Source organism: Pteropus medius, unplaced genomic scaffold (assembly GCF_902729225.1).
Source record: "Pteropus medius unplaced genomic scaffold, Ma_sr-lr_union100, whole genome shotgun sequence".
In the NCBI taxonomy this organism is placed as follows: Eukaryota; Metazoa; Chordata; class Mammalia; order Chiroptera; family Pteropodidae; genus Pteropus; species Pteropus medius.
In genome coordinates this window covers 4,167,355-4,311,533 of record NW_024349797.1, presented here as the reverse complement: position 1 = coordinate 4,311,533, position 144,179 = coordinate 4,167,355, and the positions used below count along the sequence as shown (strand labels likewise).

General features: G+C 47.7%; 1 protein-coding gene and 1 pseudogene across 1 annotated transcript; both read right to left on the bottom strand.

The window, feature by feature from the left end:
* Positions 1-16,128: 16,128 nt before the first annotated feature.
* Positions 16,129-16,250, bottom strand: LOC120619902 (uncharacterized; annotated as a pseudogene).
* A 24,319-nt stretch (positions 16,251-40,569) lies between these two features.
* Positions 40,570-142,470, bottom strand: ESRRB (estrogen related receptor beta). Its single transcript, XM_039883878.1, has 7 exons — positions 142,409-142,470; positions 92,887-93,296; positions 77,443-77,559; positions 56,662-56,772; positions 55,988-56,149; positions 47,559-47,828; positions 40,570-42,595 (listed from the first exon to the last, which is right to left on the bottom strand). Exons 1-7 carry the CDS (start codon positions 142,456-142,458, stop codon positions 42,351-42,353), a joined length of 1,365 nt encoding a protein of 454 aa, XP_039739812.1. The 5' UTR covers positions 142,459-142,470; the 3' UTR covers positions 40,570-42,350.
* Positions 142,471-144,179: the final 1,709 nt, after the last annotated feature.

The window sequence follows — 144,179 nt, the reverse complement described above, 5'->3', positions numbered from 1 at the left end:
ACAATAAGCTGGGCACATCTTTAACATTTTTGGCACGTTATTTCTTCTTCAACAACCCTGTGACATAGGTCCTATTGTTATCGTTCCTGTTTCATGGATGGAGAAACTGAGGCTTGCAGACATTACTCACACAGCTAATCTGTGGCAGAGCTGGAACTTGAATACAGGTCTGTGAGACTCTAAAATCCATGTTCTCCACCTCTGAGTTAATGCTGTTTCGTAGGTCATGAAGACCTTTTATTTCCACCTTGGTAGTTCTAGAGACCTGCAGATAGAGGCAGGCAGGCCTTGTAATATACTACCCAGGCACACAGCCCTGCTAAATATTTAACTATCATGGTTATCATTATTATCACAATTATGTAGTGAAAAATTTAAAAGAATGAAAAGATACCCTTGACCAATAGAGTCCTGGCTGAGGAGATGAAGGGATAACTGAATTTGTTCCTTATCAGGGCCTAGTTATGACATGAGTTTGTCACTGTTTTTCAGCGTTCAGCAGAGGTAATGCCCTCTGCTTTCTTCTCTCGTGAATGTCTTCTTGTAGAGGCATCATCTCTTTGTCCAGAATCCAGAGCTCTGGTAATTGAAAGTATTCCCCATTATCAACAAAGTACAAGGAGACATTGGCCGTGCTCATGGTAGCACTCCATCATCTCCTCAGGTGCATGACACCTGCTGTAGAGGCTAGACAGTAGGATGACTCTGCCTACCCAGGAGGCATCACTTAGAGGAGGTATGTCTCCTCGGGGAGTCTTACAGAGCAGCAAGGAGCGGGTAGGCTACAGCCACCAAATAGAATGAAAACATCCCTCAACTCCATTTCTTCAACTTTTACTTTCTCACTTTCCTCCTTCAAATACCACCTAACTTCTTCAAAGAGCAGCCTTCACCTGGTACCTTCATTTCCTCCCCCTACACCTGGCTTCCCCTTTCCTGCTCCATCAAACATTCTAAGGCATCAGTGAGAACACAGCCAGCACAGCCAAAAGCTGTTCCCAGTTTCTCAACAGCACTCACATCTGTTAGCCACCCCCGACACTTCTCCCCATGGGCCCCCACGATGTCACCCCTCCTGGCTCTCTTCCTCCTGCCCTAATCACTCACATCTCCCTCACTGCTCCTCTTCCTCCTCCTGCCCCTCAAATGCAGGTGCTTCCCAAAGTTCTTCCTTTGTTGTCTCCCGACTCTTTCTACCTCTTCCCCCTAACAGGTTGTCTCAGTCTGCTGAGGCTGTTATAACAAAACACCATAGGGTGGCTTGAACGACAAATATCTATTTCTCACAGTTCTGGAGGCTGAAAGTTCAAGATCAAGGCACCAGAAGATTCAGCATCTGGTGAGAGCCCTCTTCCTGGTTTGTAGATGACCACCTTGCTGTATCTTCACATGATGGAGAGAGAGCTCTGGTCTCTTCTTATTATAAGGGTACTAATCCCATCATGTGGGCTGCACCGTCCTGACCTTGTCTAAACCTAGTTACCTCCCACTTCTAAATACCATTGCACTAGAGATTAGAACTTCAACATATGAGTTTTGAGGGGACACAAACATTCAGTCACAGCACAAGTCCACTTGCTCCCACAGCCTCAAAAAGTTCCTATCTATGTCTATCTCTATCTATTTCCCTGGTTCTAGATTTACAAAAATGCATGTTGAACTATGAGTAAAATGATCCTTTCCTCCCATTCTACTCTTGGAAAAATCTCTCCAACTCTAGGTTCTGTTCCTTCTAATCTAACCTAAACACGCAGCCGGAGTCATCTTCCCAAAGTTCAGCCCTATGTCATTTTCCTGCTCAACAGCGCTCAGTGGCTTCCCTTTTCCTCTTGAACAAAATGAATGCTCCTTACTACGGCCTTTAAGCTCCCTTGCAATCTGACCATAACTAACTTTTCGGTCTTGTTTTTTCACTGTTGATCAGCTATAACTTTGAGACTTATTTTAAACCTCAAACCACTTGACTATTTCGCCTCTGTAATTTTGCTCATTTTTTTCTTTTGCCTGGAATATCTTCCTAAACTTTAAAAACATTAGTATTTTTTCTCATCATAAAATGTATAGAAATTATAATATGTGGACAACAAAATGCATGGGGTCTGTTAATCCAAGCACGATATTAGCTAGAAAATTCCCCCACATCCACAGATAACATTATTTTAGAACTGAACCTTATGAGGAGTTTGATTTTAAAGCCCAATTTTGTTTTATGAGTTATCTCTTCATATTATTAGAACCATTTTTTAATCCTACACATTTACTGTTTTTTTTCCTAAGAACAAAGACATTCTCTTACATAACCTTAGTATAATTATCAAAAGTATATAATATAATAATCAAATCATTTAACATTAGTATGAAACCATTTTTTAATTTACAGTTTATATTCAAATTTCATCAATGGTCCCTTTAGTATCCTTTATAGCTATGTTTTCCCTCTCAGTTCAGGACCCAACCAGGGTTATACAGTTCATTCAATTGTCATGTTTCTCCTCATCTCCTTTGATCTGGGACACCTCTGTGATTTTTTCCTTACATTGTTTGATCTTCACATTACTTTTTTAAGAGAGCAGGCCAGTTATTTTGCGGTACATCTATTAATTTGGGTTTGTCCAGTGTTTTTTCATGATTAGATTCAATTGATGCACTTGGACGGGTTTTCCACAGAAATGTTGTGTTCTTCTCGGTGCGTCATATCAGGAGGCACGTGATGTTGAGTCGCCCCAATATTAGTGACATTAACTTGAATCATTAGGTAAGGTGATATCTACTAGATTTCTCTGTTGTAAAGTTACTACGAGTCCCTCTATAATGAATAAGCCAATGTGTGGGAAGATACTTTGAGGCTATGAAAATATCCTGTTCCTTACCAAACTTTCACCCACTATTTTTAGCATCCATTGATGATTTTCTAACTCCATATCCCTTCTATATTTATTACTTGGCATTGTACTATACAGAAGAATTGTCCTTTCTCCGTCATTTACTTATTCATCTGTTTATTTAAATACGTATAGATTTGGGGATTCTTATTTTATCCATCGGGTTATAATTTCTTACTATTATTATTTATTTTGATGTTCAAGTTGTCCCAGATTTGGCAAGTTGGTTCCTATGTTTCCATAATTCTTTGAGCATAGCTCACTGTCTTGCACAACCAGATATTTGGGGTTCCTCTTGTGCTTTCCTTGTCCCAGACCTAGAATCAGCTTGTTCTATAAGGAGCCTTCCAGGTCCAATTTGACTTTCCTTATCTGGAGAGCAGTGGAGGGAGGGCCTCAAAAGGACAGCTGCCCTGTATTGTTATTGTCAGGATGGTCCAGTTGACATGTGTTTTATTAAGTTCTCTCAGTACTTGTGGTTTAATAATTAATGGTAATAATCACTTTATTTATTATTCACATTGTTTTTGTTTTCAACTTTTGTATTTACTTTTTTTTTCATTGAAGTTTCAACAACACACACACATGCACAGTTATATGAAATATAAAATACAGACCATCATAGTGGAAGAATAGACACTAAACTATTAACAAAGGCTTTTTTCAGAGAACCAGATGAAGAAGCGATCTAGACCAGGGGTCAGCAAACTACAGCCTTCCCCTGTTTTTGTAAATAAAGACTTATTGGAACACAGCCACACACATCAGTTTACCTATTATCTATGGCTGCTTTTACCCTGGTCCATAGAGTAAAGTAGTTGCGACAGAGACCACATGGCCTCAAAGCTTAAAATACTTACTATCTGGATTTTTATAGAAAAGTTTGCCAACCTTAATCTAGATGAAGTGGTGCTGAGAACCTAAACTAATAAAGGGAACTAAACATTACTGAAATAAATAAGAAACTCGATGCCTATTAATTTAGGCTTCCACAAGCAATTACTTCGAATGGCCTTGCATCTTCCATGGGAAGTCAACATGGAAAGCAAAAATCCCACGCAATCAAACTCATCCTGGAAAATCTCCTGAAAATTGCTGTATTAGAGACTGATATACTATTTCTCACTAAGTCCAGCACAGGCAGTTTTACCAGAATCTACAAATCCATGTTGGGCATTTTGTCAATGTATATATGCAATGTGCATGGAGCAGCATCACCAGCCCTGAGACCAGTGGGCTCAAATCTGCAGTGTAATCAAGTGCAATTCTGAAACCAGATCACATATGGGCTGGCAATGTTTACAGGGAATAAATGATTAAAAACCCTAAAATAGCATTCCCTAGAAGCTCTCTCATTTGGAAAATTGCAAAAGGAAATTGAAGAGAAGTGGAAAATGTACAGACATGAAAGCTAGAAAAAAGCCCGTTAAACATACGTCGAGACTTTATATTTTATTTCTATGTCCTCGTAAATTACTTCAAAGCAAAAACACTATCAAACTATGAGTGATTAAAAAACTGATTTGAAAGACCATTCCAGATATGTTTGAAATTCTATACTCTAATTAATATAGCAATGAGACACTATTTCATACCCACTGGACTGGCAAAATGTAAGTTAGATTACACCAAATGATGACCAGGAAATGGGGAGTGGAGAATGCGTAAACATTGCTGGTGAAAGTAAAATTAATAAACCCACTTTGAAGAGTGATGGGAGTGACTGACTAGTAAAGGTAAGATGGTAACCACCCAGCAGTTCAGCTTCTGGTTAGACACCCTACAGCAGCAGTTTTCTAAGTGTGCTCCCAGACCCCCGGGCTTCCTCAAGGTGTTTCCAGGGCACTTGCAAGGTCAAAACTATTTCCAGAATAATATTAAGATGTCATGTGCCTTTTCTGCTGTGCTGACATTTGCACTGATGGTGTAAAGCAACAGTGAATCAAACTGCTGGTACCTGAGCACTAATCAAGGTGGTGGCCCCAGACCGTACCAGTTGTCATTGTATTCTGCACTGCCATGTACTTTGGCGAGAGAAAAACAGTTTTACTGTTTTACTGAAGAACATTCTTGATAGAGCAGTACAATTTTTAATTTTTACAAATCTCGACCCCAGAGTCCCTCTCTTTGTAGGACCCTGGGTGATGAAATGGGAGTTGCACAGAAAGCCCTACTGTTGAATACGCAAGGACGGTTGTCTCCAGGGGAGGTGCACATGTGATGGTCGGAGTTGAAAGATGAGCTACCCGCTTTTCCATGAAACGCTGTTTTTCCTTGAAAGAACGACTACAAACTATGATTATTCAGGTTTGGATATATGGCAGATATTTTCCCCAAGAAAGAAGTGAGCCTGTCACATCAAAGAAAACCACTGATCATCTTTGTTGCCAATGGTAAAATTCGCACTTTCAAATTTTAGGAAACTTATATCTGCCACCGTGAATGTGACAGCTTCCCCAAACTGAAAGACTTTTCTCATAAGATCAGAAGTGACATTAAAAAAAATGCAGATTTTTATATTATATAGTGAAGTGTGCTAATATCTGGAAGACGACAGGACTTGGTGAACGAATATTTTCCAAATGAGCAGGTATGGTGCTACAAAAGTCACCAGTGGAAGATCCTCCTGTTCAAAGTACAAGATAAACCAATGCATTTTAGTATAGGAGTACAGAAAGTTCACCGACAGGGTTTCAGATTTCTCATTGTAACTGATCTTTGAGATACTACAACTCATCGGATTTTGGTGTATTATCAAAGAATATCTACAGTTATCTTAAAACTACTCCTCGCCTTCTAACTGTGTATCTATGTGAGGTAATTTTGTTCCCCAGGGGACATTTGGCAATGTCCAGAGATATTTTTGGATGTCACAGCTGGAGGAAGGAGAGGTTGCTGAGGCATCTATCTAGTGGATAGAGGTCAATAGTGATGAGGCTTGAGAAACCCGGGAATAGATTGATCCTTAACATCCCTTCCTGCCTTGAAAATTACTGGGGACTTCTGGAGGGAATCATTGTCCGGTCAGGGCTGGAAGGGAGGACCCCACCCCATGGTGGGTGCCCTGGAGGAGGAAGGGTGGGGCCACAGACTGTGTTTCTAAACTACTCTGACTCCTCCAGTCATTAGAGGCATTTGTTAAATGCTCAAATTCCTTTAGTTCAAGATGGGGCCCAGGAATCTGTGCCTGTGAGAAGTGCCTCAGGACAGTCTAATGAAAACCCAGGTTAGAGCAGTGGTTTCCACCTGCCTGACCATCAGAAGTCCCCGGAGGCTTTCTAAGCAAAGTTTGGGGTGGGGTCCGAGAATCTGTGTGGTTTTGTTTGTTTTAAGTTCCAAAAGTAATTCTGATGAAACCATCTTAAGAGTTTACATCAGCTTAGGGGGGTATCTATGGGAGTTACCTAGGTGCTCAGTCATTCATTCATTCATATTCAGAGTACTAGGATTAAAGAGATGCTTAGAAACATTTTCTGTCTTCCAGGACTCGAGATCTAGTAAGGAAGCTGGATCTATTAGCAATTCATTAACAATTCAACTGCCTGTGACAAAGGCAGAACAAAATTCTCTGAGAGAACAGTGGCGGGAGGGACCTCTGGTGCCTGAGGGCTTCTCAGAGGGAGCGGACTTTTGAAGTGGGTCTAAAACAAAGAGAATGAAACTATAGGGAGAAAACGGCATTCTTGAATGCAGAACCGGTAGAAGGGGCCCTTGGCAGAGAGGAGGCAGTAGGGCCAAAAAGAGAATGGGAGGGAACTCGGTCTCTCTTGACTCAATATTTGACACAGCTTCCTAGCGCAGTCTGTTTTCAAGCAAATCTGAAGCTGGGCAACACAAACAGTATGAATGAGGTCTTGCTCACCCAAGATTCAAAATTATGTAATGTAGATCCTACAGGAAAATTAGTGTTGAATTCTGTGGGTTTGAAATTAAGAGAGGTTTTCAGGAATACATCTCACATAAAAATTGGCTTGCCGAGAATTGAGCACCTACTGCATGCACTTACCTGTGCTCAGGGTTCCAGAGAGGCCTGAGGTCCAACCCCATCCTCACAGCCAGGTGCACATCCCCTGCCCCTCCCTCCCCACCCGTGACAACCTGTGATCTGCGGCAGGTCAGTAAAGGAGCAGGTAGAGAGGAAGGAGCAATGAGACTAGCAAAGAGAGCGGGCTGGGGCCAGGTCTGGAGAGCCGTGGATTGCCTGGGGATCTACTCTGGCCTTTTGAGGAGGCTTCCAAGGGCAGAGAATAGACAATGGCCAGAAGAATTGGAGTGGCCTGATGCTGGAGGCCACAATTGTTCCTTCCCTTCCCACTGCACAGTGACACCACTGCTCTGGTCCTCTGAGCATGGCCCTTGGTCCTTAATTCATCAGCAAATATTCACTGAGCACCTCCAATGTGTGCAGCACTATTCTCTGCACCGGGGCGGTAGCAGTGAACATACAGACCAAAATTCTCACCCTCGTGGAGCCAACATTCTCGAAGGAGGAGACAGGTCATAAGCTAAATAAACAGGCAGTTTACACACTGTAGCAGAAGGTGATTACTATGCCGCAGGAACATATAGCTTCGAAAGGGACAGCAAATGCGGGAGAATTTCGTGTAACTGTCTCAAGTCACATTTACATGTGTATATTTGCCTGAGCGAGTATTTTGCCAGCAAGATCATAATTCCTGTAGGGGCAGAAACTATCTTGCTTGTCTCAAATGTTGTTCATAGGGCCTAGCACAGAGTTGGGCCCCTTATGCATATTCAAAAATACTTTTTGGATAAATGAATGAAAAGGATATGAATAAATGAACAAAAATGGAATGAGTAAGTGAAAGAGTCTTGCCGCCCTGCCATTTTGAGTTTGGAGGGATAGTCCAGGTGTCACAGTACGTTTGCTGCCCTGGCGCTGCCAGCCAGAGACCCTCCCTCTTATGGCGGGAGGAAAAGGATGCGATTTGGAAAGGGAAAAGCCCAGGGTAGGGTGGGTAAGTGTTGTCTGAGCAAGGAGGGTGAGGCGGGATGGGATAGAGCGAGGTGTGGGGAGTGGAGAGGAGACTGAAGAGCAAGAACAACCCGAGAGGAGAAAACAAAAGACCAATAAGAACAGTCAGGAGGTGACAGCAGCCAGCCCGGGAGCGTGCCTCCCTTGATTAGAATTCATGAACCCCCCTCTTACATTAAGTCTTTATATGACACCTGGCCTTTAATGCAAAGCTGGCTGCGAACATTAAAAATTAAAAGCCGAAGGTAGGCTACATCCATCTCTGATAGCACAGCTCCCCTCCTATCTGAGGTCTGCACAAAGCTATTACACATTGATAAATTATTTTGGGTAATAGCCGAGATATTACATTGTTTCTGAGTGAAGGTAAAATCTCTCCCTGACACGGGCATTTATCAGGAGTGCCTTTCATCCTATTTATTATGGGCCAGGTGAGCACTGGGCTGCGGCTGCTGGGGTGTTGGGCTGGGCCTCCCTCCCCTCCCCCGCATCCCCTCCCTCTCTCCCTCTGTCACACCCTTGATGGGCTTTTGACAAGTTAATTATTAACTAAAGATATGCAATTCACCTTAAAAGGGGCAGGGGCTCCAGGGGAAGAGGGAAGTTTGATTATTGAACAATCACAGCCAGGGCTCCTGACCCCACCTTGGTCCCACCTGGTAAAGCTGAATCCAACTCTGCGCCCATCCTCATCTTGTTTTCCTCACCTGGGAGGAAATCCACATAGCTAGTGCCCCAGCTCCATCTTGCCACCCCCTGCTGCAAGCTGGCAGCCAATCAGAGTTGCTGAATGTTTATTTTGCAAAGGGATGAGGGCTTGGAGGTGTTTAACTTGCCACCCCTTCCCAAAAACCGCGCGCACACGCGCACACACACACACACACACACACACACAGTCACATTCCTCTCCCTCCTCCCTCCTCTCCCCTCCCTCCCTCACTCACTCACCCTGAGGTAGGTACGTAGGTTCTAGGCTAGAAGCCACTGCCTCCCGCTGCAGAGTTCCAAAACGGATAGTATCTATACCTCTTGCTGCCCGCCCTTCTCCCTTGCCAACCTCCACACCCTTCTCCAAATTTCTTGTTAGTGTTCCCTGTGCTGACAGTGCAGATACAGCCTTTGAAACCTGGGTTTAATTGTAGGCATTTAAATTTTCTAAGTCTCGATTTCCTCAACTGTAGTAGAAGCATAATAATAATAATGCCAGCCTCTTGGGGTCGCTGTAATAAAGAGTCACATCTGGACTGGCTGGGCATCTGTATAGAGCCTTGAAAGGTGGGTGTATGAGGGTGTGGACTGACATGTGTGGATGCAATGCCATGGTGTGCACAGGTGCTATGCCCTGAAGAGAAACAGCTACTGATAGGGGTTGTTTGATTTGGGGTACTCGGGGGTCATCTATGCACAACCCCTTTTGGAAGAAGCATTCCTTCCAGAAACGTTTCTTGAGTCACTTTTATTTTCCACGCACTGTGCTAAGTGCTGAGTAGACAATAATGAACAGGACAGACTCGGTTCTGCTCTCTAGCTGCTCATACCTAATGGAATTGGCTGACTGTCCCCAGAGGGGAGAAGCAAGTGTTCTGGATGATTTTTGTCCCCAAGGGTAGGTTAGCTCACTAGCCTTCCAATCCTGGATCTGAGTCAGCTCCAATTCCCATCAAGTGCTTGGCACAGCATCAGTGCTCAATAACTATACTTGGAAAGGATGAATGGATGAATGGATGGCTGCAGTGGCAAATGTTGAGTTGCAGGTAGACAGGCGTAAGCTCATTGAGTCTCACTGGGCCCCAGGTATAGTCAGTGCTGCTTTCTAGCAAACGGAAGTTTCCAGCTTACCTCAGGGGAACTGACCATCTCTGAGTAAAATGATCCCCCGCAAAAAGGAAAGTGCCCATTGTTGCTGGATATAAACTAGACACTGAAGTCCTTGCTGCTGCCAGAAGAGCCAGAGTGACTGTCCTCTTTCTAGAGTTTCTGCCTAATGACCAGACATCCATGAAACCCACCAACCAGCAGGAGGAGGCGGTAAAGGTCACCCCAGGGCACATACTCCCTCTGCGCCCAGCATGCAGGACAGGTAGGTGTTAGCGGAGGCCTGAGATGAAGTGTATCTCTGCAGTCAGGCTCTGCAAGCCAGCCTCTGCCTCTGTAGCCAGCCCTCATGGACTTTGGTGAGACCATCTTACTGCTTCTCGGTTTTGGCTTAAGCCCCGCCTGCTATTTTCCCAGTCTCCTGATTCTATTCTCACCAGCCGGGACCAGCCGCATCCCACCCCGCACCCAAATGTGCTTCCCAAAGCCCAGGAAGGATGCCTGGACCCTGATAAACGGTGAACTTGGGCATCTCCGAAAGGGCCAGCACCTGCGTGGCCACGTTGAGGAGTCAGTTGTGCGGCCGAACCAGCTCCTTCTTGACGGGTGTTTTCTCATGAGCGGAAGCACTAGTCAAAAATTTCAGCCACTATTTTGAGCTGTTTTCTTTTCCTCCCTATGCAATTCTGATATACCCTGCCGGCCGAACCTAGAGGCATCACCGTTGAATGTTGAGAGTGGGTCTTACTCAACGAGTGTGATGAGGCAAAATAAAAGCTGAGACTCTGCTCTAAAAAGGTGATCGTGTAAACCAAAATGTAAAGAAAAGCCTTCTGAGATTAGCTCAATGCTAGAGTGATAAATAATAATAATAATAATAATAACAATAATAATAATAATAAAAACATTAGCAGCGAACACGTACCGAGTGTCCACTACGTGCCAGGCACCGTGATAAGCCTTTTGTGTTTAGTGTCTCATTTAATCTTCATAAACCCCCAGGGAGTTGGTATTACAGAGGCTCAGAGAAATTGACAGTGAGGAGCAGAAATGGGGTTTGACCCTGAGTCTGACTCTAAACTACGAGCTCTTAACCATCACCCTGGAAAGGGTCTTCATCGCTTGCCACCCCATCTATTTCTACATGAGAAAACTAAGGCCCAGAGAGGGAAATCCATTGCCTAGAATCACTGGCGGAGCTGGAACTGGATTTTACGTGTCCTAAAACCAAGCCAAAGCTTCTCTTTACCGTGCCACACTGTTCACGAGGAACACAGCACTCGTGTCCTCTCCCCTGTCCCTCCAAGGCCGAGGGAGATTGTACAGGCAGAAAAAGAATCCAGAGCCAGGAGAGCTGAGGTCTGGATCTGAACAAAATGTTGTCAAACAAACCAACACGTATAGACTTGAGCCCGGGGGCTCCGGGAAGCTGTTTTTAAAGATGGAAGCTCAAGTCAGAAGCTGAAAGAGCATCAGAAAGTACAGAGTATGCAGCTACCTGAGGGCCCTGGTGAGTCAGGATTCAAGAGATCGGGGAAGACGGGGACCATGAGGCCCCAGTGCTGAGGACACTTTGATACAGGAGATGGCAGAATAAGGGGTCTGCTGAGATAGGAAAGGTCCCAGCAGGCCTGAGATAGAGCCACCGAAGGAAGGCAAGAAAGTGCCAGCAATAACAGGCAAAGGCAGAGAGGCCCAGTGGAGAAGAGAGTGAGTGTCCCAATTACTAACAGGAGAAAAAGGGGCAGCCAAGTTCAAGGGATGGGAGACAGTAACAAGAGGTGAAGAGTCAGGGCCACCGCACTGCACAACCTGCTTGGGTGGCGTATGCAGCAACCTGACCGAGAGCCACGTGACTGGGGCTTGGGGGCTGCTTGGTTTGGAGTTGATAATTGAGGAAGGAAAAAGATGCCAAGAGCATCTTAGAAGATTTTTCTGAGCATCAGATATTTTCCCTTTGTTATTTTCACAAGTAACTGCTATAAATACTTAACTTGTATTAAGCATTTTGGGGTAAGATTTTTTTTTTAATGGAAATTTATGTTGAGACTGGACCACATGGGAGCTTGAATTTTTGAGGGTTGTGTTTTTAATCAAGAAAACATTTTTTTTAAAAAATAATAAAAGGATATGATATTTGTACATCTACCTACACCCGTGCCTAGAACTGCTCCCTTTCTGCACAATATAAATTTAGAACTTAGTTTTTCAAGCATTGTTAAGGAGGGGTGCACAATATAGGACATCCTTTATCTTGAATTTACCTCTCATTAGAGCTTGCTGGAGTCCTCAAAGGCTTTTTCACTTCCAAAAAGAGTGCTACAGGCAGGTGGGAAGTGTGTTCTCTGCTTCATACCTTTAAGGATGCATAGACAGGCCTACAGAGAGACTTCCCACATCAGATCAGCAAAGGAGCTGCAATCATTCAGGATGTATAAGCAGGCCAGTTTTGCATCTAAAGGCAAAGCTAATTCTGCATATTCCTAATCTTTGCAATATTTCAAGGCGCTAGGTTTTAGACTTGGCTATGTAGAGTTAATGTCGCTGTGGGGGTGTGGGGGGAGGTAAGGGGGAGGGGTGATGAGTTTCTACAAACCCAGTGCCTGTGCACCCAGAACCTGGTAAGGGGGCAGTGGTCAGAGGGAAACAGAGAGAGAGAAAGATATCAAGTGTAGTAATCAGAATGAAAAATGGAGCTGCGGTTACTTTAAACAAGAGCTAATTCATCACAAGAACGAGTGGATAAGTAGCTGAGTTTCAGGCGTTCAGTAAGTTCCCCGTTCTGCTCCAAAAATTATTCCACCCCTGTCTGCATGTGCCCATAAATCATCCCTTCTTCACATCAGCTCCGATTGCCAATTACTCCTGCCTGTAACGCGCTTTCCCTGCCCAACACCATCTGATGGGGCCCTGCCTTTTAATTTTACAAATGCCTTTTTCCTCCACTTTTCTTTCCTCCTCTAGTCTCTCCCCCACTCCCACCCTTCGTTCTCTCGCTGTCTCCTCTTTCTCTCTCTCTGTGTCATCTCTTACTTGCACGAAGCCCCATCCCCTCCCCCAGGCCCCTGCCAACCAGGCCAGCTGTAGTGGTCCCTTGGGGAGGAGAGGGAAAAGCCACCTTGGGTAGTAGTAGAAGGCCTAAGGAAGATGTGAGACGGGTGCATGTCTCATCCCTCTTACACTTGCCCCCACAGACTTCCATCCCCAGCCTGCTTCTTGGTCTGCAAACCTGGACAGAGTTTGAGTCTAGGGTTCTGACGACCTGTTGGAAAGGGCTATCGATTGTCCCTAAGACGAGAGCTTTACACTCCCTGCGTCACCCAGCGTGATGACAGCGGTCATTGTTAATACAGTCGCGTGCCACATGACGACATTGGGTCAATGACATACCTCATACACTATGGTTTTATGCCATATAGCCCCGGTGTGGAGTCGGCTGTACCATCTAGGTCTGTGTACGTGCGCTCCGTGATGTTTGCGCAATGACGAATTGCCTAACGTCGCATGTCTCAGAACGTATCCCGTCATTAAGCTGCACGCGGCTGTAGTTATCATGATACGTATTGGCTGCTGACAGTGTTTGATGCACAGAGGTAGTGAGTCTCCGCAGGTTCTAACAATCCCTCTAGGAAGAAGCCCTGCGTTCCGGCCCAGCTTCTGCTCCTGACATAAACTCACCCAAAGCTGTGTGTCCCAAGCTTCCGTTATCATTGCATTGCTTTTACAGTGTTCACCGCATTTCAGTATTACATGTACCCTCTTTTTTTAAAATTGACTTTAAATTAACTTACCTTTCAAAACTTAACTTTGTCCTAAGCAAAAAGTTCATGAACACATGTCTTTGAAGTGATAGTTATATTTTCCTCAATACCTGCGAGAATAAATGCTTGGCTACTATACCAGTGAACCTAACTCTGTGCCAAGCAGCACCCGCTGCACGCACACCACACTTTGGTGAAAGCATCACTCCCTCTTGCACACTCAGAGATGTGGTGTAAGGCTGACACAGGACCAGGACACAGACGTCTGAGCATCTCACTGCCCATCACTGCCCATCCTAGCCCCACCTCTGGAGACCAATTCATGAAGTCTGGGGCATAGCCCAGGCCCAGAAATCTGGGGGCCTCTGACCCTGCTTTGAGAAAGACTGGTCCTAACCTATGCGTCAAACCTAATTGCTTTATGACCTTAGAAACATTACTTATTTCTCCATCTCTCAATTGCTTAAATTGGGAAAATCCTAACTGTCCTTGCTACCTCGTGGAGGTCAGAGGAGGCTGGAAATGGACAAGCTAAGTACAGGATGGATTCTGAAAGGTGCTCAGCTCTGTTCAGGTGGTTTGGGCGGTGCAGCTTGCTTCCTTCAGCATCTGTGCTTCTGCACGGGACAGGGGTCCAGTCCCGCCTGCCCACTGGCTTTTGCGGACTGGCCTTGCGTCACCACAGACCGTTTTTAATGGATTTGAAAACTACAGATTCCCGTAGGTTTGAGAACACCCAGAAGTGGATTTTAAGTAAGTTTCATAATGGTCACTTAAATACAATTGTGTACAAGGTTTGAAGATATAAAAAGCCATCCAGAAGCCCCTGGTAGAGACTGAAGTGCTTGCTGCAAGCTAAGTATCCCCTCCCTACCTGCCCACTTCATACCCACCCCTGGCACCATTTAAGGAGGCGCTTTCTCTCAGGCGCAGACCCTGCTGTTGCACAAGCTGAGAGTGAGGGTCTCCTTAAAAGCTGTCCTGCTTGCCTCACCTTAGGCCTGGCTCTGCAGAAGCTGCAGTGTTGCTGGATCTAAATCCTTTCAGGGCAAGGTGAAGTCAAGAGAAAGAACTGAGAGTTAAGTGAACACCCAAGGTAACAGGCACTATGCCAGGTGTGTCCGCACATGACATACCCTCTATCTCTCAGGAGACTACGGTGGAGACATCATTAATTTCATTTTATACCTGAGGATGTCCAGGCTTAGAAAGGTTAAGGAACCTGCCCAATAAAAAGAAAAGAAGGAACTCGTAGATCTGGAATCTGAACTCAGGACCACCTATGTCCTTTCATTTCAATACTGATATTTTCTTTCTCACCTCGTGTTAGTTAAAAAATAGGATTTCACCTCACAAATGAGGCCAATGAGACCCAGAATTCTCATGTTTTCTATGCATTTAAAAATCACTCATTGCCAAAGGGATTTTCCATCACTCACGTTCGTTCAGAGTCTCACATCCATCCACCCACCAAACATGGCTGGTAGGTCTCCAGTCTGACAGCAGAGAATTGCAAACCTTCTTCAGGTGAATCTTAGAAGCCTGAGGGGAGACGAAATTAGCTAGTGGTCATGAATGACACCGAAGTAAGTAAAGAAAAGAGTGTCATGTATAATCAAGGGAGAGAGACTTATACCAGAAACCGTAAGCTAAAGATGATTGTCAAAAATTCAGAGTTTAGCCCTGAGACGCCCTGATAAATACAGCAACTGCTATTAACCAATAAAATAATAAATAAATAAATAAATAAATAACCCCGCTAATCAGATCAAAGAGAAGCTTTCTCTACACGAAACTGTGAGCATAATTTGTTGCTGAGAATTTTTACCTGAGGGTCACTGACAGCAGCAGAGCCAAGAATGAGAACATAGTAGTAATAGTACAAATAATAGCTACCATTTATTGAGCAGGCACTTTCGAATGTTACTTAATCTAATCCTCGCAACTGTACCATGCAGCAAACATTATTGTAATCCTCCCTTTTTGGAGTGGGAAACTGAGACGTCAGGCAACTTGGTCACAGTCCCACCATCAGCGTCAGCTCTGATGGAGAGCAGGTTTTCCCTAAGTGGCCTATATCCCTCGGCTGCTCCACTTACGAGACCAACGCTGCCAGCCACAGGGTGAAAATCACCTCTCACAACCGAAGGGTTATATTAAATACGTGACAGCGACATTCAAGTTAATTTACTATCTTGCCCTGCTGCCCTTTCATTTCATGATCAACCCTGTTGATTTGAGGCCAAATTTCCTAATGTCTCCTGTTTTATTCAAGTTCTCTCTTCCTGCATGAGCAAGGGCGGGTGACACAGAGTATAAGTGCTAAGAAGCGTCTGCATGATAGATGAGGGTTATGTGCTGAGGTCAGACTGGGGGCTTATTCTCTAATGCTAATTACCTAATAATCATCTAATAATGTAATTCTCAGGCCCCATCCCAGACCTACTGAATTGGAAACCCAGGGTGGGCCCAGCAGTTTGAGATTTAACAAGCCCTCCAGGTGATTCTGACATACGCCAAGGCTTAGGGACCACCGGTTTATTTTTATTTATTATTTATTTATTTATTTATTTATTTATTTATTTTTATTTTTTAGGCTAGGCAACCCTTGGTTGACCTCACAGATTGCAAGGAACTTGCCAGCTTACAAATCTTTTATTTTTTATATTTTTTACGCCTACAGCACCTGGTCTTCCTAGGTGGTCTCCCATCCAAGTACTAACCAGGCCTGACCCTGCTTAGCTTCTGAGGTCAGACGGGATTAGGCTTGTTCAGGGTAGCATGGGGACCACTGATTTAATTTTGACTGTGGTCGCACATTGGTGTCACCTGGGAAGCTGTAAGAACTATGGATGCCTGGGTCCTATCCTAGAGATTCTGATTTAATGGATCAGGAGACTGAGCCCTTCATATGGGGCCACTTATACTGAGGAAGAGTCAGACCTTTAACATTTTTCAAGTGCTTAGAGGGAGGAGGGAAATATTAGGTGACACTTGTCGCACACTCTCTTGCCCCTTTCTTTTCATCCACTTTTTTTGATGCCCAAGTTTAGGCTCTCATCACAATGTAGGAAGGAGGCAAGAGAATTAAAAATGTTAATCAAGACACAATCGGAGACTGCAATGTGCTGATCAGCCCTGCAGCCAGGCCAGGAGGGCACCTGCAGCACAAAGGAAGATTTCCGCTGAGATTGCGAACAACCCATTCCCCACACGGGTGAAGGGGAAACAGGAACCAAGAGTCATTCCCTATTGGTAAAACCATGGGGACCTATGGATTAAAGGCTGGGAACCGCAGCGGGCCTTTGACTCTACGTATTCTTGCCTTTTCACACTGCTCTTCCCTTTCCTCACTGTATGTCCATATCAAGGGAAATGGGTTAACAAAGTCTTTTAAACAATAACTCACAGGAACTAAAGAGTGATATAAAAACTGAATTCCCTGAACACTCACCCTCCCACTACCCATTATCTTTCCCACCCTCTCTTGGTCCCTCTCACTCTCTGTCTCTGAGAGGAGACCATGCTGTCTGTGGAGTGTTCCCCCTTTTCTAATAATCTTTCCTTTTGGCTCTAACTTTGGAGTGTGTGTTGAATTCTTTTTTCACTCTCCACCAAAGGACCCTCTTCTCTCGGTACAGGGCTTGGTCTCCCTGTCACTTGGGGAAATTTGCCCTGTCCTTTCTTGAATGATCTGTTCAGTAACCTTCAGTCATTTCTTGAATGATCTGTTCAGTAACCTTCACAAGTAACATCTCCCTGTTATATACTTATGAATTCACTGCAATCCTGGTTCTGTTCTATTGCTTTTACATGTATTAACTCACTTAAGCCTTACAGTTCCCTTATGGGGTAAGTGCTGTTATTATATTCGTTTCATAGATGAGAAAATCAAGGCACAGAGAGATTAAGTAACTTGCCCAGAATTTCACAGCTGGGCAAAGCAGAGATTCAAATTCTTACTGTTTAGCTTTAGAGATTAATTTTTAACCACTCTACTAAACCTCTTTAACCAGCCTTTCCTTTCCACCAGAGGCACCTTTCTGCAGGGTACTTGGAATGGGGTATAGCAGATAACCAGTATTTGTCCACTTGGCATTGACTCTCCATTTCTTCTTGACAAATAGAACCCTGATTTTATTTAGGACTGCGACTTATTCATTAAAAATACACATTTCCCCGGACTCCTTTGCAGCTAGAATAATCATGTGACCTGGTTCTAAGTTGTGAGAAACAAGCTACAGTATAGGTCTCCAGGAAGACTATTTCTATCCAGAAAGACTTCCGGCAAGGGTAAGCTGGCACAAGGCTTTCGCCCTTGTTCTTCCCTCATTCTGTATGCCTGGAGCATGGTAGAGACATCTGGAAGTGCAGCAGTCATCTTATAACCATGAGGACAAAAGTCACATGCTAAGGGATTAGAAAGAGTCCGGATTTTGATGACTTCCTTGAGTAGTTTGTGCTGGTCATGGACAACCCTCCTCTGTACTTCTTGTTACAAGAGGAAAATAAAGCCCTAATTGGTTAAGCGACTGCATTTGGGCTTCTGTCATATGCAGACAAATGTCATAGCTAATAAATGAAGGGGATTATGCATCCTTAAAGACTTGCCTTAATGGCCAGTTGTAAAAGTTCGCCATTACCAACAGCAGTTTTCTCCAACTTGATTGCCCATCCCTAACTCATCCCTATCACTTCAAGGGCTTGTAAGACGTGGTTGTTGGGCCCCACCCTGAGCGTTTCTGATTCAGTAGGACTGGCACGGGGTTCGAAGATTTGTATTTGTATTTCCGACGAGCTCCCAGCTGATGCTGATACTGCAGGTGCAGGCGCCACACTTTGAGAACCACTTGAGCCCTGCAGAGTGGGGCTCAAACTACTACTTTCAGGCCCTTGACGGTCTAACCCCAACTGATCTTCCGGCCCTGTCCTTGGCTCCCCATCTCCTAGTTCCCCAACTGCCCTATTTTCCAGACATATGAAACTGGAAAATGCCCCAAATGCCCCACATGCTCGTGTCCCTCATCTTGTAAAGCTTCTTCTTTTTGTTCTTCTACAACCCAATTCCCATCTACCTTTTAAAGCTCAGCCTTCTTCTCCATCATCTGTTCTGCAACTCCTCCTGAGAGTGAAATATTCTTTCCACTGAGTCCCCGAGCACTTGGCTTTTATCCGTTCTAGCAGTTTTTCATTTTGCCTGGAATCAGAGGCAGTTGTTTGCATGCTTGTCTCTCACCAGGACAGAGTTTTATGGGGCGAGGACCACGTAATAGTATTTAGCTCTGTAACTGTCTCCCCTTCGAACTGGCTCAAAGCTATAAACATAGAATATTTGGATGAAGAAAAAGCTCTTCACAAAATCATAGTTAGTGTTTCCTAGCACTTTCTATGTGCCAGGAACTAGTCTGCTGGCGCTGTCTTGCTGAGTCCCATCGTGAGGTTTTAGGGTAGGTGCTATTATCTCCCTTCTATAGACAAGAAAACTAAGGCACAGGGAGTTGAAGTAACGTCACGCAACTAAGAAGTGGTGGAGGCAGAACTTGAACCAGGGCCCGTGCATTTCCCCAGGCATTTACCTGCCTCTCAAGTGCAATCTGCAGACCTGTTAGGTCAGGGACAAAGAAATATTATCAAGAAAGGTGATCCATTCCTGAATGACTAGGAGGTGAGTGAAATTAATCAGGGTCTTTAAGTGGCTGAGAAATGAACTACCTATTAAAACCTGTCTTTAATAAGAAAAATAAAGTTAGGAAATGGGTGCAATTAGTAAGTCATAATAAAAAACAGGTAAAGGGTCACTTAGAAAAATTAAATCCTATGGAAATACATAAATCAAGGGGTCCTATGGCATGCAAACTGAAGAGTCTGGCTGGAATTAGCTAATGAACTCTTAAGGAACTCTTGACATCTACTTTCAAAAAGTGAGGGTGAACCACGGGAGATGGCGTAGAGTAAAAAATGTGGGACCGGACTTGAAAAACAGGAAGAAACTGATTCCAGCAATTTTCCCTCAGGGAAGCCATACGTTCCATTTGTAAGCAAGCCATAGAACAAATTTTATGATTAAAAATTTATGATAAATTTTATGAGCAGAAAATCCAGTAAGCAGCTGGAGGGCAATGGAGGCCTGAGCCATAAACCGAACTGGCAGGTTTACGCAGAAGTCATGCTGGGAAACCATAACGCTTTTGTATTCTAATTTGTAATATTAGGGTGAAGAGGGTCCACTGAAGATTTAGTGCTTTTTGATTTTTAGAAAAGCCTTTGATTCAGTGTCTCATGAAATCTGACTGGTAGAATTAATTTAAATTGGCATGGACGGGGACGTCTCAGGGATGGGGCTCGGCTGAAAGGCTATAAACAAGGGTGTGATGAATGGGAATCACAAACCGGAGGGGCGAGGGGGCGGGCCCTGACGCTGCTCTCAGAGGTGAGTTGAGCAGAAGCAGGTACCTGATCACATTGACAGTCTCCAAGGTGAGGTTAATGACTGATCAATTAAATCTGCATGTGTAATGCAGCCAGACGGACACAAACAGGGGAGGGAAAATCTGAGAGAAATAAAAAGGACGGAGTTATTCCCAGGAAACAGTGTGTGCAGCAGGTCCCTGAGACCTGGGGACTGTGCTGAGTGCTCAGTCCTCCAATCCTCGTGGAGAGGAGGGTGAAGCCTAAGGAGAGCGGGTCAGTGAGATACACGCGGGTTAGCACCGAAAAGCCAGGCCCAGGGGCCTGGTCTGGAGCACCTCCGTGCCGCCTTCCTGGCCTGCAGAGATGGGTTGCCCTGAACTCCGGTAGCACGTTCTCTAAGCTGGTGACCAACTGGTGAGGAGCTGGGTCCAGGGGGGCAGCAAGCCCATGACCACAGGATCACAATCCAGGGAGGTCAGCCCTCTGTCCTGGTCGGAGCTGGAGTGCTCAGAGGTAACGATGAAGAGTGTGCTTCTCTCTCAAGGGGGCTGGTGAGCCTGTCATGGTTTTTGTGTACTAAGCCTTCTTGGAAGCGGCAGACCTGGTGAGATGGTACAAGAGGCTCCTGTGTGTCCTTCCAAGGACTTCCACTGGGATGGGATTATGTGATTCCGAGAGGCAAAACGTAAGCAAGCTAAAGGTGTTATTGGTCCATGTTATTGAATGGTACGGAGGTAGGTGTGGCTTCAGGCTGAGCTAGCATCTGGGTACTTTCGAGATGTCAGGGATCAATCCAGCCCTCCTACTCTCTCTGCCTTCTCGGGTTTGATCTCTCTCTACGTGGTGGTGGGCTGATCCTGGTAGCTCCTGGCCTTCATGGTCTTTGCAGGCAGTGATCCCAGTGAAAAAGACTTCTTTTTTTGCAGTGGTTTCAGCAAAAATCCCAGAGAGACCCTCAGTGGCACAGCTTGAGTCAGACGCCCACCTCAGGGCTGGAGGTGGGATCAGCTCCACCTAAATGTGTGAACTAAGAATGGTGAAAGGGTGGTATCTTGACTTGGTTCCCCCAAAGAGAGACCCTGAGACAAAGGTTTGAGTGCAAGTAGTGTTTTGGCAGGCAATCCCAGAAGTCATCATTAAGGACATAGGGAAGTGGGACAGGGAAGGGTGCATTAATGAGCAGGTTATATTATGGGCAACTGGGGCTCAACTCCACGCAGTATGTGTAGAAGTTGCTTTGGAGTTGGTCCGCCCGAGGCCGTGGAAGTGGGGCATTTATCCATCAATGCCCAACTGTCTTTGGTTGAGGCCTGCTCCTGGGGACATAACTCCCCAGTGCGTCTTACCTGCTCCACACCTGTGGGCCGAGCTTCTGTGACCAGCGTGTCTGGAAACTGTGAATGCTGAGGGAAAATGGGCAGGCCATTGACACTCTGCTACAGATGGTCCCTGAGGGAAAATAAGAGGCTGTTACCAAAAGCAGGGGCCAAGAATACAGGGCAGGCATAAATCACTGACTTCCACTGCAGCTGAGCTGACAGAGCCCTGGATGAGACAGGGAAGCTGATTTTTGACACTCTGCTCCCACCTCTGACAAATTTGTGCGTGTTTCTGGATAACACATATAGATTTTGTCACACTCTCAAACGAGGTCTGGTCTTAATTCCAGAAGTATTAAGAATCATTTATCTAAGGTATAACCTGATAAAACTGAGGATATCATTCCTCTCAAAGGATTCATACTAATAAAGGATAATGATAGACCCAAACAAGTACATCACTAATGATAGAGTTTCAGGCTTCCCAAGAGTTGTTCGCAGGGGAGAGATTCTTTGGAAAAGGGGCCTTCCCTAGCATTGATACCCCGTAGGGAGACCTCCTCTATGACTAATTAGATATGATGATAGGGATACAGCTAATAATTGTCATTACTAATATTGTTTGATCTTTTAATAATCCATGGGGCAGGAAGAGTAAGCATCATCCTGCATTAGATAAGACGAAACTGAGGCTCAAAGAGGTTACACAGCAGAACAAGACTACTTGACTTATCTAACCCTAGTCAGATTCCTGTTTCTATCCCACACGTGACAAAGGGCACTGTCAGGAAAGTTCTTGCTTCTGGAACTTTATCCCTCCAACTAGGAGCATATTCCTTGAAGACATCCCGCTGGTGCTAAGCCTTTCCCCCAATCCAGACCCTACATGGGAACTGCTGTCAGAACAGCAGGGCACAGAGCGAGAAGAAAGCATGGGGCCCTGGGAGCCAAGTGCAGAAGACTCAAAGAACACCATATGATAATCATGGCAACACAGTCACTAGGAAGACACGAGGCAAATGTCTCATGGAGTCTCTAAGAGCGTCCAGTTATTGATTTTGTAGTCTCTTAATTGAGCATCTCTGCCCTGTCTGTGCCCTCATAAATACACAAGGCAAAGTTCCCACATCTCACAAAACAGAACCTTTCTTGGTAACAGCTGCACCTCTGAGTACTCATGCCATCAAACTGTGCCCCACCCTAAACCATACCACCTAAATAGCTCAATCAATTCTCCAACACTGGTATTCAGAATATAGATGCACCTCAGAAAAAACAAAACCTACAAGGCATACACTTGTATACACCTGTAACGGTTTGCCGTCATTTTGTGTGCCTTTGTGTGTTGTAGCGGCGAGCTAGTAAACGTGGTTCTGAAGCCAGACTCTCTTGAGTATAAATCCTGACCCTGGTTCTTCCAAGTTTTATAATCTTGGGCAAGATTCTTAACTTTCTTCATCTGTAAAAAGCAAATAATAACAATACCTACCTCTTGAATTGTTTCAAGGATTAAATGAATGAATACATATAAAGTGTTTAAAACCGGTACATAGGAAATATTCAATAAATGTTAGCTATTTGGATTATTAATGAGTGAGTTGAGAAAGGTGCCCAGCTCTAGAAGAGAACCGCTGTTTGCAGGAAGGGTGTCCCATGAGGGTCCCTTAAGGCTTCTCGGTTGTTTTTACTCCTGCACCATTAACATGAGGAGCTGGCCGCAGAGAAACATCGTTTCATTGCCGTTTTCCTGCCTGGCTGTGGCTAAGAGACAGCTGTGGGATGAGTGTTATGTGTAGAGTGTTTTAGATTCGCTTAAATTTTACCCCTGAAAAGAGGAAGGATGGGCAGCCTCCTCTAGTTCAACTGGGGTCATTAGACAGAAGACAATGGCCAGCTGCTCCCCTGCCACCACAGATTTGTTAAGAGGAAACTACCCTGAGCTGAGCTCAGAACTTAGGTTAGCTATCAGATCAGGCATGTTTTGAGGTCTCCTTCCCTGAGAGTCTTGAAGATGAGCATGGAGGCCACCTGTCTGCATGGGGGAAAGCCAGTGACATTGCTGGGATCATCACCCTTCCTCATTCCACTCACCCTGAATCTGGCTCAGCTTATTTTCTTTTAGGGCAGAAGAAGAGCCTCACTATTTTATTTGATCTTCACACTAGCCCTCATGAGGTAGGTCCTAATTTTATTTCTTTTCTAGCATTAAAGAAATAGAAGCCCAGAGAAATTAAGTAACTTGCCCAAGGTCACACAGCTCTTAAGTAGAAAAGTCAAGCTGCCAAGCCAGGTCTGTGCATTCGATTCCAGAACCCCTGCTCTGAACTACTGCTAACCAGTAGCCACAGAGAAGAACATCTATAACTCCTCTGGTGGCCTTCAGGGACCTGCTCATCAGCAATTAGGACACAGGTGTCCTCATTTAGATCCCTAACTCTTGGCTGCTCTGATCCTGCCCTTGCGTGGATTGCTGCGCTGTACAACGCCCCAGGAGAGCGGGCGCTCCAAGGTTCCTGAGTTCTGTTAAAGAGAGAAGAGCTCAAAGAGGTTCCTAAAAGCATTCCCAGTTGGATGACCCAGAATGGCAGTGATGCCACAGAGGAGGGAATCAAATGCGGGGAGGCGAAGCCAAGGCAAGAAGAGCAAACTTCCCACAAATTCTCGGCCTGTCAAAGACTGGCTTTTCTGGGCTCCTTCCCTCCCAGGCCCTTCTCCTCAACCACCCCAGCCCCCAGCCCCTGATCAGGATGCAGCATCACGATGGGCTGTTTTTAATCCTTACTAGATCTCTTTTATTTATTTATTTAATTTTTTTTTTTTTTTTTTTGTCCCTTTGCTGGGTCTCCTGGGCTGTAATTTTTTCCTCTGTGTCATCCATCACAGACACAACATCGCTTGTGCAAATTAAAATGCACCTCAGAATAATAAAAAAGAGGCCTCGTTTCCCCCCTCCCTTCCTTCCCAGCAGCAACTCCTCAACACAAAACATTTGTCTCTGGGCAAGAGCAGCAGCATTAACCCCGCGTATGCTATCTCCAGGCCCATACAGTCCCTGCAGCCACATGCCGTCAGTGAGCAGGACTGAGGGCAGCTGGAGAACCGCAGGAAAATGAGCCTAGTTCTCTCAACTTCTCTGGGTGCTGGTTCTGTGCCGGACCCTGTTCATATCTGGTTTCCTCAGTCCTCTCTGTCCCCCGATGGGGCAGGAGCTATTATTGTCTTCACTTTACAAATGCAGAAGCCAAAGGCATAAAGTGACTTGCTCAGTTAGTTGGTGCCTGAGCTGGGATTCGAACACTGCGTAACTCCAAAGTCAGTACCCCTACCCTTGCTACTTAAAGTATGATCCATGGACCAGTAGCATCATGGGCATCACCTGAGAGCTTGTTGCAAATGCAGAATCTTGGGCTCTATCTCAGACCTACTGAATCAGAATCTGCATTTTAACAAGATCCCCAGGTGATTCATGTGCACATTACAGTTTAAGAATCACTGCTCTAAATCACCAGCTATAGCCATTCTCTTCTGTTCCCCACTCCCACCACCTTGATGTCCATACCCTGACCTGCCAAAATATGGTCTTTTATGGGGATGGCTTAGGAGCTCCCATGGACTCGGCTCAAGTATCTCCGTCTCCATGAACGATCTGAGCAGGCCTTTTTACCTGGGCCCCAGGACGACCTGAGCAGGCCTTTTTACCTGGGCCTGTTTTCGTCACAGCAAGGGAAACGGGTAAAATAAGTATAACCATACTTATTTACCTATGTGCCTGCTTCACCTCTCCATGGTGAGCTCCTTGAGGCTGGACTTGTGCCTTATTTTGTTCTGTCCCTGCAGTGCCAGTACAGTGCCTGGCACCTAACCAAAAGCTGTCAACGAACAGCAATGTGCCTGTATCTTAATGCTCCCAAACACACACATGCACATGCACACGCGCAAGCACACAACCATATACACTCACACTTTTTTTCTAATTATAAAAGTTATACAGTAGGACTTCCAGCTTCTGGGAAGATGGAATAGAAATACATTTTTCTATTACTTCCACTAATTATAACTAGAAACCCTGGACATTCTATAACACAAAAAAACTGAAAGGTGGATAGAAGAAGGCAGGTTAGGTAGGAATGTTGAGATTCAAAGCATGACATAGTGGTGAGTACGTTGTGTTTTCTTTTTGCCACATATCTATCCCCCAGACTTGAAGCTGAAGCAGCCAGCAACCTGGAAACACCAATAAGCACAGATTCTTAAAAGCCCAAACGTACACCTGAAATTTATATAATGTTATGAACAAATGTTACCCCAATAAATGTATTTAAAAAAATAAAAACTTGCTCTTTCCAGTCAAAGGATCAGGAAAGGGGAACCTAGCAAGACAGAAAGCTTTTAGACTATACTCTACTCCAGGCAAATACCACAGAAAAAACTGAGCCACACCCCAAACAGCAGAGACCCAGGAGGAGCCTATATTTCCATCCTTGCCAGGTTGTGATGAGGCACCCAAACCCCTCCATAGGGTGGTGTTGGAGAAGGCCATGTAGGGAGCTGGAGCTCTCATCTCCATTAGTCAGTAATGAGACCCTCTCACTCCGGAGTGTGGGTGGAGGACATGTGGAGAGCAGTAATGAGGCACTCCTACCAATGAGGTACCAGTTGAGGCATAATAGGATGCCACGCTTCCATTCCCAGTCAGAAGTAATGAGGAGCACTGTCTCTACCTGCACCTGGCAGTCTAAGGCAGCAGCATCCCCTCTTCCCCTGGTAGAGTGGTGTCAGGGAAAAAGTAGCTAAAAGAGAAGGTTGAATAAGATCTGGAATCTTATAATACCAACAAGGTCCAGGTTTCAATAAAAAATTATCATTCCAAGGTCCAGGAAGACCTCAAACTGACAAGAGAAAGACAAACAATATGTGCCAATGCCAAAATAACAGATGTTAAAATTAGATGACAAAGATTTTAAAGGAGCCATCATAAAAAAAATGCTTCAACAAGTGACAAACATACTTGGAACAAATGAAAAAGAAAGAGGGAGGAGAGAGAGGTGGAGATTGGGGGGTGGAAGGGAGAGAAAGAAAAGGAAAGTAAAGTAAAGTAAAGAAAGAAAGAAAGACAGAAAGAATGTCTAGTAGAAAAATAGGATTTCGACATGTGAATTTGGATGAGGGGTGGGGCACAAACATTCAGTCTATAACATCAACTATATGACATCTACAAGAAATTCACTTTATATACAACAGTATAGGTAGGCCGAAAGTAAAAGGATAGGAAAATATGCCTTGCAAATACTAATCTGGAGAAAACAGAAGTGTCTATATTAATATCAGATAAAGTATTTCAGAGCAAAGAAAATCACCAGACGCGGAGATACATTATATCACAATGAAAGGGTCAGTCCACCAGGAAGACATAGCAATCCTAAATGTGTATGCACTAAACAACAAAGCTGTAAATATATATAAACCAAAAGCTGATAAAACTAAAAGGAGAAATAGGGAAATCCATAATTATGGTTGAAGACTTCAATACACCTCTCTAAACAATTAATAGAATGTAACAGAAAACCAGCAAGGGTGTAGAACTCAACAACATCATAAACCAACAGAATCTAATCAACATTTATAGAACGCTTCACTCCACAAAGCAGAATACACATTCTTCTCAAGTGCCCATGGAACATATATCAAAATGAATCATATTCTAGGCCATAAAATAAATCTCAACAAATTAAAAAGAGCTGGAATCATTCAGAGTGTGTTATCCAACAAAAATAGGATCAAACTAGAAATCAATAACAGAAATATAACAGGAAAATCTCCAACTATTTGGAAACTAAACAATACATTTCTACATAATCCATGGGTCAAAGAAGAGAATCTCAAGGGAAACAAAAAAGAAATCAAACTGAATGAAAATGAAAGTACAAAATAATAAAATTTGTGGTTTTGTAGCTAAAGCCATGACGAGAGGGAAATTGGTAGCATTAAATGCTTGTATCAGGAAAGAGAAAAGGTTTTAAATCAATAATCTAAGTTCCTGCCTCAGGATTTTAGAAAAATAAGATCAGAATAAAGGCAAAGCAAGCAGTGGAAGGCAATAAATATAAAAACAAATCCGTAAAATTAAAAACAAAACAAAAAAAATCAACGGAGAAAAGCACTGGTTCTTTGAAAATATTGATAAAATAGACAAGCCTCTAGCAAGACAAAGTAAAAAAGAGAAGCTGCAAATTACCAATATCAGGAATGAAACAAGAGATATCACTATAGATGCTGCAAATATCAAAAGCATAATAAGAGAATACTACAAACAATTCTGCACATATAAAGTTGACAAGTTAGATGAAATGAACACATTACTCAAAAAACACCAACTATCACAACCTACCCAATAAAAAATGATAATTTGAATAGTCTTGTAACTTTTGAAGAAATTAAATTTGTGACTTAAAATCTCCCAAAATAGAAATCTTCAGGTCCAGATAGTTTTATTGAAGAATTCGACTAAATGTTTAAAGAAGAATTAACACCAGTTCTACAGTAATCAAAACTACGTGGAACTGGTAGGTGAATAGACACATAGATCAATAGAACAGAATTAAAAAACAAACAGAACAGAACTAGACTTCCCACAAACATACGCAGCCTTAATTCCCCATTGTTATGTAGCCTGACATGTTCCAGGCTCCAAGGATTAAGACATGAACTATTATTCTGCCTACTACAAATATCTAAATAAATAAAAGTTCTAAAGTAAGAGCAGGGAACACGAGTATAGAGAACAACTTTAAAAGATAGAAATAAAACAAATGGAACTTACAGAAATGAAAAACATAATAATTAAATGACCATCATGGTCATTATCCAACCAACATCCTCTCAGTTACCAGTAGAAGGAATAAAAAGAAAGAAGGCAAAAAAACATAAAGAAGCAAACATGTGGCTTTTCTGCAGGAGTAGAGAAAAAGGAGTTTGGGAGAGAGAGGGAAGAGAAATGGAAATCACCATTATTTTTAATCATTACATGGCACATTAGAATAATATGACTATTCAGTGGCATTTTAATTAGGCTTAATGAAGAGTAATGGGTGTAAGAAAAGGCCTGGATCATATACAGTTTTATATAGTATATGTGCCCCCATCCCTGGAAGCAGAGCACAGGACCCCACATCAGGACCCCAGGGCTTAGAGGCTAGAACAAGATGTAACCTGGGCTGGATGGTGTTCAACCATAACTCCCAACATGCGTGGCTGATAGGATTGGTATCTGGGGAACCAGATATCAATTGTTTATTCAGTGTGTTAAAGAACAGACAGTCCTCAGCAGGTAAGGGGTGAGGACTAGTAGAGGGACATTTTGTGAGCTATGAGTGGTATGGACTCTGTGGAAAGAAAGCTGGTAGGTGGCACAGGTGTGATATTATGTGAATTGTGAGTCCCTCCCACCATGGGGCATGTATACCTACCTATAAAGGGTAACTCAGGATACATATGAGTTAGGAATGAGACCAGGGTCAGATTTAGTGAGTAAATGCCTTGTGAGTTTTAAAGATCCCTCAAACAATTAGCTACATAGAAGACAGAAAAACTAGCTCTCCCTTCGCTGTTGAGGAAAGTCTTGTCTACTTTCATGGTGGTGAACTCACCATGGACTTCACAGTTCTTGAGACCATGTATCCCCAGTTACTGTTCAGCTGTATTCCTGGTTACTGGTATGATGGCCTTCCTTCCTTTTTTTCATCCTTCCTTCCTTCCTTCCTTCCTTCCTCCTTCATCCCTCCCCTCCTTCCTTCCTTCCTTCCTTCCTTCCTTCCTTCCTTCTTCCTTCTTCCTTCTTTCCTTCCCTTCCTTCCTTCTTCCTTTCTTCCTTCCTTCCTTCCTTCCTTCTTTCCTTCCTTCCTTCCCTTTCTCCTTCCTTCCTCCCTCCCTCCTTCCCACTTTCTTCTTTCTGAGCAAGAGTGGGGCTGATAAGACCAGGGTCAGCATGAGCAGTAAACAAGACCAGAATGAGAATAGGAAGATAGAATATAGTTTAAGTCCTTCTAGCCCTATGGGTTATGTGAGTGTATAAGCTGGAACAGTGTAGGATGTGTTGGTGAAAAAAAAAAAAAATCAGAAGCTTTCTATAACAAAGGTTTATTCTCATTTATCCTATATATTATTCACAGGTCAGCTGGGGGCTCTACTCAGTGTTGTCGTCACTCCAGAATCCTGATTGATGGAGAAGCTGCCATCTGGATTATTACAGGTTTTCAAAGCAGAGGGAAAGAGAGCTCTGGCAATTAAATGCTTCAGTTTAAATGTGGCACATGGTAATTCTATTCATAACTTATGGGCCAGAATGATCACATGGTCCCCACCTGACCACGAGGGAACCAGGGAGTACAATCCTACTGTGTGCCAAGCACGTAGGAAGTTAGAAATGCTTGGTGAACAGCACTAATGAATTTAAGAGTCTCCGATGTCTAATGCCCATTTGTCATAAACTTTTGCAGACCTGTGGCAATCAGCTACTCAATTGTCAAACATTTGCCGAGGGCCTATTCTCGGTTCATTACTAGGCTAGGTTCTGAGGATATAAAGGGAATAAGCCATGTCTCCTGCCTTCAGAGACCCTAAGCACTTATGTGGCAGGTAGACAAGTAAACAAACAACTGGGACTCATCATTGTAAGTACAATGATAAATACAGATGCCGTGGAAACGTTAGACCCAGACTGAGAAGTTTGGGCTGGCTTCTTGAAAGAGGTGATGCTTCAGTGGATCCTGAGACTTAAGGCATGAGGCAGAAGAACAAAGGGTTTTAAGGAGAAGAAATGGTATTTACAAAGGCCCAGAGTCAGGTACTTGCAGGGAAAAATAAAATGTGGTTGGCTTGTGTGGTATGGAATACACTGGTAAGAGGTAATATTGGGGAGGTAGGCAGAGGCCAGGTCACAAAGCCCTTGTCTGCCATTCTAAAGACTGTGGACTTTATCCTATGAGCACCAAGAGGTCATCAGGGCCTTGGGCTACATTTTGGGAACAACCCATTGGCTGTTGTGTGAAAAAATCACTTAGGGCAAGACTGAGACAGCAGTTAAGAGATGGTAGTAGACAGGATTTCAAGTGAGAGATATTGGTGGCTTGGCCCAGGTAATAGCAATGGGGCTGGATGACAGTAGACAGAAGTGGGTTGTTCTAAGCTACTTTTCAAGTGAACAGGAGTGGTTGACCAGTTGGACAGAGAATGAGCTATGTTTTGTTTCTGTGCATATCTGCTCTATGTTGTCTGCTTTAATTATTTTCTAGAACAAACTAGGCATAAAGCTATCATTCAATCTGTCAGTGCTTCCTATTTGCTGGCTATATACTAGATATAGAGAATTCAACATAAACAAAGCGCAGCCCATGCTTGTAGGAGCTCACAGTCTCAATATAGTTTATCCTGAGGAGGAACAACTATAAGCTGGCTGGAAGCAGGGGAGGTAGGCTCCAGACTTTTCTTAAGCAAATGCTTCCCAATATCATTTATTCCAGCTTCATCTTCATAAAATTTACCAAGTCCATATCCCACTTAAGTTGTTAAATACTTAATATCTTTATTTAAACCAACTCACTTTTTTAGTGTTATATACCTGCTCCATCCTTTTCCTATGCAAAATATCTGTAGACCATGTATTTGGATATGTTAGTAATATTTTCCCTAATACACATTAAAATAAAAGAAAGAAAAACAAAATTAAAAAAATAAAATGTAAAAAATGTCCAAGTGCCACCGGAAAACATCTTGCGATCACACTTAGAGAAATAATGTCATATAAGGAGGGGGACTGGGTAAGCTCAAAATTATGTTCCTTTCCAGGCCTGCTCCTTAGGTGGCCAGATGACCTGACTTCATAATTTTTATACTCACATCCTTTTAGCAAAGATGTAGCCCCTGACCTCTGCTTTTGCTCAAGTTCTTTTCTTTCCTAAGGTTTCAGACATTCAACAATAGACTTGTTAAGATTTCTTGGGGGCAAGGCTCATTTTATAAGTCCATGGAGGGCACCCATGGCTACTTCTTTGCTGATTTGTTAAATGCTGTTGGACAGTGTCAGGTCTTCAAGGGCTGAGACGATGTGAATTGCTAATTACCTGGCCCTACCTGCTTGGCTGGGAAGCATCATTCAGGTCACAGGTATACCCATGCCTGAGCATGGGATGGAGGAATTTACTTGGTGTGAAATGCTAAGAATCACTGACATATATGGCATGTTCTCAGGAGGCCTCGGAGTTCTCTTCGAATTCTCTAAGGGATCCCCAATTGCTGGACATGTGCTTTTTTCACTCAGGAAGTGAACAGCGAACTCAGCAAAGTCACTCCTTGTTTCCCTATTAAAAGTCTCCTTTGGCCAGGAGGCAGCTTCATGGACAAGTTGACCTGTGTCATCTACAGTCACTTTCTGATCCTAGATTCAAGATTCTAACAGGATATTAGCAAGGTCATTGATGGCAAGCACCAGACATTGACCTTAGAGAAAAAAGGATTTTATTAGAGCAACACCGGAGAGTTTGCAGAACTAGAGAGGAGATGGACAATCGACCCAGGAAGCTGGGCTGCTGGCTACCTGGGACCACAGCAGGTCTCTTAGAGAGCTGTCATCCTGTGATTCCGTCCTAGAGTCTGATTGGCCAAGCTTAGACCCTGGCCCCACCCCTTGTTGGGGTGGGCAGTATAGTTGAAGCCTCACCAGGGTCATGTGGAAAGAGAACAGAGAATAGAGTTGCTGTTCTCATAAAGAGAGAAAAGGATGGTAGGCTTGAGAAAACCAGATGTCCACTGTTGAGTTGCACAGGGAATAAGAGAACAAGAGGATTGGAAGATAACTTGGAGTTCATTTACTCAACCCAACAAGTTACGGATTAGGAAATCAACACCCAGAGAGTTTCATTAACTTGCTTTGGGTCCCCGGCTCTTCTGTGGCAAAGCTGGGCCGCCGATCCAGGCAGATTCCCAGACTCTCAGAGCAGGCCTTCTTCCACTTCACAAAGGGAGAAAATATGCAACCGCTAAGTCTGTGGGATCTTTTCGTCACTCCCAGGTGTGTTTCCGTCAGCTCGTTCTTAGCGCATCTTTCATATTTTATGAAGCAAGATGAAGTTCCTTAAAAGAGAGTGAGGCAAATGCCCCCCAACAGAAATGGAAGCAACGCTAACTGGCTGACCCCAGGCATGGAAAGGACTATAGGGTCACAGGGAGGGGACGATGAGAAGGACAGCTGGCTCAGGTTGACTGCCCTCCCTCTCACCAACCCCAGGATACCCATCTTCCTCCCCAGTGTCAGAAGACACCCCAAAAAATATGAATTGGGCTATTGATTCAGAGCAAAAGGGGACTGAGAACCTATGCCTCTTCTGGAAGCGAGGCACTGCCTGGTGCCCGCGTCTTGGAATGTGCTGGCTTCATTGGTCTGACAGCATGAAGGATGTTTGGTTTTGTTCTCAGCGCTGTTATCATTTATCATCCTCTTGTAGAAGCTGGCACCCTCCGCCTGTTCCCTCTTCCTTCTCGCTCTCTCCCAACCCCCACTTCCAATCTAACCTTTCCATTCTGTCTGTCCTCCCTGCCACTGAGGGGAGCCTTTTGTGTTTACCCCAGAGGAAACTCTCCCATATTGGTTCCTAGAAGTGCAAGAGGCACCCCAATAGAATTCAGCTCATAAACATTTGTTGAGCAAGTTCTCTGGGCAAAATAAGGTGCCTGGGGCTTTGGGTGGTAAATAAAAGTAAGACAAGTCCCTGACTTCAAGGACCTTGCCTTCAGCAAGGAAAGAACTATGAAGTCTCAGGCAGCAAAACACAGGCATGCTCAGAGGATGAGCTTTGGAAAGTCTGGGAAAGGCAGCACAGAGGGCCTTTGAAAAAGCAGAGGCAGTTGAGTGGTGGATGGCGAGAGACAGAAGGCATGGGTAAAGAGCGAATGGGGAGGGAGACGATGAGAACATCAAATATCTTCAGGAAAAAATGGCCGAGAATGCAAAGAGAGGAAGTCATAGCTGGAAGAGGAGCTACCGTTCTGAGCTTATTCGAAAGCGAAAGAGGAGGAGCCAGAGGGATGGGAAGGCTGAAGGTACAGAAGAGAGAAAGTAATTGCTGGGGCGAAGTCCCAGAAGGGGGAAGGGCTGGCTGTGGAAGCAAGTCAAAGCTCATCTCATATTAAGAACAAAGGAAAGGAGGAAATTGGCGTGTGCCCATGGGGGAAAACTTGGTGATAAAAGGAAGCTGTGTTGGCTCCATCTTCTTAGTGAATCAGGAGGTGAGGTCATCTGCTAAAGGACGGGTTTGGCTCTGGACCTTAAGAATACTAGAAGTTGGAATATCCACTGAGGATAAAATAAAGATATAAATTAGAATATAAGGCAAAAATTCTGAGGTATGACAAAGCTTTCTAACTCTAAGACCCCCGCTGAGATTCAGTCTCACCCCAGGGCCTTTGCACGTGCTGTTTCCTCTATTGAGAACATCCTGACACCTGATATTTGCTTGGTTTGCATTTCCTCATCTTTCAGATTTGGCTTAAATGTCATGTCTTCAGAGTGGCTCTCCCCAGCAATCCCATCTAAAGTAGATTTCCTCCCCATCCCATGATTCTTCATCTAATCCAACTAGGACATAAGCCCCAGGAGAACCAGGGACCACACCTGTCTCGTTTATGACTGTGTCCTGCGTCTAGCCATGTGTCAGACACATAGCAGGAACTCAACAAATACTTGTTAAGTACAGAAATGAATACTGGAAAATATGTGTTGATCATGGAGCTAACAGCCAGGGCTGAGCAATTTCCCCAGGCTTGAAGACCGCAGGCAGAGGCTAAGATGGAACTGGTGGTGGGAGGTAGCAGGTAACCTATGAAAGATAAAGGGAAGGAAGCAAAATTGTTGATTGTGGACCAGAAGGCAGAGCTAGGGTGGAGACGGGGTGAGTAGAACCGAAAGGAAGGCAGAGGAGGCTCAACCTACAACTTAGTGATTAGATATGCGCAAAAAATGGAATGAATTGTCCAGGGCATAGGGTTGCCAGATTTAGCAAATAGAAATACAGGACACCCACTTAAGTTTGACTTCCAGATACATATTCCTTATTTCTCTGAAAGTCAAATTTAACTGGGCATCTTGGGTTTTATCTGTAAATCCTACTAGGATTTACGGATAAAGTTTTGTCACTGAAGCCACGTCTGGAACACCATGTGGAGGGCTACGGTATGGTGATTGATTGAGATATCAGATGGTGGGCTTGAGTTTAAAAGCCTCACCCTAGCCTCAACTAGGCATTCAATTTCCCCGGTTTCTCTGGGGCAAAGTGTTCAGGCAAGGGGCATCCTGCCCACTCCCCAGAAAGTTTTAATTTACTGTCCATGAGCCTGACAGTGGCAGCTCCTTGTTTAGAGCTCTGTCCTTCAGTGGCCTGCAGCAGCAGCCCACACCCCGCAGCCCCCATCCAAGAGCAGCTAGGGGTAGGTGGTGCCAGTGGCTAAGCTCATCCCTACCGCTGGCACAGATGTGGACCCACCATCCCACCCCACCCCCAGGGCTGGCTCCCTCCCCCACCACCCTTTATCAAACCCCTCTCCCGGGTGGCAAGCTGTCACTACCCCTGCGCTTCTCCCTTGGCCTGCCATCACCACATACACTCGATTAGGGGAACCAAGTGACTTACAGGGACTGCTCTTCCCCAGGGTCGGCATTTGCATAGGGTGATGGATGCTGAGATGTCATCTAAACACATCTGCGCTTTGCATTTTAAACAAAGCAATTTCCAGAGGAAGCTGGGGGAGCTTTGTCTCCTTCCAGAAACATTTCTTTTGAGTCAAATTCTCTTTCCCTTTGGCCAGCTCTTTCCACCACATCGGTCCCAGGTCTCTGTCCTCTACCAGCCTCCTGCTCACTCCCAACCCCAACCCACCCCCATGGTAGTGACCCCAGGGTAGAGCAGGTTGTTGCATGATGAGAAAGGACATAGGTCTCTGGCCAAGGCCAGGCAGAGATCACCCAGCCCCCTTCTCTGTGCCCAACACTGATACGCCTCCCCATGCTCACCCTTTAGGAGACCTGTGACTAGAAGAGGACCAGCCACCTACGAGACATGGTTTGTGGGACATAAAATACCTGCTTCAGACATCCCTGTCCACCTCCTCCTCTCAAGACGCAGCCAAGGGTTGCCCCTAAGATCCTCTGTGTTTTGTCTAGGGACATAGAATTCCTTCTGAGCTCTGACCTTTAATATCATACAGCTGAGACTTTTCCTCTTAATGAGTCTAAGCCTTCTCCCAGGGACCTTTAGGAGGATGATAAGAATATCACCATAATATTGGCCCATAATGTTAGGTTGACTTTTTTTTTCTCCAAAGACAATTGGGAAGGAATAAGGTAGGAAGTCCCTGGAATTTTGTCCCCAATAATGTGATCTGAAGGCCAGCAGTAGCATCCCCGCTCAGTTACTTACAAGAGGCATGACTTGGAATAACGTCCCTTAACCACCAAGCTGGCATAGCCGTACCGCCCTCGGATACTGAACAGCAACTGCAGGGCACAACAAATGCTTGTTCGAGTTTTCTCCTTCTCTTCCTGCCCAGCTGAAAATATTAGTGAGTTTACCTGGATGGGCTGCAACCTGTCCCTGGCAGGGGTGGGAGCAGATATCTGTGGCTGGGAATGGCCCCTGTGAGACCATGTGGTTCTTTGCAGGGGAGGATGGTGAAGAAGGAACAGACACTTGTTGAGTACCTACTATGTGTTTAGCCCTTTAGATGGCTAGTTTGAAATACGGCATGGCAACTAAAAGGAGACTTTCATCGAACTTCTATAGATGTAGATTCAAATTTGTGACCTTAAGCAAGTTGACTAACATTTTTGAGCTTCATGAAGGCAGTAGCATTGACATCAAACATTCATGAGGAATGAATGGGATAATGTGTGTAAAGTGTCTGGGATGTAGCTAGCAGTCCACTGATGTAACCTGTTAGCATCTTTACAGGGTATGAGCAACATCGTGCAGTTGGGGAGGGAGGTGCCTGGCCCATGGCCCACTGCCAGCTAGGGCAGAGCAGGGCTTCTGAGTCTAGGCCATTCTGAATCCACAGGTCATGCCTCACCTCCATAGCTAGACCGTGGAGGACTGGTGGGAGAGACAGGTCTGACCATGTCCTTCTCCTGCTGAAAACTCTGCCAGGGTTTCCCACTTGTATCTGGGATAGACAGCAATGTCCTCCACAAGGCTGACTAAGCCCTGTGCCATCTGGCCCCTCTGATTTCAAGCCTCTTTTTCTCTTCCTTCCCTCTGCCACCAACCAATCAATCAGACGATCTTCCAGTTTTTTCAACAAGCCTGGAGCACATCAGCCTCTCTCCAACACCCCACACACACTGTTTTGAGAATCAAAGATGATCTTATAGTTTAGGCCCATTTCTCTCAACTCATAAACAGTGACATAAAAAGGTGATTGCTAAGCCCCTTCTCCTCCAGAAACATGTTTCTAAGTCTCCTCTCTTCTGCTCACGTTCTGCATCCAACCTATCAGCAAATCTTGGTGGCTTCAAAATAGATTCAGGACCCAAATGCTTCTTAACATCTGTTCTCTTCCGCCTCGGGTCCAAACCGGTCTCCTCACCAGTGGTCTTCTGGTTGGTTTTCCTGCTTCCACCCACGTCCTCCCACAGCCCATTATGAACAGGCTCCTGTTGAAGCGTGTGATCCTGCACTCCTTTATTCACAATCTTCCACTGAGAGTGGAAGCCACACCTACCCTGGCCTCGTGTCCCCTCCATAACTTGCTCCATGCCCTTTGCCTTATCCATTCCACTTCAGCCACACTCGTTTCCTTGTTCACAGAACACAGCAGGCACGCTCCTACCTACCTCAGGGCCTTTGCATGCACTGGTTCCCTCTGCTTGGAGTACTGTTCCTCCAGACATGACCCTCCCTATCTTCGACTTACTGTTCACTCTCATTGAGGCTGCTCTGACTATTCCTTTTAAAATTATATCCCACCTCTGCATTCCTGATCCCCCATACCCTGCTTTTCCCCTTCGTAGAACTTATCACACACAAAGCTTATCTAACAGACTATATAACCATGAGCTTATCGCCTCTCTCTCATCCACTGTGTGCTCCATGAAGAGATTGCACTTGTTCTCTTTACGGATATGGTCTCCATGCCCAAGACCGTGCCTGGCACAGGGCAGCCCCTCAGCAAATAGTTGTGGGATGAATGAATGACCCTTCGTTGTGTTTTTCTGTTTCACTTTTTTGGTAACAAAAAAGGGAGACTATTTGGAGAATGAATAAAGAGATAAAAGTATGGATGAAGTTTAAGTCTTTGAGAAAATAGTCTGATCACAATGATCTGTACAAGTAGAAGAAGTATAGAAAATTCTGAAGTATAGCTAGTACAATAAAATTTTGTTTTGATTGCATTATAGGATGTCATAGTTGACTCTCTTTCCTAATTATGTTTTCTTAAGGTAGCAGCATGAACACCAGCCATGTGTGTGCACATGTACCCACGTACCAGATGTAGTGAGAGCGAATTGGGAAATTACCTAAGACAATCGACAAGCTGAGTACGCTCATTCCCATAAGTACTTAATACGTTTCATGCACGAGACTTGCTAGGTATTGAGTTCAAAGACTGCCATGTGGACCGTAGCTTCTGAGAGCTTAACGAAACTCCAAACAGCTCACTGAAAGTTGATCAGACCTTGAGCTCTCCAGGTATGTGGGTTCTGTGGGCATTGTTGTTTTGGGTTGTCTCCTAGACTTCCAACCCAACTCTTTTTGTGTTAACAGCTATACTGTTGAATGGTACTGGTCCCACTCCGAAGCTGGTCACAGTGATCCATTAAGAGATAGGCACAAAATTATTGGAATTTAGAATGAAGCTCAGATATTTTCCATGATGGTAGGAAGAGATTTTCACTCTTTCCCCATGATGTGAAATAAAATGGTGGCAGCCTTCTTGCTACCATGGAAAAAAGTCTAGCATGAGGACCAAGCAGGCAGAAGAGGGCAGAACTGAGACTCAGAGTAGAGCCACATCCCATTTCCTTTGCGAACCTCTGGATCAAACCTGGACCGATGTCTGCACTTCTGGATTTTACCTATCTCCAAGGCAATAAAACCAGTAAGCCAGTGTAAGCTGAGGTGTCTTTTACTTGCAACAAAAGCCATCCTGATATAGTCCTCTTTGATTTCTTTCAGGCCCTGCCCTCTGCTTCTCACTGGTCTTGAGTGCCCTGGTACAGGAGGGCAACCTGTGCAGTCAGCAGTATGCGCATGCATACACAGATGTGTTTCAGAGTCCTATGGCAGAGAAGTATTTTTGGTTCACGTACATCTGATGTTCCATTTCTCTGACATTAATGAAAATGGTGCCTCGTCATTAATGTCAAAAGCATAAAAAGTGGTAGAGGCATTTCTCAGAACTGTATCATACTTCTCAAGTTGCATTTCTGAGTTTTGCTGCTGAACAACTTGAACGCCCAGAGGACTGAGATTGAGCTGGTTCTCCTGACGGCCTCTTTGACCATCAGCCTGAGACCTGAGGGCAGCGCTGTCCAGGGGACAGCCAACCCGTAAGATAATGTGTGAAGAAACTCTCCAATAGGCTGTTCCTTATTTATTAGATTCCAGATACATGGGACCAGGACGGGAGAATCCTAGGGTGTTTAATTTACATGGGTGGTCTTTGGGAGAACATATACAGAGGTGGAAATATGTACAGGTGGGTGATGCAATGAAGGGCTGCATTTTAAAAAATATATACATCTTAAGAAGCCATTCCAGCCACATTATCATTATTAGAAAATAAAATTATCTTTCCATAGTGCTTTTCTTTGGTGCTGTTCATGGGCACGGGCCCCTCTGTCTTCTTGTTACAAGTTCGTCACCACTTCCCCAGACACCTACCCCCGACACTTCCCATCTGCACAGGGGAGGGGCGAGTCTGGAGGGGAGGGTGGCCCCCAACACAGGGGTGCGTGCAGATTCTGGCTCCTCCAAGGCCTTGCCATGGCCCCCCTACCCATGCCCTACTCTGGTTTTGAGAGCTTTCTACTTGGTTCTTAAATTGTGCCCCGGGAAATAACCAAAGTTTCCTGTATATAAAAACCAGGGGCTGTTATCAAGATTTATGTGTGACAAAACCAGTCTGGAAGCTTTAGAAAGGATGGGTTGGGGACACAGGGACCAAACAAAACCCAGCCAATACCACCTTCTCCATGGTTGGATTTTTACATTTTATTTCTTGGTTCATTTCAATGACCTGTATCATGAGAATACAACTGAGAAGGGCTATTTCCTCTTTACAGATTTCCCGGGAACAGCAGATTTGGGGATAAACTTGGATTCTGTCCTGTTTGGGGGGCAGGGTGTCCTAAACGCTTCTCACTTCACCATGCCCCGCTAAGCCAGGGCCACCCTCTTTCCAGGTTGGTCTCAAAGCTGGCGAGACTTCCAACTAAGAAGCTGGCCCCTGAACCTGTTCTCTGAAGGTCAGTGGATCCATCAAGAGCCCACCAGGGCCTTTCCCACTGTTACCGACCTGTTTCCTGTACACTTAAAAATGTACAAGCAGCAGCAGTGTCCCCTATTGGCGCCAAGCCATCAGGACCACTGCCCTCTCTCTGCTGGAAAGGGGTGTTCATGCCAGGACATTGCAGAAGCACGAGGCCCAGCAAGGTAAAGCCGCCCTGTGTATTTAGTACACGCCCCCACTCCAAACCAGTTGTCGCTGTTAGGCAGACATGCTCTTCCGAGAAAAGGTGGACTGCAAATACCACTCGTGCAAAGCCCTGCCGTGCCTGAAGGCCTGGGTCCTCATGCTTGAAGTGACACTGCATAGACCAGGGTGCCCAGGTGATAAGATGCCACCCTCTGCTCCCTCAAGCACACAGCCCAGTGAGAGGTTAGGGGAGGCCCCCAGAGAGCAGACCTCAAGACAAGGCTCCTAACGGTTAACTTAGACTTGGGCTTTGGCCCTGGCATTTTGATGCTGAGGAGGTGCCTATGTGTCCCTCCAGACCAGGGACACCGGGGACCCACACGGAGCTAGGGACAGAGCATTCTGGATCACAGTTCCAATGCTAACTATCAAGTGACTGTGGCCTTGGATTCCCCACAGCCTAAGTAGGGGAGGGGGTCACATATCACTGGTCTGTGAGGTCACTCACCACCCTTGACATTTCCTATGCAAGGCCATCAACAGCCACTCCACAGCTGTGGGGTTTTAGGCAGCCCTCTTGCCTGGAAGTGTGCTGTCTGAGAGTGGAGATGGGGAGGCGGAACCAGCAACAGCTGCTTCCCTTAGAAAAACCATGAGGCTGTGGAAGAGGGCACCTGGCCCCCTGCTGTCCTAGTGACAGGTGGGGGTGGGGGATCTGCCTGCCTCTCCAGGTGATGGGAGGGTGGGTTAGAATGGGTGTGGATTCCCCAGGTGGGGCAGCTGTTTGGAAAGGCATCCTCTATCATGCTTTCCCTCCATACCCTGCCACCCTCTAAGCCAGCGGTCCCCAACCTTTTTGGCACCAGGGACCGGTGCTCTTATGAGAATCTAATGCCTGATGATCTGAGATGGAGCTGAGGCGGTGATGCTCGCACTGGGGAGCGGCTGCAAATACAGATGGAGCTTCACTTGCTCCCCCGCCACTCACTTCCTGCTGTGAGGGCCGATACTGGTCAGTGGCCCGGGAGTTGGGGACCCCTGCTCTAAAATGCCTCAGCAACCTGTGCACAGCAGACAGGGTGTTCAGTGCTGTACCCCTAAGTGGGCTATAATGGACTTTCACGGCCACTTTCCTCATTGCCCAGACTGAGGAGTTTACTGGGGACACAGTAAACCCCTTTAGACTTTCAGTGCTAAAACCAGGACCATCCTGGGCAAAGTGGGGTGGTTGGCCACCCCACCAGCAGCGAGAAGAGCCGGGGTGGTTCCACAAGAGAGGTGGACTCCCTCTGTGCCCAGAGAACTAGAGCATGCCTCCTTAGTCAAGGGTGTCAGGAGCAGCCCCTCCTCTGGCACTGATCCGCCCAGCGAGGGTGGGCTGGTGCCCACTGTCCCTAGAAACCAGGAAGCATCAGGGAGGCTGGTGACGTCCACTGAGCTCCCTGTCTTTAGGGTTCCCCTGCCTACGCATCTCCACTTCTGGGCCTTTCTGTGCTCAGCAGAGATTGGTTTGGGGTTCTCCCCATCCTTCCTCGATCCTCCCACTATGGCCAGTCTAGAATTAGAGTGGACAAGGTGCCCTCAGATGGGGCCAGGCCCTGCACAACCCCCACCTCCCACAGACCACCAGCTCTGGACCTGCCTTGAAGGTTGACAGAGAGGGAAAAGCGGGGAGAAAGGGGGCTCTAGGGAGCACTTCTGTGAGCCGGCCCTATTCCAACTGTGGGCCCTGATGTCCTCTCGGCTGGCTGGAGCACTGTCTGAGTGAGCTCTGAGGTAAGGGCATAAGGTAGCAGGGGGAATCCTAGGGGAGGGGCGGAGACGGGAAACAGCCAGGTGGGAGGCACCTGGGGCTGGGGTGCCCAGGAGAATGTGTGAGCTCTAGTGGCTACTCTCTTGATACTGAGTCTCCGCTGGGAGCTGGGTGTGTGCCAAGCTAGAGGAAGGATGGCAAGATGGAGCCCTTTGGACTGTGAAAGGTGTGGGGTCTCTTAAAGTATCCCAAAGAACCTCAGAGCAGGCAGGGCCTCTGGAAGGAAGTCCCTGCCCTCTGGGAAAGGTGGTATGCAACCTGAGCAGGCCGGAATCCTGGGCGCCAGCACTGCCCACCCAGTGGGGGTGGGGCCAGGAAATGTCCAAGCTGCCTCTTGGTGGTTTGGTCGGGGAGAGGGGGCCCTTCCTCGGTGGTCTCCAGTCTCAGGGGAGTCAGCCCTGGCCCAGGCCTCAGCACTGCCCATGGAGAAGGAAAAACATACCAAAGAAAAAGCCAGTTACAGATGAGCCCCACGCCCTGCCCTCCCATCCCCGTCCCCCCACCCCGCGGCACCCAGGACTCTGCACACAGCCGGGAGGCAAGAAGCCTCTTCCTCTGAGACTGCTCATGGCCATGACACAGGGCGTGAAGGTCGAGGCTGGTGGCTGTGGAGGTCTCTGCAGCAGGCCGTCCATTTGTCCTCAGGCGGGAGTCCGTCTGCGTGCCGGGCCATCAGACCTTGGCCTCCAGCATCTCCAGGAAGAGTTTATGCATGGGCACCTTGCCCTGCAGTTTGACGCTGTAGAAGTGCTGCACGGCCTTGGCGGCCGTCTGCCGCAGCAGGGGCAGCGTCAGCAGCAGCTTGCCCGTCCTCCGTGGCTCCTCGTGGCGCTGGCTCAGCTCGTAGTCCTGCAGCGCCTCGTGCAGCAGGTCCTGTAGCTTCTGGACCGCTTCCAGATCCTCGATGTACATAGAATCTGTGGGCACAACGGTGAGTGTCAGGGGACCTGGATGGAGAGCACCACCCTGCGGCGTGGGAGACACCACGAAGCCGTTGGGCTCTGCTCTGGAGCCGTCCAAGTTGTCACCATAGAGAGAGGAAAACCAAGGCTCAGAGACGTTAAGCTCTCAGTCTGAGGTCACCGAGACCAATGACAGAGCTGGGGCTTGGACCCAGGGAGAGAGCTCTATCTATGGAGGACATTTCTTGAGAAAGCACCAAGAGATGAAAGTAGAGAGCCCGCAGCAGGGCTTGAACACAAGCAGACCTGTCACTGCCCTGCAGGTGCTGGGTGGAGTCTATGGCCAGACTGGAGGAGATAAAATCCTGCACCCCTCACTCGCTAGCCGTGTGACTTCAGACAAGTTATTTAACTTCTCTGTGCCTCATTTCCCTCATTCCCGAAATGAGATAATAGCCATACCTACCTCGAGAGGTTAATACAGGTCAAGGGCTTAAAACAGTACAAAGTTAAGTGCCCAGCTAGTGATTCCATTACCATCAACACCATTATGATCATCACCACCATCACCACCACTACCACCAACATCACCATCATCATCTTCACTACTACTCTTGCTGCTGCTGCCGGACATCAGCTCAAGTCTTCAGTGCAATCTCTAGCCTTACAAAATGCTGGTTACAGAATACAGACACAGATAAAGGTGCTGAGCTCTGTGTCTGGGTGCCCGGTGTTAGGGAGTATGGGACTGGGACAGGATGGCTGGACATATGGGATATGGTGATGGAGGGAATTGGTGGGAGGGGCCATTGCAATCTAAAGTCCTGGGGAGGGCTTTGGACTCGCCATGAACTGGGAGTTCAAACAAAATTTCCCTAAATCTCAGCAGCGCAAGGAAGCACCCGCTGATAGCTGGGTTATGGTTGGGTCTGAGCCAAAGCAAAGGGAATCTCCTGGACCCCACTCCCTGACCTCGAGGAAAATAACCAGCCTTCTTCTGACGTTTCTCACAAGTCCTGAGCCACCATCCTAAACCGCGGCAAAAATGCCTGCAAAAAAGTGGGAGGGTGAAGCTCTGGGTGGGTCTCTCCAAGGAAGGTGGAATGAGTTTCCTGAATTCCTCAAAAGACAGGGGCAAATTCCTTTGCATGTTACATTGGTTTCGATACCAGACTGCCAAGGGCAGCCGCACCACCATGCTGACACCAATGACTGCCCCCTGACTTTCTGGGTCCACACTCAGTTTGTGCCTTCAGAGTCCGGCCTCTTTCCCTTGGGGAGATAGCAGTAAAATGAGTTAGATAAGACTCTGGAGTCTGAGACGCTGTGTGACTTTGGCCAAGTTACTTACTTAGGCTCTCTGAGTTCGTTTCCTCATCTGTAAAATGGAGCAAATAAGAATACATACCCCATAGGGAAGTGGTGAGGGTTAAATGAAACAGCAGATTACCAGGCACTTAGTAATGATAATAAAGGTTATTATCATTATTGTGAGGACTCAGACTTGGGGTGAGTGCTCTTGCAGGGCTGGAGTGTTACTGGCCCCAAACCCAAGACTCCTTCACATTTTTCTGTTCCTTGTTACCAAGGCAGTGAGGACTCCTTTGCCAGCCGGGGAGGAGGATGGCTCCATTCCACTCTCCCAGCTGCTTGTGGAGCGTGCATTTAAGGTGCACTGGTCCCTGCAAGGCTGGGGACCTGGCCATCCAGACTCCCTGCCTCCCGCCAGCTTCCCCTCTCTCTCCCCCGTCTCCCCAAGGAGGCTAAAATTGGCAGCTGCCTTCGACCAAAAATGAAATAAAATAACATTGCAAGATTAATTTCTTTGCAATCCATCAGCGCGTCTGTATCGATGGCATTGATAAACTGTTAATTACAAAATCAATGGCTATGATTTTTCTCTGCTGTCAGGAGCCTTGGAGAGGGCCGGGACACAGGGTGAAAGACAGCGGGCAGGCTCCTGAGAGGTCGTGGTTTGGAGCTACAGCCTGTCTCTGATGTGCTTCACTCTCCTGCCTTGTGTCAGCCCCCTGAGCCACATCTGAGTGGTCCTGTCCGGTCCACTCAACCTCAGCAGTGGCATTCACAGTGGCCCTTGGGGCTGCCACCAGAGCCTTCACAGCCCCAGAGCCTCTAGTCTGACCCCAAAGTGCTTTTCTAGTGGATTCCTCAAACAGACCTATTCTTTCCTCATTTCCTGCCTGTAGCTCATTCCTCTACTATGCAGGCAGGGCCTTGACTGTCACAAACTCCTCTCTACCTTGAGCTTCTTATAACTGTTCATAAGGTATAGGATGGCTTGGCAGATGCCACTGGGGAAGAAGTCCAGGTTCCCGGCACTCCGTCTCACATGGCAAACTGTATTGTATTTAGGCGAAGCTTGATGCTAGCTGAAGCTCCTGAAGGGCTCATGTCACCAAACCAGCATAAGTCCTCCGGTGGTGTGTGTGCATGTGTGTGCATATTCGTGTGTGTGAATTCGTATGTGTGTGTGCATTTACGTATGTGCATCTGTCTGTATGTGTTGAGACCAAAGCAAGAGCAGCCGGCCAGGCTAAGGGGCCTGCTGAAAGCCCCTGCAGCATAGTGTCGAGGGGCGGGATGGAGGCGACAGTTGAGTGGCCTCCTGCCTCTTCACTCTCTCCTCCCTGGTGTGAAGTGGTCAGGTGAGTCCAAAATTAAGGACGTGCCCTCCAAGGCCTGCCGGACTTGCTGCGTGTCACTGTGGTCACCAGGTGTCCTCCTCTTTCACTGTGTCCCCTCTCCTCCTCTGCCCATTCAAACTCCCAGCCCCTCTGCAACACTGAATAGGGGAGCACAGGGGATTGTAGGGTGGTGGAGCTACTCTGTATGACATGTAACTAGGGAGATCTGTCATTATGCATTTGTCAAAAACCTGCAGAGTAAACCCTGATGACAACTATGGACTTTCGTTAATAATAATGTATCAATATTAGCTCATTAATTGTAACAGATCACCACACTAATGCAAGACGTTAATAGCAGGGGAAACTGTGTACAGGGATGGGATGGTAGATGGAGCTCTATTTACCATCTGCTTAATTATTCTGTCGATCTAAAGCCATACTGGAAACCCCAACAGCACTAGCATTCTCCAACAAAATGTACAAAATATAAAGGGTCTCTGTAGAAGCATGTAAATTTTTAATTATTAGTTTATTAATAAGAGTGATTTAAACTAAAAAACATGCTTCCCTCTCTGTATGAGGTTCCCCGGAAGCAGAGCCTGAGACGAGGGTTGGGTGCATGCGATGCATGGGGGGTATGCTTTCAGGAGAATGGAAGGGCGGGGGACAGGACAGGGTGAGGGTGGGAGCCCACAAGGTAAGGATGTGGCCTCGGCTACCATCTCATCCCACAGTGCCAGGAGTCCAGGCTTCTGTTCCCTGTGTGGGTCTACTCACCATTGGCTGAGGGGGCCGGGGGTCGGGGGGAGTAGGTAACCCTCCTGGCAAGGCAGGTGAGGGTGAGTCTCTGGTGAAGGAGGGTAATGTGAGCTCTCAGCAGCCAAACGCAGCAGCTGGGGCATGTGTGCGCTGACCCAGGAAAGGGGGTCCGATGGGGCACCAAAGGTGTTCCCTGTGTTCTCTATGAAGCCATTTGTTAGGGGGCCAACTGACCTGGTTAGCCAGGGACTGAGGTTCCCTGTGATATGGGACTTTCAGAAAAAGAAGGACAGCATCAAGCAAACCAGCTGGTTGCCCGCTTTGTACTGTCTCCACCTGGAAGCCAGCTCTCCCTCTTCCATATACTGATAGCACTTTGTTTCTTCTAATATGAATAATAATGATAATAATTAATATTTATGGAACATTTCCTCCAGGCCAGGCACTAGGCTAAGTGCTTTATCTTCAGTTGATCATTTCATTCAAAAGTGCTTAGAGGAGGTACTGGGATATCCCCATTTTACACACAAGGACAGAGCTAAGGAAGGTTGCCAACTCGTCCAAGGTCATAACAAATTAACAGGCTAGGATTTGAACTTGGGTCCATCTGACCCAGACTTGAGCAGTTAACTCAACCACATGCCACCCTGCAGCAGAATTACATGCGTGCTTGCTGAGACACTCTGTCTTTAGGACAGGGACCATGCCTTTCTCTTCCTTCTGCATCTCCCCACCATCCAACACAGTACCCTATATAGAGTGGATGCAAAGTGTGGACACAGATTACTCACCTGCACCCCCCTATGCCAGCCCCTCTTCTTAGGTAGTCTAGCCAGAAACTGGCGGGAGCTAAAGAAATGGAGCGACGCCTCCTTTTTAATGTCGGACTAAACAACTCATTTGGGAAGGTTTTTCCTCTTGTGTGTGAGCATTTGATTGCAAGATTCAAAGAGTGAGCACAAGCTCAGTTGGTTTTGGACTCAGAGGACCTTGGTTTGACTCCTGGTTCTGTGTGGCTTTGGGCAATATGGTTCACCTTTCTAAGCTTCAGTTTCCACATCAGTAAAATGAAGTTAAAATAAGAACTTTGCTTACTTTGTTTGTAAGGACAAAATAAGTTCATCATAGCTAATTTATTTAACACGTTGAGCATTTATTATGGGCCAGGTATGTTGTAAGCATAACATAATTATATACAAATAAATCCTTCCATAGGTTTGCAGGGTAGGAACCGTTTACTGTTCCTACTTTACTGATAAAGAAGCTGAGCGAAGCAACCTGCTCAAGTGACAGAAGCAAGATTTGACTTTTAGTAACCTGGCATTAGAATCTGTGTCCTTAACCGGAGTGCTGGTTATCAAGGGCCCACCATAGTACCCTGCAAAGCAAGGGCTTAGGAAATGCTCCATCAATGCTGGCCTTCATAACGCTGCTATAACCCTAGGCCACCCTTTGCACAATCTTTGGTGACAAAAAGCTCCAGCATCTCCATGGCATCCCTGCCCCTTGCAGCAGAGTGGTGCTCACAGCCCCAGAGCTGTGCTCCCCAGGCCCCACACCCGCCCCCTTACCTGAGTTGGCCAAGGCCAGGGCCTTGAGCGTCACAAACTCCTCCTTCTCCACCTTGAGCTTCTTGTACCTGCGCACCAGCTGCAGGATGGCCCGGTAGAGCTCCAGCAGCCCCGCGAGGCGGGAGTGCTCCTCGTCCATGATGTAGTCCTCGGCATACACCAGCTTGTCGTCGTAGGGCAGCGAGCGGTACACAATGCCCAGGATGAGAATCTCCATCCAGGCACTCTGCAGCAGGCTCATCTGGTCCCCCAAAGAGAGGTTCGAGAAGCCTGCGGTGGGAAGAGGGGGCAAGGAGGGCAGCAGGTAGTCAGGTGGGAGGGCTGGTGCCTCTCTGGGGCTGGTTAGGGGGCAGGATGGGGCAGGAGTCAGGCACCTCCAGATCCTGCCCCTCCCTCTGCAGCTGGGAGACTCATTGTCCTTCCCTTTGTGAATGAGTCAGACATGGAATTCATGGAAAAGACTTACATAACAAGTGCTCAGTTGACGTTGACACTCGTTATCATTATTGTTGTTAGTTCTAGAGTATTTTGTATACATCTGGAGAGGTTTTTTGATAAAATAAATACCTTTGTAATTTAAGGAGTTATTGGATTCATAGTAGAATCAAGAGGTGGCAGTGCAGGGTCCCCTTAAGTATGGGGAGTTTCCACGTCAAACCGGGGGAGGTTTTGGTGTTTTAAAGTGACACCTGATCCTCAGTGCAGTCTCAGCTGTGCAGGGACCTGGAGGCTTGAGCAGGAACAGACTCAGCTCCTTCCTGCCAGTGACCTCCAGTGACCACAGCCTGGGGCTGCAAAGAGCTCAGAAGCCCCCCGGGTCGGTCAGAGCCCTCACTCTGCACCTAAGGACAGACCAGCAGTTCTGTAACCCACGAGCATGGAATCATGGGTGTTTACCCTCCCTGCTAGCCAAGAGGCTGACTCCAGAGCGAAAGAAGGCTGGGGTAGGGATGGCTTCAGAATTGTGACACTGTCTTGTCCAACATGTTCTAGAGATTGCCCGGGCTCGAACCCTGACTCCTTCCCGTTTACTAGCTGTAGCCTGACCTTGGGAAAGCTGGGCAACTTCTCTAAGCCTCAGCTTCCTCATCTGTGAAATGGGTATAACCGCGGTGCCTGCTTCAGGGAATCGCTGAACGAAGCAATGGTTACGGAACATATGACACAGTTACAGAACTTTTACTGTTATTACTAATGATGAGATGAAACTTTCCTCTGCAAAACGGGAATATACTGAAATTGCGCTATACACGCACTTAACTTGTACAAAATCAATTAACATCTTTATTTACAAGAAAGAGAGAGAGAAAGGAAGAAAGGAAGGGGTTAGGGAGGGAGGGAGGAAACGAATTTTCAAATAGCTGGTCACTAAACACAGGTGGTAACTTCCAACTCGAAACTCAGTGATTGGTTCTCACACTGACCATGCCAGATTCGTGAGAAGGAAACGTGTCCACGAAGCCATTGGCACCATGTGTCATGGCCGCTGCAATCTGGGGATTTTCAGGGGTAATTTTGCATATGTGGGATGTGTGGCTTCATTTGCTGAGCTAGAACCTGACCCCCCCTGGAAGCGTTGGGTGCCATGAGGACGGAAAAGAGGGCGTGCGGAAAGCTCTCCGCGCTACTCCCCGCGCCCCTTCGGAGCTCAGTAAACCCGCGCCACGTGGCGGTGGCAACTGTAGCTGTTGCTGCCATTGCTGCCGTTCTTAGCTTTCCCCTGGCATGGCCCTCCTCTCCGCCTCGGAGGTGAGGGGTGGTCCCAAGCTTCTGGACTGGCCCATCGCTCTGCATCCCCACGCAGTCTATTTCCCCCTCATCTGTTGCCCTCTGTCTCTAACAACCAGTGTCCCTCCCCATTTTCCAACCAGTGCGTGAATGTTCATCTGTAGGTGGCGCTCCTGGGGCTGCAGCCTCTCCACCTGGCAGCCTCTCCACGCCCTCTCCCCGTGAGCGCTCTTTTAGTCCAACCTTCCAGGTCCCCTGGCCCGACCTGCACAACCCGGGCCTTGGATCGCCACCTGGCTGCTGGCATCCGTGAGTGACTGACAAGAACTGGAGCAATTACACCGATGACACAGGGCAAGCCTGGATTGATGGGCCTTCTTAGGCGAGAGGCTATGGCACAGTGGGGTCAGATGCCTGTGTGTTGTCGGGATCCCGGCGTGGGAGACAGTGTGTGGCTGCCTGTGGTGCTGGGGAGAGCCGGGAGGTAATAAAAGATAGATAGAAATGGACATCCAATTTCCCTTATCAGCCTTCTGAGCAGAAGAGGCCTTGGGCGACATTAATTAACAGATACCAATCAGCCAGCCCGTGAGGGTATGTGTATGTATGTAGGGAAGTGTGGGACTGCACTGGCGGTGAGGGGGAGTCTGAAAGCAGACAGAATGGGAGGAAGGACGCAGGAGACGGACTAGGCAAAATTAACAGACAATTGAATTGGAAGGTGGCAGAGGTGGAGGGTGAGGTAAGAGCCAGGCTTCTAGAAACGGAGGAGAAAAGACCCCTGTGAGGCTAATCACACAGGTGTGGAATCACTACAATAATGGGAACCGCATGCTTCTGCCCCTTCGTTCATTCAACAAATATTTACTGAGTACTATCAAGTGCTAGGCCCTGTGCAAGGCACCGGGGACAAGCTCAAATCAGAAGTGGTCCTGCCTTCAAGAGCTCACAGTCAAGAGGGAAAGACACCTCAAGTACCACATGTCACCATGAAGTTATGACTTAAGTAGAGCTATGGGGGGAGGCTTTACACAACAGGAGATGTCGGGGCTGGGCTCTGAAGAGTGAAGTGGAGCTCAAAAGGGGTGGCGAGGGCCTTTCATGCAGACTGCGCCCACCACGGCGTCTGCATGAACAGCTGCCATGCGCTGTGTGCTGAGCCCCCTGGGAGCACCAGTGCCATGCTGTTCGTCTCTTCACTCCCACTGTCAAGCACCTGTCCTGGTGCAAAGGAAGTGCTGACAAAGGTTCAAGGTACAGAGGAGAGAATGGACAAATGCCACTGGGCCTCGACTCTTAGATGACAAGAAAATGTGCTGAAAGAACTTGGTTAGCCCCTCTTAGTCCTTCAGACATGAATGAGGCTTTCAATGCCTTTATGTCAGAGATGGGCCTGACGGGCAGAGACAGCACCTTGGAGAGTTTTGTGCCACCACTGCATCTGTGAGGCCTGTGTCCCAACCTCCCCGCTAGGCTGGTCTGAGTACTGGACTCAGCCTCTGCCTGCTCTCTTCCTTCTTGAGCATCTTCAAAAGGAGCTGGAAATAGCTGTGCAAATCCAAATGCTCACTCCAAACTGCTAGAGAGCGTATGAGGGCTGCCTCATGTTGGGTAAGGAAGGCAGGAAATATGTGATCTTCTTTCCTAATATTTGAAAAAGTTAAAAAAAAAATTCTAATATTTGAGAAAAGAAACAGTAGAAGGAAAAATGAGAAATAAAATCTGTTACCTGTAGGAGGAAGGAGGGAAAGGGAATAGGGATGGAGATAAGACTTCTGTGTACCCATTTTTGTCTAGTTTTTGCTTTTGAACCTGTCCATGCTTAAAATGTCCAAAAATAAAATGAAATCAAGCACAAAAACGAAAGGCATGTTCTCTTTAACCCAGCATCCCCACAACTAGGAACTTCTCCTAGAAAGAGAAGTATGCTTAAATAAACAAAGATAAATCGATTTGAAATGACCCAAAGCAGGAAACAATCTCAATGTAACTAATGTAATACATGCAATTATTATATAAATGTAATTATTAGTTAAATGAATGGCACATTAGAAGCCACTAGAAAGAATGAGGTAGAATGTGTGTGTGGAGGTGGGAAGACACCAGAGAGCATAAGGAGGGTATGTGTAAAGGTTGCAGACGCCACAGTCAGGCTGTCTGTTAGAATCTCAGCTTTGCTGACACTGGCTGTGACCCCGGGCAAGTCCACCTCTCTGTGCCTCAGCTTCCGAATCTGTGAGATGGGAGTAATAATAGCACTATCCTTATGGAGCTGTTTGAATGAAATCAGCTAATATGTGGAACACCTAGTACACTGCTTAGCCCGGGGTAAATGCTACTGTTGTATATAATGTATATAATTAAATTGAAGAAGCATCGAGCAGTGTTACAGTTTGATCCATGGAAGGAAGGGAAATCCCTCCATGGAGGAAATCCCCAGAGGGATGCATGAGAGAGATGAGGGGTTTGGATCTCATAATTTCTACCCCTCTGTCAGTCACATCCACAACTTTACTAGAAGCACATATTCTTTCTTTTATTTAAACTCAAACAAAGGGGCTGAACCATTCCTCCCTGCCCTTCAGCAAAGCACCTCTCACTTCTGCTTTTTCCTGCTGGGCTGGGTCTTCTACTTCATCACATAATTAGCAATTCTGAGACAGAGGGGGCTGCTGGGTGTGGCCCATGCCCCTGGGTACAGGGCTGTCCCCATGCCTGCTGACCCTGGTGGCACCGGCCCCTTGAGGTTTGGCCCTGCCCAAGCTGACTGCCCACTGGCCCTCTCTCCCCAGGTACCCTACCTTGAGCTCTGCTGCCCCTGGAAAGTTGCATTATCTATCACCAACTGATCTAATATGGTTCAGGCTCTTCCCAAACCCCCATCCCCCACTGATTTGACAGCACAAGCTCTTGGAATTTAAAAAAAAAAAAAAGAGCACATAATTTGTGGCAAGTGGAGTTCATAATCTGTTAATTTATTATCGTTTCTGTCGACCTGGAGGGCCATTAGCAGAGGTAATAAAGGGAGATGTAATTATAGGATCTGAGGCCACTCCAGACACAGCTGCTGTCACTCGGCAGCCCATATTTCATGGGCCGCTGGCATTCTTCTCTCCCCAGCAGGAGCCAGACGGTGGATACCTGGGAGCAGGGCCATTGAGGGACCCTCTGTGAGGAGGCCTCTGGGGGTCCCCTGCAGAGGCCATGCACATGTCATCTGGGGCTGGGCAGGGCAGGTGGTGACCCCCCATGGGCTGGCAGGAAAAGGTTCTCCTGGCTGGGGCAGCCTCCAGGCTGCCTGGGCTGGGAGGATAACCAGCTAATAACATATGGAGGCTGCAATTCATCAAGTGAAACCACCGCCTATGAAAGGCTGCTGGTTCTTGTTCTAATCTCTTGCTCACGGAGAACAAGAGTCGGCCACCCTAAAGACTTGAGTTTGTCCTCTGGGCAACCCAATACTTAGAAAATCAACATTTGGGGGGAGGGCAACTTCACACTGACTCGAACAAAAGAGTGGCTGCTATTCTGAGCAAATCCCAATTAGGCTCAAGTTCCCCACAGGACTCATCCTGTGAAAGGGTCCTATGTGTTCAAAAATATGGGAAAAGGGAGCAGAGTGCTGGGAATGAATTTGTGCTCGGATAATCCTTCCCCTGGCTAAGCCGGTCACTCGGTGCCTGCATGACCATGTCAGCTGCTGTTGGTTCACAGCGTCTAATGCCTTTCTGGACTCTTTCTCCTTGGCCTCTGCCCACCAGCCCTGACCCAAAGGCCCAACTCAGGTTCTCCTCGCTCCCCACGCAGCCCACGGCATCCCTCCTGCCTCTAAACTCTGTCCTGGGGTTCTTCTTGCTGTATTCTAAGTATCTGCCTTGTCAGATATGAAGTGGGAAGTAGATGGGTAGAGATGAAACAAGGCTGACCGTGGGGTGATAACTGTTGAAGTAGGCTAATGGTCACATTGAGATTCATTATACTATTTGATACCTTTGTTTAAAATTTTCCACGAAAAAAAAGTTTTTTTTAATTACCCATCTTATTCCCAAATGGGGTTTTGGGAACGGAAATTAATCTCATTCTCTGTATCAGCCACGACTTTTTTCAAAAGATCTTACATATAGGTAATGCTCAATAAATGCGTGCAAAGGCAACTGTGAAGCACCCTCTGCATGCCAGGTTCTGGACTAGAGGCTAGAGGGTTCTGAGGTAGGAGACCTGGTTTCCTGTGCTTAAGGGCAGAGTTTTGGGCTCCCTTTCAGAGCTCTATTCCTGAGCTGTCTTAAGGAGCCAGTTCTTCTTTCTGTCCAGGAGCCAAGATGGACAGGAGCAGACACAAGTCCTGGGGTAGAACCCAGGCTTGCATCCTCCCTACTCAACCTGCTCTTTCTTACGGTCTCTCTTTTTAAGAGCGTTAGTGAGCGGGTCTTCAGAAGAGTTTTCATCTAATCTGAGATGTGATTAAGTCAATTAGTTTAAATATATTAGGGACTTGATGTGTCATTGCCCTTAATATGAGGTTTACATGCAGTGGCAGGAGACTCTATTAATTAATTTTACCTTAAACACCAGAAGGTCAGGCCCAAATAATTCAGCATGCAGATTTATGCAAAATGGGCAAATTAGCATTTGAGACAGACAAATGAGCCCCTATGTTTATTTTATTTTTTAATAAAAAAGAATTCAGTTTTGGACAAGGAGAAATGATGATGCAAAAGGAGGGCTTTTAACACTATTAGCAACAAAGATGGTCATACTCTGTGCCATTTATCAAGTACCCACTATGAGCCGGGGCTGGGATAGGTGTGCCATATCCTCCCAGCGACCAGTGAGGAGGCACTCTGTAATGAGTCCCATTTCACAGGCAAGGATACCAAAGCTCAGAAAAATGAAAGATCTTGCTCAAGGCCATTAGGACAGAGCTGGGTTCAGAGCCTAGGTCTGCCTGAATCTGGGGTCTGTGCCCCGGAACCATTCCGCTCTGCCCACTGCCCTCTTGGTTGGGCAGACAGGAGATGGAGCCGGGAGGGAGGAAGACATGGAGGGGGGAATGGGTGCTTCCTAGCTCTACTCTCCCCCCGCCCCCCCACCAGGTGTTGCAGGAGGCAGGGGGATGGGGTGGTGGCAGGAGAGGAAAGCAGTGACCTGGGGGCACCACCAGGAGCCACTCCCGAGCCATTGCTTGATACAGTTCTGCTCAACCTGGAAGAGGAGTGTGTGATGTGGGGGGGAAAGGCGGGTGCAGAGGGAGCTGTGCCCGATTTGGCCCTGGGTTAGTGGAGCAATCCAGGCTGAGGTATCTTAAGCCGTGGCCTGACCCCACATCTGTGCTGAACCAGCACAGAACAGATTCAAAAACTACTGAGTGTATAATCCCAAGAGGTTGAGCTCCTTAGGAAGGGCGCTCCAGCCCAGATCCCCAGGGAGCCCACCCCTGAGTCAAAATACCCAGGGGCCACCAGGGAGTGGAATTCTAGGCTTCCAGCCAGCTAAATGACACCAGCATCACCTCTGAGCCATGAGGGCTCTCTGCAAGCACCTGTCAGTGAGAAGGCTCCTCCCTATGAGCTGTGCACAACATCCTACATAAGAACTTTCTCACTCACCCCAATCGACTGTGGGTCTTGGCATCTGAAATCTAGCACATCTTTGCTGCATAACTATATATGCTGTATTCATTTTTCAGAGCTGGTGACAAACAAACAACAACAAAAAAGGATCTACAGACAAGATAAAGTGTCCCATGTCACACAGCTAGTAAGAACCCGAGTCCATGGGGAACCACCGACAGAGGGTAACAGAATATTTCCGCCACGCCAAGATCCGAGTTCGTTAGAACCTTAAAAGAATAAGCTGCAGAGACTTTAGAAAGGTCCCCAACAAATAAGCAATGTAAAATACATGGGTATCGGTGTCTACAAAAATAAAATAAAGACTCAGTTCCCGCTGCTTATCCAATACAAGAAAAGCTGAAAGACGGGTTTAGGGCCACATGCAATGAAGAAAAGTCCGTATCGTCTGAAATACGTTCATTACACATACTTTCCATGTTGATCGTAAAATAACAGAATACACATAAGGAGTTAGGCCTCCTTTAGAGAGCAGGCAAGCGCGAGCATGCAAATGACGTTAGCAAATGCCAAACGCTCACACAGGCCCACGTTTCATCCTCAGGACGCAGCCCACGAAGGATGTTATTCCCACAGAGAAGTGGGCGGACCCGCCCAGGGTTACATAGCTACAAAGTGGCAGGCCCAGAATTTGAATCCCAGTCTGATTCCCAAACTGTGTTCTTAACTCTCATTCCACCTTCCTCTAATAGGAAGCAAGAGAACCAATCCCTCTTCTGCATTGTTTTCCAGCATATTTCCAAAAAATTTACAAGAAAACCCTAGTTTTGGGCTTTTAAGAATTCAAAAAACTCGCTCTTTGAACATCCCCTATTGTGGATGTAGTTATAGCCCATTTAGAATGATAACCGGTTCTGAAGAGCCCCAGCAGTTTAGGGACATTACGGGATCATCCAAACACCTGTTCCCCTCCAGTCTCACGAGGAGAGAAAAAAATCCCAGAGGATCACAGGCTTGCCAGGATTCCGCGGGGTCACCAAGTCCAGGCCGCCGTGCATCAGAACCGCGGCTGTGGGGAAAGTGGCTGAGAGTCCCCTGGCTACACACTCTCCCCGGTCCCACGAGACTCACCTGGGATGTGTTTGGCCCAGCCGATGATGACCACGAGCTCTCTGTCCGCCAGGTCACAGAGAGTGGTCAGGGCCTTGATGTCACCCTCAGGCATGCCAGGGGGAGGCATGGCATAGAGCTTGTCTGGCTCGGCCACCAGCAGATAGGAGACAATCTTGGTCACTGCAACGACCAAAGACGGAAAGTAAATGCCTGGGAAGAGGAAAGGGGCTGAGAAGAGGAAAGGGGTGGAGCCTGGGAGGGGTCAGGAAGAAAAGTTGGCAAAGTCAGAAGTGGCTGTAATCTCCCTTCCCTTTCTGACTCCGCAAAGTTGCTGGCAGTGGTGATTCGGGCTCTTGAGAAATACTCCTCCAGGGGCAGTTGCCTGGTGAATTCTCCCAAGAGGAACCTGCTTTGAGTGGGTGGTCAGAGGACCATGTTCAGGATGCTGGGACCCAGGCCCTCCTAGGACCACGCTTCATTTGGAACCACGTTTTGTGACATCCCATACGGAAAGGCTTTCTGAATGAAGTATCATTCTAAAGTACCAACACCAATGCCAGGAACTGATGCCACCTCCCCAAAATCCACATTGTCCCATAACCCAGGGCTGGGAAGATGGCATTGCCCCACGGGATGCCAGATATCACAGTACAGATGCTGGCAAAAGGGGCATGGACTGCCCTGGCACTCACATGGCTTTTTAGCAGGTGGGGAGATCTGCAAGCTCAGGTACGGGCTGCTCTCTGAGTCCAGCCGTCGCTTGTATTTCTGGCGGCCTCCACGCACTCGGTCAAGACGCACACCTATTGGAGAGGAAAGAGAAAGTCTCATGAGTTGTTCGAGGTCATCAGAGGTGTTAGCACTGACTCGGGATTTCAACACAGGCTAAGTCCTTCACGGCCACACTCAGATGGCCTTGTACAGCTGCCGCATGGCCAGCCTTAGGCCAGGTAGTTGGACAACCCTAAAACAATCGTTGAACAGTAACAGCCCATCCCAGCTGCCCCAGGCCTAGACCTGCCTCTCCGGATTCGGCATCCCCCTGAAATCCATCCCCAGCAATCTTCAGCTCGTGAGTCTTTCTAAAAGGGAAAGAGCAACAAAAGCATTCCTCCGAGTGTTGGGGAAAGAAGACACGTCATTTCAGATCTGCTGTGGATCCAGGGAGGGTTGCGTCAGCTCGCCAAGAGAGGAAAGGGATCCCCGCCATTGGCAGGTAACTCAAAAGAGCCACAACAAGGATTTTCAAACTTTTCACTTAAGAAGCTTTGGCGGGGGTGGGAGTCGGGGGGTTCATTACAAGTGTCAATTTCTGGATCCCATCCTCAGAGATTCTAGGATAGAGTCCTACAGTCTGTCATCTACACCAGGGGTTCCCAACCCCCAGGCCATGGACCAATACCAGTCTGTGGCCTGTTGGAAACCGGGCTGCACAGCAGGAGGTGAGCGACGAGCGACTGGCCAGTGAGCGAAGCTTCATCTGTCTTTGCAGCCGCTCCCCAGCGTTAGCATCACCGCCTCAGCTCCGCCTCAGATCATCAGGTCTTAGATTGTCCTAGGAGCACCGGTCTCTGGTGCCAAAAAGATTGGGGGCCACCGATCCTCACAGGATGGGGATGCAGGTGGCCCTGGCCACATCTGGAAAATCAATGCCCAGAAGTATCTCAACAGCAGGTGCTAAAGCAGTGTGGCCACTCCACACCGACACCCATTTCCAGACGTGAGGCCCAGTTCTAGAGATCCATATTTTCACTGGGTCCACACCGCCTTCAAGAAACCCGCCCCATCCCTGGCTTCTGCTGTCTAGACTGACATGTTACTACCATTCGACATCCCCACCAGCAAGCATGGTGGACCAGACCCGGAGCGGGCACCTCATCGAAGGGCACACACAGCTCAGACTGACCACCGACCTCTGTGGCCTGATCCGAAAAGAATGGAACCCATCAAATTAGCTCGAGAGTCTGAACTAAGACAGAAAACAGAACGCCTCTCCTTTTCTTACCTGAAATAGGCCGTGACTAAAAGTCATAAGTCGGGAGACAGAGCCAGAGTTCTGAGTGGAAGAGAACCCTCGGCCTCCTCGCCCTGAGTGACCTGCTAAGTTCAACTTCTGTTTCTTTCCCCAAAGGTAAACATAGCGCCCCAGTCAGTCGATCTTGAGGGCCCTGTCTTTCTTTCTGGCATTTTCCCCTGCCAGTCCTATGCTTCTAAAAATCCACCCTCCTAGAAACACGAGTAGTGGCAAGCCAGTGCTATCAGCTCAGGCCTTTCTTGGGGAGAGGGAAGAGGAAGACAGAGATAATTATAACTTAACAAATGAGGATAGAGACTCCATCTAAGGGTGATTTTCTGGCTGTTTCTTAGGATGTATAGCTACTAAATTCAAGTCTGGAGACAGGAGAAGAAGTTTCCCAGAGCAATGAGAACAATTTAAAGTAAAATCACCATTTACCGAATGGGCAAGGATCAGCCCTTTAAATGCTAAGAGAACTTTGGATGAAGAGTGCCCTGACACCATCCCCGTGTGCTTCCAGTTAAGGGCGCAGACCACATTCTCCTCCTGGAGGGCCAGGAGGATGCTGTGAGCATACCAAGCCCGCAGACTGCCCAAGGGGACTATCTTTTGGGGGCCAGTCACTGCTCGGCATTTTCATCAGCAGCATCCTTTTTACCCCACACCTGGAAACTCAGTATCCCACCCTGCTTCCTATTTAAATTTAATATCCCTATTGTGGGTCATCGGATTGGGAGCCTGTGACCAACCCCCACTGAGGATATCTAAGTGGTCCAGGTCCTCTTTCTCCTTATCCTCTGGAAGTCGAAGATGGACTGGTGACACAGGCAGAGCCCATTGGCTTTGAATCAGGATCAAATGGCACAAAGACACGGAAGATGAGGACTGGCGAGGGCAGCAGTGGTGCCCTCAGCAGCAGGGGTGTGGGCGGCCCTGGACCAGACTCTCCAGGTTAGTGCATCTCCTGACTTCGACTCTCCAGGGCTTCCTCTGGTCCTTGTGCAGCCTCTGAGTATGGTCCTCGAGCCTCCTGATAGGCTTCCAATGAATTCCCCTTCTGCTTGAAGGGTGCGAGTGGGTTGCAACTGAACACTTCTATAGTTAGGTTCTCCAGGAGCAGACCCTAAGATAAGGATGCACACGCAGACAGTTTATCTGGGAGGTGATCTCAGCAGGAAAGGCAACAACGAAGTGTGTTCCTGAGTAGGCTACTGCTGTGGGCAACTGAGGACCCTGGGAGACAGTGTAGAACATGCCTCAGTACCCTGATTCCGATGAGAGCTTTGGGGGCATTTAGCCTCTCCCGCAGTCACTGGCACTTCATGGGTCCAGGCTGAGCAGACTGTGGTGGCCAGAGAAAGCCCTGGGCAGAGTTGCAGTCACAAGGTAGCAGGTCAGTGCACAGTATGTGATAGAGTGCTGAGTAGATGTGGGAGGGACACTGATGGCTGCCTTCCTTTTCAAAGTGGTCCAGGGCCAGCAGCATCAGCATCATCGGAATGCTTGTTAGAAATGCAAAAATCTCAGGCCTGGCCCCCAAGGAATCAGAGTCAGCATTTTAACATATGCATACAAGAGTTTGAGAAGTGCTACAGTTCAGAATCCTAGCAGATACAGCTGTCTAATCAAATTCCATCAGTCCCTGAGACCTTAAAGGGGACAGCTGAATCCCACCCAGCACAAAAAGTAAACTAGCACAAAAACCAAACGCACGGTTGGTAGGACTCAGGTAGACATTTGCCCTTTCAGTGAGCAGAAGGAGGAGGTACACAAATGGAGGAAGGATGGTCTTTCCTGTGAAGGTTTTTTTCGGGAAAGTTCCCTTTTTGGCAGTTTCTTGACCCCGTCCTGTGACACAGCCACAAAGCACCTCCCCCTGTCATTATACCAGAAGGGAGCCAGCCCTCCACCAAGCTCTCCCTTTGGAGAGCTGGCAGACCAAGGGTGAAAATGCCAAGCTTTATTCATGAAGGATGGTGAGGATCCTCGTTTCCTGAGCACCTACTATGTGCCAGGGTCTGATGCGGGGTCCAGGATGAGCCCCTTCTCCACTTCACCGACTTTCTTTCCTAGAAGCCAGCCTCATGAGCTCACCCCTCCCACCCAGCCCACCTGACCCCAGGCAGCTGTCAACAGGAGTGGGAACTGCTTAACGAAAAAATAAAGAGTCCATCCCTTAGTAAGGCGAGGAGATGGACAGTTGTCCCCTGTTGCTGCCTCCATCTGGAATGTCCTCTGTCCTAATACAGGACCTGGCCCTTAGAGGGTGTTCAAGAAAGTCTTGATGAATACAGCAGTGGATGTGCCTCCTTCCTCCCCACCCCCGTCCAGGCTGGGTACCTGTTCCAGGGCTCCAACAACACACTGGCCTGACCCTTATCAAGCTCCCCTTATGCCCGGGGCTGTCAGTCCTATTCCAGGGTTTGCCACAGCACCCGATGCGCAGATGGGTGCCTAGGAAATCAGAACCATTACTATCATCATCTCATTATCATTTCCCTTCTCCAGTGCTGTGTACAACTCTCTGGAAAATCACATTAATAATGATAATGCAAACCAGCCAAATTCACAGAGGACTTTCTGTATGTATTGCCCCATTTAATCCACAGTGTGTAAAGCAGGTGCTCTAATCCCTATTTTATCTTTATTATCACTTTTTTTTCCCCCAGAGAGATTTAGTAATTTGCCCAATAAAAGAGCCAGCATCCAAGCTCTTTGCCATTCCAGGCTATGACCTCCCCGGGTACAGCAAGTATAAACTCTCCTCTAAATTTTCTCCCCTAGATCTTTACAGCACAGTGGTCAATGGCTCCAATCAATAAATGTATCAATTAGCAGGTTATTTTTTTTTTCAAAGTAGCCTGTTGGGTTTGATTGTGCACAAACTGATACCTGGTGTGAGCTGTCTGCTCTCCTCGCTTCCTGTCTGCTTTTCCAAGCCCTACTCTAAGCACAGGCCCATAATCGCTCTAGCCCACGAGGTCCAACAATCAAGGTCCCAGGCCTGTCTTGGCCCCTTATGGGTCATGCAGCCTTGCTTTCATCATCGGGTGCAGGGGAGGAGGCAATGGTAATACCAACTTTGCTCGCCGCGTATGGCTTTTGTAACAGTCAAATGACGTGATATTGGGAAAACGCTCGGTAAATAGGAAGATGATTCCGGTAGGCTAGGTGAGGCTGTCACTCCCATCGCTCTGTGCTTTGGCATTCACCTAGCATTTCACATGTTACCTCCTGCTTGTATCCCTCTATTCCCACCAGCTCTTCAATTCAGTGGGCTCTTAGAGGACAGGGCCCAGGTCTGCTCCACTCGCCGAGCTCCCCACTGCACTGTCCCACAAGCAGGGTTTGCTTACGATCATTTAAGGCAGAAGGGTCCTGTGGCAAAGACATGTGCTTCTCTTCCCATGGGCTGGGGTTGGGGCAGATGGGCCCCCACCTAAGGGAAGTGGCTTCATCCTTCCTGTCCACACTATATTCCCAAAGGCAATTCACGTCCTAGTTGTCCCCTTGAAGGCCCAGTTCAAGTATTATCTCTACTGAGTCCAGACCCCTCCTGGCAGAGCTGCTCATGCCCTTCCTGGATGCCCTTTGCTCATCCTGTTACAGTAACTAGTGTCAAAACAGCAACTCTTCACAACATGTCATCTGCCCATCTCTCTTGTGGACTGTAGGCATCTCCAGGGCAAGGACTTTCATTCAGACATTGGGCTTGTAGCCCAATCAAGTGTCTGAGTAAAATAATGTGCCCAGCTAAGATGAAGCCTTTCAGACTTAGGAAACAGAAGAACCTCAGGATCTGGTCTTTTCCCCAGTTTCTATTTATCCCTCCAGCCTCTAGAAATTCACTCCCTCAAGGCAGCCCATTCTTTATGGAATTTTCTCCTTGTATTGAGCTAAATTCTCTCTCTAGATCACTTTCCTACCCTTCACCCACACAACAAGACTATATCCTTCCACAAGATAATCCTTAATGGACTTGACATCCTTGGGTACTCTCCCTTCCATGGCCAAGCACCTTTATTGTCTATATTTGTACAGTGTTTTCAGGCCAATCACCTCCTTGCCTTCTATGCACTTGTTTTCATTGATATGATCTGCTCTGAACTGTGAAGGAGCAGCTCTTCAAGGGCATAGATAGTAGACAGAAGTCTGAATTTCTCTGCACTCTGCCTAAACAGACATTGGTCAACTATGTTTATACTTATTATTGTCTAATGTGTTTTTATATTTTCTTAGGTATGCTACTTGCAATTTTAGTAAAGAAGAAGCCCCTCCCCAAGAGTCATGGTATGGACTGAGTTCTCATCCTGAGAGCTACAGCAAGACGTTGGGTCATGATTCCTGTAGAAGTAAATCACATTCTAATGGTCGGGTCTGGCAGACATTATTAGTTGTCTACCCAATTTTCATTCTATTCCCCTTATTCCATACTAACAGAAACAGGATTTTGTGTGTGCAGACAATGCACTCCAGTCAGTCCCAGAAACCTGTTCCCCTCTTTCCCAGTTTCCCTCGTCATGTTACCTAGGGCTCATCACATGACCTGGTTCTGGCCAATGAGAGGTAAAGGTTAAGTCCATGATGGGGGCTTCTGGGAATGGTTTTGCTTTTCTTATAAAAGAGACAAACATCTTGATACAGCTATTTTTGCCTTTCTCCTGCCCTGATCTGGAAGGTGAAGCCAAGAGCTGTGGCAACCACCCTGCAACCATGAGGCAGCCATAGGAGGACACCAAAGAACACCAGAAGAAAGAACCTGAGCCCTGGGAGCTATGGCTAAGAAGCCTGTGCAATGCTGGCAATTGCCCATCTGCAGACTTCTTGTCAGTGAGGAAATCAATCTCATTTATCAGTGCTTAAGCCACTAGCAGTCAAGTTCTCTGTAACTTGTAACAGAGAGCAATTTTCACTGATACAATGGGCAATTACTTTTAAATTAGGTTGCTTAAGTCTTACAAATGCCAAACTGGAAATAAAAAAAATAAATAAATAAAGGAAGAGAGACTTGAAATGAGAGTTGCCTTATTGTTTGTGTTCTTATATTAGCAAAATATCTAAAAAGTAGACTCAGGGAGCATATCAAAATACTAATTTATTAACAATTATCATCCTGGATTATTAGACTGTATCATCTTGATACTTTCTGGATTTAAACAAGCATGAATAAGACTCATCTGTAAAGTATACCAGATCTCCAAATTCCATGATAAATACATATTCTTTGTTTTAAGCGCTGTTCAACATGTGCAGACCGAAATGTCATAAGTGTGCCATGATTACAAAGAAGATTGATAATCACTGGATACACATGCCTGTGTAGACTGAGTCCTTTAGTTGAGCCTAGGACTAGATAAGGAGCTGTCCCCTTCTTGGCCATCATGATAACCTCCCTAACTCTTGTAGACACAAGTATAAGCAGAAGTTCATGTCCACTGACCAGTTGTTACCTGGTGCTGGCCTGAGCTTTGCGTGGATATTATTTCACTTAGGGATCGCAACAACCCTGTGTAGGAGCTTCTATCATTATCCCATTTTACAGATGGGGCGAGTGAGACTAAGAGAGATGGAGTAACTTGCCAAGGCCACGCAGGGCGGAATCGAGCCTGAGTCCAGGGACCCATGCTCAACCACTCTGGCATCTTGTGTTTTTCAAAGAGCCAAGAGTCTCTATGATGGAAGAAAAGCAGCAGAGAGACCCGAAGCCAGGGCCACAATGCACACTTCCTGGGGCACCACTCACCTAGAATTCAGTCTCAATGGTGACCCTGGATATACATCTGACCACACATGGCAGCCTGTGCGGCCTCAGCTGAGAACAGCCTCCCGCGTTGCTGGTGAAGGGATCCTGCTCAGGAGCCATTTGAGAACCACATGTGTATAATCTGCAGAAGACCCTCCTGGGGCGTCTGTGCTGCCAGAGCCAGCGCCGGCTCCGTGTGAGCAGCGTGCTGTGCTGGTAGGTGGGCTTGCTGTGCTTCCTTTATCCTCCAGTTCCACACTCTACTCTTGCTCATCCTGCTTTGTCATTTGGGATCCCTTATCCTCTGGCCTCCAACTAGGTGTGCTGCCTCGAGGCACTGCAGAAGATGAGGGAGCAGGGAACTTGGAGTTTCGTCCTTTCCTGCTGGGCCACAGTGTGGCCAAGACTTTGATCCCTACATACAGCCACCGTTCTCCCTTGCTTCCTGGAGCCATCCCACCCCAGTCTCTTCAGCTGGGGGTGTCATAGGCTCCCTATTGTTGCTTGTCCCAAGGTATGTCACCAGCTCTGGTTGGTGTTCCCTTGACCCCATCCACCCCTCTGTAAATAGTTCCTTCACTAAATCTTCTTTGCTAACCCTGGGAGGGGACACCTAAGCTCTGCTCAAGACAGTGGGGAGGTGGGATGGGCTTGGTCACCCTTGCAAAGAATAGGGGGAAAGACAAGGTGAACAGAGGTGCTGAGATGCTCCATCATAATATCTGCATTCGAACACCCAGGGACCTTCTTGGCTGTGGCTTCCTACACTTGCCTGGTGGCTGTTTATTTTGAGAGTAGCAACTGTGTGGAGGCCCAGCGAGGTCTGTGCTGCTAAAACAGAAGGAAAAGTACTAGGTTCAGGGTCAGACCTGACTCTACCCCCTACTACCTGAGTAACCTAGAGCAAGTGTTTTTGCTTCTCTGTGTCTCAATTTCTGCACCTGTAAAATGAGGATAATAGTAGTACTTACCTCATAGGATTTTTGTGAGGATTAAACAAGTTAATACATGTAAAGCACTTAAAATACTATGGCACATAGTAAGTGCTCAATAAATGTTAGCTAACATCATTAACATTAAGAAATACTTCCCCGTTTAAACCATTCTATATCTTGACTGGTTCAGTCAATATTCTGGCTCTGATATTGCCCTATAATTTTGCAAAATGTTACCGTTGGGAGAAGCTGAGTAAAGCCCACATGGAATCACTCTGTCTTATTTCTTAAAACTGCACGAGAATCTACAATTATCTCAAAATAAAAAGGTTAATTAAAAAAATTTTTTAAATAGTTGTAGAGATGAAATATGGTATAACTGTTGTGGAAAACAGCTTGGTGGTTCCTCAAAAAGCTAAACAGAATTATTGTATGACCTAGCAAGTCATAGTGAAGTCAAGAACTCAAACAGATACTTGTAAGTTTGTTCATGGCAGCATTATTCACACTGGTGAAAAGATGTTGGCAATCCGCATGTCTGCTGACAGAGGAATGGATAAACGAAACGTGATATTATACTTACAATGAAATATTATTCGGTCATAAAAAGGAATAAAGTTCTGATACATGCTACAACGAGAGTGAACCCTGAAAACGTTATGCTAAGCGAAATAAGCTGGACACAAAAGGGGAGACGTTGTATAATTTCACTTATAAGAAATATCTAAAAGAGACAGAAAGTAGATTGAAAGTTACCAAGGAGTGGGGGAGGGGAGAACGAGGAGTCATTATTTAATGACTACAGGGTGTCTGTCTGGGATGATAAAAAGTTTTGGAAATGGGCAACGGTAATGGTTGCAAAACATTGTGAATATACTTCCTATGTCACTGAATTGTGCACTGAAAAATGGTTTTTAAAATAGAAATTTTGCCATGATTAAAAAACATTAATAATGTAATACACCTAAAACCATTAATTGTACGCTTTAAATGGGTGGATTAGATCTCAATAAAGCCGTTAAAAGATTTTTTAAAAATATTTCACCTTTCTCAGGTTAGCGGAATTAAATAACAACATTTGTGACACATAGCAAAGTCCTTGGCACATGGTAGGCACTTAATAATAACTTCTTTCCTGTTATCTGCCTATCTAAGATGGTAAGGTCTGGCTTGAATTGCCAACTTTCTTCCCTTAGTTTTAACTACCATGGGTCAGATGTGTTGAAAATCCATAGGAAACTAAAGTTCAGAGAAATTAAATATTGTGCCCAACGGCACACAGCTCCAACACAGGCACTCTCCTGACGGGGTGGAGGAGTCACCTCTGCCCAACCCGAAGACAGAGACTCTGCCCTTGGCTGCAGTCACACCGTCCCCAACCCCCTGCCAGTCTCATCACTGGGCTGCTGTCCCTGTGTCTGCAGTGTCCAATCCCACTTCCCAGCTTAGGGCACAGGAAACAGCAAAGAAGCTGCAAGGACCCCTCTGGGGCAGAAACTCCTTGGGAAGAGGGGAGCAAGGCTCCCCAAACCTCTCAGGAACCCATGTCCCATTGCTGATCTCTCCAACCCACCGCAGTCACATCAGAGTCCCCAGAGTTGGCGGCCGCTACGTTCCTGGATCAGATGTCCACTTGCTGACTCAGTAAGATCAGGCTTCTGACTTTTTTCTTAATGGAAGTAAAATAATTCTCGCTTCCCTACACCCTCCTCCTTTCTTCTCGGTTTCCCTCCCTGAGCTGGACAACAGCCCAGTCTTTCGGAAGTAAAAATAGCCGAGTGTGCAGGGCAGCAGCCGTGGGGGGCAGTTTAAATTTCTTTCATTTATACCCAGGCACTAAAAATAACCAGTGAGAGCTCTGGAAAGCTCAGCCCCGCACCTGGCCCAGAGCCTGGCCCAGGCCTGTCCCTGTCACATTTTTCTTCCCAAAGGAAAGGCTCAGCTAAGGCCAGAGAGGGGAAGGTCTCTGGGCCTGTGTCCTTCTCCTGGCTTCTCTGCAGAGCTCCTGTCCACGTCTAGGGCCGGGGTCTCTCTTGACATTGCAAAGTTTTCATGGTCAAGAACCTTCTCTTCCCTTTGCCTGGAAATCCCACTCCCCTCCCTCAAATTCAACGTCCTTGGCTTATCAATGATGTAAGCAGGTTCACGAGTGCGCAGTGCTTCGTGGTTTACAAAGCTGTTTCCACGTCTCCTTAGACCTGCACGACAATGTCGAGGAAGGCGGAGTACAAGATTATTACTTTCCCATGTGAAAACTGAGGCTTAGAGGGGTCAGGGGACTCGCTCACGGTCACACAGCCAGGAAATGTCAAGAGGGAAGATCTGAATCTTGACCTCCGGGTCCTATCTCTGTTGCCCTGAACTTGACGGCATCTGTCCTGTATGATCATAGAATGCACCGGAAGCTTTGAACTATATAGACCTTGAGGACTTACTCTTTGTCGGCAGCTTTGGGATGATGTCCAGGAATAGATAATTTTTCAAACCTCCTCTAATGATTCTGATTATCTGCCAGATCTGGGGAGCACCGTGCCAAACATATTTTTTTCAATACTTTTTATCCGACCCGTGTTCTTCCCAGAGAGGTTGGGGGTTGACTCCTTGCCTCTAAGTTCTACCAAACTCTAGGTGACTCATCTCCAGGAAGAGGAGAAAACCACCCAAGGGTGGCGTGGGTACCTGGGGCTCCTGAGGGTCCAGAGGTCGTGGATCATGCGCACATGCTGACAGGCCTGCCAGCCCAGTAGAATGCCCTAACCACTCGTCCACCTCCCCGGCATATGCGAGACTGTGTCGGCCACCTGTCCTGCAGGGATTTCTGGGTGACAGGTGGGCTTGCCTTGCTGCCTAGGAAAAGATGTCTGTTGCTCTGGTGCCGCATCGTCATGGTGAAGAACACCTCACCGTGGACTCCACAAAAGCCAAGAGAGCCTAGCAAGTGGATGGACACACATGCCACCCAATATTCCAGGGCTTGAGCCAACCGCTCCAGGGTGGGTAAAAGTGGTACTGAGGGACGAGCTTCCAGTCTCCTGCCCACCTCATGCCACTCTCTCCTGGAGATCCTTCTCACCCCAAGGACGTTTCGGCTAGTCTGTGCTATCGGTGCATTCCCAGCTGCCAAGAAGTCCCCACAACTGAACATTCAATGAGGAAAAATTATTTCAGCCCAGCCTCCCCTTGCTTTCCCGCCCTCTTTTTTTCCCCTTTGAGAAAGGGCTATGGCCTTTGCTACCGGCCAAGCCATCTACTCTGAGTGGAAAGGGGCTTCTCAGAAGGAATTCTTGCATAACCAAGCAGATGAGATTCCACCTGGATTCCACCCAGCTTTGTTATTTACTAACTGCGTGACCTTAGGCAAATAATTTAAACTCAGATGCACCAGATTAGGCTTGGTAAATAGCTGTCGGCCATGCTACTGCCCTCCATTTCCTAGCCTGTAGCAGACCTTGCTAATCAGTCATGACAATCTTGCCTACTGATCCCAGGCACTGCCTAAGAAGCCTTTCAATCATGCGCCCTAGGCAGCTACTCCCTCCACCCTAGAGCTGAGAACCCAGCTAAAGGCAACTTGCCATCCTGGAGCCTGAATGGTTCTTTAGGTCTTGTCTACCTCTAAAAGTCTGATTCTCCAACCACAGGTCTTAAGCTGGCTTCAGGAACCTCTCAGGTGGGCTTCACAGGTTCTGTGAAACTCCTAAATTGTCCGCAAAATTTTAGGTGTTGTTGCTTGTGGGTTTTTTTAATGGTAGAGTTTCACTGGAATTTCAAAAGGACTCATAAGTCCCTAAATCAAGAACAAGTGTGTTAGAGGCTTTCTGAGTGAACAAGTACGCAAACAAACAAATGAATAAATAAGATAAGACTGGGAGAAATTCAAAAAGGAAGTAGATAAGGGGATACTGTAGAAAGTACCAAGAGAGAAGAGAGGCCTTTCTGAGATGACATTTAAGTTGAGGCTAGAGGACGAGGAGCCAGCCATGGGGAGGCCCCTCTAGGCAGAGGAAAGAAACAGCCTGAAGATCCTAAGGTGGGGAAGCATCTGTCATGCTTGAGAATCGAAAGTAAGCTGGTGAGGCCGGAGCAGAGTGAATAGGAGTGAGAGGCAGGAGGAAAAAATGGTAGGAGAGGACACTGAAGAGGTGGGCGGGGTTAGATCATGCAGGGTCTTGAAGACCAGAGTAAAGTGTTTAGATTTTATTTGAAGTGCAACAGAAAGTCCCTGAAAAATGTAAAAAGCAAAGCAACAGAATCGTATCAGTCTTTTAAAAGGTCACTCTGACTGCTGTGGGAGTCAGATGAACAGGACCAAGAGCAGAATCATAAGTCCAGTCAGAAAACTGTTGTGATGGTCTGGGACAAAGATGGCGCTTCCCTGGCCCAGGGTCATGGCCATAGAGATGAAGGAAAGAAGACAGATCTGAAATACACTGTGGACATTGACTAAGGAGGAGTGAGTCTAGGATGACTTCTAGGCTTTGCTTGAGCAATGGGTATATAGATGTGCCATTCTTGAGATGGGGAAGCCTGGGAGTGATGCAGGAAGGGGTGGGACAAATCTAGAGTTCCTCTCTAGACATGTTGCCTCCGTGATGCCTCATAAGCGACCCAAGGAGAGATGCCAGTAGGGCAGTTAGATACTGGAATCTTAAATGCAGGAAGGGAGTCGGAACTGGAGATCTAAAATCGAGGGTCATCTCTATCTCGTCTTGGGTATAGAAGAGATCACCTGCAGAGTACAGGTGGAGAAGAAGGCCTTGGTTCCAAGTCCGGGAGAATACCAAAATATAAAGGTCAGGAAGAAAGAGGAGGAGTTTGCAAAGAAGACTAAAAAGACTGATTTTTAGAGAGGTAAGGCAAGCAGGATGTCAGAGAAGCAAAGAGAAAAGGGGTATAAGGAGGCTGGCTACCTTTTTGGAGTGCTGCTGAGAGGCCAAGCAAGAGGAAAACAGAGAAGTACCAGGTTTGACACCTCAGGGGCTGTGGAGGGCAGGCTCAGGGTGTGGTCAGGAATGAAGCATGACTGGAGCAGACCTAGGGTGACCACCTGATCGTGCTCAAAACTCAATTCCGGCAGGATCAAAGGCCTAAACAGGCAAAGCAGATTAAGAAAACATCTTTACAACAGCAGGTTAGGAGAAGATTTTTTTAATGACATAAAAGTGCAAACCGTAAAGGAAAAGATGGATAAATTCAATTTATTAAAATTACTTTTGTTCATCAAAAGACTCCACAAAGAGAAAGAAGTGACAAACAAGACTTCTGACACTGACAACTGAAAAATGACTAACAAAGTGACAAGAACATATAAAGATTTCTGTGACCAATGATAAAAAAATAAAGTAGAAAAATAGGGAGAAGTCTAAGACAAGTACCTCACAGTAAAGGAATCCTAAGAGGCTAATAAACATGAAATATGCATATCTCATAGTTGAGAAAACACATGTCAAAGCAATATAAGACACCGCTTTACACACACTAGCAAAAACTTAAAAGTGGTGAAGGTACGGAGCAACCAAAACATTTAAACACGAAACGGTAAATAGTTTAACATCATCTCTTAAAGCTGAAGATATACACACCTGACACTTCCACTCCCAGGTCTGTAAGTCCTTACGTGTGTACAGTAAGAAACATTGTGCACAGCACTGTTTGTAATAGCAAAAACCCAGAAGCCCAAATGTCCATCAGCAGTAGAGAGGCTAAATAGACTTTACGAAACTCATACGATGATACTGTATAGCAGGAGTTTGCAAACTCAGATCCGTGACACAAACTCAGCCCTCTGCCTGTTTCATCAGCACATAGTTCATTCACTTATGTATTGTCTGTGGTTGCTTTCGCATTACGACAGCACAATTAGGTAGTTAAGACAGAGCCTTTTGGCCCACAACCTAAAACATTTACTCTCTGGTTGACGCCTGTATTACATACATGAAAATAAGTGAAGAGAGCACCGTGCAACAAAAAGCATTCATCTCAGAAATACTGACTAAAATAACCACATGCAAAATGTGTACAGTATAATTTCACTTAAAACTAAAAAACATGATATCATTAAAGATACAAATACGTGATAAAATAAATTATAAAAAAAGTCAAGAGAAAAATTGCAAAATCAGAATAATGGTTACCTCTGAGGGTAACAAAAATGGGGATAATGGTTACCTCTGAAGGTAATGAAAATGGGGAAGGACACAGAGGACGATTTTCTTTTTCTTACATAGGACGGAAGGTACTGGTATTCTTCATACTTCACATATGTTTTTGGCAACTAATAATGCCTGTCTTCTAAAATATGCTATTCCGTTCTTCCATATCAACAGTTTTAGCTAGGCACATGGTGTCTCAGCTAATGACCACAGTTCCCAGAATTCCTTGCAGAGTGTCATGGCCATGACCAGGTTCCACCAATGGATGGTGAATGGAAGATCCATGTGCCACTTCTGGGTCCCGCCCTTCAAAGGATCTGGCATAGGCTTTTCTTCCTTCTGACTGTGTAGGAGATGGAAAGGACCGGGTCCACAAATGTATGTCATTTGCTAAGGATGCAAAGCTGCCAACCAATCCTGGAATACCTATGACCGTTGCACTGTTATATGAGATGAGAGAGAACTAAACTTATACCCTGCTTAAACTTCTGAGTTTTTTGTTTTGTTTTGAGGGAGAAAAGGAGTTTCTCTCTCTCTCTCTCTTTTATTTTTAAATAGAAGTTTAGCTTTATCCTAACTATTATAATATGTGGTACTATAAATATTTTTCTGGATCTATTCAATGTTTACTTTTTAAAGAAGTTTTTTTTTTTTTTTAATAAAAGAAAAAGTGGATGGGGGTAAGGAAGCCAATATAGTTAAGTGCTGCGAACTCTTTTGGGGAAGTTTTGTTGAAAAAGGAAGCATGGTAATGTAGCAGTAGCTAGATGGAGATGAAGGGTCGAAATACAGTTGTGCGTTTTTTAAATTTAATTTTGTTTTTATAATGCAAGAACAAAAGTTTGTGTGTCGATGCAAATGAGCCCACAGAGAGGAAGAGTCTGATGATGCTGGAAGCGGAGATGGTACTATATGAGTAAAGTCCTCGATAAAGAAAAAAGAGAGTCTGGGCTGGGCGAAAAATATGAAGGGATTCAGAAGCACAAATTGGTAGTTATAAAATAGTCATGGGATGTTAAGTACAGCATAGGGAATACAGTCAATAATATTGTAATAACTGTGTATAGCGCCAGGTGGGTACTAGACAAATTGGAAGGATCACGTCATAAATTATATAAATGTCTAACCACTATGCCATATACCTGAAACTAATATAAATAAAGAATTTTGAATGCCAACTGTAATTGAAAAATAAAAATAATAATAAAAAAGAATGAGAGATTCAGAGTACAGGTGGGGAAAATGGCTTCTGATAGGAGCAGAGCTATCTCTAAGAGTCGAAGGCAGAAAACAAGCTGGTAGGTTTGTGGATTCGATAGCAGAAGAGTAAGAAATTCCCCACTCGGCTGTTTCTATTTTTTCAGGAAAATATGAAGCAAGATCATCAAGGAGTGGGGAGAGCGGCTATGGGCGATTGAAAACTGCCTTCGGGATCACAGAAGCAAACCAATTTTGTAACATGATGAAGAGTATCGATCTCGGATGAGTGACCAACATCCTGCTTTGTGGTACAACTCTAGGGACTTTCTCTGTAAAGTGGCAGCCAGATGAAAATGGCCACTATTATTATTCCCATTTTACAGAGGAAGGGGAAGCTTAGAGAGGTTTAAGTAAAGCACCCAAGAAGCTGATAGGTGATGATGCTGAGGTTTTACTGGGTCCGTATGATCACTTAAGCTGTTATTGGCTTCCATTCACAAAAAGCCCTGAATGAACAGTAATAAGGACTCAGCACAGATAAGATCATCTCCTTGACTTAATTCAATCAACACTTCCCCAACCAGAGGTCATCAGGTCTTCGTGCCTGAGTGACCCAGAGGCTTCAGGCCACATGGGATGATCGTGTGAGCCATCAGACATGTGCGTGTGAGCATGCATGTGTGTGTCTGTGTGTGCATGTAGGATGAAAGGTGGTCTGGGGGACACAAACATACATTGGAGTTCTTGAGTTCAAAGCTATTTTCTGAAGTGTGGGAGAGTTGGTTTGTTTCAGAGCACTAATGTAGTTAGGAAAGGAAAACGAATTTTTAAAGGGAAGCCATCTCTCATCCTCTTTCTTCATTCACAGGGACAGAAAAGTGGTATTTCTGGCATGGGCTACAGGCAGAATACTCTATAAATACACAGCCATTAAATCCCAGGCAGCGGGAACCTGATCAGGGCCTCCTTTTAATTTCCTGACATGAGCTGGCCGCTAACCCAATTACCCAGAATCCCTGGAGGAGCCCTCCGCCTTCCCAACAAGCACAAAGAGAGGGAGAGCGTATTGCATGGATGTCAGCCCAGCTTTCACTGAAATCAAATATCATTTAGAAAACACTTGGGGGAGAGCAGGCAGGGAGGGGCTGAGGGGAGGAGGAAATGGAGTGGGATCGGGAGGCTGGTGGCTAGAGGGAGGTGAAGTGAGGTGAGGAGAAGGTGAAGTTTGCAGGGACAAGTTGTGGAAACTCCAGAGCCACACTAAAGACATGGGGGTGTGGGGGTCACCTGTGAAATGCAGCAAACCGTTTTCTTCTGGCTCAGAGGCTAACGGGCCACACACACACCCTAGCCAGTCTGTGAAGCCCTGTCAGGAGGCTCTTCCACTGGCTTCCTGGGAGAACCTCTCGTGCTGAGTTGAGGCCCACAGGCGGGGGGAGGGGGGCGCAACTCAAGACAGATGCCACCTCTAAGATTCCCACCAGCAAATCTGCACGATGGGCGGGGTGCTGAAAAGTTGAGTGCAAAGGAGACCATCTTTGAATCAAAGACTATTTTAACATGCCCGGAAAGCTGACATCTTAAAGCGATCAGTCCCACAGTGCATTTCAGCGAGGAAGGAGTCGTCCCATCGGGTCTCCGTCTTGACCCGCTGATAGAGAGCAGGTTTCAACGCTCCTGCTCTACGCGTGAAGAAACGGAGGCCCAGGAGCGTATGCGAGAGCGAGACACAGCAACAATACCTCAGAGCCAGAGCCAGGAGGGGGATGCGGGCAACTCCCAACCCAGGGCAGATTTCGTATTCAATTCTTTATAAAGAGAATAATCACTATCCCCCTCCCCGCCCCCTGAAAATAGAGGTTTTCATATATTCGGGTTGCTTAAAGCAAGAAAGACCCTTGGCCATTGCCTGCATTCCACAGTCAATTCCAGAGCCAACAGCGGCCTTGAGGTCGAGACGGAGCCAAAGGAAGCCATATGTCTGACCTCTTCCCCAGCAGTTGCTGGTCCCCCTAAATCATGCTGTGGTCTCTCAAGTTACTTTACTTAAGAAAGGAAAAACTGTAAAAGGCATCCGGAGCTGCTGGATAGAAAGAAAACGGTGTTCAGATGTATAGGTGAGATGGGGAGGAAGGGAAGGCTGGCATCCACATTCTCCCCTTCTCCAGCCCCTCGTCCCCCTCCTCAAGCAGGGGAGGGACGCCAACCCCTGGCTCCCCCATGTCTGAGGCCCATTGAGGAACCTTAAAGAGGGAGCAGCCCTGGGGAGGCTGAGGTTTGCCTTTCAGAGTCAGAACAGAACAAGAGGGGAGACAGAGGGAGGCAGGGAGCCCATGCTGGTCCTGGGGGCCTGGGCTCCTGCACAAGAGCGGGGGACACCCAAACAAAATCAAGAGCCAGGGTAGCTGCCAGGAGCCCCTGTCTTGCACAGGTCTGTACTGCAGAGACAGACACAAACGGAGGCGCTCTGCTTTGTCCACACTGGGAGCCTTTGTGTCACATTTTTTCCCTTTGAATTTAAAACTTCCAGCCCTGGGATGCAGGGGTGGGGGTGGCGGGGGAGTGTTATGGTGGCTCCTCCTCCAGGTGGAGCTCCTGAAAGGGCCTCTCCGGGAAGTTTACCTCAGCGCATCTGCCCACTCCTACCAACAGCCTCAGATCACACAGGCTGCCTGCTACCCTGCTTAAAGGCCACACTGTGCCCTGCTCCACATCCCACAACCTGGGCCAACCACAGGACTATTTACACAGGAGTTGGTCAAGGCTGGCGCCCACCCTGCACTGCCTTTCCCCCTGAGGCAGCGTCCCCCGGTGGCCCCACACCATCATCCCAGGACACTCAGCATCCTTCCTGCTTCTCTTAACTGGATGGCCAGGTACCTAGGCTGCTGTGTACTTGGCCACCGGCTTCTCTGCCATCAGTGGCTACCCCTCATCATTCCTTTTCTGGGGTTGTGGGGGTAGGCACTAGGAAGCACCCCCACTAGGAAGTCCCTAAAGGGGCTCTTCAGTGTCGCAAGAAGCTCCAGGGGTTCCGAGTGGCGACCTCCACTTTTTTCATCTCTCCTCTCCCTCCCTTATTCTTTAGCTCAGCACCCATGCATCGTGTATGGGGGGAGGTGGGGGCAGGTGAGGGGATGGCAAGTGGCCTGCTGTCGGAAGCCTTACTCATCCCTGACTTTTGCCATGGGGGGCAGGCACCGCACGGAACACCAAGAAGCTCCAGGTTCTGGCCCCAGCTCTTCTCAAACCAGCATATGACTGAGAGTGGAAGAGTCATCTCACCCCAAACTCTGCAGGACTCAGTTTTGTCACCATTAAAATTCAGGAGTATATTAATAGCAATGCAGCTTCCTTTTGTCCTAAGTTCCTCAGATGCTGTAAAGTAAGCAGAGAGGCCACAAACAGGAAAGGCTGTTGGACAGCTGGCCCCCAGCTTGACCCAGTGTCCTCACAGCCAGCTTCCCAGAGCAAGGTAGCAGCCCCCGTCCTCACAGACTCGAGAGCAAGGAGCCTCTCTGAGGCTTAGACACCCTTGGGTTGGTTCTCAGCAGCAAGAGACCAGCCTAAAGCATGCTTCTGAGGGCCTTTCTGCCTAGTGTCCTCAGCTGTCACCCCAGGATGCTCTGGAGGAGCAGAAAGAGTCTGGTGAGAGAGTCAGGGGACCTAGTTCAGACACTAGCTCGGGTCATGCTCTATCCAGGGGTAAGACCAAAATTGTGTAGAGTCAAAATGAACCAACACAGCCTTTCGGCAGATCCAATAAAGCCCATTTTTAATCAGAGGGCTATTTCTTCATTTGATTCCCCTGGGAAGTAGCTGGCTGGCCTTCTCCATCTCAAAGGACTTATAAGAAGTGACTAATGAGAAATGTAGTTAAAAAGCCAATGTGCTGTGTAGACATAGGAGTAGGTGGGTTCACTTTAAGAGCTAGTTTTACAGGTACAGACACTGGGCTGAGCCGAGGCGAAGAGGGGGGACTTGAACTAGAAAATGGAGAGAGAGGGAGCCTCTGATTTCCAGGACATAGGAAAGTCCAAGTCACTTGACAGAGCATCTTAAATCTGGGCACCAGGAAAGGAGGATGGGAGGGGTGACTCCGGGGGTCTTAAAGGCCGGGCTGGGCTTTCAGGAAGCCCTCTCAGTGAAGGACGGCAGGCCGGTCCATCGTCACTTCTTTTTCTCTCCCAGCCCCTCCCAGATCATCCCATCATCACACACCTCTCCTCCCGCCTCCTCCCATTTCTGGAAGGATCTCAGGGCCTAGAATCACAAAAGCTGGTCTGTAAGGATTTCCAGGGCTCTTCTTAAGAGTTGGGGAAGGGGAGAAACACATGTGAACACACACGCCATCTACTCCACACACACACACACACACACACACACACACAATACCCATTCCTCCAAAATGGCACTCCACAAAGGTCATCAACCTGAGCTAATCAACAGGGAAGCTGATGAGGTCTCATCAGCTGGACTGTATGGGTCTCATCATCTGGACAACACCTAGTGCTGTCCAGCTGATGAGACCCATACAGTCATTTACACTTCCCAGTAGCCACACTGAAGAAGGTAAAAAGAAGCATGTGCTATTAATGCCATAACGCGTTTAACCCAATACATCCAGAATATTATCACCTCAACATGCGATCCTCTTTTTCAAAATCATTACTACACTATTTGACACTCCTTTTTATCCTAATAAGTCTTTGAAATCCGACATGTCCTTTATACTCAGAACCTGTGGCTCATGCTGCCATGGCGTATGGCACGGCTCTGGAGGAAAAAAGAGAAGCCAAAGGAAGTGAGATGACGAGGAAGCGGGAACAGGGAAGGTGGAAAACATCCTCAAGGTGACCGCAAAGTCCTGTCCACCTGCCACCAGGAAGCAGAGGCTGTCCTTCGCAGTGAAGGATGCATTATGTGTCATTCTGGGCCTTAATGTCTCTGATCTTTGCACCCCCAAACTCCAAGGGCACCCGAGGTAAATAAGCATCTCAAGCCTGCCCCTTCCAGGGTGAAGGGGGCTTGCCCACAAAGGAGGGCCTTCTGCAGAGTGCCAAGCCAGCTTTCTAGGGCCCGTGTGGGGTCCTTAATGAAGAGCTTCCAGTTCCTGCCTTCCTGACACCCAGTGTCTCCTTTAAATGTGAAGAACTAGGCGGGAGCTGAAGGCTGCAAACCGGCTTGCAGGGTGTGTGAGAAGGGAAATATAGGCACCCCAGGGGGCAGGGTCTTAACCTGGGGTGCATGGAGGGACATCTAAGGTCCATGGACTCCTGGAACCACGTGCATGTGCACTGGCCGGGAGAAGGTCCGCAGCTTGTGGGTATTTTCTCAGGCGTCTGAGACTCCCAGTGAGAAGAAGGGCCTCTTCTAGGACGCGTGGACTGGGTGAAGCCCCAGTGTGGGTGGGCGGGGCCTCTTACCTTCCTTCAGCATCCCCACTTTGAGGCATTTCATGAAGCGGCAGGCCTGGCAGGATTTGCGCCTCCGTTTTGTGATCTCACACTCGTTGGTGGCCGGGCAGCTGTACTCGATGTTCCCTGTAACCAGATACAGACAGGGTTGCCAGGTGCCCTCCAGGACCCGCATCCCCCCACCAGCCAAAGGCTGGATGGGGATTAACCCGCCAGACCTTCACTGCCCCTCACCCCGAGGTTCCCACAGAGTAGTGGTTCCCAGAGCAGGTGCTCTGAGGTGTTTGTCAACACGTTTCCAGGTCTCATAAGTACAGACATCCCAGGTCACGAGGTCTGGGTAGGCCAGGGAGGCACAGCTTTGAGGAACGGCCACCCACAGTTTGGCAGCCACCACTGGGCTGGGACACCAAAACTCGCTGAGCTGGCATTTTATTCCAGGAAGAAAACACCCCCTGTGCCACCTAAAACATCAGGGCGGATCACCGGCCCCTCTGCCCTCCAGCTTGGGGTCCCCAGCTCGTGGGAGAACCCTCTCAGAACCCACTGCAGAGGTCTGGGCCCCCTGGTTCTGCTGAGAGGAAATCACTTTCCTCTCACCGAGTCTCAGTTTCCTCATCCGCAGAGTGTGGTATCTATGAACTGAGAGATTAAGGATTAAGCAAGACCATGTCTGCAAAAGCCCTTTAAGTTGTAAAGAGCAGCGGCTGAGGTGGCCTCAGGGCAGTCTGGGAAGGGCTGGCCTCAGGCTTCCCTGCACCTCAGTCTCCCCACGTGGTATATGGCAACCATTTACTTGCGGATTTTCTGAGAATGAGCATGAACCAGGTCCCACCACTGACAAGGTGCTTTGAAGTAATGAAACTACTGAGCCCCCATGACAAGGTGCCCAAGTGCGTCCTGAGAACTCACATCCCCTTTTCCTACTGGTGAGCAAACTGCAGACTGCAGAAGTTGGTTTGCCTGGGGTGCCTTGTTTGCCCTGTTTCTCACTCTCTGAGGTCCAGCAGGCCCGGACCTTTTCCGGTCCCATTTCCTGCAGGGAGCAGAGCTGGAGGTCAACCTCCGTGCTGGAGGATTGGTGGGGGCAGGAAGGGAAGGGATAAAGGTTCTGTGTGCCCCTCCCCTCTATCACCTAACCCCAACCATTTCTTAGGTCACGCTGGCTAATGTGTCTTCTTGGGAAATAATTTCAATATTTGCAAAAGCATGGTAAAACTAAAAAGGTAAATAGAAAGGAGGAAAACTCACACATGAATCAATTTGCCCAAGACTATGCTGGCTTAGAGGCTCAGTGAATCTGGCCCCTGCCCCTGCCCTACCCCACCCCTCTGTCTCCAGCCTCAACCTCTCCATTGCTCTGCATATTGATCAGTTCCTGGAACTCAATGATCCAGGCTTCCAGGCTTCCAGGCTTCCAGGCTTCCAGGCCTGTGCTCCAGCTGCTGAGAACAAGCCCACTCTGCTTCCTGCAGCTCTTCCTTGGCCTGCCTGCATCTCCAGGTCTCACTTAAGTAGGTGTTCCTTCTTCTCTCCATCGCCTGAACTGCAACTATCTGTCTCCTTCTAGATCAGCTCCTCTCTGTAGTTCAAGCGCCTGGCACACAGTAGGTGCTCAATGCACACTGAAGGCTGACACTGACCAGTGCTACAGTTCTGCTTTTCACATATTGAACGTTTCATTTTCCCAACAACCCTGGAGGCAAGTAAACATCTTTCTCTCCATCTTACAAATGAGGAAGGTGAGCAGAATCAGGATGAGGCAGAGCAAGGACTTGAACCCAGTCATCTTGGCTCTAGTCTCTGCTCTGAACCACTGCAGTGAGCTCACAGGGCCCACCGTGGCCCTGCCTTCAGATGACACAGTAACTCGTGCTGCTTCGGGATGCCACCAGCATGCTGCTAATTTTTCACATTCCCCAGTCTCAGCTGCATGGCCAGCCTGCCATCCCTCGAAGGAGGATGGGTCCCAGGTTTCTCTGGTTGTGGTTCCAGCAGGGGGTCAATAAGTGTCTGCTGATTTGGCACTGGTGCTCTTCCAGGACAAGAGGCCTGAGTTTAACAACAAGAATTCAAGCCATGTTCGTGACCCTTTGTGTGTGTGTGTGTGTGTGTGTGTGTGTGTGTGTGTGTAAGAGAGAGAGAGAGAGAGAGATATTTCTAATTTTATTTATTTATTTTTGTTCCTTTCAATTTGTTTTATGGCCCCAGCGGCTAGCTGCCAGCAAAGCCAGGCAGGCGGCCTTGTAATTTTTATAAGTGCCTCCTTGATAAAGTGATGAGATTAATTCATCAGAATTCCTGTGGTCTCTTGAGAACAGTCTAGGAGGACTCAGGAACAAGGAAAGGCACGTCTCTCTCTCTCACACACTCACACACACACACACACACACACACACACCCCATCATCATCACCATCACCATCACCACCAGCTGAGGTGTGGCAAGTTTGGGGGTGGGTTCTCATAGGACAGGGACATGGTCAATGGGTAGCATAAATTCAGGGTTCTAACCAGGAAGTGTGCGCAGTATAGACATATGAAGAATCCTCTTCAGGCAAGTCACCTAACCTCTTTGGGCTCCAGTTTCCTCATCTGTTAAACGGGCACAGTGTGTTCCCATCTCAAAAGTTGTACACATTTGGTGACGGATGCACTGGCAAGCAAGCAATCAAGGTTGCTCTGCTTATATTTACATCCAGACAGGGCTGCCCAGGTAGATAAAGCCAGGAGACTCCTAGGTAAGTCCTTTCCAGGTGTCAGACCTGAAGCTAGCCACTCATTCTGACACTTCCACTTAAGAACGTTAAGATGGGCCTTCCATAGCTAGACCTCAGAGCTGATGCCATGTGCCTGTGGGAGAAAGGTAAGGATGCCCAGTACCTGACTTCTGTATGACCTTGAGGCAGAGGCAAAATTGCCACCATCAACTCTCTTTGATCCTGTGCTCCAGGGGCAGGAAACCCCAGGGGATCCCCATCAGCTGTCCTTGAGCAGCTGCAGGGAGACAGAGTCTTCTCTGAGGCTTAGGGATGGCAGCTGCTGAGCTTGGATAAAGGGCTCTTGGGGACTCTAGGGCTCAGAGGCTGCTGGTTGACATCAGAGCCTGAATGGCCACCATTTTACTCTGCTAGCGTGAAAGGCCTGGGCTCGTGGTCACTTGGTTCTACTCCCTTATTTATCTCGCTCCTGGAGGCCAGAGACTATCCCTTTTATCTCTGTGTGGTCCACTGTCCTCAGCTCTCCTCTCTTCCGTCCTCCTTACTCGCTAGCTGATGATCTCATTCCTGCGGCTGGCTTCAGCGATCACAGAATTGGGAAGGATAGACAACCAGATGCGTTGTCTGCGCTTCACACCCTTAGATCCATCTGCCTGCTAGATATTTCCATCTGGAAGTCCCTTGGGTTTCTCACACTTCCTCAGACTGAACCCATCCTCACCCAGCCGTCTCCTCTTACTATGCTTTTATTTTTATTTTATTTTATTTTTTGTCTCAGCAAAGGGCTACCAGCCACCCCAGCACCTAGGTCAAAATGAGGGTGGCATCCAGGATTCTTCCCTCTCCTTTACTCCTAAGACCCTTTTCATCCTACTTCCCTGATATTTTCTCCCTCCTTCCCCTTCTGCCACAGCTAGTTCCAATACTCATCATCTCTTGCCTCACCTCTAATAGACTAGCATCCTCTGTCTGCATTTTTCCTTCCAGTGGATCTCCCTCCGCCCTGGCCCTGGGGATAGTTAATAACTTCCCTGTGCACAATCCCTTGATGGATGGACCACTAGTTTAGCTTGGCACACTGAATACAGAAGTCTGTGGGCCTTCGCCCCTTAAAGGGCAGCAGAGGAGTGAGAAGTCCCAAAAGAACGGAGGAAGTAGACACCAAAGTAGCTAAAGAGAAGGATCTAGATAAGAACTAAACCGTTTGTCCTGCAGAACCTCACAAAGCCTCAGGCCTCAAAGAGTCAAGATGGAGTGAGGTGTTGGGCTGGAATTTGCTAGAAGATATATTTAAAGAGTACTTAGCTGCCGCTCCATGTGACTACCAAATATCTTCCCACAACATGCATAAGAGAAGCCAACTTAATCTCTAGAGATTAAGCAAATAAAGTCGGGATTCAGGGAGCCCAGCTGAGGGCAGAAGGGAAGTTGGGGCTGAAAAGAGCATGGCTGAATATTACATATAGTATGACCACCTAACCCACCCCAAAGCCCACTTCCTGAATTCTAGCAGCTGGATGCACACTCCACTACCCCACCCCAACATGAAAATAAGAATTTGTAGAATCTTCTCGGAAAGAACGAACAGTAACAGAGAAAAGACCAGCAGATAAAGATAAGCCAAGGGAAAGCTCCTTCTATGTTTTTTTACCCCTGTTTGCATTTAAGATGGTCCAGGATTATCCAAATATTTATGAAAAGTCTTCAATATGAAAGACTAACCAAAACGAATGGAGGAAAAGCATGTGGGAGAAAACTAGGACAAAGCAGGAAGCAGAAATAAACCTCCAAAAGCAATAACCACTTGACCTGACAAGAAAAAAATTACTGCATTCATGAAACAAGAACAGCATGCAATAAAAAGAAAGGATAGCATGGAGCTCATAGAAATTAAAAATATGAAAGCCACAAAAAATCCAAAAGAATTGCCTAAGTAGCTATCCTAGAATAGACCAAAAATCAAAGAGATGGATGGACAATAGGCTAGAAAAGATGTAAGAATTAGAAGATTGATCCTGGAAGCTCCATATCCAAACATTAGGAGTTTTTGAAAGAGAAAACACTGGAGAGGACGTTATTCCAAAGAGAGAAAGGAAGGGAAGAAAGGGTGAGAAATGAAAATTTCTAAGACCTAAAGAATATGAGTTTTCAGACCAAAAGGCCTGCTAAGAGCCCAGAAGAACAAATGAAAAAAGACCTGGACAAAAAAAAAAATACAAAGGACTAAGAATAAGATTGGTCATCATCAAACTACAAGGGAAAATATTCTCTGTGTACACACACCACGCTTCAAGCTCCACACTGCAGCACACCACACGCGCAGCACACATGCATTATCGAGACGCTGCCTTGCATGCGTGCCACCTAAAATACAACGCCTGCAACACAAGACATCGCCAACATATACACGCTTGTTTTACGCACACACACACACATGCACACACTCCATGTACATACTTGCTGCTCTTTTTTTCTACTTAGCACTCATCACTTGACTTCATTTATTTATCTTCTTTTCTGTCTGCTTTGTTCACTGCAATTTCCCAGCACCTAGAACCAAATCTGGAAAGAAGTGAGGACTCAATATCCATTTTCTAAGTGAACGAATCAAACTTCTTGACAGATGCACTAGAAGCTAGAAGACAAAGCAGCAATGGTGTCCAAATTTGCGTGGAAATCATTTTCAGCTAGAACTTTATACTAAGCCAAGATATTAATCTAATGTACAGGTTAAAGGATTGAATAAAGACCTTTTCACACATCCAAGGCATCAACAATTTTACCTCTCTTGCTCCTTTTCCAGCATGTGCTCCTCCCACAAAAGGGAGGAACCCAAAAGAGGAAGAGGTAGGATCCAGGGAACAGAGGATGCAACCCAGGAGAAAAGTAAAGGACATATCAAGGAGGAAACGGCAGTAGGAGAATAGATTTAACCAAAAATTTGATAAAAACAAATTTAGACAATGGGAAACGTGTGTGTGTGTGTGTGTGTGTGTGTGTTGGAAGATAGATGTGCAATTAAGCTAACTCTTCATTTTCCATTACAGGAAGTCAAAAAATAATGTCAAAATTGCTAAGTCAGTATATAGCTGTAAAATAAGAAGAAGAACTAAAGATAATCAATGCTGGAAGAAAGATTCCGGCCATCTCTGACCAATCCACCCTACTCTCCCCTACCAAGGCCCCCAGGTTTGTAGGTGCCAGGAAAGTGCAAGGAGCTCCCAGCCCTCTCATCCCTTTCTCTACCTGAAAACTCTCCTGACAAACTCTTCAATATCCTTGGAGCCTCAGCTCTCACATGGCCTTCTTGGCGACACCCTCTTCCCTTCTGTCCCAGGTAGGCTTACTTGGTTCTTCCTGTTTGCTCCTACAGGACTCGTCCACCCCCTCCCCCAACACCCCCCAATTCCCTCCTGGAACTTGAAACAACTAACTTAGTATTTTGTAATCAGGATTTTGTATGTTGTCCTCCCTTCTGAACTGTGTGCTAATTGGGAATAGAGGTTGTTAAGTCTTTCCTTTTGTATCTCAAGTAGGGTGCCTGGCTCTTGAAAATACCTGTAGATCAAAGCAAATGAACTGAACGCGAGAAAACCCACCAAGAGAATCCTAGAATTCAACAATGACCTCCCCAGTTATCAAATGCAATCCCTTCCACCGGGTCCTCCCCATCCTGGCCCTTCTTGAAGTCCCAGACACCCCTCACACTTCTTCAAACCCACTCTTCTGTTAGATTTTATTTTTCTTCTCTCTGCAGAGACTCTTATTAACATCTCTGACCAGCTGTATATTTATCGCATCGAATCCAAGATGCTTTTGATGACTGTACCATTACTTTATGTACCACCAAGAAAGGGAAAAAAAGCTGCCAATCAAACTAGGACCGTGCTTCCTTGCTACCAACATTTGGTTTTTTTTTTTCACATTAAAAGAGCTCTTTGAGATTTATTTAGAGACAGATTTGATCATATAGCATTCTCGTGCATACATGAAAGAGATAATATAAGAAAAATAAATCAAAGATACTGTTAAAATTTCTGAGTGTGATTTTCCTGAATCATTTTTGATCAAAGTCACTGTTTTCATGCCCCTTTTTTTTTTTTTAAATATAATTGTCCTCTCTGCTAACAAGGGAGCTGTGCTTCTGAAGAGCGTCCACTGTTGTCTCAGGGGTTTCCTTCCAGGTCACTGGCCCTTTTCTGTAAGCTTTAATGTGAATGTGAGGGCAGTGACAAGCTCATACAGCCATCACCTAGTGGACAGTAACTGGCACACAGCCCAACTCAGAGGCATTACGTGGGGAAAATGTGCATCTTAGAACTGATGAAATATAGTACCTCTAAGTCTCCTCCAAGGCTCCTACTCCCCTTCCTTTCACCAGGGTCCCTCCTCCTGCCCCACCCCCAACCCTTCCCCTCTTCTTTTGAATAGCTTTCCCTGAAGAGCCCTCCTGGAGGTGTTAAATCAGATTGCTGGGCTCCACTTCCCACAGCTCCAGATTCAACAGGTCTGGGACGGGACTGGAAATTTGCATTTCTAACAAGGTCCCAAGTGAAGTCTGAGCTGTGGGTCTGGGGGCCACGCCTTTAGAAATGCTGTCCTAGAAGATCTCATTAGACCCCAAACCCTATTCAGATACCACTCTTGGGCTCTTGGCCCCGATTTCCAACTCTCCAGGGTAAGTGCTGTGACCTGATCATACTCAACATGTCCCAAACTTTATCCATTATCCCACCCCCTTCCTCCCTGCTCGCCCCACTTCTACCAGCAAAATTCTTTCTAGATTGATTTCTCCCAATGACCTCACCATCTCCCTAGTAGCCTAAATTAGAAATCTAAGAGTCAGTCTCACATCCAGTCACTATTCTTTTTATACTGAATCCACTTTCATAAGTTTCTCATGCCTAACTTCTTTCTTCTTAACTCTTCTGCTGCCGTCATGGTTTGGCTGCCTCTAAACCGGCTTAACTAGATCTCTTACTGGACTGTTAAAATCACCTCCTAACTGGTCTGCCTGGCCATAGATGCCGCCATACAGACCATCTTCCATATCATTGCCAGAATTTTCTTGTTAAAGGGGATTTGATTCATTCCCTGTTCAAAAACTTTCAATGGCTTCCTGTTGCCAAGCAGTAAAACATTTATTTAATGGTCATCATATATGTTAGGCACTAAGCTAAACATGCATGCCTCACTTAATTTCTGCAATAACATTCTAGGACCAGGAACTATTTATTAGCCCTATTAGTCCCATTTTATTGACAAGGATATTAAGTCCCAGAGAAACTAAGTAACTTTCCTAAGTTGACACAGCTAAGAAATTGTAAAGCTGAGATTCTAAGCCAGGTGAAGCAGCCCTCAAACCGAAATATTACTCTCTACTCTTCCTTGACACAGCATATGAAGCCATTTGACAACCAGTCCCATGCTGCTTTTCCAGCCCATCACGTACTACCGAGTCCCCGCTTCCCTTAGCAAAGCACAGCCATCTCCTCTGGGCCCTGCTCTGCTGTTCTTTCTGCCACATATATTCGCCTTTCGCTTCTGCTTAAATGGCCGTTGCTCTAGGAAGCCCTCCCTGCCTTCCCTGCCCTCTGCGTCTCACCTGCCTTGCACCTTGGCTGTGTCTCTAAAAAGAGGAATTATGATTTCTTCTTCCTCTCATCCCCCCCAGTGCCCCGTAGATAGGGTTTAATTGCCTCTTTTTGTATAGATGAGTAAACTTGGGCCAGAGGACCCAAGTCCCTGCCCAAGGTCAATGACCTAGCGAGTGGCAGGTCTGGGATAGCACCCCACTTCCCAACTTTCACCGACTCCTGGCTTTGTCTCTGCACCCCCGTCATCCTGTGTCTCCTGGGATCCACCAGCTTCGTTCTCCTAGACATAAGGCCCAGAGGTGGTCCAAGGCAGGATAACCCATCACTCATTCCCCTGCCCCTCTCCTTGGGGAGTTTCCCTCCAAGCCTGCATCTGGGCCCCAGGTGAACAGAGGAAGCACTGTGCCAGGGCCTCTTCTCACTTGTTCCTTAAGTTACAGACCCAGGAGCTGCTTGAGGGGACTCCCGGTGACCTGAAAATTTGTCCAGATGCCCTAGGAACTTTAGGTGGAGTACAGCGTGGCTTTACCCTCTGCACAGATCCTTGTGGCCATGCATCACGTGTTCATGTATTTGTCAACAGCTTCCAGTCCACCGAAAAGAAAATCCAAGAGTGGCACTCGCCATGGCTCCTGGATTTTGCCAGCCTCTCCAGCCACATCTCCTCCCACTTTGCCCTCACTCACTCATGCCAGTCACAGTGGCCTTCCTTCTGGTCTTGAAACACATATGCTATTTCCTCTGCCTGAAATGCTGGTCCCAGGGTTCACGCATGGGCTTCATCTTACCTTGAAAGTCACCTTCTTAGCATGGCCTTCCCTAATCCTCTGTCTAAATTAGACCCCCTCTCTCAGTCACCTTTGGTCTTTTTGGTTTTTCTTCTTTACAGCACTTGCCTCAGTCTGTCATCTGTCATCATATTTACTGTCTGCTTATCCCGGCTAGAAGACAAGCCCACCAAGGGCCAATGCTCCGTCTTCAGCTCTCAGCACAATGATTGGGACTTAGAATTTACCAAAGGAACTAAACAACTGCTTCATAAGCTCGAATGTAAGGCAGACGTTTTCCCCAAACATTATCCTTTAGAAAAAGAAGTTGATCACTATTTTAGTCTTTATGAGGTCTCATATTCGAGGTGATATGCCAATCACTTTACATTAAATAATTACCATTTGAGAAGACCTCGATCAATGCTAATCACCTGACTGAATCAGTAACAAACGGGGTAAAGGAATTTTACACAAATTCAGTTATTCCTGAGTATATGACCTTGCAATTATAAATGTTGAGTGTAAAAAGCAATATCGTACCTGATAAGTTATAAAAATCACGATTGTAAACTGACACAAATAAAGAACGGTCCTGATGGCCTAGGAACCGTAATTATGGCTCCAAATAACATTCATAGAGATAGCAGCACAAATATGCTCACAAAGTCTCAAGTAACTGAAATGGAAGTGAAGAGAATGTGCTCTAAAATACTGTGTTAAATAACCCAAAAAGTAGCCCTAGAGAAGGCAGTTTCTTGTGAAAAGTTTAATAAACCTTGCTTCACAAAATGCAAGTAGAAAAAGGTTTTCAAAAAAATATATAGTTTTATATGATGTGACTTAAAATATGCAATATAATGAAAATTAACATATTATCATAAGTAGATATTTGACTATTTTATCTAGATCCCTAAAAGTTATATATATATACAGACTGGCCGAACTGCTTTGGTTTGTCTTCATTGGGAAAATGGAAGATCACTTTGGAAATCGCCTTCTTTTCAGACACACTGAGAACTTCCGACACGTCAGGCACCGTGAGAGGATGTGGGCTCAGTGAAAAATCAAGGCGTATGTAACGCTGCCCCTTTAGAGCTTGCAAGCTTCTTGGGGAACCAGACAAGTAATGGCAGTAACCAGACGGTGTGGTTAAGCGTTGTTGATGAGCTGGGTGAGTTACAGGAGCATCCAGGAGGGGGCGCTACCTATGTCACACAAGAGGAGGAAGTTGGAGAAGGCTTCCTGGAGGAGGTGCCAGCTAACTAGAGGCCTCATAGACAAAAGTAGGGACTGCAGTTTGAAAGGGGGAGCAAAGAGAAGACTACATGCAAAGTCTAGAAATTGAAAGCACAGGACAAGTTCTGGGAACTGCAAAATAGAGAAGTCAGGCTGATCAACAGCCAGCCACGGAGAGTGGCACAGGACGAGGCTGCAAGGTCAGCGTGGGGCAATCCCAAAGGGTGTCCTCGGGCGTGTTCTAGAGGTTTGAGTTTACCCACAAGCAAGATAGAAGAGTGACGTGTTCAGACGTGTGTTCAGAAAGGTCTGAAGAAAACGGACTGGGCGGGGGCGAGCCTGGCAGCTGGGAGACCAATTTGGAAACCGTTGTAGTCGATGGTGGCCTGCGCTAAAGCAGGGGGATGAGGAGAAGCTGTTGAGTTGGAATGGAGGGTTGGGCACGGGGGACAGGGAGTAAAATTAAGGAAAAGACCCATTTCTGGCTTAAACACTAAAGGATTGATACAGGCACTGAACTGGGAATACAAGGAGAAGCATTTGATGGCAGAGACATAGCGTCTGTTTAGGACTTGCCATGTTTGGGGTGCTTCTGGGATGTCCAAGTGGAAATGTTCCTTAGATGTTAAAAGAGCTAGAACTCAGGGAGAAGATGAGGGCAAGAGCTATGGAACTGGGATCCATCCTGACTCCAGAGGCAGTTGAAGCCATGGATGGGCAGGGGATATCAGGAACTTAAGGTGGGTCAAGAATAAAGGAGGAAGAGAAAGAGGGTACTGGTAGCTGAAGGTTGGGAGAAATATATATATATAAACTGGAGATATGAGAGGTATTTAAATGTTGATGGAAAGAAGGAGACTGTAGAGAGAGAGAAGATAAAAAGGAGATAATGGGTAGGAGGGTCTCTGGAAAGCAAGGAAGAGACAGATTCAAAGCCTATGAAGGAGTGAGCCTGGGGCAGGAGACACCTTCCAGCAGCGAATGGGTAGCTGTAAATAACTATAGAATCAATGAATGAAAGATACTGCAGATAATGGGAAAGAGTGGGTAAGTTTGGTGAGGGCAGCCCCGTCTGAGGCTTCTATTTTCTCCACAGAACAGGAGGCAGTCATCGCTAAGAATGAGAATGACAGGGTCAAGGAGTAGGGCCTGGAAAAGGCCCCAGTATGGCTCCCTCAAAGACCCCCTCATTACTTCAGGACTCATTGCAAAGGTTTTCATTACTGTGAGGTCAGTTTCACAGTCCAGAATCTGTCACCGAGCCCTGTGGTCCAGAAACCTGACTTTGCCAGCCACAGAATGCGACTCCATCTCTCAGAGGCGGACTCACATTGCTCAAATTCAGGAACTTGAGGTATAAGCCCAGAGATGCTAGCGCATTCAAGTACAAGGAGAAAGAGATCTACCTCACCGGTAAGTTCACTCCAAGAAGAGGGCTTACAGGGGAACTAGATCATACTCAGAAAGATGTTAATCAGATCAGCTGAATGTTTAATCACATCAGGCTGTCCCCAGGCTGACTCCCTTTGCCTAGGAGTGGTGCCTTGCCAAAGCCAGCCTTTTATTCCGTGCCTCCAGGGCAGATCAATCCTTTGATGGGTACGTTTTTTTTCTTTACAAATTCAATAAGGTTGAGAGGGTTATCTCCATTCAGTCCCTTCAGAAGGGTGCCTTTTTGTCATCCCTGAGCTTGTCCACCTTGGGTGAGCTTCACCCCAACCCCCAGCACTGAGGACAAACTCCCTCTCATAGCATAGCATTGGGCAAATGAAGTTGTAATAAAGACTTAACAGGCACTGCAAGGGGTTGATTATAAGCCCCTTGAGGGCAGGGAAACTACATCCACCTTGTTCAATGCTATCCTGCAGGGGAGGCAAATTTTTTCTGTAAAGGGCCAGAGAGTGAAAGTTTTATGCTTTGTGGCTGGAAGGTCTCTGCAGCAAGTACTCAGTGCTATTGCAGCATCAAAGCGGCTATAAACAAATAGGTGTGGCTGTGTCCCAATACAACTGGCTTTACAAAAGCAGGTGGCCGCCTGCAGACGGCACTTCTCCCGTCCCTGTCCCTGGCCTCACCCCTGCAGTGCTAGCATCTAGCACAGCCAAACACACAGTCAGTGCTCAGTAAACATCTGTAGAGAAGAATGACTAAAGTCTAGCTCCCCAATCTATCATGACATCCTTGTTTCTGCAAAATTTCTTCCCATTTGGTGTAACCAATGAATTGAGCAAATTAGAGTGACCTAAGGAAGGAAGGGGGAGTGAGCTAGCATGGTGTTCAGAGGTTTCCAAGGCTTTACATTTATCTGCGAATGGATCATTCTATGACTAAAGGCCCCATGTCCAAGTTATTGGGATTTTAAAAATGGCCTGATTATTCTTCATAATTGGGTAGGTGCTTAGGAAACTGTGCCACGGTTTGGAGCCTGTGGCTGTGCCTGAGGACTCTTTGAGGGCCGGGAGCACTCCTTGTGCTCCCCGCCCCCCACCGACCCCCCACCCTGTAGTACCTGACTCAGAACAGGGACTCAATAAATGCTCACTCGGTTCTTAGCTTGTCTCCTGGTTATCCATTTATAGGTCATTTTTTTTCCTCTCTTGTACTTCTCTTATTTTTTTTCCAAATTTTCTACAACGCTTATGTTCAGAAACCACGAAATCAAAATCTTTGTTAGAACAAAACCAAAGAGTTAATAAAATAACCAGAGCAATCCATCAGCCTTGGAAATGCACTCTTCCCTATTCTAGATAGAAACCTCTTTCTGGTTATAAATGTGAAACTCTTCTGGTGACAAAGAGAAAAGACAAGAGCGGGTCAGTGCGGATTGCACTAAATAAAATGCTGCCGTTTGTCTTGGGACTTCTAGGAAGAGATCATTATCCTTTTCGCAGTAGCAAATAATTAAGACTATTTACAAATTCTTCCTGCGGACTCCTGACTCGCTAAGGACATTCATTCTCACTCCCCGGGCCTCTGTAGAGCATGTAGGAGAGTTTCTGAGTCACACCAGCCTCTGCCTTCAGAACATTTGATCCAGGACTCTTTGGCTCATTTAAGAATACAGAGAGAAGAAAATGTAATTGTCTCCTAAAAAGCAATTTTTCAAAAACTGACCTCAAAGAATCAATCTTATCAAGATCACTTTCCGATTTGGGAAGAAAAATGCTACTTCAGTAACTTACATTGGTTTAAACATCTCATGTTTATTTGTCAAATATCCGATGATATTAATTAGAAATTGGGCTGGAGGTTTCCAACCCTGTCTAAGACAGGAGACTTAGAACCACCACACCGTGCTTTTCAAATCTAGAGATATCAGGGCCTCGTCCTAGATCCTGGGGTACGAAGCTGGCAGGGACTAGATGCATTTACTCACTGTGCTGAAGGCTGGCACAGTGCCTGATGGGAAAGTGCTCAATAAATATTTGCCGAAAGAAGTTGGTATCATGGCTCCTTCTGGGGGAAGTTTCAGGGAACCAGAGTTTGGAGTTTTTAGAAAACTTATTTTTACTGTTTTACTCTTAGGCACTATTTGGATTTTTGCCATGCTTCTTCTTTTAAAGAGTTCCTTTAAAAAATAAATATAACCAAAATAATTTAAATCCTGTTAAGTCGAAATAATTATAGTTTTATTTATATGTAATTCTAAAAGCTTGCTTTGTAAGGTAAAACAAATTCTCTGTCCATTGTCTTCATGTATATACATCTTAAGTGATATTGTAAAAGTGAAAATAATAACTGCAAACATTTATTTTGCACTTACTAGGTGTCAGTGAGTATTCTAAAGGCACGATGTATGTTAATTCACTTAATCCTTTTTGATCAGCTCTATGTGTGGTAGGAAAGACATCCTCTCAACTGAAGGTGGGAGAGAAACTGAGGCCCAAGGCATTCAGCTGTAAGGTAATGAATGCATGGACGGCACTGACCCAGGAGCCTGGGTGGCCAGCTACTACACCCCACGTCTCCGCTAATCTGCAGAATTGGAAATATGGCCAATCCCAATGCCCTCCATTGGTTTAACAAAGAGATTGTCATCCGAAGAACTCAACAAACACATATTTGTTGAATGAATAAACTGAGAATCATCCCAGGGAAGCTTGGCCTGCCTCTTCCAAAAGGGAAATGGGGGAAGGACACCCTGAGGGCAGCCGGGCAGGCCCTGGATGAGGGGGACCTGGGTCAGGGACAGGACAAGTGCCCCTGGGTTTTCTCCAGTCTGGTTTGCAGTGTCTGTTCCAGTGGCATGGCATCGGCTCATCTCAGTTACCCGCATGAGCAGGGATTTTTGCCTATCCTGCTGCCAGCACGAAGAACAGTGGCTGGTATTTTTAAGTGCTCTATAGACACTTAGCTGAATGCATGAAGTGAGTGCTCTCCCCATGGCCCTGCCGCTGTTAAGAATCCCAGCCACCATAAGCCCAGCCCTCTCTCTGTGCTGGGCCTATGCCTTGGACTTGATAACAGCCCATCATTATCCCCAGTTTATCGAGGGGTGACTTTGCAGAGGGCACCCATCAGGGCTCTTGCACACCTTCATCAGAATGATTCACTCGAGTACCCCCTGAAAGAGGCAGCCACCCCCATGCCATCGGGAGGTGACTCAGCTGATATGCAGATGCCCTGAAACAGCCGTAGAAAACAGGCCAGATTGGGGTGTGGACGGGTGAGTGGTATGGGGGTACCTTCCCTTGCCCTATAAGCCTGAGTCTTTCACAATGAAGAAAACAGTCATGTTTCACTCGTGTAATTGAAAAAGATAAAAACAAAGTGAGAGGCCCCTTGCATTTCAAGACGTTTGGAATTGCAGGGGAAATAATGCTTTTTTTCCCCCCCAAAACGGCTTTTTGAGAACACATATGACAGTGTTCCACACCCCAGTGAGAGGCACATCACGGTGAGGCATTTGTGCGGCTTTCCTTTGGGGCGCCACATGGGGGTACATGCCATTTCAACAACAGTCCTGGAGTTAGGTCTTGTCCAGACTCCCAGAGTGAGAAACCCGAGACAGAGAAGGGGGCCTTCGGAACCCCTGCTCCCAGCGCTCACGGGATCACCCGGTTTCCTGCTGGACCGCAGGCCGGCGTCCCCGCCCGCACCCCTTCCCGGGCCCTGCCCGGCTGCCACGCACCTTGGATGGTCCTCTTGAAGAAGGCCTTGCAGGCCTCGCAGGAGGCCACGCCGTAGTGGTAGCCAGAGGCGATGTCCCCACACACGAGGCACAGGCGCTTGGGGATGGCGTTGAGCATGTACTCGCACTTGATGGCCGAGTCCTCCATGATGCCACTGGCACAGTCCTCGTAGCTCTTGCGACACGGGGTGCCTCCCAGCCCGGCGCCTCCAAACATGGGCGGCGAGTCCAGACCATTGGCGTGGGCGCCCAGGGCCAGGCCGAAGCCGCCGCTGGCGTCAGACGAGCCACTGGGGCTGTGGTGGCTGAGGGCATCGATGCCCGAGGACGGGCTGGACGGCTCTGTCTTGATGAAGGAGCCGCAGCTGGAGCCCAAGTGCCGGTCGTCCGCGGACATTCTGTTCAGCAGCCTGTAGACACAGTGCGGGAAGTCAGAAGCGAGGAGGCCGAGGTGTGACACCATCCCCAGGAATTAGCTTTGGGCTCCTGGCAGAGTGGGCGGGGCGGTTGGGCGGGGCTCTATGCTAAGGCATCTGTGAGATAAAATGTTGTCCCAGAAGGTCAACTGGTCATGAAATGGCACAGGCCACAGCAAGTATCTGGCATTAACACCCCAGAACCTTCTACGTCCTCAAAGAAAAAAAACTGATCAAGAAGCTTCGGATTAGGCACCCAGCCCTTTGCAAATTGCTGGCTGGAGGGCACAAAAAGTGGTAACAGTTCAGCCAAAATACTTGGCCAAACTTCCCGTGTAAGAATAAAACATGATAGCTACAATTGAAAGTCCAGATGTGCCAGGCCCTGGGTCAGACACCCTCGGGACAATGACCTGGTAATCCATTTTTCCTGGCCCTTCTGGGGCTTCAGGTAAGTCTAAGTTTGGATCTTTCCTCATGCGCCACCATCGCTGAGATTGGGACCAGAGAGGCCAAAGCAGGAGACGGGGCTTATGGCAAAGGATCCAGCCAAATTTGCTAACTCTGGACTCTGCTTCTGGCCCAGGGCACATCTGGAGGGTGACTCCAAGCCCCTTCCCTCATTTCCCTTCCTAGCCCTGAGCAGGCCAGCCTCTGCCCAGCCCCTCACCCCCGAGAGATTGCGCCTCCTGTAGGCAGCACGAGGGAGCCTTCCAACCCCAACTCTGTGCATCCCCCAGGTGTTTCTTAAACTTGCGTTTCAACCTTTAAGGGTCCCTGCATCAGCCACAGAGCCATTGGAGCATTTGTCAACCTGGCAGGATCACTAGGAAGGGTCATGATTCCCGTAAGGAAAGCCCCTCCTCCCAGACCATGGGTGGATGAGAAAGCAGGCAGGGTTCGACCCTCCCACATCCCAGCTCCCTGGATGCAGGAGGGGCCTCCTTCTGCATAGTCTGGCAAAGAAAAGCAGGGAGATGAAGGTGTGGGTTTAGGGAAGCCCAGCTGTAGCCCATGCTCCAGACCTCCGGGGCCAGACAGGATCTGGAAGTAGGAAACTGCTTAGGGTCCATCTGACCCTGGCCTGGCCTGGCCATATGAAAGTAAAGAGGAGGCCAAGGCTTACGTCTGATGAAAGGATAAAGGGAAAGATCCTGTAGACGGGAATGGGCTGGAGAAATTGGCAGTATAGCCTTATGAATGGAAAGATGGCTCTGGGCTGGGAGGGAAGGTCTCAGTGCTGGAGGGTCCACTGGGATTGCAGCCACAGTCCTACCTCCAGTGTTGCTCAGAGGGAGCCCCTGTTTTCTGAGTGCCCACTGGGGAAAGGACTTGTCACCTCCTGGGAAAGGGGCTGCCTTCTCACTCCCACTAAGCCCACCCCCACAACGCGATCTTGGCCACACTCCCACATCGCCAAGCCAATCTTGTGATGGGGAGGGGCCTTCAATGTCCCTGGTCCCACTAATGAGTTCATAGTTAATACACTTCCCTAGGGACTGTCCCATCCATCTACACTTGAGCATGTCCAGAGACAAGGAATTCATTGCCCTGGAGACAGTTCTAGCGAGAAACTGGGCGCTGCAGAGATAAAAGATACATATAAGGCTCTTACTCTCAAGAAGTTTATTTACTGGAATATATTGTTTGAAGATAGAGGCTTTTGGGTTTCTTCTGTTCCAGATCGAATGTTCTGAAGCCTCCAGTCCTTGGAGACACCTCTCCTACAAGCCCCAGGTTTCCCTTGCATCAGCAGAGGGCACCCAGTTGAGGGTCTCCTCTGGGTCCTTTTATACCACTGGCTGGTGCCTTGTCATTTCCCTGGGCTCCCACAGCCACCTGCCTCCCCTCCATCCACTGGTGGATCCCCGGTGTGTCCTCAGGAAATGCCATCAGCCCGGCAGGACATAACCCAGGCAGAAAATCTGAGCAGGCACGAGTACACCTTTGGGTCTCTTCCCCAACCGCCTTGCACAGGGCAGGCAGGGAGAGCTAACCAGGTGCTCTCTCATTTGTAATCCCCTCCTGCCTGCTACTTTAGACTCTGCCGATCACAGGAACAACCCAGGCCCACTGTGACAAACCCTGCTGGGTGAGACAGCTCCTAGACCCAGCCCTCCATCCTCACCTCTTCCCCAGAGCTCCAGAGATTTCAGGATACACTGGACATAAATAGTAATTATAGCAACTAATATTAACGAGCATGTATTATGTGCCCTGGGCTTCGTATCTGTCCCTTGGGTGTGCAAGAAGCATATGCCCTAAAGGAAGAAGATGGAGAGCCCTGCGGCCACTCCCATTGGACAGCAGGCCACCATAGTCTCAATGCTCTTCCCTCGGCCTCGTGGTTCAGACGACCCTGAGGGACACCCAGGGTGGGCAGTCTCTAAGCCTTGGATTCCCTTCCTGCCCCTCTCTTTCTTGGTACAAAAAGGTACAAAGTATCCTTCAATGGGCTATGTAACCAAGTTGTGCCCTGTCCAGACCCTGCTCCCAGGCCCAGGTCAGAGACCCTGGGGCCGAGAAGGAAGCCAACTTGACCAGCCAGAGTTGCCACAGAAAGTCATGCCAATTTGGTGCTGAGTCCCAGACTGGGCGGCGGGAGAGAGTTCTAACAATTTCATTCCTGCAGCTTTCTCATCTTCATGATCATTATTTTGGCTCCACTTGAATGTCTTTTCCAAGGATAGTCAACCTATACTACGGGCACCACGATGTGCTAATTGCTGGCCAGATAACAGGAACACGATAGGCACAGGCACAGCCCACGACCTCAGAAGCTCTCACAGGAAGGACAGACATTAAACAAGCACAAGTGTGCAGTGCCCCGGGAAGGGTGAATACAACACAGAATCGCCCCTCGTTGAGAACCACTGGCTTAGATGTGTGAGGGAGGAGGCTGCACAAGAGGCCCAGGAGCTGAGGGTTGGGCAAATGAACGGTGCAGATCGAGGGCAGCGATGCAAAAAAGGGTAGAAAGGGGAGAAAATAGAAGGGTCAAGAGCATGGTGGTTTCCAGGGGTTGTAGGCTGAGGTAGAGCAGGAAGAAGGAGAGAGGAAACGGGAAGGATGGGAGATGGGGTCAGGGAAGATTTCAGAGGTAGAGTCTTGATGCTGGGTCCAGGAGAGGGTGGCCACGGGATGAGGGGAGGTGGCTGACACTTGTGCTCTGGGGAGGAGAGAGTCATGTCCAGTCCATCATCTGTGGTTGTCTGAGACCTAGTTCCCAAGTGGGTCGATGACTATTGACTTTATGGGGAGGGGACAGATGCCACATCTCAGCAGCCTTTGAAAGAGCAGTAGTCAAGGGTCGAAGCCCCTTAAGGCACATTTTCCCTGTGGTCCGCCTCACACAGGAGCATAGCCAGAGCTGCCCTGGCCTCAATTTCACCACCATATGATTAGACATAGTCTCCCTCCTATCACCACTCAGACCTGCTCCTGGTCCTCCCCGTGTCCAGTGTGGGGCCCCGCACCCTAGAGTGGCCTGAGCTCCAGGGGTGTCTGAGTGGACTGGGGGGCTCTCTGCCTCTCCTGGATGATGAAGTGGGTTGAAGATTTTCCTAATGCAGAGAACAACAGAATCTTGGAAGTTCCGAATGAAACCCAAACTGTAGAGCTATTCTGCTACGGACCTCTAGAGGAAGAGAAAACCCGGGCTATCACCATGAGATGATCATAATATTTTAAACTGGAATCCCAGATCTATGCCCCTGAGGGAGGCCTGCTGGTGGGAGGCAGAAGGAGAGGAGCTCCTGGAGGGAAGAGAAGCTCCTGGAGGAAGAGAAGCTCCTGGAGGAAGAGGGATGGACTGGCCTGATCAGCTGGGGCCTGGCTTGTTTCCCTCTGCAGGGTAGAGCACATCCCACCGCATGCAGAAATCTGGGTCACATGCAGAGGGGCCTTTGGCTCTGTGCTGGGGCCACCCACTTGAGAGCACAAACCAGCAGCGGAGTGAGTCACTTACGGGTCACGAGCCTGCTCTCTGGCATCAGATGAGCCAGTTCAATCACATAGTAGCTGTTGACTTTGAGTAAACAGGTCACCCTCTCTGGGCCTCAAGAGTCCTCATCTGTGAAATGGGCTCAATCACAGCACCTCCTTTATCGGCTCGCTCTGGGTAAGCGTGAGCTAATGCAGGCCAAATGTTCAGAACAAGCACTCGGAGGACGTTGGCTGCTGTTGTGATTCTCCCAGGGAACCCCTTCCAGAAAATCCAGCAGCTGGTGGCTGGTGATTAAACCCAGCAAAGCTCTCCCTTCAAACAAGTCCCCAGATCCAGAATTGAGGTTAATTCCACAAGGAACTTGCCATTTACCAGGAGGGAAAGTGGTTGGCTAGATAAATTAATAGGATAAATAAGTCTGAAACTGGTATCTACTCCACAGAAGAAAAATGGTCTCTGAACACTTGAGAGACTCTTATATACATTAACGTAATTAATTTGCTAAGCAGGGGCCACCTGAGCTATTCATTGACGCAGACCCTCAGACCCTCCAGGAAGGCTGTATTTGTTAGGAATCAGCCCCTCGGGCACCATTATTAAGGAATGCAGAATGAACCTGTAGCAGAGGAATAAGACGGGCAGCACCATGTAGCTAAATGTGCCTAATTGTCAAGGCCCTAGTGTTCCCGTTGAGACACGGACACATGAGTTCTTGTTACATGGAAGGGAGGGAAGAGAGGAGGGAGGAAGGGAGAGAAGAAGGAAGAGAGAGAAGAGAGGAAGGGTAAGGAGGCCAATGATGAGAAATATTATGAACCAAAGATTATAATTAATCAAATTCTATGTATCTGAGGTCCATTAATTACATATTTTTTCCTTAAACTCGGATATTTCTTTAATTCAAATTGACCTTCCTCCTGAGGAGTCTGAATCACCTATTTTAATAAATGATGTTTTATCACTATTATGTGATAAAAATCTTGTATATGTGTATCTTTCAATAATAGATCCGTTTTTCTGGACAGACACACAGCAAAGCTGCAGTCAGTGAATCGTAAGTTCTGAGTTTCTCTTACCTACTCTGGTGACTTTCAGATGAGGAACTGAAGCTCCCAAGAAGTTGTGACACACTCAGAGCTACTAACTAGAGAGCCAGGCTGGTTGGAGGCTTGTTGGGGGTTTAGAGACACAGTGAGCTGGTGACCTGCCTCAGATGAGCTGACTCGGGCAGTGGCCCACCTGCCACCCTCCATTGCCACGTGGGTTCGCTATTACCTGGTCTCCTCAGCAACACTTTCCTAACACTCCCTTTTCCTCCCCTTGGGAGCCCCTCTGGGATTCAGGACTGCAAAGTGACCCCACAGCAAGCTGGCCTCAATGAGAACCTGCCTCCCCCTGTGCGCTGGAGCTCAAGCAAAAATCTGTAATTAAGCATCTTGTCGTTAGAAGGATTAGTCAAAACCAGGCTGATCCTGGACAACTGATTGAAATCTCGTTCCACACAAATTACGGCGTGGAAAATAATGATGGGTAATTAGCGCCTTTCAAACGGGGCTTTTTATCCATGATTTTCTAGGCTGCATCCATCATAATGAAACAGAGGCTGCGCCAAAGCGGGAGACAGCCGGACGCGGAGTGGCTGCCTCGGAACAGGAAGGAGGGCCCACAGTGGACGGCCGCTGCCAGCTCATACCGTGGCTTTGTGCAAATTAGAAAAAGGGGGACCCCCTCTGGGGAAACTCATTAAAATCTTCAGCTCTTACCTTAGTCCTCTCAGTGGGATGCCCTCATGCAGGACGCAAAGGTACCTGCTTTGACTTTAGTCCACTGGGCCAGCTCTGGGCTGTGACAGCCACAGAGGGGTGTGTTTGGAGAACGGACATCATCACACATTCAGAATATGTCCCAAACATACCTCTAGCGTTATTCCTTTCAATAGCTATTGGAAAGCTGACATCTGTGAATTTATCTTAACTCTTCTTCGATCTGTTTTTATTTTCACCCTATACCAGGTACTGACATGGCATAAACATCCCACCTGTTGTCATTGAACAGATTTGGCAGTTTCCAGATGGCATTTAATCCTCACGGTAGCCGTGGTATGGGGCCTTAGAGCTTAGTGGTTGGAGCTGGACTGTCTGAGTTCGAATTCCAGGTTTTTCCCTTAGGAGTTAACCTTTCTGTGCTTCAGCTTCTGAAAATGGGGATGATAATTATATACGTCTCAAAGGGTGGTCTTGAGGATTAGTGAGTTAATATAAAAAAATGCTTAGAACAGTGCCTGGTATACAGTAAGTGCTTAATAACTAAATGTTAGCAATTGTTTCTAGCACTCCTTTCTGGTAATGAGGAGATGGCTTCCATTCAGAGTCTTTATAAAGGTCAATCCCACAGCAAGCAAGACTGTCTTATTCCCTTCTCCATCATTCATCCGTCTGTGCATCTACCTATCCACCAATTTAATCATGTATTTGAGTGCCTCTCGGCATGCTGGGACTTCCACAGACAGTCCCTTTTCAGGCAAAGGGCTCCTCATTTAGGCACTACTAGAACTAATTAGCCTCTCTTCTGGGAGCCGGCAACAGACTCCAACATTCTATCTGTCTCACGCACACACACACACACACACACACACATACACGCACGCACACAAGCTCTCGCAGGAATTACCACATTTTTATAGACCTCCACCCCACTGGCACCAGAACCAGGCTGAGCCAATGAGTCTCTCCTATGAGATCTGTGGTGTCAGGGCTGCCTCTCTAGGGACAGAAGCAGTAAAACGGACAGCCCAAGCATGAGCAAGGCCATACTTTGCACAAATGTGCAGCAAAGGAAAAGAATGTGAAAGCTGGCAGCAGAGAACGGTGCTGGCCAGGGGCAGAGTCCTGGGAGTGAGTCTTAGTTGCTGTTGACAGCTGCCTGCAAGCCCAGCAGCATCTCTGCTTGGGTGATTGAGCAGAGCTTGATTCCCTGACTCCATAGCTCACACGAGGGGAGTTCTGACACGTAACCAAAAGAGTAACTTACATACTATCTTATTCATTCATTCCCTTCCTCCCTTCTTCCCTTCCTCCCTCATTCATTCCATTACCAATTCTTGAATATCTGCTGTGTGGCAGACACTATTCCAGCCCTGGGGATGGACTGGTGCACAAGGTGGACAGGTTCCTGCCTACAAGGAGTGACCATACCCTATTTCATTGACTCGAAGCTACACTATTTTTTCACAGGTTAACATCTTGGCAATCAGAATGCATCTTGAATCAATGGCATGCCACGGTTTAATTTAATTAGCGGTGACAAAAATAATGGTGTCTTTAACAATAGATGATGTCATACATTCAATGAGATATGATAAATAGCTGAGACTGCTATGAGTTCACCAAAAGCAATTTCATTTTCTCCCTAGGCATCAGGAACACCACGCCTCCCAGTCTCCTTTCTTGGTTTGCCATGGCCAATGACCAGGTCCTGGCCAATGGAATGTGAGAGTGTGTAAGCCACGCCCCCTCTCTGGCCCATAAAAATCTCCCTTGGCTTTCCTGCCTCTCTCTCCCTCTCTCTTCCCCCTCATCTGCAGGCCATACTGAGGGGGGGGGGCGGGCTCTAAGGCCCTGGGGGACAGCAAAGCTACAAATTAGAAGGAGCCCGGGCCCCTGAAAAAACTTGAGAGGCTGCCTGCTGAAGGCCCTCACCAAAATGCTATGTGGGCGAGATGTGCAAAGTTCTGTCGTGTTTTGTCACTGAAACACTGGGGTTGCATGTAATAATAGCTAGTGTTACCCATCCTAACTAATACCATAAGTAAACTAAATAGTAAAAATTCAGTTAGTAATGAGTGCTATGAAAAAAGCCAGAAAGGGGACAGATGGGGGATGGAGCAATGTCTAGGGACGGTGAAGGCCTGTCCCTGTTGCCAAGTGGCCGGCCACCTGCCATTGTTGAAGAGCCCAGTGATAAGGAGAGCACTAGTAAGGATGCAATTGTTTCCATCTTTAAAATACTCAGATTGTTTGTTTGTTTGTTTTAATGTTCTTGTCAAGAGCCAAAATATTTCTTCCTTCTGGAGCTTTCAGTATAGTTTATACATCTCTCCCTGAGGACCCACAGAACAAGTCTAAGCCTTCCATAAAACCCCCCTAGATTACTGAAGGCAGCTTCCTGCTCCCTGGTGAGCTCTGTCCTCACCAAGACCAACATTTACCCTCCTTTGAGAATAATCCATCTGTTCTGTCTAGTTTTCCTAGAGAAGAGCATAAGAACTGAGTACAGCCCTTCAGGTGAGTTCTGACCAGTTCAGAGCAGGACAGTACTGTCACCTCCCTCATCCTAGGCACTATACTTCTACTGATGCAACCTGAGATGAAATCAGCATTTAAGGCAATTGGCTCACACTGATAAATTTCACGGCTCCTCATGTGATCACACATCTGGGACTCTTTTGTGTGTGCTGTTGGTGGGCCTCACTGCCACTCCCCCATGTGTGTTCCCGCAGGGCAGTGTGCAGATCTGGTGAGGGGGACAGTACTTCCCATCCACCACCTGATCATGACAGTAGTTCTTTCTATGTGGCACAGCAGGGATGACAAAATAAGCTTGGGGATCCCACCATCTATTTCTCTTCCTGACTCAATTTTTCAATCTTTATGCTAATGGGCAGCCTGAGCAGATGACAAAGGGACATCTTAACTGAAATGGACAGGTGGTCCTAGCAACGCAGCCACCTGGGAATCGGCTTCTGACCTCTGTTACGATGATGATAGCAGGCTTACTCCATGCTGGGCTTAAGCCACTGATTCCTTGAAACTACCTGCTGAGGTAGGTACTATCATTTTCCCCATTTTGCAGATGAGGAGACTGAGGCCCTGGGGAGTCACACAGCCAGGAAGTGCTGGAGTGAGTTACAAAGCAAAGGGGAGTAGGTTACAACACTCCACTCAAAACGGCCGGGTGGTTTCCTTCACACACACTCCCTGATCACAGGAGTCCATCCTGCAGCTAGGAAAGTCCTCGGGGCCTGGCCCCATCACCTCTGTGAGGGCATCCCCTGCCAGCTCCGCCTCCCCTGCTCCCCCATGGTCACTCTGTGCCAGTCACATTGGCCTCCTGACCATTTCTTGACTACACTATCCTGCTCTCACTTCGAGGTCCCTATACATGAGGGCAGGACAGTGTCCGCTTTCTTTTCTGCTGTGCCCCACCGTCTAGAACACTTCCAGACACACGATAGGTCCTCAGGAAATATTTAAACGAATGAATAAGAAGTTCTGAGAGTTGGGTGGGATAGAGTCCCCAAGGCCAGCACCCCCCCAGGATGTGACAGTCATGGGCCTGAGGCACAGGACAAGACCAGAGTCAGAGCCAGGGAGTCAGCCAGTGCCGCCTGCAGGAGCAGAACCCAGAGGCCCAAGTCTACTAGTCCCCACTGAATTCCACCGATCCTGGTTTGAAGACTTTGTAAACAGTGGATGGATTTTTCCTTCTGTTTTTTTTGCTTTTTTTTTTTAGCACTTTTAAACCACGTAACGTGTTTGGAAGCAATTTAGAGAGGTGAGAGTCGGAGACCCACTTATCCACAAATCTGGTTTTGAAATGTTAAAAAAAAAAAGATACTTTAACACAAGAATCAAAGTAATTTATGAAAACCTGTGGGAAATAGGGTTGGAAAAAGCTTGCCTTGACTTCGGAGCCAGAACCTTGACTCTGTAGACATGAAAAAGGTCCACCACTGCTCCACACCATCTAGAGAGGGGACAGAACACGGCCCATGCACAAGGGTCCTAGACCCAGTCCGGCTGGGTTCGCATCCTGGCTTTGTCACTTACTGGCTGTGTGACCAGTTGCTTAACCTCTCCACGCCTCAGTTTCTTCATCTGCAAAATTCATCATACAAAGGTACCAGATCTCATAGAATCTTTCTGAGGATTAAGTGACACAATAAATGTAAAGCATCCACAGCAGCATCTGCACATAGCAAGTGCTCAATAAATAAGAGCTGTTAACTATTATTTCTTGGCTCTCTTGGGTACAGGATCTTACAGTCACAGCAAGGACTGACAATTCAGATCTCAGTCATCTCCTCCCTAACTGGATATAAGAAAAAAGTGGAAAAGGAGAAGCAGAGATGAGGGTCACTCCCAGGCTCCTTGGTCTTCCCCTGGGCTATGGGGGGTGGGGTGTTGGATTCACTGGGCTTGTCCTTGGAAACGCCATCACTTATCAGGTTCACTTCTCCAGATGGGGCATTTTGACTATTGATCTGATAAATAAACAGCCTGCTGGCTCGATCAAAATGTTATTTTGCATTTCAATTACTGCTCACTAATGCAACCTTCATCCCACCAAGATGCTGCTGGCAATGACACCAGCCCTGCCACTGGCTTGAGAGGTGGAGCCACCCTCTAGAGCACCAAACAGGATTAGAGCCCTCCTTCCCTGGAAAGTCAGAGCAGGTTAGGAAGACAGCGGCTCCTGGGGCGGTGAGGGAGCAGGATGAGAGGAGAGCTGGAGGGGCAGGGGCTGCTGTCGGGCCTGCCAGGACAGGCCCCCGTGGCTGCAGGTATGCCAGATTGGACACACCTAACCCAGCCAGTGGCCTCGGCACCCCCACTGCTTTGCTGAGCGGCCTTAGGGTTATCACTACACTTCCCTGCATCTCAGTTGCTGCATTGGTGGTAAACTGGATTCAAGAAAAACTACCCGACTTCTCTGGCTTTTGAAAGAACACAGTGAGAAAACAGACGTGCAGGGCCTTTGGAGGAAAAGACATTAATGCTGCTGTATTATTTAATAGAATAAAAACACAGCATCTCCTTTCTTGTTAAGCACTTACTATGTGCAAAGTGCTTTACACATACGGGCTTTTTTAAGCCTCACGGTAACCCTGGATCTTTAGTCCTATTTGACAGATGGGAAAATCGAGTGAGGCATAAGGATATCGAGTATCACGGGCCATGCAGCATCTCCAGTGCGTCGAAAGGTAAAGTCCCGAATGCTAATTCATCCTGACACCCACGTTTCGGGGTTCAGCCATGCCTGGTGACTCCAAACATGGTTACTTCTTCTCTCTCTAGGCCAGACTAGCCTTTCAAGGTGGCAGAAGAGAAATGGCTTCTGTCTTCCACCTGGTGGGTCTGAGATGGGAGGAGGGGCTGAGGCTGCGGACAGCCAGAAAGAGGATGGCAGGTGCCATAGACCAGATGTGTGTCCCTCCTCCCCGAATTCACGTGTCGAAACACCCAAGGTGATAGTGTTAGGAGGTGGGGCCTCTGGGAGGTGCTTAGGTCATGAGGGTGGAGCTACCACAAATGGGATCAGTGTCCTTATAAAAGAGACACCAGAGACTCCCTCACCCCTTCCACCATGTGAGGATACCGTAAGAACACAGCCCTCTATGAACTGGGAAGCAGGCCCTCATTAGACACTGAATCTGCTGGAGACTCGATCTTGGAATTGCCAGGCCCCAGAACTTTGAGAAATAAATTTCTATTGCTTATAAGCCACCCGGTCTCTGTTTTTTGTTATGGCATCTTGAATAGACTGAGATGGCAGGCCTGAGCAGAAACTCTTCTCTGGACCTTCTGGATACAGGGACCAGTGTCCCAAGGCCAGCCACCAAAACAAAAAGGACGAGGAGTCAGATAAACAACACATTCTGCTCAGCGAGAGACAATCAGCTGTTCAGAATTTCCAGGGATATGTCGTCTGTGTGCAGAGCTCTGGGGCAGGGTGGGGGTGGTGGTAGAGGTAGCCTGTGGGCCTGAATGTAGAAAGTTCAAAATGAATGGAATGGGAACTCTCAGTACCAAGGGAATGGCAGTCACAGGCCGCAAGGGCCCCCGTAGGAAAGGACTGCCTACCCCGCCCATGTCTGTGTGCCTTCGTCTTTTGTTCTCATCCTATGCTCACTACCCCACCCCCAAACACATACACACCAGCTCCCCTTTCAAGGGTGGAACCGCAATTCTATAGTTTACGTTTCAGGTTTTAGAAAAATAATAAACAGCACAAGGGTCTTCTGAGTTCTTATGCTTGGCAGAAAGCGCCCAGCTGCTAACCCATATGGCTCCTGCCCCAGCTCCAAGGCTGTGTGTCCTCGAGACAGGCATTTTCTCTGTCTGGTTTCAGTGTACTTCCCTTTCTGGAAAATGGAGACAGCCCTTAGCCATCTGCTAGAGAGGTCAAAGACACACAACACAGGAGGTGACACATTAGGCCCTCTGGAAAGAAGCAGGTCCGCTGGTCCTAAGATTTACTCAGGAAGCTGGATAGCAGTCACAAGCTTTTTGCTCATGCTGGTTTCACAGGTAACTCAAGGGTTAAAAATGAAATCACCGGAAAAAAAAAATCTACATTACATAACAAAACACTCCATGTAATACAATGTTACCTGAGATCAATATGACTCCTAAAGATTGGGAATTCATAACTCCAGTCTCCCACCCTGATGTGTCTGCAGAGCCAAACCTTATCCTCCCTCCTGCCTCACGTGACAGACCCTCCCCCAGCCCAGGAGCTGGGGAGCAGGGCTTCTCCACCCACATCCATCCCAGAGCCGCAGGCCCATCCCCCGCCCAGCTCAGGCCAGGCTACACTGGGAGGAGTAGCCACCCAAATCTGTCTGGGCTCTCCCAGTCCAGGTTCAAGTCTTGGCTTCTGCCCCTTCCTTTCCTCATGACCTTGAGCAGGTTCTCGACCTTCTCTGAGCCTCAGTTTCTTCATCGCTAAAAGAGCGATAACCCACCTTGCTACCTTGTGGAGTTCCTGTGAGGATCAAATTAGGATATTATTTTTCGAAAGCTTTGTGAAGTGTCAGCCTCCTGCAACATTGTCACATGCTCCCTCCCATCCTCATCCTGGCATTTCACAACCTTGGCTCCTAGGGAGAAGTGAACAAGGTCTTCAGGACAATCAGTCCCACCAGGTGCCTACCCAGAAGCGAAACTGAAAATGAACCCCACGCGGATGGGCACTTATGCATCCGTCCAGTTACCCTCGCCAGACGGTGAGGTAAGTAGACTCACCTCCAGCGTGAGGGTGGAGGACCTGAGGTTGGAGGTTTCCTTGTTCGCTGTCTCTTTGTGGGTCTGGGGAAGAACCGGGATTTAAATCCAGGCCCCACCCCCCAACTCCCGAGTTCTGAGCTTGACCTCAACATTTCACAGCCTCTCAACATCACAATTCTAAATAGAGATAGTTTAAAACTGCAAAATCAAACTACCTGGCCAGCACGCCTCAAAACCATCAAGGTCATAAACGAGGGAAAGTCTGAGAAACTGTGACAGATCAGAGGAGATTAAAGAGACATGGCAACTAAACGCAGTATGGAATTGTGGATCCTAAAAGAGAAAAAAGATGTCAGTGGAAAAATGGACGAAATTCGAATAAAGTACAGGGTTTGGTTAATAGTAATGTACCGACATCGCTTTCTTCACTGTAACAAATGAACCCTGGTAATATGAGAAGTTAAAAGAAACGTCGGACAGAAGTATACGAAACTAATTGCACTATCTTTGCAATTTTTCTGTAAATGCAAAACTATTTTAATAAAAAAATTTTAAACCGAAAAACTGTAAAAGCTCCGATTTTGCCTCCAGAAGAGAAGGTGAGGAGGCTGTGACTCATGCTGTCCTGTCTTCGGGAGGTATCTACTTTCTGACCACCGCCTCCTCCTCCAGGGCCAGAGGCCTCCAGATAAGCCCTGCTCTGCCTTAGCCACGCTCATTTGCACACGCAGCTGCCCTGCCCGGAAGGCCTTCTCCCCTCTCCCCCGGGGGTCACAATGTGGCCTTACTGGTCTAGAGCCTTACAGATATTCAAACACTTTGAACCAGTTATCTCACGCCTATCGATTTAACCTAAGATAGTTCACATGCTCGAAATGTGACCTGTAGTATTCACTTCAAACGCACGCATGTCCACACACACCCATGCACAAACGCTGCTGAAAACAGCCTCAATTTTGTTCAATTACGCCATATCCCCTGGGTTGAAGGAATTGTCGAAACGGTAGGAATCAGAAGAAAATGGAAAAATGTGTTGGAAATCAAATCTAGCCCCTAAGATGGTCTGCAAAGCCCTCTGTAACCAGCCCTGGCTACCTTCCTAACTCCACCTGCCACCGCTCTCCCCACGTCCCAGCCACACTGGCCTCCTTACTCTGCCCCACGTGCACCAAGCCATTTGCATGGGCTACATATATAGATACACTGTAAGATGAATCTTCTGGAAGAGAGTGTGCAAAAAATGAAAAGAGAAGTGATATTTGGGTAATTAACTGAACTTTTTTTAAACCTTTCTCAAATTATTTAATATCGTAACGTGGTTTGGAACCGTATAAAGAGGGCAGGCACACTTTGATATCGTTCAGACCTCATTTCAACGTCCATCTCTCCTACTCACTTGCTGTGGGACCTCAGGCAAACCTCTTACCTTCTCCAAGCTGCAAGTGTTTCATCTGCAAAACTGATATCACATTCCCTTATTCAAAGGGTTGCTGTGAGAATTAAAAAGAAAAGGAGAAGAAAGTGCTTAGCACAGTACTTGGCATGTAGGGGTGACCTCCGTAAAGGTCACTTCCTCCTCCACAGTCTGTTCAGTTTTGCTTCTGTTTTGGACTAAACCCAAATGTCATTCCCTCCACAGCGTTCCAGAGTTAAGGGCTCCCCTCTGAAACCCTGTTGAGCTTAGAACACATGTAAATTATAAACACTAGACTGCTGCTTGTCAGCCCCCTCTTCTACCTCCTAGAAGGTGGGGCCCTTGTCTCGCTCATGTCTGCATCCTACGCAACCTGGCTAAGTGTCGGGCACAGAGCGGGCTCTGAGGGATGAGGAATGAATGAAAGATTCACAGATCAGTGCAGGGCAGGCGGAGCTTAGATGTAGAGTTTTCAAAGAATTCGGGATGGGAAGAGATCAGAAGGCTCATTTAGTTCAATTCCCTTTTTACAGGTGAAGATCCTCAGGCTCAGGGAGGATAAGGAACTTGCCCCAGGTCCAGACACCTGACTCCCTCCCAGCCACACCACTGCACCTCTGGGGCAGGAACCCTGGGGAGGGCTGAGCCCTGGACCCAGCAGTCAGCCCTGAGTGTCTCTGGGGGAAGGTACGGGCTGAAGGAGAGGTTACAGAGTATTGCCTTCCAATCAGCGATTGTGCTAATCAATCAACTCAATTAAATCTAGAATGCTTAAAAAAGTAATAAACAAAAGCGGCAGCAGAAAGTAATGACGAATAATCAAGTAAAATTGGATTATTTCCGTGCTGACTGGTCGGGGTGGGTAGGGCAGTGAGAAAGTTCATTGGAGTGAGGGAAGAGAGAGAAAGAGCTGGTTCAGCAACCTGGGAACGCTGGGGACCTGCGAGGACCCACAGGGACAGAATTCCAAGGCCCTCGAACAAAATCCACCACCCGCCACAGAACTATATCCACACTCTGTTGTACACGTGACACGCAGACTAACTCACTTTGTCTTTGCAGCAACCCTAAACGGTCAAAACTATTACAATCCCACTTTATAGATGGGGACACTGAGAGGCAAACACATTTGGCCTCAAGGTTGGGGTATAGTCAGGATTTGTTTGGGTTCCTGTGGTCTAACACCAGGGTTTTGCCCTTAAGGACATCCTGGGAGGTGGGGTGCTCTATGTGCCTGGGGAAGAAGCATCGTTACCTCATATAAAAAGTGGTTATGACTCATTTATTTAATTTCATTGACCATACATTTACTGCGTCCAGCACAACAGAGACCTTGTCCCTAATCTCAGCAGCTCAGGGCAGATACAAATAAATAAGTGAACAATGAAGTATCCAAGTGTGACAATGGAGTCACGCATGCATATTCCCAGGATTCCCGAAGCAGAGAGAAGAGTGTCAGGGAAGGCTTCCTGGAGGAGGAGTTGTCTGGGCTGTCTTGAGGGACGAATAAGGTGTTAGCCAGGGCAACAAGGGGAGAGGGTGTGGAATGGCAGCCGGACCAGCGTGTGCAAATCACAGAGGTGGGAAACTGTACAAATCCGGGGAAGGGGGTACCTGGGGCTGGGACAGGAGTGTGTATCAGAGGGCGGGGCCTGGGAGATGACGAGTGAGGGCCTGACAGGAGGGCTGGATGGAGAGGTGAGCTGAGGCAGGGGTGTGGTGGGGGACAGTTCTGGAAAATCCGTAAGTGCTGAATTTGGGGGTTTGGAACTGGAATCTCTGCGGGGCTGTCTGCATCACACCATGCACCATGCGGCGAGGGTCTGCCTCACCAGATGTGCAAAGCCCTGGGGTTAGAGCTACCATAGCCTTAGATATGCCGGGCAGCCAGTTACACGCTGTGTTCACAGTGCTGGTAAAGCTGGGGCTGGGCAGGGCGGCCACCGCTCACTGCCACCAACAAGGAAACTGAGGCTCCAAGAGGTAAAATGACCACTACACAGGTGGCTTAGAACTCCCGCCATCTGCTTCACAGTCCCGTCCCCCACCCTTTTTTCCCATCTACCTTTTCTCTGTGATACAAATGCATTAGCAGAGCTAGCTATTTAAAGGAACCCCACAGCTAATCCTTGTGTAAACGGAAAATCTTTAAGCAAAGCTAATAATCACCCCTTAATCCAGCTGTTACATAATTCTGGGGTTTACAGCACAGCACCAGGGCTGAGGTATTCTGGTCCCTACAAAACCTTCCTTGTGGGAAGAGAATGGGTTGGGATAAAGAACGGGTGAAAAGGTACAGCTCGTACGGGGAGGAGTTTTGGGACAGGCTGCAGTCCCGGGTGCGAGCACTGAGAAGAGAAGGAGGGATGGAGGTCCCCGCATCCGTGTGTTCCCGCAGTCCTGCGAACTAGCCAAGCCTCAGGCTTCCAGCAGTGGTGGCAGTCGGGTCTGGGGTACTTGGTGATGGGGAGAGGCCGGTGGGAAGAAGAAAGGGCCTGGGCCATTCTGGCTTCCACGAGACTTAAACCACATCTGCCAAGTTGTCTCACAGCATCCAAACACCAAGCAACGAGAAAGGGAGGTAGCCCCACTCAGAGGTCCCGGAGAGCATGAAGTTAGTGAGTCTGTCCCTTTACCCCGCAGGCACTCCCCGGTCCCCTCCCCCGAACGGCTCGGACTCCTAAACCGGCAGGGTCCACGGTCTGTATTAGCCTTTGTGCCCCTAGCACTCGCACAGTGTCGAGTAAACAGCAGGTGCTCAGTTAATGTATTGAGTGGGAATTAAAATTGGTTCACTTTACAGAAATTAAATTCAGAATGAGGATCAAAGAGAACCAGGATCTTGACTTAAAGCTGGTAGAGGGAACAATAATGGGAACTCACATTTAGTGAGTGTCTCTTAAATGCCTGGCATTTCACTAATTCTATTTAAAATGATACAATTTTATTATGTAAATAGTATTATATTTTAAATGCTATTAGATATTAAATAATAGTGTAATAATATAAGAACAATATTTTTCTTATATTCTGGTTGACTTAACGTGCACAGATGAGTAATGATGAGTAATGTCTTAAAGGTTATCTAGCTAGTAATACTGATAATCGCTCATATTGAGAGCTTGCCATGAGCCAGGTGCCATGACATCATATCATTCAGACATCCCAAGAACCTTATGAGGGTGGTACTATTATAATCTGTAATGAAGCTGACCATAGGTTCTGATGCCACTCTTATTTTGAAGCACGCATAGCCACTGGCACCCTCTCCCACCCTTCACTCTCTACAAGCGCCTGGTAGGGAAGTGGGCAGAAAGAGGTCACCTGTAAGATACTGATAAAGTGAGCAAGGACTCTCGTGAAGGACTGTTGACTTGAAGGAGGCTCTATGCAAAGACGCCCTTGGAAGTTCCCATTCTGTTTTGAGGATGCTTGGGTATAAGAGGACAAAATGATAGCATGCGAATGGACCCAAGAAAAGAGCCGGAGAGGTAAAAATCCAAGTGCCTTTTGTTTAGCTTTGGGCAGTCCCCTCTCTTTTCAGGAAGGACACATGATTCTATGGAAAGACCCCAGGATTTAAGGCCAGACCACTGACAATTTAGATACTGGCCCTTCCACCTACCAATTGACACTTAAACAATCTAAAGCAAAATTTCTCCATCTGTAAAAGGGGACACCCGGGCTTCCGTTGTGGGTTTCTTGGAGACACTAAGAAAGCCGTGCATGAATGCACAGGAAAAATCTGTGCAAAGATACGAGAGTCACAGCAAACTTCGTAACAGTGTTTACTTTGGGGAATCTGTCTAGGGGACCAAGGATTAGGGGAGAAAGAAAGGATAATGCACAGCCATTGCCTACAGTCTGGTACTGTTTGGCTTTTTTTTATTATACATGTGAATATTATAAATTTTAAGACTGAAAAATGAAAAAATATACATATAGGCCCTCCGTAAATGACAGGCGATACAATAAGTGCCCCGAAAGGTCTGCTTCCTTCTCGAAGAAAGGAAAACCATCAAAATGCACACCCTTGGAGATCTTGGGTACAGCTCACACCCAGGACCTGTGCATAAAGCGACCCCTTCTTCACTTCCTCAGACTTCCCACCATCTCCCATCCCATCCTCTGAAAACTCTCTCCCCAAAGAAGCCCCCTCAGCTTATTTGGCTAATGTATTCGCAAACTAAATTAGGGGCCCTGGCTCCCAGGGAGGTCCCCAAGCCAGTTGCCAGAAGCAGGAGATGAGATACCATCTAGTGCTCAAATCCGATTAGGTCCCACCCCCACCCCCCACCCCACATGCAAAAGCCCACTTTCTAATCAATTTTACAAAGGGCCCTCTGCAGATACCCACTAATGGTATTGAGCTGAGATCTGTAAACCAAGTCTGCAAGAAGTCTGCAGAGATAAATGCACATGCTGTATTAAGGAGGAAGCCTGTCGCCACAGTGTCCTTCCCCTCAAAGAGAGAGGGGTGGGGGCGGAGGGAGAGTGTCCACTACAGGCAAATGCCGTCCCTACTCCAGGAACACCAGCTTGACTTCTTCTCCTCTCAAACTAAACCCCCACCCAACTCCTTCCCCTTAAATTTCCTTGTCATTTAACTTCTCCCGGCCAATAAGTGATCCAGTGACTGGTATGTTATTCTTTCTCCTCCAATCCTTGGTACGCCAGACAGCCTCCCCAAAGGCAACCACCGTTACCAAGTTTCCTGTGGACTGCGGAATCTTTTCACAGATTTTCCACGTGCATGCATGCACAGCTTTCCTAACCCCTCCAAGAAACCTGCAAGGGAAGCCTGGGTGTCCCATTTTACAGATGGAGCAGTTGAGACTCAGACTGGTTTAGCACCCACTGGTGAGTGTTTTAACACCCGGCTCTGCCACTTACTACCTGCATGGCCTGGAGATTAAGTAACCTCAGGCTATGCAACTGTAAGATAGGAGTGAGAACAGGGTCCATCTCAAAGGGGTAAAGAGAATATTGCCTGGTTAGAACTAAGTGTTCGATAAACATTAGCTCTTACTCCTCTACACTGCCACTCACACCAATTTTTTTTTGTTATTCTCCAAATATTTGATGACTTCACACCTTTAATTTGAAATGCCTTTTCCCTCTTCCTTCTTGAAGAAGCTCTCTCTGGCCAGTTGCTCTCTCCTCGATGCTCCCCCAGCACCCCGCTCATTCGACAGAAATTCACTGAGTGCCTGCTGGGTGCCAGCACTGTGCGTTGGGCGTACTCTACATACTTCTTGAATTTAGGGGCATCATTTATCAGTTAAGTGCTTTGAGAACAGAGACTGTCTTATTCAGCGTTGTGTCCTCATAGAGCATGCTTAATAAATTTGCGTGGAATGAACAAAAGAATGAATCAATGACTGGGGACAGTTGACCTGTGGCAACTGCAAACCTGGTTTTTTGCGCTCTTTTTTAGGCCAAGGCCTGATGGCCTTTCAAATCTTCCTGGTGACTGAGAGTCCCGAATCTGCTCTGAATACAAGTGACTGCAGCCTGATCCCCTGTCCTCACAGAGTGCCAGTGCATATGTGACCTGACACGGTGTGCTGTTTGATGTCTGTCAGAAGGCTGGGTAGCCAGAACCTATAGTCCAGCGTCAACAGCCACCAAGGCAGGGGCCACACCAAAAGAATTCACAGGCCCCTTAGCACAAGCAGATCAGGCTGGGGGATCCATCATGCTTTGGGTAAGGTAGCAAATGAGCCGCCTCCATCCACTTTGGGCTTCCTGGCTTCAGGCTGCTCAGCCTCCAATGCCGGCAACTCAGTGCTCTGTTCCAAGGTCATCAGGCAGTAATGTGGTTTCCCTGCTCTCCCAGAGGCACCCAGACCTACTCCTGCCCCCATCAACGCTCAGCAACAAGGGCTGCAGGCCGAATGTGAACAGGGCTACGTGGCCCTGCAGGACCCCGCGTGTGCACTGAGCAGCCTATGTGGCCCAAAGCTCCCCAGTCTTCTCATCTAAAAAGAAGAGATGGGAAAACTAGAACTCCAGCATCGAGGGGTGCCAAAACCAGAGTTACGGTGGTCGCTCTGCTCAGTGCTGGCTCTTAGGCCCCCAACTTGGAGTGGGGCAGCCCCGGACCCTCACCCTCCCACCGGCTTTGGAACAACGGGCTCCTGGGCCACACTGCTTCTCAGCTTGAGACAGCCCATGGGTTCTTGGTTTGTGTCCTATCTAAAAAATGAAGTGAAAGTTAGGAGTGAGTTCTTGGTGAGGGCTTTTCCCAGAACAGTCTGAGGACCAGTAGCATCAGTACCACGCAGAGGGTTTGTGAAATTCGATGCCCAGGCTCTGCCCCAGACACCCTGAATCAGAATCCCTGGGCTTCGACCTGCACTTTAACATGTTCTGCAAGTGACTGTTACTCAGATGGATGTTTGAGAACCGCTGTTCTGTGAGCAACACGGTAAACATTTGGAAAGCCCTCTGCAAGCAGAAAATGTGTCCTGACTCCTGGGCCACTGACACATTCGTTTACCATTTGAAGAGCACATCTCTTCTCACCTGATTCTCCCAACAGCCACTGGAGGCAGGCGGGGCAAAGATTCATTCATTCACTCATTCATGGAGCCAATAATTACTTACTGTGAGGAGTTACTAGGTGCCAGACATTGTTCTGGAGAACCTGCGGTGAATGAAACACGATCTCACTCTCAGGAAGCGGGTCCAGGCAGATCACACGCAAGCAAACAAACTAATACATGGCAGGACACTCCTTACGCCCTTATCCTGCTTTATGTGTCTTCATAACATTAATGGCTTCTTAACCCTACGTCACATATTAGAGAAGAATGAGGCGCCATTTTAACTAAGGTGGCATTTGAGTCTTGAATGAAGAGAGGGTGGGAGCAAAAAGAGCTCAAAAGCCCTTTTACAGATTAAGTTAACTGAACTTCAGAGAAAAGTCCAGAACCTAGCCCCAACTCCTAGCCCCAGCCCCACCTACCATGCCAGCTGGCTCTCGGTGACCCTGGACTTTTCCAGCCAAAACTTCCTTCTTTTCCAGCCCATCCTCCTGCTTCTTCCCTACCCTGTAACTCCCAGGGCTGGAGCATGGTTGGTTTGTCTGTTCAGTTCTAAATACACGGAGCCTCTGGCCAGTGAATTTTTCCAAAGACCTTTACATGTTTGAAACATACAAAATAAAATTAATCCCCAAATATGAAAAGGAAAAATGTAGAATCGAAAAAAATTTAGTGTTTAATCAAATGTCCACAAAATATAACATGTCAACTTGCTTCATGTGTAGTACATTCATAAACATTTCATCACATCTAAAGATAATTAATAGGTTAGAATTTTTTAGTAAGAATTTCTGGTCTATGGCCATGCCACCCCTGAACAAGCCCGATCCTGTCTCATCTTGAAAGCTAAGCGAGGTCAGGCCTGGTTAGTACTTGGATGGGAGACTACTTAGGAAGACCAGGTGCTGTAGGTGTAAAAAATAAAAAAATAAGGGATTGTAAGCTGACAAGGTCCTTGCAATCTGTGAGGTCGACCAAGGGTTGCCTCGCCTAAAAAAAAAAAAAAAAAAGAATTTCTGAGTTGGTTTGACGATTTCCAAGAAATCAGAGCCTATTTTAAATTCAATAAGTTATTCGTATTCACAAAATTTCAAATAGGTTTTAATCCTTCCAAATAATTTTTATAATAAAAATTATATTAATGAGGCACATAATACGTATGCTATGAAACGGATTTGTGAAGATCTTAAAACAGCTTTGGCTGGGAGCTTGCATGGCTCTACGCTAAGCTATGAGAGCGAGCAGGGCCAGTGACTCCAAACCAGGCTCAGTGCCCAGTGCCTCAGGATCAAGGCCCCTGGACCTTGAGTGAGAAGTGGCAATGGAGCCCAAGGGCCAATGCTGTGGACAGAATGAGGGGTCTGCCCAGCAAGGGGTGATTTGTGAGGCAGGGCACAGCCGTTCTGTACCACTCCACCTGTACACCCAGGAGCAGGGCCAGCCCCTGAAGAGGCCAGTCCATCCATCATAGGGGAAGAGCCCGGCCTCCTGAAAAGATGCCCCCCCAGGCAGGTAATGAGCACCGGATGGAATACGATGCCATCCAAAGGCCAGGGCTGGGCTTGAGCATAGGGGAGAGGAAATCAGAGTTGGGCAGTTCCCCGCCAAGGTCCCAGTGACACAGTGACACAGAGGGAAGGCTTGGCAGAGGAGCGGTGGTTGACAAACCCAACCACAGCAGGCACTTGAAGAGCCTAGGCTTTGTCCATTTCCCTCTCATGTTTGTGGACGTTCACCGATGCCTCACCCCCAGGTTCACTAGGACAAATTGCCAGGCACACTCTTCTGATCATGCCCATGAACTCAGAGTCCAAGGAGAAGCTTCCAAACTACTTCACAAGGAAACCTATAAGGCAGTTCACCCCACCCTCTAGACACTGGGCCCTCTTCAAAAAATATTATTATTAATATTCAAAAATATTAGTCTGATTAATACCCCTCATTTATCATCTCTGGGTTAGTGACCAACTTGGCCACAAATCAGCTCGTATGCTTGGTTCCAAATGACTGTTGTCTCTTAGGGGAAAAAAAAAGTCAAAACTCACCATGAAGCATATTTAAGAGGCTGGGCTGGAGCCAGAGATGACTCTGAGCACCAAGGATGAGGAGGGGGTAGGAGGGAGACAGGGAGGGAAGGAAGGGAGAAGGAAGAGGGGAGCAAGAGAGGGGAGGAGAGGAGAGGGAGAGAAGTGAGAACGGGGAGAGCAGGGGAAAGTAGGGAGAAGAAAAGGGGGAGAAGGAGGAGGAAGGGAGAGAGAGAAAGAGGCGGAGGAGGGAGAGAGGGAGGAGGGGAAGGAGGCCGGGACGGCTAACTGCAGTTTCCTGAGGGGCTCTGCTGAAGGGGTGCGGTTCACATGAAGGTTCACATTTCAGGGCATCTACTAAAAGATTACACGTAGTAGTCTGTCCATTCATTTTTTTACTCATATTTCTTGGGTACTTCAATGTTCTGGACACTGCCTGGCAGTGAAAATAAGGTCCTTGACCTCAGGCAGCTTTTATTCTAGTGGGAAAGACAGATAACAAAGATATGATATGATATCACATCATATCTTATACAATTATAATGTAATATACACACTTTAAAAGTACTGCGTGATATAGGAATACACTTAGTGCGGTACCTATGTACACACATACTCATATGCAGACACAGTGCTCAAGGGCATCTCTGTGGCAGGGACGGGGCCCCTGACAGCAGACACAGTCACATGTGCATGCGTGTGCACGCGCGTGCGCGCGCGCGCGCGGACACACACACACACACACACTACTCTTCCTCTATGGAACATCCTCATGCAAAATTGGATGCAGCAACCTTGCTCACTTAGCTGATAGGCAGACAGCACGCCAGATGTTTGAGAGCACCCAGACTTCTCCAAGTCACGCCAATTATTGGACCAGAAGTCCTCCTCCCAGTTAGCAGGCTCCTACTGTCTTTACCACGTCTGTTCGTCTAGGCATCGCCTCTGAGGTCACTGGACCATTCGTGCGGCAAGCGAAACAGAGCTGAGCAGGGTCTCTCTGTCACCAGCAAGGCAGACAATGGCCCAGGACATCCTAAGCAGATGTTTTTCTGCCTTGCCCTCTGGAACATGAGCACACTTTACAAACATGCCAAGTCTCTCTTCCCTACCTGGCATTATGCTTCCTCCCATTCCCCAATCTCTCCCATTTTCCTTTTTGCCATCAAAAGACATCTTGTCAGCTAAGGACTTTTGGACAAACGGTTTGATTTCAAACTACAATCCTGGTGAGGCCTCTGCTTCCTTTGCCCCTGAGGGTTTCCCAGCCACACGGTGGGAACCAGGGTGGTAAAGGGCATGGTTCTGGAGTGCACAGGCCTGGGTTCAAAACCCGGCTTACTACTCACGAGAAAGTCATGGGAACTCTCTGTTCATATTTCTGTAAAATGAGATGTCAGTTCCTAACTCAACAGGTGGTTGGTGATCATGCATATAAAGCACGTAGCACCAAGCCAGCACTAAGTAAGCACCTGGTAAATGCAGCCTAATTAAGAACTCTCTCTCACTCTCGAAAAACAAAACAAAACAAAACAAAAAACCACTCAGAAAGTTCTCGCTCAAGTTTTTTTGCTTTCGGATACAGTTTGACCAGGACAGTGCACGGAAGCTTCCACATCCACAGTGGTCCCAATCATGGACAGGCCACCTTCTTGCAGCAGGCGCAGCCCGGCAGAGAGCAGCGGGGAGAGGCCCAAGAAGCCAAAATCAAGCATTCTCAGGGACGGAGGTTATGGCAGAGAAAGTTCTCAGGATCAGTGAGGCCTCGTTTGCTGTCTCCAGGGCAGTGTTTCCCAATGTGTGGGCCATAGAATCCAGTTCCCTGGGATTGTAACAGGTATCCTGCCCCTTCCCCACACCCCCTCTGCAAAAAGATAAATCATAAACAAACAAACAAACAAACAAATAAACAATAAAAAGTACCATTGTAAGAAAAAATAAGGGAAACACATGGGTAAACAAGTCAAATAGGTTTCTTTACTGCAAAACTTCTCAGACCTTTAATATGTAACATGTACTGGAAGGTCTAAGACACGACTGTTGTATATAGTCTCCTGCATTCTTTGGACCATTGGTTAATTTTACGTCAACTAGATTGGGCCACCAGGTGCTCGGACATTTGGCCAAACATTGTTCTGGCTGTGTCTGAGGGTGTTTTTGAATGAGATTAACATTTAAATTAGAAGACTGAATAAAGCAGATTGTTCACACACACACACACACACAGCCCCAGAGATTCACGTGGGAGGACCATGTGATGTGGGTGAGCCGCATCCAATCAGTTGAAGGCCTGCATAGAACAAAAAGGTTGCCCTTCTCCCAAGCAACAGAGGATTCCTCCTGCCTGACTGCTTTCAAATGAGACATCAGCTTTTTCCTGCCTTTGGACTCAAACTGGAACATCAGCTCTTCCTGGGTCACAAGCCTGCTGGCCTTTGGATTAGAACTATACTACACAACCGACTCTCCTGGTTCTCAGGCCTTTAGACTTGCTAACTCACCCTGTAGATATGACTTGTTCACATTCATAATTGTATGAGCCAGTTCTTTAAAATCTCTTTATATGTGTGTGTGTATGTGTGTATACATATATATACATGTACACACACACGTATGTATATACACACACCTTATCCATTCTGTTTCTCTGGAGAACCCTGACTAATACAACCACACCCCTGCAAACGTCTTGCAGTCATTCAATACCAAGGAACTTATAGTTGAGGGTCAGAATCTAAGAGAGCCGTGGGCCTCTGCTCTGGGGCCAAGGCAGCTTAGACCCAGGGGTGCTCTATGAAGTAGTGTATCACTGTGGTTCCCATTCATCAAGATCTCTTTAATCTGAAGTCTTCCAGGCCGAGAAGGCAGGAATGGGGATTCAGAAGGCATGCTCTTTCACGAACAACAATTCCCGGTCTGTTTCGGATTTCCCTTGTTTGTCCCCTTCTATGACACAAGGAGTTCAGCGCTTTTCTCACAGTCCTCCCACGTGAATCTCTGGGGCTGTGCTGGCCTCAACAGTGGCCTGGCCCTGAACTGCATTCACGACAAAGGGTGACAGGAGCCTTTCTTCTCAGACATGCCACTCCCTGCAGGAGCCCAGACGTCAGAGCAGACTCCAGGGAGGGTGAGGATGATGGCGCTCTGAGGTCCTCGCCAAAGCAGAGTAGGAATCTCCTATCTCTGTGACTTCGAACCAGCTGCCCTCTAAGAGCAGGAGAGCAGAGCTCCATGGAAGAGCAGACGTGCCCCACCCACAGGAGCCTCCCTGTGAAGGACGGCACATGGGAACACTTGTTTCCCGTGTCCACACGTTCTGTCCTCAGAGTCCCTACAGGGCCTGTGATCAGCCTCACAGACACAGCCAGAAGAGTGTTTGTCCAAATGTCCGGGCATCTGGTGGCCCAGTCCAGTTGACACAAAATTAACCAGTGGTCCAACGAATGTGGGAGACTCTGTATACAACAGCCCTGTCTTCGAGCTTCTGGTACAAGTTAGCGTATTAAAGGTTCTGAAAGGTTTTGCACTAAAGGAACCTATTTGACTTGAGGACACCTGGTTTCTGGGTTCTAGGCCAGTGGTTCCCCATCCTTCAATCTCACAGGCTAAACTCTACTCCACCCCATGACCACCAAATTTGGGAACATTAAAAAAAAAAAAAGAACTTAGTACAACCATCATTTCATAAAAGAAAGCCCAAATGAGGAAGACCACAATATAAGAAAACACCCCAAATGAGGAAGACCACAATATAAGAAAACACCCCAAATGAGGAAGACCACAATATAAGAAAAAAGGACAGCCTTCCACTTGAAGTGAGTGTTTTTGGAAGCTCACGGTATCTCTCTTACGTTCCTCGTTTTGTTCTAATCTCTAACCATCTTCAGACCGACATTTGAGGTTCATTTGCCACTCTTCAGAGTTCTCCACCTCCATGCATCCCCCCAAATTACATTCTTGACTTGCTATCTCCTTATTCTAAACTTATTCTAAATCTCTACCTTTCCTAGAATGGTTTCTCCAGTTCTCCTAGAAGCAAAATGCCAGAGGATGGCAGTATAAGAAAAAGAAAATTAAGTGCCCATTTTTAGAGCTTCCATTGCCACAGGTAATTCTCAAGAGCAAATGATGTGCCAGGATCGGGGGGTGGGGGGTGGGGGGTGGGGGAAGGGTTATCTCCCTTCCCTTCAGCCTCCAGCTAGACCCTAGAGAACTCTGGCTCATTTGGCCCTCCTGGCCAAGTAGGGTGGTTCTGCTGGGTAATTTGCAGGTTTGGCTGGTAAGACAAGAAAGTCATAGGTATCTTGCTGGGCCATTATTTATTCCACGTGGAGTAGGGACTGAGGCTGACCTATGGCTGCCACAATTACCCACATCCTCCTTGATACCTGCATTACTTCCTACCAGGTTTGCTTCACAAAGTGGTGGCAGCTAGTCAGGAGCAGCGAGGTGTGACTGTGAAGTCAGGAGAGCAACTGTGACCAACTGATATTTATACACCCTGGTGAATGCTATTCCTTTCAATGTGGTCACCTTGGTCATCTCTTCTGAGTTCCCAGTGATGCTGTCTTTGGTCAATGCATTTTTGGGGCTTCTCTTGGGAATTGCCTTTACAGCCAGATTATCTGAGAAACAGAGTCACATTTTTCTTTGTAATCAAAAATCGCTTTGCTCAGCTCTGTCACCCAGCTTATTCCCTACACTTGCCTCCAAACGACCTTGGCTGCATTAAAAATTAAATCTACCCCAAAAGAAGAAGATTCGCCACCAGCGAGCATATTCAGAGATGGTACAGACTCCGACGGCCTTCCAAGGAGGAGTGAGGGATGGAGGCACTGCTAGTACATGACTCCCAAGAAGCCAGTCTCACTGTTGTTGGAGACTTAACTGTCACATGTGCTATTGAGCTGGATGCTATTATCCCCATTATGCAGATGAGCAAATGGAGGCTCAGAGGCCGAGTGACTTAAAGTCCCTAAGCCACTCTCAGACCTCAGACTCCACCCCAGGGAGCTTCCTGTTGGATTGGTCAAAGCACGCCATCTGTTTCAATAAAGGTGTAGACTCTGATTTAAAAAACAGCCAGCCAAGGAATCATCCAGTCTCCTCCCCTTGCACACAGTCACATGACCATTTCCTCCCAAATGAGCAGCATCTGTAGTTTGAACCCATCTGTATGTAAAGAAGGCAGGCTGGAGGCAAGACACACATTGGATCTGGCAGTAACTTCGGTCCCCAACTTCTGACTGCAACAAGACATTCTGGGCCCTCAGGTCTCCATCTGGAAAATGAGGATTAAAATAATCCCTAACCCACCTATGCGACTACATCCTGTCTGTTCCCCTTAAGTGTTCTCAATAAAACGTCAGAGGCAAAACCGTATGAAATATAGGATGGCGGTGATGAGATTAAGTTTAGGAGTTAGGTAGACCCTGAATTTAATCAGATCCCACTGGACACTAGCTGAACCACCACGCAGCCTCTCTCGGCCTCGGTTTCAACATTTGTACAACAAGGGCAGGAGAGCTCCCACCTCAGAGGGCATTTGGGAGAATTCGATGAGCAGGTGCCTCTGGTGCCTGGGAAGGCTGACTCTGAACGAGATGCCGGACACTAACTGGTCCCTTCAGCAGATGAACACCCCCTTACTGGCCAGGGTGGTGCCTCTGGCCTATTCCCCCGCAGCCATGCCCTCCTCCCACCCACTGGACCTGCCAAGGTAGGAAGCAGCGAAGCAGAAACCACGCAGTTTCTTGACTGCCTTTGAACACTGGTGACATAAAAAGTGACCAAAAAAAGGAGAAGTAAACAATTTCCAACAAAGAGAGGAAGGAATACAAGGGGAACCATTTATCATCCACAGGGGTATTCTGCACAGTGGACTCTAGAGGCGGATGGATCTGAGTTCAAATCTCAGCTTCGCCTTTTATTTGCTCTGTGACTTTGGAGATGCTACTCAACCTCTCTGAGCCCCCATCGTCTCATCTGTAAAATGTGGAAAGTATATGTACCCACTCTGCAGTACAGTTGAGACTCGAAGAAGAATAGGTTAAAGCGTGCAGTGCTGTGTCTGGCAGAGAGTAAGCACGGAGATATGTGTTAGCTATTAGAATTATTGAACCAATTTTCCAACAAGTGCAAGCTGGCTCAGGAGGCACTGCCCCACATTGGAAAGATCAGAAGGAAAAAAGTGAGATGATGTCCAATGTGGCCCCACACAAGCTCACTACCTGCCCCCCACTGATATGAAATAAAGGAGTTTTTCCTAAAGGGGGAAAATGTACAACAGAGAGCTCAATCTCCTGCCAGTCGATATGTCCTCTGCAACATTCCAAACAGGTCCCCTTTCCACTTACATACCTCTAGCGATGGAGGCCTCACTGCTCAGAAGAGAGTTCACTTCTGAGTACCAAACATCCAGGTAAGTCAAAGACCCCCTACTTGGCACAAAATAACTTTACCCCAAACAATTCTATTTTGGTATTACTGTAAAGCCAGCAATCTCGCCTTCTTAAAGAAAATACATATCTGCGACTAAAGCCGTGATTGCTAAGGCCAAGGTCAAACTGTGCACATCCACTGACACCCCAGACCAGGTATTGGCACGGTGGCCATGGGGTGTGGGAAGAATCAGACCGCAGGGAAAGAAATGCAGAGCTGGCACTGCTGGGCAGTTCTGCTGCCTGGCCCGGCCCTGCAGGACTGGGCTGTCCAGTGCAGGGAGGAGGGCCTTGCCCTTGTGGTGGTCCTGGTCCCCCTCTGCAAGCCCCCTCCCAAGGCAGCCACAGGATGGGAAGCCCCAGGTCTCACAGGAAGTTTCTGGAGGCAAGAGTCTGCCTGTGACCTTGAATCTGAGGGCCCTGCCAAAGGAATAACAATGAGAAATGTCACCAGACACAGGTCTCTTTGATGTGTCCAGACCTGGGGAATGGGTGTCAGAAGACACACAGAAAAGCCAGATGGTATTTTCCAGGGTCATGGTCCACCATGGGGAGAAGCCCAGGGCCCCTTTTCATGTCCTTTCCCAAGTCAGTCTGTGCCAGAGTGGCTGGAGTGGAGGAGGAGAGGCCATGGAGACACAAGATTAATGGCTTCCTACGCAGGGGGGCAGCCACCCACTCGTCCAGTCACGATCCTCCAGTGACTCCCTCGGCCTGGCTCTGTGAGGCGTGAGGTGTAGAAAGACGCTGGTGAGAGGCTGACCCTTGCCGACGCGGGCAGAGCCCAGCTGGGCTGCTTCATCCACTGTCAGTGCTGCCACGGGGAGCCCAGCCTGCGGGCTGAGGCCCCGTCCGGGTTTGTCTTTGTCACTGCTGCTAGCAGAGGTACCGCTGGGCTTGGTGAGAACTGCGCTGCTGGAGACAAGGAGGAGCAGGTGGCAGGGATCCTGGGCAAGGACAGAACCCCGTTTCTAGAAGTCGGGTCTGTCACGAACACGATTCCAAGTTTGTAGAAGGACTCGGTTTTATCTCAATGTTTTTGTTTGGAGGGTTTGTTAGTTTGCTTGCGTGCTTTGGCTTCCTTAACTTTTCAATTAAAATCGTGTTCATTATAGAACACACACTCACACGATCAAAAAGGTCAAGTAAAAAAATAACAATCTCTCCCAGTTCCAGGATTATTAAGAAAATTCCCTAGAAATGACTCCAATGACACCTTTTTGTGTCTCCTTCCAGAAGTTTCCAAAGCATATATCCAACATTTAAAACTTAAAGAACATCATGCGATTTTACTGATTTTACTGTATATTCTGTTCAGCCACCTGCTTTTTTCTACTTGACTTTGTGTTGCCTACATTTTGGCATCAGTCCAGATAAATCTATAAAGGCCTCTTTTTAATGCCAAAATTTTTGATTCACTGTATCATAATCTTGGTACTTTTATTCTCCATTAGTTGGGGAAAAAAGACATAATAAACTTACAATTTAGTAACACTCTAAAATGAATTTGCAAATGACCACAGCAATGCTTACAAAGAATTCTTGGTGTATGACTGACTCTGTGAAGTTCTGACAATACCCCTGTGTGAGTGTTTTACAAGCATCATTTTATTGGATCTTCCTACAGCCCTCTAAAGGAAGGATTATTATTCCCAAATTTCAGATGAGGCTAGCGTGGCACAGGGTGGTTAGGTGACTTGCCCAAGGCCATACTCATACTACAAGGGGATGGGCAGAGTTTCCTGTTGAATTCAGACAGCCTGACATCAAAAGTCCCATCCTCTCCAGCACTGCCCACGGGGGCTGCCTGTTTCTCATGTTTATCTAGTGTGAATCTTGAGTCAGGGAGGGACCTCCCTCCTTCCTCCAGAAGCCCTTCCCTAGCCTCGTCAGCTGGGCCAGCTGCGTTCATTCACACAGGCACACTGCCAGACCCCGAAGCTGACCCCAGATCAGGGAGGGCAGTTAGGTACTGACCTTGGGCATGGGCTGTAATAGCGGAGATGCTGCCTGGAAATACCCAAAGGGCTGGCAGCAAGGCCACACGTTCTTATTTTTGTGCCAGCCACGGTACGAGGTGCCAGGAAGGCCAATGTAAACCAGGGTATGTGGTCGTTACTGTCATGTAGCTCATGTCCCCCATCTGCCCTCGCTCACTGGGAGAGGAGCTCCTTACTGCGTCTTGTCTTCGCTTTAGTCACCGAGAATAGAGAACACCCTAAAGAGATGGCCCAGGGAGAGAAGTGCGAATTGAGGTCACAGGCCTGTGTCAGGGGAAAGGTGGCAGAAAAACCATGCAGAGGAGGAGGCCACCTTGTCAGGAAGATCAGCTCATCTTTCAGCCCGCCAGTTTCCATCTATTGAAACTCTTTCAATTCTTTGATTTTTTTTTTTTTTTAATTGGAATTGTTTAAGGCCAGTCCGCCCTCCTCTGATTCAGTCTGGCTCCTACGATCTTGTCACCTGGCCTGGCCTGGGGTCAGCATGATAGTGGAATGTGGGGCTGGGCAACTGCACTACTCAGCTCTAAGACTCACAGTTCAAGTCCTCACAACCAGAGGGGGGGGTGAGGGGAGGAGGTGGGGGGTGGGGGCTTTACCAAAGCTGAGGGTAAATAGAATTTATATCCAGAAAGACAGGCAGTGCTGACAAAGTGCTGGGTGGGGGTCAAGAGGCTGGGACCTGGGCTTCAGTCTGCCCGTGAGCTGTAGACAAGGCCCTCACCTTTCAGGGCCTCAGTTTTCCCATCTGCAGAATGAAGGCTCAGGTGCCTTGGGTCTTCCCTGGCTCCCACACCCTGCCTTCTCCCTCTGGGAAGCAGAAGTTCTGCATACCAGCCATGCTGGGCCCTCAGGGGTCCCCAGGAGCGTCTTTAGAACAGAAGTCCCAGAGAGAGAGGAGGCAAAACAAAAGATGTGAAGTAGCCACAAGAAGCACTTTGCACGAGCTTGGCTCATAGTGGACATTCAGCAGATATTAGCAATGATTACTGTTGTCTTTAGCAGCAGGAAGAGAAAAATACAGTGACAGGGGCAAAAATACAGGGGTGGGAAGAAAGTATGGGGAAAAAAAGCAGAGAGCTACAGAATCGGAGGGAAGCTGGTTTAGCCTGGAGTGGCCAAGTCGACCTGTCATGGGCACAGTCTCTAGCCTCACCTGTGTGGCCAGGAGCTGAGATTATGGCATAAACTGGAATCTGAAGTGTTACCCCTGAAAAGACTGCAGCTATGGAGACCCTCGCCTGAGCCCTCTGGGCAGCCCAGGTCCTCCTGCCCCCTGTGGAGAGGCCTCTGATTCAGATCCTCCGGTGTCTGCTATATGTGGGCATCTGCCATTGCCCTGGCACCTGCTGCAGGACGCTGCAGACTCACCCACTGCCATTGCCCACACCTGGCCATGCCCTCTGTATGGGCACCACCCGGGGGACCCACTCCTGGCCTGACCGCCATGCCCCCCGCGGGCATGGCTTAGCTGCTGGGGGTCCCTATTTTATTTTTATTTTTTTGACTGCTCTGATCCCACATAACTTTTTTCTTTGCAATGAAGATATTTCATGTAATGTAGAAATGTCATAAAATGTAAATTTTTTTTAGATAACTGCATTTACAGACCTCGAAAAATGATCCACTGCCAGAACATGTATAACTGTTTTTATCACTATTCTCACAGGAAAGTGCCAGGTGGAGTGGTGAGTAAGGCTGTTGGCCATGACCACACATGGGGGCCTCTGATGGAGCCGGGTTAGGGGCACTTCCCAGGGCTACGAGAGCCTTTCCTTCTGAGGGGGCCCTGCCCCAAGGGAGGTCAGGACAGATCCCCTACTATTGCCCCAAGTCAAGCCTACAGAGCTTCCTCCTGGGACTGCTGGGCTGGTCAGGTGCAGTGCAAGGGGGACGCAGGGAACACAAGGGAGATGAAACCTCAGACCCAAACTCCAGCCTGCTCGATAGTGGCCTCAGGACCACACAGATCAGAGCGGGCCTCAGTCTCCACTGCATCCCAGCGACCACATGGGGGGAAATGACCTGCGGCACTTCCCTGCCCCTCAGACCCGCATGGGGGTCCTCTGAGGCTCTGCCCACGGTCCTGAATTCCAGCCCGAACGCGCAGACCACACCGCTCTCTCAAAGAGCTCCTTTCCACAAAGGCCAGTGCCATCTGGGTCACCTCACCCAGGGACTGGGGTGGGGGAGTGGGGTGGGGACCTATACTTCACTCCTCCTCTTTCCTGTTTGGCAAGAGGTAGCGCTTCCCTCAGCCCAGCAGACAGGCACCAACATCCACTCTCCAGATTCCCTGACCCTCTGCACAGCTGTCTCGGGAAGAGATTAGTGGCAGCCTCATGAGCCACATGCCCTTCTCAGGGGCTGTGTTCCTCCTCCCTGAGCCCAGGGCCAGCTGAGAGGTTCAGCTTGGGACCACATTAATATGCCAGGAAAAGTGTCGGGAGGCTTGGTCTGGAACCACAGGATCTGTGAGAGAAACGGGGGTTCTCCAGGCCCCTGGAGTTCTGAGCTATTGGATTTGAATTCTGGCTCTCTAAGTGGATCCACTGTGTCAGCCCGGGCAAGTCACTCAACCCCTCTGAACCTCAGGTTCCTCCTCTTGTAAAGTGGGGATAGGACCCTCTACTTAGGTGTCACTGTAAAGATAAAGAGATCATGCCTGCCAGCACCCAAGCAAATGCTACCATAGCAGGTCCCTTCCCCTCCAGCACCCCTTCAAGTTGCTAAGCTCCAGTACTTCCCAAAACCTACTTACAGAGGCCCTTAGAGCCCAGGGAATATGTGACACTCTCCTTCCAACGTGCCCCTTCCAGCCAGGGCCCCCAGCTCGCCCACACACCACCTGGCACCGTGAAGTCTGGAAACGCAAAGTCCCAGCATGTCTGTTCCATGGCATCCTGAGTTAGCAGCAGCAGAAAAAGCAGGGCCTGGTGCCCCTTCCTGCTCCATGCCTGCTATGAGCTGTGGGGAACCCGCTAAGAACTGCAGTAAAACGGAACAGCAAGTCTTCCGATAGCCGTCAAGCTCCACATTCAGGCTGCAGGGATGGTGCTGGGCCTTAGAGAACCAGGGCATGTGTCAGTCAGGGGGCTGCTCCCAGCAGATGAGTCAGGGCCTGGACTCCTCAGCCCTCTCTGGGCCCTGAACGCCTCAGATACTCACCCCCTCTCCTCCCTGCCACGTGTGCCTCGGTGTGGATTAGAAAAACTAGGTTCCGACCTCGCTCGCCTGCTCAACCAGGCACTCTTTGTTAGTGAACGATCTGTACAGCTGTACAGGTGGCCGGCCAGCAGGTTAGCTTGATGCACACATGTTCTCAAAATAAATCCAAGCTTTCACCTCATACTTACTAAAGGCTCCTCCATGGCCAGCTGGCCCTGTCCTGCAGATTTACCAGTGGTTCAGACCCATTGTAAAGGGACAACTCTCATGGAGAGGTGGGAGGGGTGGTTTAATTATCAAGGCTGCCTTTTCCTTGGCAAATGCCATTTCCAAGGGCATTTCTCTACAACCAGGCATTCAGAAAATGCGCCTTCTCACTGGTAAAGCCGGACAGACCTAGCCATTACCTGGTGTCTGTAGGCTTGCAGTTTGCTTATCACAGAAAGTGCGCTGGGCTGGCCAGGAGCTGAGAGTCACTGGTCTGGGCCTCCAGATGCCAGAGGTCTGAGACTGAAGCAGTTTCCAGGTGCATAGACCTCCTCCAGGAGCCGGCGTTGGCTGGGGCCAGAGGAACCTGCTAGGGAGGAACTGAGGGCCCTACCACACTCAGGCCCTCTCCTGGGAGCTGCAGGCCAGATGCTCCCAACCTCCCACTTTCCTGTGGCTTCCCCAGCAACTGCAGCTCAGCCAACGCAACCCCAACTGTTTACAGCATGTGTATATGCTAACTTGGGAATGGTCTGGAATGTTCCCTCATCTCCCAAAGCCAGAGGGGCCCTTGCCTTCACAGGCATGGCTGCGCACCCTAATATTTTCAGGGGAAGGATTTGCCCCCTAACATGATCTTAGGGACCTGCCACAGCCACCTGCAGAGCCTCCCTTCACCTTGAAGCTGGGCTGTTCTCAGCATCTGCTCTGACCTCACCTGTGCCAGCCTCACTGATTCAGCCATGTTGGTGGGTGCTGTGGTCCTCGCCTGGGAACTGGGGTGCAATCCTCTCCTGGCCCAGAGACTTAAGCATACCACCTGGCAATGGGCCTTTCCCCTTGGACAATTCGTGTTTTCTGCTTCCTGCTTTTAGCTACTACAGTTAAACACCACAAGAGTCCAGTAAGGAAAAGCAATAACTCTACACTCTAAGTGTAAAACTCACATTCCACTCTGAGCAGGTCATTTGTTTTGATAGAATTTGGATAGGGAGATGCCTGGAGCAATAAGAAATACTAAAGAGCCAGAATTTATTGTGTACCAGTCTCTGCTTTAAGTGCTCTGTGTTGATTAATTTTTTAATCTTTACAGCAATGAGGGGATCATTGCTGATGAGAAATTGGAGGCACAGAGAGATTAAGCCACTCATCCAGGCTCACAGAGCTGGGATGTCATGCAGCCAGGTGGTGGTGTGGTGGTAAACGTTTAACAACTGGCTGGAAGCGGGGTCTAATTTGAAGCATTCGCCGATTTCTATGGTGTAAATGCTCCCATCTTGGCCAGTTGCAAGCTACCAATGTGACGTCACTGACACCGTGCTACTCTGAAGAGGAGGGCAGTAACAAACCACCAGGTAGTGTTTTCACCACATAGATATGTTAGATGCAAATGTACTTTAAGAACAAAAAGCTAAAGGTAGTAAAATATTAGGAAGTAAAGAGTTTTGAGTACTGACTACCTTTGTTTTTAATATAATGAATTTAATTGTAACTGTGTATAATATGATTATTAATAATGGTTATTTAACCATCAGCTCACAAAATTCCTAAAAATTTAATGATCGGCTCTCCTAAGCATTTTGAGCTAGTTCCAAACATCGCCGGGGCTAGGATCTAGACACAGTCTGGAGCCAGAGATTTCCTAACCACTATGCTATATTGCTCCGGAGAAAGACATGGATGCCCACCGAGCCAGCCAGCCCTGCCCTTGTTGATCAACAAGGCAATAGACGCTGCAGAACCAGGTCCCTCCTGGCCACTTTTTCCACGGCCTGCTACCTCCATGCTCCTGAAATTTCCCCTTTTCCACTTTTCATTCCATAGGTTAGCTCCACTAACATACACAAAGTACCTGCTCCGTGCCAGGTGCTGTGCTAGGCCCCGGGACACAGAGACGAGCTTATACTCTAGGGGCTCATGATCTAGTGAGAAAAGAGAAGCATGTATTCAAATTCAATAGATTACAGCCCAATCAGGGGCACCGGTCAGACTGCAGCGGCAAGGAGCGTGAGATTAATTCTCCCTGGGAGGAGATAGACATGAACAGGGTTTTCAAGGATCAGTAGAAGTTCGTCAGGCAGACTGGGGGCTGGAAGGTTAAGCAATAGCACAAATAGGAAAGAATAGATCTGAGGTGTATATTGAGATCGAAGTTGTCCAGACTGTGGAGGAGATTGGACAACGAAGAGAGAGAGGGGAGAACGGAAGGTGTGCCGGGGTCCCTGTGTCAGGGGAGGGAGAGAGAAGGAAGACACGGGAGAAGCAGGCTTGGAGCGCGATGCCGCAATTCTATTTTGTACGTGCCGGTGTAAGAAACGCCCCCGGGAATCCAAGTCAGTCACCAATCGGGCACTGAGATTCAGACACAGGAGACATTAGTGAGTGGCTGGTGAGAGAACAAGCGGAAGGCACGAGGGGAAAAAGTACTGGCTGAGAAGAGAGAGGGATTCAGCTTCCAAATACATTTATAACAGACTCGGAGGGAGGAGTGAAGCGGGTCGGACCACCGGAGGGCTTCTGGGGGTTGGAGGATGAGGTCTGGAAGGCCAGAAGCTCCTTTCTCCAGCCTTCCCCTCTGCCAGCGACACAGGCTGAGGGGAGACGTGAGGCCGAACTCACCGTGGCAATTCCTCCACCTACCGTTTCAGAAACAAAGCATGGGGACCACTTTCTCCCTTCCACCTCCACTCTAACTTTACCTATGTGTCTGACTCACAGGGCTAGGACGGGTGCTGTGAGAACTCGAATGAGAAAGCTGAAATTTCAGATGCGATGAAGGACGTGTAACGTGGTGCTTAGGAGAGCAGCTCACAGCCAGACTGCCCCTGAGCAAATCCCAGTCTTGCCGGATATGTGACCTTAGGCAAGAGACTTAATGTCCTTATACCTCAGTGTCCTTACCTGTCCCACGGGTATGGTAATACGAACTACTTCACGGGGTTATGAGAAAGAAGTGAGTTAATAGAAGAAATGTTCTTAGGACAAAGCTTGGCACACAGTGAGCGCTCAGTAAATGTCAATGATCGCTACTATTACCGTTATTACCGTTGCCCACTTCTGACACTATGGTTTATTTTTAGCTCTCTCATCTTCCCCCAAACTTTTCTTCCAGCAAACCCTAAAATGATCCCCAGGTAGTTAAGTGTCTTGGGGGAAAAGAATCTAAACGTAAGTACTGGGCTCTGAAAATGGTGCTGGCTGTGTTGCTTCTGCATATCCAGCAGCTGGTGGGTTTTCCTCAGATGGCATGAGGCCTGAGCACTTTCCAGCTTGTCTGAAGGTCAGGCAAGCCACGGAGACAGTGAGTGCGAATGTGTGTGTACGCGCGCGCGCGCGCGCGCCCGCGCTAAACAGCACGGAGCATGACTCCGAAAGCCAGTCCCCAAAACAGAGCTGCTTTCTGAAGCAGGGGTCGTGCGCTCACTTCTCCAGGATCCTGCGTTTCTGCAGGCTCACCCACTGGGATCCTCCACACTCCCCACTCTGAAAAGGCTCCGCAGTGTCCCACAAGGTGCAATGCCACCTACGGCCTGTAGGGGGCTCTAGAGCTCTTCCATTTCCCATACTCTGGACCGTGAAGGTACAATGCTTAAAACAATGGTTATGTTTATCCGAGCTGTGCGACTTTGCTGCTCTAGAGGTGAGTGAAGAGAAGCTGGGGTTTGCTGGTCCCCCATTAGTAAGTCCCAGTTCACCCATGTTCCCAACTGGCTGTTTCATGTTTAGGCCCTGTCCTCCCTACTCCACCAGCTAACACTGACTGGGGGGATTTCCCCACAGCCACCTAGGGGACACCACCAAAGGATCAGCCTCCGGTCCCTGTGTGAGAAGGCAGGGAGACACCATTGCTTTGGCTTCCAAGGTGCAGCAAGGGTGGCTTCCAATTGCAGAGTCTCAGGTTCTAGGAGTCTGGCCCCCAACCTACTTGTCAGGGAAACGTCAGGCAGAGGCAGGTCCCTGAAAAGACGGTTTGCCCCGTTGCTCCCTAAAGCGAAACTCACCAGCTCTGGGTGCTATGTTAGGAGACTTCTTCATTAGGAGACCTCATTCTGCAGATTTACTTACCTCATTGAACTCTATCGATATGTCTGGATGACAGAAATCACTTGTACCCACTAGCTTCTAAGGACATGGGCAACCTAATAAGTTAATATTGGCAAAAGTTAAAGATAGTCATTTAAAAAACAATTTGAAAACATTCAACAAATAATCATTCTTTTGGGCTTCGTTAAAAGCAGAAAAAATAAGGGAAATGTGTTTCATAATCAGAACAACTTAAGAAAAACACCCATGGGTAGGGTTGCCAGATTTAACAAATATTGCATGGGACATACTTATACTAAAAGATTTTTCGTTGTTTATCTACAATCCAAATTTAACTGGGCATCCTGTATTTTATCGGGCAACTCTATCCATGAGCCTGAGGATATAGGGATTCATTCAGAAGAAATTTCCTATTCATCACCCCCACCATAAATCGGTAATGCCTTCTCTAATCCTCTTGTGTTACATATGGAAACCCAAGCTACATTGATTGCATTAAACAAAGTAATCAGTTCAAGCATCCCATCTCACTGCCGAGGACTCTTACTGTGACGCTATGTCAAAGGAATGAAAACTAACTTCCGAAAGATAACATCAAGAAATTAATAAGAACATTGAACGTTTAATGTATACCCACTATGTGCTTGGCACTTGTGAATTATCTCTTCACAATTTAATCTTCACAATGACCTTGGGAGGTAGATACTATTAGTTCAAAGTAAAAAGAGTGACTCTAAGTCTAATTTCTGTAGTACTTGTGAAGGCATGTAAATTTCTGGTCAATTACTTCCCATGGAAAGAAGGGGAGGGAAACCAAGAAGGACTCTATCCCATCAGCAAACCAGCTTGTTCATTATGCAGTGCCAGGTCTGTTGAAACTGTCTTAATTTCAGTGAATCATCACTGGCTTGGGATATGGGATCATGGGAAATTAGTGGGTGGGACACCCATAACAGTCTTCAGTAAGTTGGCCTTACGACTGAGGGAGATGTGTTACACCTTAGGATAATAAACAGCTCATTTGCTGTGAATAAAGGCACGCTCAAGCCATCCCAACACTCAGGTGACAATGACATGCAGATTCCAAATGTTCTCTGTAAGAAAAAACACCCTTTCTCCTAATCCTTCTTAAACTCAACAAGACTGATTGGCTTTTATTATTCATGAATTAATTTTTTACTCAGGGTCCAACAAGGGAATTGAAGCTATAACATTTCTCACCGATTGAGGGGAAAAAGCAGATCTCGACCTGAGCAGCACAGCCAGACTCTTGCTGGAGTCCTCGGGGAAAGGATGTTTTATTTGTTAAATCAGTTAATAATCAATTAATAACCCAAAGCTTTGGGTTTTTTTTTTTTCTGAGAAAAAAATTGAGTAAGAATGTAAGTAAGGATATTAAAATAGAAAAAAATACAGATAGCTGAGGGACTCTGGTATATTAGGTGCCTCCTATTATATTAGGCTCGTGTATTAGGCTGCGTCCTATTTCCAAGGCACATACAAAAAATAAAAGCAGGGTGTGGGGAATGAGAGAGGTAATAACAAAGGCAGCACTGATTTTCAAAACTAACACACAGATGAGCAGTCTGCAGATGAGCAGGTCTGGTCTGGGAGGCGGCATGAAGAGTCACAAGATGGGTCACAGGGGCCCAGAGGGTCAGCTCCCTGCTGCCCTCTCTAATCTCTGCCTCCAGAGGGCAGGTTGAGGTACCCAGGAGCAGGGGACAATAGCCTCAGAGAAACTGAATGGCCAAAAAGGCATCAAGGGTGACGAGGTGACTTTGCTTCTCTCTTCACACAGTTCTTTTCCCAGCTATTCACATGCGCCAAGTCATAACCACTCCCTCCCCCCTTGTCCTCTGTGTGCCTTTGGTCTGCAAATGGCTCCTGAGATCTCTGCCAGAGGAACCAAAGAACTTAAGGGGATCGAGAGGCAGAGCATGGCATGGGCCTCAGAAGCTCGTATCAGTGGGGTGAGACCTGACACAGCATCCTTTACAAGACACATTCTCTTTTACTAGTTCAAAGGCAACACACCCAGTATTTCTTGGGGCTGGAGAGTGGGGATGGGGGGCTGAGAAACACCATATTCTCCTCTACCCGTCTGTTCATATTGCAGAGACCAGGCAGTTTAGCTCCCGGATGAATTTAGACATGCAAACCTGAAGGCTTTGTATGTTTATGTTTGCAGAAAAACATTTATGTTCAGGGGCGAGACACAGCAATCCTCATCCAGTTACTATGAGAAAACTGGTTATGAGAATTGCTTTGCACTTTTGCAGAAGAGAAAGCTGCAAGCTGTTATTACTGTTATCATAATTATTATAACCATCGCATTATTGCCGTTATTTCTGTAAAAGCGGTGTTCTTTCTGCCAAAGCTTGTTAGCTTGACTGCTTAGGTAGACAATGTCAACACACCCAAGAGACAAATGACAAAGAGTGAGGGTAAAAGGAGAAGGATAAATACTGCATTCTGCATGTGTGCCGAAGGGATGTTTCACCATCAAAAGCGAATGTTTTCTGCTGATCGATTAGGAAGGCAAAAACAAAAGGATACACCAGCTCATTTACTCTGCATCACTAAGACCCTAAACTAGAGCTCAAAGTGCCAGGAAGGGAGATGAGAGGAGAGGTTTAAAAATTGATTTAGAATAAAGTTTAGCACTTCCTGCTCCCCTCATTCACACCTCCAGTCCCTAGCGCCTTCTTCCTCGGGAAAGAGACATAACCAACTTGGAATTTGCCTGTATAAGGAGGCCCTTCCCTTCCTGTTTCCACCAGAACATGCGAGCAGGCCACTGACAGTGGACCAAGGTACTGACGGCTGAATCAGGACAGGGTGGACAACAACAGGCATTCTGCTTTGGGACGTCACCCAACTAGTTGTGCTCAGCCCCGACAACAGCCCGAACACACCCACACGCTCATCCATGCGCATACATACTCACACACACTCAGGCAGACGCACACACAGACCCACACACCCTGCACCCCTTCCCCCAAAACATATCAAATCAAAGAGGCAATAAAGGACGAGGGCAAACTAGATCCAGGTAGAATGAAAACAGAGGGGGAAAAAAATAAGTGAAGACAAAGGAAATTGTTCCGTCGTAAGACACGAGAGACATCACATCTAAAACATCGCCCTTCACGTTCCCCACCTCCCACAGCATTTCCTGACAACTGGATTTCCTTGTTCTTTGCTTTTCAGAAACCAAGAATGCACAAAAGGCCAGTGATGCTCAAAAACCATTTTCCAGGTATCTTAAAAACAAACAAACAAACAAACAAACAAACAAAACCAGGTAAAAATACCAAAACCATAAGTCTAAGTAAATATAATAAAATTTTAAAAATTAACTAGAATAAGACAAAAAGCTAATTTATAAATTAAAGTTAATTCAAGCAATTGGAAAAAAAAAAAGAGCCAAGCTTGGCTTTCACTGGCACCTCACATACGTACAGTTTTAAATGTTGCCTTTCAGTAAACACCTACGGTTGGGCATGAGGCTGACTGCTGCTGTAATTGGCAGGAGAGGACCCTGCTACAGTTTTAAATGAAAATTGATCACATTCGAAACCAGAAGATAAAAACAAAACCTTGTTGGAGTTTGTTTAACTGCCTTTTGACCTCTGGATGTAATGACATTGAGAAATAAAAAAAAAAACATTATCCAGAAAACCATTCCCAGAAAGGGTTCAATCCTGGAGATGCTCAATGACAATATTGAATAGACTACTTTACAGTCCTAAGGGGCAGAGAAGAGAAATATGTATATATGTATAGAGAGAGAAAGATAGAGAGAGAAAGAAGGGGAGAGAGCCACTTCTTTTGGACTAAAATGTGTATAGGTTAAAAAGCACAGCAAAACGAAGGTGAAAAAAAAAATTATGTCTCTAATCCCTAAGAAAACTTTTGTTTCAAGTTTATTTTGACCCAAGTTCATACAACTCTAAATTTAAGACATTCAGTCAATAGTTTTTTTTTTTTTCCACCTTGTCCAATTCCACACTGAAAGTCCCATGGGCAGATTAACCAGCATGCATTTTTCCTCATTTTAAGAAAGCATTTGACCCTTTTAGCTACAGACTGTCAACGGCTATATCCAGGGAGAGAAGGGGAAGTCGGGAACCTGAGAGAGAACTGCCCTAATGCTCCTCTGAGTGTGGTCATCTGTCACCCCAGAGAAGGGCAGGCCTGCCTTCCCGCCCTCGCTGGGTTCTGCCCAGCTTCGCCCAGGCCGGAAAAGTGGAGAGACTCTTAAGAAAGACTGAACTCTTCAGGCTGCAGGGACCGCTTGCCCTCAGTCCCTCTGTGTTCCCTTCCACACCATGGAAAAACCCCAAGACGCCGCAGCCCCCACTGGAATGTGGCCACAGCCTGACCTCTGCCCAGGCGAGGGGTGCGCAGGCGGCGGAGGCTATGTTTGAACAGCAGAGCCCCTCGCCCCCTTTCTCCCATCCTACAGGGGAATAGCACTACGACACACTCTCACCCACGCGCACGCCTGAGCATGCACAGACCTCCGGGCGCAGACTGCCCTAGGAATGGATGCAGTTTTTGATGTTTTGGGGTTCAGAGATATCTTCTACCACAGGGGTGTTAACAGCAATGAGAAAGGTCTTGACATCCCCTTAAGCCACCGTTTATAAATAAAGGTGCTGTGAGATCTTTTCTGTTCTAATCCTGATCAGTCCAGAAGGTGCTCTAGATAGGCAGATACAAGTACATTCATGGGGCGGGGTTGGGGGGAGACCACGTGCTCCATGGTTCCCCACTTGTCTGGGTTTTCAGTGTCTTTCGCTGGATGGTTGGTTAGGGTTCTCTGTTCTCAGAGACAACTTGAGCCCATGCTCTCCTATGGCTGAGCTCCCCACACACTCTGAGTGGGACCACATGTGGCTGTCCAGCTCTGCGGAACCCGGGAGCCAGGAGGTAGTCACATCCCCCTGACCACGGAACCCCAGGAGCACTTGCCCGAAGCTGTACGAGGCTCCTTTCAGAGCCCGCCTTTCTCCAGCAAGGCCCCCAGAGCCACAGACTAGCACGCATCCAACATCTTCCTGTCTTGTCCTTTTAGTGTGCCGGGCAAGTGAGGGAGGAAATGCCCCAGAGCAGCCTACCACGCAGGGTCACACTGTCGCAAGAAGCAAGGGTCACTTATCTGGTGGCCTAGGGAAGAAATAATCCCGCCAACTACTCACCTCCCCCAGGCACTACCCTGACATCCCCTCTGAGGAAGGGGTCTGGCTCCACCACCCATTTCCCAGGACAGCTCTGCCATGTCATCGGTGCAAGGTCAGTGGCCTCACCAGAGGCAGGGGGCGGGCTGGCATGGTGAGAGTTAATGTGCCTGGCCAGCCATCCCAGGGTCACCGGTCACCGTGGTGTGCAGAGAAGAGCATCTCAGTCCCCCAGAGCTGGTCTGCTAATTACATTTGCAATTATAAACACCACCACCTCCCTGCACAGGGACAGGGACGAGACCACAGCCACCGATGGGGCAACCAGGATCTAATCCTGCCCCAGGCTACCCCAGCCACACCAGGGGACACAGGGGCCAGCAGAGACCGATGGGCCCCATCTCCAAGGAACAGCCATGTACGTATGATGGTTCTTGAAGTCTGAGTAAGGGGAGACTCACCAGAGAAGAAACCCAGTCAGGAGTCACCAGCACTTACAAAGATCTTTGATTTACCCCTAGAATTCAGCAAAAGGACTCAAGGGCAAACAGGTGGGAGGTGGGCTCAGATTTGTCTGGTTCCAGCCCATCCCCATGTTGTGCCCTTCCTGGCTTCCGGGCATGGTCTGTGAACTCTCTACTCAAAGCCCCCTCCTGGGCCCAGGAACCCTGTAGGAACTACAGTGGCTGGGGAGGTCATCAGAGGTTGAGCACTAAGCCGTGCTGGGGTTCCCGCAGTACTATTTGGTCAAGAGCCACTGGACTCCCAGACAGAAGCTCCTAGGAGAGCTGTAGGGAGTTTGGGCTAATTCTGGGTAGCCCTCCTGCTCAAGCTGGGTAGGCACTTGGAGGGCCTCCCCTTTGAGGAGGGATGAACAGAGCCCCCTGACAGCTGGTAGGTGTGGGAAGGTGTCAGCATGGGGTGTTCTGGGTGTGGGCTAGACTTCACTTTGGAGGAGTAGATTGTGGTCTAAATATCTGCTATTCCTTCCTCTTAAATTAGAACCACAAGTAATTTTAATCACGTTAAAGAAGCCACTAAAGCATTTGGTGAGACAAGTTCTAGAGAAGGGCACTGCAGAACCGAGTCAAAAACATCCTGTGTCGTCTGACTGTCTTCGGAATTCTCTCTCCTTTTGAATCCTGCTCATTCATCCAGCCAACTCCATGGCCCACCCCCAATGCACACATGTTCTCAGTGTCTCTCTCTTTCTCACACCCCCACTTTCCTTGGCCCGCTAGACTTACACAGACCTTTCCAGTTCAAGTGCTCAAAAGAAACAAGGCATTTTGCAGAGGACTAAGGAAGGAGACAAACTTTTTCAATGAGTTTAGATTATCTTTAAAAAACGTTTGGTACAATGTCCAATTATTAGGAACACGAATCGAGCATGCAGGACAAAGTCACAAGGGCCCCCTGAGCGAGGGCCAGGGGCACTCTGAGAAGGCAGGGTTGTGACATGAAAGCTCTACCACAGCCCCTTCCCTCACAGCGCTTTCCCCGAAAGTCCCCTCTGTCCCTCTTCTCTCGGACTAAATGGAATATTTATTGATTACTCCAAATCAATAGAATGAAAAGGTTCCTGTTTGGTGGGCTAGGTTGTTTCTACACACACACACACACACATACATATATTTAAAGAAATACCTTTTCATATGTCCCAATTATTGGTAAAATAGAGGAATGTTTCTAAAACGAAGGGAGCGGGGGTAATAATAAGCTCCAAGAGGGAATTTCCAGTTGATGTCAGGATGTCACTGAGCTGGAAAGGGCCCTACCCAGGACCGGGGGCTCCTCATTGACCTACTGTTTCCTCCTCGTTCATCGCCCTCAGGCCTGAATGAGTCCAGCTTCCTATCACCCAGTCTCTTCCACGGCAGCCCACACCTCCAGAAGGGTGGCAGGCACCTAAAGGTTTATTTCCTAGACCCCCTCCCTTGGAAAACCAAGACTGATGTCCTCACTCTGATTTATTTTTAAATGTACCATTAAAAATTAATTTCCCCCTTTGTTTTGCTCTGGGTCACTGATTCTGAATTACCATGTGGCATTTTCTCTACGTGTGAACCCACACATTTTACCTTCGGGACAATTTGTTCTTTGTTTCTTTAACAGCAGTGAAGTGGTCACTGGCGGCCCCCCACCCCTTCCCCCCAGCATTTTACGCTGAGAGTCTCCAGCTGGTCTAGTCACCGACACATTTGTATACAGGCACGCGCAGGCCAGCACACGCACTCCCACTCCAGCTGATTATATATGTACATAAAATATTGATTAGAAATGGTAATGCAGTCACCTACAGGATTGGCTACAGCCAAATGAAAATGAAGGAGAGAAAGGTATGAAGGTACGGGCACACGCTCATGTGCGTGTGTGTTTGTGTGTGTGTGTGTGTGTGTGCGTGCATTTCTCACCTGGGAAAGTGAAAATAGCTCTGAAGCATTAAAAAACGCTCTCTGCATGTTAGCGGGTGAGGAGGGCTGAACTGTGGTCTCTGTGCCCTTGGGTTTTCTCAAGTCCAGGAATGTTGACTAAGCCACATGGGCAGAAACTGTGTACAGAGCACACGAACCCGCTCTAGTGTATGTTCCCCGAGAAACATCAGCACTGAAACGAACAGATTCATCCTACTGTCTTTCCAACAGTCCAAAAAAATGCAGTCCTGTTTTGTCACTTTGCTATCGGTGGCTCTAAAGCTAACTGGCATGAAACACTGGGCTTGAGATCAGAAAGACGCCTTTCCCTACACCAGCGTCTGACCTCCACAAGTTCGGCCTCAGAAATTTTGTACCCCTGCACCATAGCAGATCTCAAACCTCACCAGAAGGTGGGTACACATCTGTATATGGGGCCAGCTCACCAATGCGAGGGGCTGCTGCCCAGCGGGTCATGGACTTTGAGAAATGGCATCTCACAGGGATGCTTAGTTCCTCAGTGGAAACAGCAGGTGTATTTCTGGCTTTTCCTGTGCCCCATGGAGTGAGAAGTTAATTCCTTGCAAAGAAACCAGGAAGGGTAGGGAATCCAAACGGAGGTCAGGTTTACTTTATAAGTGATTTCCATTTCAAACCCTTCCCAGACACCCAGAACCTCTGCCCCCTCATCCCCCTTTGCTGCTTCCCTTACTTTCTCTCTTTGCTCATATTTCTCAAACTCGAGCCAGGGTTGCCGTCAACTCAATGAATTACTCAGCTGCTAAATCCTCCATCTCTCCTTCCTTTCCTGGTCAACATAATAAAAGGATGTACTTCCCCCATTCGAATTTTCATATTTATTGTCTATGACTTGAGCCAGGGACAAATACATAGATATTTCGAGCTCAGAAGTCACCTCTGGAGAGAAGGAGCCTAAATAATTTAAATATCCAATATTTGTCGCCCTTGGTAGTTTCATGTGAGGAAATGCCCCACAAGCATCAAGTACTGTTCACAGCCTCACTTACCCACCAGGAGGTTTCTTTGGCTGCTCCCACTAGTGCTTTCGGAGGGACCACCTTACCGCACCACCCCACCCCCATCCCACTGGCCATACAAGGGGAGATCAGTGTAACCTTTAAAGAGAATGAAAAGCCACTTTTCAAGCTAATGGAAATCTGAATCCATTATAATTAAGGATTCCCTTCATCTCTCAACCCGTTTGCCGCCTTCTGACACTCTTGTCTAAATTCTGGAGGCACCTAAAGGACCCTCTGCCCATGGATCTCCTAAAACTGGAACCAAAAGGTCAGCGTGGAGGGTGGGACAGTCCGGTCACTGACAAGAGATGCTACTGTGAGGTTGCCTCCCGTCTCACGCGTGGTCCATGGGGTGGAGGTAGTCTGTGCAGTAAGGGGGCGGGGGTGGTTAAAGCCACTTCCTGGAACCCCGTATTATCCAGAGCATTTATTTTAGGGATGCCGTGGTTCTTTGCGGGGGCAGAGCGAGCACTGACTTCGGTAGTTTAGTTCGCTTCAGAACAAAAAAGGGAGGAAGAAGAAGAGTACGAAGTTGAGCCGGTCTGCGAGAACCTAGAGTTTTCATTTTTTATAATTTTTTAAAGCCTTCCGAGGGACCACTCTGCGTGTGCCCGTACTCAGCCATGGGTACACCAGCCCGGGACGCGGCGGGACTCGGTGCGCCAGCGGGGAGATACTCAGGCAGGTGGGGCGTCGACGGTGGAGGGCGCTGGAAAGGGAACCGCGCGCGGGTGGCCAGAGCGCAATCCCGGAGAGCCGGGGCTGGACGCACCGGGCGGCCCCCGCCGTTCGAGGGGATCAGTGCCGATCAGTTCTGCACTTCCCCACGCGGCGCGCGCGGCGCGCTGCCTAAGCCCGGGCACCCGCGACTCCGAGGAGTCCGGTTGCGGGGCCCATGTCCGCTCCGACCACCCCAAGTTCCCGCCGGGCGAGCGCAAAGCCTCCCGGAGGCACAGATATCGCGCCCGTCTGTGCCGCGGCGCGCAGCATCCGCCAAAGCCGCGAACCAACTTTGCCTGCGCCGCAGCGCTGGGCTGGTTCCCACTTCTGGCGGGACGCAGGTTCCCCTCTGAGGCTGTGAGGGGCGAACTGCGCCCTTGACCGCGCGGTCCGCACCCCGGGGTGCCTTGGCTCCACCGCGCCACGTGCGCGCCCTCTGGGCGTCCCACCGGGACCGGGGGGTTAGGCAGCGCCGGCCACTTGCAGTTTACAAACCCGCACGGCACTTACGATTTCGCCCCTTTTCCGATCACTTTTGGTCCTCAGTATGGAAATAAATATTAAAGTCAAAGGGCCCTTAGAGAGGCTTTCTCGGACATAACAGGACATCCTTGCGACTTTCCCGCACCTGTTCTGGGCTTGCTCCTCCCCATTCCACAGAAACTCAAATATTTTCTCCCCGCGATAGGAAGAAAGAGTGAATGAGAAAGCGCTTCTCTTACCTAAAAGTCAGGGCTTGTAAAGTGGGGTGCGGGAAAAGTTAGAGGTGGGTTACCCCGGAGAAGGAAACCCAGGAAGTGTGTAGCTTTTCCCCTCCGACATCCCCCAAGTGCCCCCGTGGTCCTGGCCACTTCAAGAATGCCTAGAAGGAGAACTGCGACACCCAGGGCAGAGACGGCTGGACAGGCAAAAGGACAGACAGACCGACCAAGAAGCAGAGCACCTACTGGTTGTGGTAGCCGAGGGGGTCCGGGATGCAGAGTTCTGACACGTCCATCAGGCCCGTTTTAGCATTCCCAGTTGGTAGAGAAAGGCGGCGGGGAAATCACGCGGAAGAGCGAGTGAAGGGCACAGGCGAGGAGCGCGTCCGGGCCGGGGCACAGTAAGCGGGAGCAGAGTAGGCTAAAGCGCCGTGGCGGGGCGAGAGGGAGACAGAGAGCCGCTTGAGCACAGCCCAGCGCTCCCACTCCTGCACACACTTCGAGCGGGCAGAGGGGATGGGAAGCTGTGCAGGAGGCTTGGGCACCAGAGACTTGGAGCCCACTAACCCTACTGTAGCTTTAAGGCTGGGAGACTGATGTATGGTTTGGCTCCTATTGGCTATCTCTCAGGGGCTGGACTTAAAGTGACAGAATCGAGCTGGGGTGGGGGGAGGGGGGTGAGCCAGAGAGACTTCAATGGAATCAGACGCTTAGGCGAGGTCCCCACCTCCTGAGGAGCAGGACTGGGCTGTAGAGCCACAAGGCCTGCCTTCTCACCATTAAAGAAAAATTTGTCCAACTGTCTGGTGGGACTGGGGGTTTGAAAGATTTGCTGCTTACGTACCCCTACCCCACATCCTATCTTTTTAACTAGCAGGCCTAGCAAACTCACCTCTCAGCCTTTTGGAATGGGTCTGTTTCCCAGACTAAAAATGAGTCACATTTCTCCACTCTCATATCAAGGAGAAGAGGCCAGAACCTTAGAAATTCACAGCCTCAAACCCTGTGTTTGGTGCACAAATTGCAAAGGGTCAGGCCAGCAGGTGAGACACAGCCAGGCAGAGCATGAGAGAAACAGATTCCCTGTCCAGCTCTCCTCACCTGGGCCTGTTGGTTCTGAACCACTTACATATGACTAGACACATGCAGGGTGTGCATCTGTAAAATGCTCTCTAGATGTATAAAATGATGCTCTCTTCATTGGCAACTCTCAGAAATGTACCCAGGACATAGACACCAGCAAATAAATTCCTGTCTGCTTAGGAAAATACACTGGTGATTAAAACAACCAACTTACCTGCCACATCCACTTCGACGCGCACAAGTAGACACTTCAACATACACACCTGAATCCCCAGCTACGTACACACCTGCTTCCCTGTCTGCTGCTCACTCCATGGACCTGAACATTATGGGCTGCCACTGTACCAAAACAAGCTATAAGTCATGCCCCAATTCTTCTTCTGGGGCTTGTCATCTTTTGAGATGTGCCAGCCACAGGGATAATAATCAATTTGATGATTCAAATGAGTGTGGGGAGGTAGGTAGGTATAGAATTATTTAAAGGGGGGTAAAGCCCTCAGGAGAGACCACCACCTTATTTTCCTATATTCTACAGGAGACAATGAGCAGTAGGGGGGAAGACATAATTTTATCATCGAAATAATGTCTAAATGGAGTGTAACTGCAGGCAGTGTTCAAGCACTTCAGGAGGAAAAGCGAGGGAGGGCTGTGAGAAACCCCAGGATGGGCCAGCCGCTCTGGAGGGGCTGGGGACTGGGCAGCAAGACCGCCGATGATGCTTGACTTGGATAAATGGACCTGCGTGCAGGCTGGGAAACAGCTGAGATTTTTCATAAGTGCTGAAGTGGAGGAATGTGGGATTCTCCGCACAAGGCTCAGGCAGGTATCTCACAGAGAGATGGATGAAGATGTCTGCTAAGTCAGCAGAACCCCCAGCAGCTTGGTTAGTTTTTTTTTTTTTAATCACATAGGTACTTGGTCACATTAGAGACAG

Coding starts and splice junctions, on each gene's coding strand:
- ESRRB (XM_039883878.1), bottom strand. CDS start 142,458: ATGGACGTGTCAGAACTCTGCATCCCGGACCCCCTCGGCTACCACAAC. Junction 93,297..142,408: donor CCCCTCGGCTACCACAACCA/GTAGGTGCTCTG, acceptor CTGTGTCTACAG/GCTGCTGAACAGAATGTCCG. Junction 56,773..77,442: donor AGTGGGGATGCTGAAGGAAG/GTAAGAGGCCCC, acceptor CCTCTCCAATAG/GTGTGCGTCTTGACCGAGTG.